The sequence below is a fragment of the Cricetulus griseus genome, chromosome 3 (genome assembly GCF_003668045.3).
Source record: "Cricetulus griseus strain 17A/GY chromosome 3, alternate assembly CriGri-PICRH-1.0, whole genome shotgun sequence".
NCBI classification, from domain to species: Eukaryota; Metazoa; Chordata; class Mammalia; order Rodentia; family Cricetidae; genus Cricetulus; species Cricetulus griseus.
The window spans coordinates 218,525,501-218,669,679 of NC_048596.1; the positions used below are offsets into that span (position 1 = coordinate 218,525,501).

Consider the following 144,179-nt stretch of genomic DNA (forward strand, 5'->3'; position numbering starts at 1 on the left):
CAAATTAAGATTTAAGTTCAGTTCCACAACATCATTCTTAGACATCCAAAACTATACTAAACTGATCTTGGGGAACACCTGATTCAGGGACTTTTGTAAGACTTGAGAGTGCACTATGTAACAGATTTTGGGTAGAATTCATTCAGTATTAAAGTTCTACTAATATCAAAATGCGCTTGGAGTCATTACATGGAGTCAAACTGCCTGGTCTGCAGGCAGACACACAACCTTGAAACAAAAATTATTTTTTTTAACTTTTTTTTATTAGTTCAAGTTAGGGAATAAGCTTCTTTCACATGTAAGTCCCTTCTCCCTCTCCCTCTCCCTCCCCTCTCCTCCATCCCTCCTCCCCCACCCCAACCTAACCCCTATCCCATCCACCCACCACTCCCCAAGCAGCGTAGGGCCCTCAACGGGGGCTCTGCAAAGTCTGAAACAAAAATTCTTAAAGCAGTTAATGAATCTTGAAGATCCTGTACTCATTCTAGCCAACAAAATGAAGGATAGTTGCAAAATTAAAATGATAGCTTAAGGGCTGTAGTTGCTTAAGTAAGCAAAGAAATATTAAATCGTAATTTTCCAATTTTCTTCTGTTCCACCCTTTTGTGAATGAGAGGGTAGTTAGTACTGGAAGGTATTGTTTCTCCAAGACTGTATTTAGAGAAAACATAAAATAATTCTGAGTTGTCCAGATGGTTTAGCTGGAGCATTTCTTATCTGCTAACAGAAAAGAACATTTTGGATCCAAGATGCTGTCTATAATTCTTACCCATTACTTAAACAGATAAAGGACATTTTCCTAAATTAGAAAACAGTGGTAATGAGCCACCACTTCTGGCCTTACACGACCTTTAGAGTTTTGATATTGTATTTGCTTAAAAACACAAGTTTGCTCCCGGAAGCAGACACATGGAGGAATAGTATGAACAAAATGTAAATTTGTATTTGCTTATGCATGACTTCATCTAAGAGAAAAGCAAGGTGAAATGTGGGAAACCACGCCATCATTGGAATACACAAAACACACATGCAAACATACTTTAAACCATCAGCAGGCACCTCAGCTGCAGTGTTTAGTCACACTTCTTATTTCAGCTGACTTCTCGCACAGCTTCACATAGACCACAACTGTAACCCTTGCTATGCCCACTTTCAAGGGCACGCTTCTGCTCTTTGCTGAAGTAAAGTGCCATATTTATTGTCACGCTCACAAAATTCCATGTGAGCCATTTAACATATGTACACTGTTGGGGTTTTATCAAGTTCCCATATTTACTCATTGATGAAGTTTTTGAATGTTGTGTTTCTAGCCTAAATTCCCCCATATATCCGGAGGCATTTTTTTTTTATTGCATACTTTTTCCCAGAACAGAGATTTTTAGGACACAATGTATGAATTATAGTAGGACTTACTGTATCATCAGCAGCTCAACACAACTGTAAGAGTCAAAAGTCAATCTACAAAATCCCACTGCTGGGAAGTTCCACTGTTTCTCCTCAGTTGGTTGTAAGCACTCTGGAGAACAGTGTACATTTCTCAAAAGACAGCTCTTGGAATTAATAGGAAGAAACTAAGGAGTTATAAATAGCACTTGATTTGTAAGTCACAAATTAGTAAATAAAGGGAATTTTTAGAAATAACACTTTAAGAAGACACCAAATATAGTAATTAGATCAAACTATTCAACTTTGAGTGATGTGTGACTTAGTGAAGAATGGGCATGAGCACTAGCCATCATTTTAACCCTCAGATGTTTACTTCTGACAAATCTATTCACACCCATCTCTCAAACACAGCTTCCTTTACTCATCCCCATCTCCTTGTCATCTTTTGGAGGGTTTGGTTTTTCAAACAATTTTCTTAGCCATTTACATAAAATAAACATTTAGCATGAACTATTTAATCAGTCTAAAATTTCCCACATACAGAATAGACAGAACCAAGTTTCAATATTCTTCAGAATGTTTTTAAAGATTGTATTTTTGTGTGTTCCAAATGTACAAGTCAGTGTACATCACTATAAACTCTGGATGAACATCAGAAACAAAATTTGCTCCCATCATGCAATTAAGTTTGAGAAAATTAATATATAAAAGACATGTATAAAAGTAACTCTGTAGTCTTCCATTTTATCTACCCTCAGCCAACAGTGAAACTTGGAACTACTGCCTAGCAAGGGCTGTCTGTTCTAGACAGGTCCCCTGCTTCGAAGCATATAAAGCTAACGAAGAGAATCCAGACTCCTCTCTCCATTTTAACTAATATTTGTCAATAACACATATAAAAGATGGCCCTGACATTTGTTTTGATGTTAAAATATCTCACCAAGTTCTATTAGAATATGAGTTGTTTTTAAAGGAAAGAAAAAAGCAAATGTGAAGTCAGTATTTACTGTGGCAGACACATATTCTGCCATTGAAGGAATAAACCTGAGTATTCCATTCATTCTGGACTACTTCTGAAAGAATTCATAATGAGACAGGAAAAAAGAAACATAAAAGCAAAGAAAGAAAAATGAAAACAGTTGGCCAGACATGGTGGCACACTAGGGATGATGAGGCATGAGTTCAAGGGCAGCCAGGTTTACAAGACTCAAAAAACAAACAAACCCACTTCTTCCCCAAATCATCTGCTTACCAAGAGGAAATAAATGTTTATTTTGTGCTTGAAGGAAGCCATTATATCTTCACTGAACTCCATTATGACAGAAAATAATTTGAAATTCTTAAATAGCAAAAAGTTATCTAATCTAGAATCAAGCAGAAAAAATAAACATACATTATCCTTGGAATAATTTTTATGTGGCGTAAAAAGTTTTTTTTAAAAAAATTAAAATGGCATGAACATAGAAGGGGAACTACCAGGGGAACAGTGGGAGTAGGCAGGTAATGGAGAATGAAGATGATCAAAGTACAAACATTCAAGTATGAAAATGTCACAACAAAACCCTCAGGATTCTGTATGATTATTGTGTGAAACAAAAATAAAAAGTTCATGAAAATAAACCTAATAGCCAACATTAAATTTTGCACTGGTAACTTCAGACTAAATAGTATATAGTGGCATTTTTCTAGACTAGTTATTTAGAAGATGCTGACCTTGTGCCTCATCTGAAATGTTTTCAATGAGTTAAGTAGCATCAAGGATAGAAACTACAATGTCACAGTATAAAGAGTTTCTGACAGTTGTGAAGCTTGGACTATCTGAGGGTCCCCTGGCAGTAGGACCAGGAACTAACCCTGGTACATGAGCTAGCTTGTTGGAGCCCAATCCCTATTTTGGGATGTCGTGCTCAGCCTTAATGCATGGGAAAGGGGCTTGGTCCTGCCCCAACTTAATGTGCCAGGCTTTATTGACTCCTTATGAGAACCTGTACCCATGAGAAGAAGTGGACTGGGACGGGAAGGAGAGTGGGGAGGGAGAACTGTGGTTGGAATGCAAAGCGAAACCTAAAAATAAATTATATATAAAGAGTATCTGAATTTGCTTGCCAACCAAAAGACCTGAAGGAGGTAAGGAGGCACAGCACCACCTCCATTTTGTTTGAGGACCAAGAATACTACACCACACACTAGAACACCCATAACAATAAAATCTCAATCTTATGCTACCTTTCTTCTTTGGTTTAAGTATACAAATGCTCTATGCCTGAGCTCTGCAATGATTATTATGATGATTACAACCAGCCCAGAACCAATAGAACAGAAAGGGCTACTACGAAAAGAAAGACCTTCTTCAGAGAGTCTACGTTCCGGCAGGAAATCTATGGAAAAGGCTCGCTGGCTTGTGGAGAGCATCAGTATCACCAAAGGATGTTCAGAAAGCAAGTTTCCACAGCTATGCTAGAAATATGCAACTCCAGTATCACTGTACCCAGCCCAATCCCACACTCTCCTCATCTAAGTTAACATAGGTTAACTTAACATAATGAAAAAGTTACTCAAGCCAAATGGCTGGATAGTTTAGACAGAAGTAGGAGAGAGGAAGCAGAGACTGATTCTGTAGGTACACAAGAACTGTAAATTCCAAATAAGAAGGCAGGTCTTGGAGGAATCACAAAGCTGCCCAAGATCCTTTATTGACCAAGAACTTTGTTCTGAGAAATGCATCTCTGTTAAAAGTATAGTCCTCTGAATTTCTATGGCAAAAACTGAAATGTCACTTAATAGAAGAATGGATGTGTGTATATATATTTATGATATATGACATATATACATATACACACATAAATATATCTACTTCTCATTATTTCCAATGCAAAATACTATCACCACCATCAAGCACTTCCTTTGTAAGAAATCTTTATGACAACTATAACACATTTACAATGAAAGTTAATGCCACTATTTTACCTTGTGCAATCTATCCATTTATATGAAATTGTTATCATGAAGCTTCTTAAAAGCGAATTTATCTGTATCTTTGTTTACTTTTTCAGCCAGTTTTAGCAACTCCTTTGAACATGTGTTCATTAGTTTTTCAGTAATTTTGGTTTTGAGAAAAAATCTTATGTATGCTTTTCATTTATTTATTTATTGTTTTGTTTTGTTTTGTTTTTTTCAAGACAGGCTTTCTCTGTGTAGCTTTGGAGCCTATCCTGGCACTCGCTCTGTAGACCAGGCTGGCCTCGAACTCACAAAGATCCGCCTGCTCTGCCTTCCGAGTGCTGGGATTAACGACATGCACCACCAATGCCCGGCTATGTATGCTTCTTTTTGTCTTATGTATATTTTATATAAATTTTTCATCTGAGATCTGACCTATCTAGCAGATATTCTATACTGTGAATTTAACCAAAACCTTCTCAACTGTCATGTTTGTCTTTAAGATACACAACGTTTATAATGAACACATACATCCTTTCAAGAAATAATAGTTTTAGTTTTTTAATCCATTAACCAACTGAAGCAGAACTTTATTTATTTATTTATTTATTTATTTATTTATTTACTATGTATACAGTGTTCTGTCTGGATGTATACCTGCACGCCAAAAGAGGGCACCAGATCTCATTACAGATGGTTGTGAGCCACCATGTGGTTGCTGGGAACTGAACTCAGGACCTCTGGAAGAGCAGCCAGTGCTCTTAACCCCTGAGCCATCTCTCCAGCCCACTAAGTCGAACTTAATCCTTGAATCCTAACAATCTAATGGTGTTCATTATTGCATCTTGCATGTGTTTATAACTTCACTATGCTTCCCTCAACCTGATTCCGATTTGGTAACCAACTGATGGAAATTAGCAATTCTGATTTTTAAAAAAGAATTTCCTTGCCCTTTCAACATCAGTGGTATTGACACTAGGTTAAGGAAAAATCTTTTACATGCCAACCAAATGCATATTATCTGAAAACAGTCCTTATATAGTATAGCACTTATGAAATTACCTCAAAGCTATCCAGCCTGGGTCTAATGGGTGTGTAAATCTAGCTACTGTTTTCAGCATAATTTTCTTCACCTCTCTGAATACTACTGAAAATGAAAACAAAGCCGCAGCATCCTCCTCTGGCCTCAAGGACCTAAGCAAGGTCAGTTATACACAGCAAACAGAAACTAAGGTTAACCACGGTCATTTATTTATATGTGCAGTTTCTGAAATAAGCATAAAAAACTTGTTTCACTACTTTCTTGCACATGCATGTGTGGTCTCTGTGTAGACTGTGCACACTGGTGTATGTAGATGTACCTATGCACACTCAGGGAAGCCAGAGGACATCAGGTGCACTCCCCTACCACTCACTGCCATATTGCCTTAAGACCAGGACTCACACTGAAACTGGAGCTAAGCTGGCAACCAGCAAGTCCTAGCAACACTACTGATGCCACTTCTCACATACAGGGTACATGGAAACATGACATCTAGTTCTTTATGTGCATTCTGGGGATTTGAACTCAGTTCCTCAAGCTTGTGTGGTAAATATTCTTACCTGCTGAGGCAACTCCCAGTCTGTAGTTTCAGCACTTCTATGTACAAGTCATGTGGGCTGTGATTATATATCTTTTAGAAATAAGAGTCACTTTAATGAGAATGATTTTCAGATTTGGGTGGTGTATGTGTGCATAAAAATATATTTGATAGTGAAAGTATAAAACCCAATATGAAGCTCTACAGTTTCCACTCTAAATGTTTATTTTAACTGTATAGAAGTTAATCTGGTTTGTGGTCTTTTGGTATGGGTAACCTTGGTGTGTGTTTTTTATTTACAATGCTTTTTTATAAATAAAGTATGAAAATTAAATAATAAAAATTTCCATCGGACATAAACAAATCAAGTTAAAGAACACTACAAAGAAACAAAAAATTTAGAATGTGGGTGATTCTATTGACATGGTGTGTGTGGATCTTAAAAAGTTAGTATGGGACTACAGAAAAATGACAATGGGGATTAATTTAGATTCATAACAGAATGAAGGGACATTATATAGGTGGCATATATTCCTAGAATGGGTCCTAGATTTAAGGATAAGTAATATATATTTACATTTATACATACATAGACACACACACACACACACACACACACACACACACACACATATATGACAGTTTAAAGGGTATTTAATGGCAATAACATCTTAAGAATCACTGTCAGTTTTCTTGAACATGACAGTGGTTTAGATTATATGGGAGGCTGTTCTTACAGGAAACATAAAGTAGTAATGCATCCAACTTCTATCTGTAGCATGTTTACTCATTTAATAAAGTAGGTGCACATATATACACATGTACATCCATGTAAAAATACACATGTATATAAATATATACAAGGACATAAAGCAAAAGTGAATCTAGAAGAATATTTGGGTAGTCAATGCTTTCCTCTTTCCATCTCTGGTGAAGTCTCTCTGTAGGATTGAAACTTTTCTGTGCAGACAGCTGGTAGACAGAGCACCAAGCAAAACATGAGCCAATTTAGTAGTTTCTACTCACCTTCAAAGTTGAAAGATAACTGAAAACACCACCTTAGTCAGTTCCTTCTACATATTCTTCTTTCTTTCTTTGTTTTTTTTTCAAGGTAGGGTTTCTCTGTGTAGCTTTGGAGCCTATCCTGGCACTCACTCTGTAGACCAGACTGGCCTCGAACTCAGAGACTATATATTCTTTATACTAAGGATACAACCAGTTATGAACCCCCAAGAAACCAAAGAAACAAAAATTAAAAAGCTAACAAAAATCTTTGGGAAAAAAATGAATCAAATTCTTTGGGAAAAAATAAATCACAACTTTAAACTTAAGTTTTGTTATTAACATAAAAAGGATCAACAGGAAGCTATTATTATTATAACTGGTAAGCAAAAAGAGGTAACAGGTAAGAAAAAACAATGATTTTAATGTTTATTGCCCAAAAAGTTGACCAATTATACCAATAAACCTCATATTAGGAAATAATTTCTACAATTTGTTGGAGTTGCACAGTTTATTATGCAGGGCATTAACCTAACACAAACTTAAGCACTGGACAAAGGATATTTTCAAGTTTAATGAGACAGATGTCACACATGAAAGTCCTCTATATTAGAAATGAATGATGCTGATTTATTGAGCACTTTTAAGTATTAAAAGCAAAGAGGAAGAAAAAAATGTTTCAGAAGTAATTAGGAAGAAGGGCATCTCTGGGCATGTATTAGAAAAATGCCCCTCCCCAAGTAGGGGGTGACAGGTAACAATGACAGAAGATCAAAGGGTCAGGAAAGTCAATAAAATCGTATTAGCACATAGCATAAACCACACCTAGTAATTTCAGGGTACCGACACATTATCACATCCAATTATGCTTGGGGACTGCAGGATAGAAAAAACTGCACTTTGCCTTGTTTAGTTGTCATTTTAAAAGAAACATTCCTCAAACTTAAAAAAGGAATAAACCAAATATTCCTTCATAGACATTTACTCTACAGATAAACTTGATTTGTAGTTACTCTACTTCATCAAAAATATGGACAGCTTGTCAATTAAAATTGCTTTTTGTTGTTGTTGCTGTTTGGTTTTTGGGACAGGGTCTCATTATGTAGCCTGGCTGGCCAGGAACTCACTATGTAGATCAGGCTGGCCTCTGCCTCACATAGATGCACCTGCCCCTGCCTCATGAGTGCTGAGGTTAATCAATCACACACAGCAAAGAATTTCTTTAAGTGCAACTTGTGTAGGGTTTAAAATAAAACTATTTGTGCTCCCAATTAGCCCCATCTTCTACCCTGATCATGCCACTTGAAGGATGAAAGACCAGTGCTTCATTTTCACTGGAACTTTTCTACCAAACTTGGATGCTTAACAAGTAAAGTCACTTAGAATCAATGTCAATCACTCATTTAACTCTTTATACATTCTAATACATAATAAAAAATATATATGCATTGTAAAATTGGCAACTTTTTGTTCATTTCACCACTGATGAACTTACAGGTAAGAAGCATACTAAAAAATATTTTGTTGATATTTTAACATGAAGGTATCAAAAATTAAAATGGAATACAGTTGTAAACAGGAAGTGATTAAAATGAAAATTCAATATAACTCAGAGTAAAGTATTTCACTTAAACCATATTTAATTGGAACAAAAGATTATAATCTAACTGTTAGCAAGGTTTTATTAAAAAATATTTAAACTATGACATGTAAATTAAAATTTTAACTTTACTACTTGATGGAGACATACTTTAAATGCAAGCAAACTTAAGGGTGAAAAGGGGCTTTAAATATGAATCTGAAAAGTAATCACCTTTAAGAGTATCTGCCAAAGATGAAGTAACTTTTAAAAAGGAAACAGACAACTCCTGGAAATGCAAATGCAATTTGCATTCACAGGAGGAAAATTTAGGTCTATTGGTTAAACATGTTACCCAAATTTTAGGCTGTTTAAATACTGCTATAGTACAACCAGGGAAATTATAAATATGTATGACTAAATTGTCAGTGGAAAACCTTTTTGTATGGATTAAAATAATTCATTAAAATACTCCTAAATAAGAAGCAAAAATAGTTCCAATGGAACTACAAATGAGACAGAGTCAGACAGAGAAGAAAAAATTTAAAAACTCCAGTTTGAAACTTAACAATAAATAAACTATTAAAATCAGGAATATAAATTACTTTCAAACACCTACTTATAGCCATTTTAATGAGCATTGAAAGATACAATGTGTCAAAGACATTTAAAAAAAACTTTTGGGGTAAGACAAGTGAATCAAATTTTGTTTATATTTTAAAAATTACAAGAGACTCTGAAAATGTAGTGTTAGTTCCTTTTTTTTCCAGTTGAAAAGTTTCTATGCATTGCCTCTATCTTTGGTGTCACTGCTACTAATTAAACACAGTATACAGCTTTACAACCTAATGACCACCTTCAACTAGAGAAAAGGAAATCAACATTTCTTCTTTAAAAGTAAGATAGATATAAAGACTAATTTTTGTCTCATGGTCCACAATACCTGGAGCATAATGCCAAAATACAAAAGTTTAAAGGGAACATTATTCTACTCTAACTGCACCAAAAAAATGTGGCTACTGTATGCTGGTGTGATGACAGCCAGTAGTGGGTAGGAACTACAAAAAGACATGATATACGTAGATTTTGCTCACAATTAGTAACACAAGGTTCAATTTAATGTGACACAACAGGACAACAATGCCTTCGGGTCAATGTGCTACAACTTGGTTCTCTTGCAGCTTCAAAGATAGTGTACTTATCTTAATTTACACAAAACATTAGCAAACATGGTAGTTGTTCATGATTAAAATAAAACAGCAATGCAAATTAATTTAACACAGTGTTAAATATATTCACATGATCACCATTGTAATTCAAATGGTCACTAATGAAGTTACATTTCGATATATGTACATAACATTTGCCACAGCAGTTTTTGAACTTTTGAGTGTTGCAGACCAGGTAATTTCACAAGACAATCATCTTGTAACAATTCTTCATATTATGAAAGGAAATAAATGTTGTAAGTAGTTTCATTCCTCTGGGGGAGGGGCAGACCTCTAAAGAGTCAGTGCAAATCGAAAACAGTTCTACCCTCTTGAGTATTTGAACTTGTTGACCAAGACAGATTCCTATAAGCTGAGGAAAACAAATCTTAAGATGTTAATGAATCTCCTACCATTGTCAATGGCATTTAGCAGAAACATGCCACCAAGAGGAACATCGGGTCCTATAGCAGAGCCTTCTGAGAATATGCTTGCTGTGGCTGAGGTGGCTGTTGGGTGCCTCCTGCTTGAGGCAGGGATGATGATGTTAAAGTATAGCTTGGCACCTGGGACATATTAGGTCCTGCATTCTGGTATATGGTGACATCAGCAGGCACAGGTACAGCAGCAGGTATAGGTACAGGTACAGGAACAGGTACAGCAGCGGCAGCAGCAGCAGCAGAACTATATATTGAAGCTTGACTGGGATAGGAGTTGCCTTGAACAGAACTAACCATTGCACTGTGGAGAGAGGAAAACACTGAATTAGCTAAACTAAATAATAAATTGTACACCTATTCAGATACGAACAGGAAAACTATTAAACATCCATTTACATTCATTTGATATTTTATTAAATATACACAAAGTGTCAAACACTGCTATTTACTCAATGGGATGCTACCAAGGAAGGAAAAATAAGTGTCTACTACCATAGAGCTTACATTTTGTTAAGAAAAACAAGACTGTTAATAAATATATTATGTCAATGGTTACAATCACAGTGAAGAGACACAGAGCATGGCAAATAGTACCAGAAGTAATGGGACAAAGAATTCTCGTTTATGTAGCATGATAGAAGGCCTTTCAGATAAGGCTTCATGCAAGGAAACCCGAGGAACCATTATCAGCAGTCTATAAAAACGCACACATTAGGCTAAGAAAAAGAAGTCTTTGAGGTTTTAGACTTCGGCATATTCAAGGAATAGAAAGGAGTCCAAGGCAATTGTAACAGAGTGAACAAAAAGAAAAAGTGGTATAAGACATAAAGTGACAGTTAAGAGAGGAGAGCAAGAAAAGAGATACCTTAACAGAGGGAGCCACTATAAGTTTAAAGAGAAATCTGGCACTAGGGAAATGTCCAGAGATCCCCAAGGATGATCCCACCTAAGAATCTGAGCAATATTGGAGAGGCTACCTTAAATACCCTTTCCCAATAATGAGATCGATGACTACCTTAAATGCTATCCTAGACCCTTCATCAAGTAGCTGATGGAAGCAGATGCAAACACCCACAGCTAAGCACTGAGCCATACTCCTGAAATCCAGTTGTACAGAGGGAGGGATGATGAGCAAAGGGGTCAAGACCATACTGGAGAAACCCACAGAAACAGTGGACCTGACCAAGTGAGAGCACATGGACCCCAGTCGTAAAGCTGGGAAACCAGCATTGGACTGAACAAAGCCCTCTGAATGTGGGTGCCAGTTAAGAGGCCTGGGCAGTCTATGGGACCTCTGACGGCGAAACCAGTGTTTATCCTTAGCGCACAAATGTACTTTGGGAGTCCATTCCCCAAGGAGGGATACTCTCTCCACCCAAATACACAGAGGAGGGTCTAGGCCCTCCCCCAAATGATGTGACAGACTCTGATAATTTCCCCCATGGAAGGCCTCACCCTTCTTGGGGATTGGATGGGGGTGTTAGTGGGGGGGCACGGGAGGATGGGAGGGAGAGGGAACTGGGATTGATATGTAAAATATGATTGTTTCTAAACTAAATAAAAAACTAAATGTTTAAAAAAAAGAGGAGAGGCTGCAAAAGATTGATTCAGTGAGTACCTTAAAAGCCACAGGGCTAGGCTTGTGAGTAAAGTGAAATACACACTTGTTGGATTTTGAGGAGAAAGGTAATGAGATATGACTTGTATTTTGACAGGCTCACATGGGAACAAGAACAGATGTGAGAGCTGGCAGATGCCCAGAGACATAGTAGAGACACAAGAGAAGGGTCACACCCTACTCTGAAGAAAGTGCCATTGAAATCTGATAATACACCAAGTAGTCTAGAATGTTTGGTTTTATAACTGATAAAAATAACCGCAATGGCAACTTACTAAAAGGAGAAAACTACACATGGGACTACAGTTGACTAGAACAAGAGAAGCAAGAAAAAGAATGGTTTTGGACACCATAAGTGAGATGCCTAGAAGACAAGAAAACAATGCATGTTGATCTGGAGTTCCAAGGGAGAGGAATCAAAACAGACACTAAGATAGTTCTCATTTTGAGGGCCCTTAGGAAATGACCGAACAGAACAGAGCAGTCCATACAATGAGCCCCAGACTTCTTGATGTCAGGAATATAAAGGTGCATTTGGCAAGGGCAAATGAGGAGCCATAAACAAAAAGGAAAAACAAGTGACAATGGACTGAAACACATTAGAAAAAGGGAAGGGAATGAATTGCAAAGCAGGGTAGCAGACTTGTGAAATGACCACAGGATCTGGCAATATGGACATCAACAGTACCTTGACAAAATAGTTTCAATGGACTAGTGGCACGTAAGCATGATCATCTCTATTTCCCTAAAAGTACAGCATTAAGATCTTAGCACAGCAACTACCAGCACATCTACCAGCTACCTGTGACTGTATCTGTTCAGATGTGTATTTATGTCCTTATGGGCCTGACCTTACATGCAGTGGAACATTAGTTTTGCCTCTGAAGGATCACCTGTGCATTTAACAGGTGTGTTCTGTAGGGTATCTCCTTTAAATGTTTGCCCCTCTTGGCCTGGCTCCTATCTGTTCTCTAGTTAGTTCTTAGCTTGGCTTCATTTTCTCTAGGATATTTTGCTTTCTGTTGTCTCTATCTGCTGCTCCTGGGTGCCATCAGAACCTACTTGTATATCTGTCATTGTTTCCTCTGGTAGCTGCCATTTTTATGTGCCTACTATAAAACTATGGCAGCTTTAAGAGCTAGAACTGAGTTTCTTTCAACCTTTTAACAGCTATCTATGTGGGACATAATTTTATACCATGATCTCAGTGAGTATGTAGTATTTAAATGTTAAAGTGTTAATGATGACAATATCGAATACTAGATTAAGATAGAGGTGGGTTGCTGTTTTTCAATTCCTTGAAAGAGTATCATAAAGATGCTAAAGTAATGTAGTTGAATATAATCTATACATGTATAAAAACAAATGTGTACTTATGAGGAGAAATAAGGCTACTGCTAGTAGAGCAAATGAAGGATTAACAACAAAAAACCCAAAATAGAAGAAAAAGGCAGGGCCCAAGGTGAGTCAGACTGAGTTTTCCAGGCCGTAAGGATCTTTACTGATTGACAGGCAGGTTTTCCTAGTCCTTTTGAACACACATCTAGGAGGCTATTTCTTTTTCTTTTTTTTTAATCTTATATACATATATGCACAACCACACACATACACACACATTATCATACATCCCTCTTTCCTCCCTCCAGCCCCTCCCATGTACCCTACTCTCAATTTGATAGCTTTTATTTGTCTGATTGTTACATATATATGTGTGTGTACCATTATATGTATGCACAAATACAACCTGCTGAGTCCATTTTTGTTTGTATGTATAGAGTTTCGGAGCAGACAACTTTGCACTGGAGAACTAATAAGGGAATGCACAAGAGGCCGTTTCTTATTCCTTCACACACTGTTTCTGTTTTAGTTTTAGAATTAAAAGCTTTTCAGACATCTGTCCCCATAAGCCATTTGGAAGGTGCTCATTTAGGAGGTGTACTCATGCAGGTTCCAAAAGCTACCTATAGTGGAGTCAGTATTTTGAGAGGAGAGTAAGTGATGAAGTCACCATAGCTGTGGATCTATTTATCAATTATTTTATCTATTAAACAGATATTTAGAATCTAATAAGATGAGGTACGAACTGGTGGTAGAACACTTGCCTAAATATATAAAGCCATAGCTTTGATCCCCAGCACTGTGAAGAATATGTGTGGCTGGAGAAGTGGAGCACAGACAAAAACAATTTCTTTAAAGTGATTGACTTGAGGTTCTTTCAATGTGAAATGGGGTAGTCAAGAAAGGTCTCACTGCAAGAAGAGAATCTTTGATATAGGTATGTACTTCCAAAGTCAGAAAAAAAAATGGTAAGTTAAAAAAATGATAAAAAGATGGAAATAATACAAAGAAATTAACTTTAAAAAATCCATTCCACAGAAAAGCATTCAATAATATTAGCTCCTTAAAATGACTGATTAAATTCAACAAACCTGGAAATACTTATGAAGAAAAGCAAAATCAATCAAAAATGAAAAAGAAAACTTAGTGAACATATGCTAAATACTGCCTAAACAAATGATTCAGTTTCGTTTTAAGATACTGTCTAGTTGTAGGAAATATATAAAATATGCAATTTATTTTGCAACAAATTAGAAATATAGGTATGTACCCAATGCATTAAGGTGCCTCAAGCTTTGAGGAAGTTTTTCAAGAAAATCGATCCAAATAGTATCTTCCCAAGAAGTAAAAACTGTAAAGATGTTCCATAACCAAAACCAACAAAAATATGGCAGTATGCCATGCAATGGCACCTGTGGCGGGAGGGAACATATAGGAAGGGTAAAAAGCCTGGAATGTACTGGAGCATATTGTTAGTACTGAGTTACTAGGGAATTAAAAGTGGATGGCAGGATCACAGAGAGAGATATACACCTGGAGAAAATGATGAAGACTGCAGAAACTCATCTTTAGGTATAATTGAGCAGACTGATTCATAATGGACAAAAATCTGTGCAGCCATGATGATTAGGGAAGAAATTGTTAGTATCCAAGTGTAACCATGACATTAATGGGAAAGATTTTGGAGATTAGTAAATAATTACATATTAGTTGTCATGATAAACAGGCAATACAGAGGAGAAATGAGAAGTTTGTGTGAACTGCAGACTTTAGCCTTGGCTACCAGGTAGACAGTGGAACTGTGAACCAAGATGAGGAGTATAACATAAAGGGAGACTAGTATTTATAGGACATTTAGTGTGCCCAGAGCATATTAATGCTACACACACTCCCATTATCACTCCAAATGCAGGTAAAGTGATAATCTCTGGAGCCAGTTTTGGATCTTAGCTAAGTGAGACCTTAGTCCACAATCAGTTTCCCATCAACAAAATGGAGGTGCAATGTAAGTCAGTCAGTATGTGTTAGACATAAAGCATGGCCCTGGATCCACACCACAGCCCGTGACTTTCAGGCTTCATTACCTTCCTTAAAGTCACTAAACAAAACGTAACTTTTTAAAAGTTCACACACTCTTTGTGGATGGATGCTGCAACAGTGAGATACATTCAGGAGCCATTTGCAGACACTTCTGCTTTCTGGAAAGTTTGCCTGTGCTACCAAGAAACACTGTGCTAGTAGTGAACTCTTAAAAAGTCTAGCCTTCTTAATTCAAGGAACGAATTAGGCTGGGTTCTTCCAAAACCTACTCTACACTAAAGATGGGGCAATCTGAACAACAACGCCCACCTCCAGCTTTTTCTTATTCAGGGTTCTGCTTATAGACCACTGCAACAAATTAGAGAATGTTAACATTAGCCCCAAATAACCAATAAGGAAGTTACTTTGGGTAAGAAGCCTGGGTCTGCTGACTAGGGAGAGCGGAGTTTGCAGAGGGTGGAACTGCTCCTTGGCTGATGGAAGACAGCTGCTCTGGGGGCAGACTGTAGCTCTGGAGATGGCTCATCTGTGCACTCCCTGTAACCAAGTAGGTACCACTTTGAGCAGGTCCTGGATATACCTACAAAAGGTGACAGGGAAACATTCCATTATACAACTTAAATGCTTATTTCAAACTTACTCAGAGAGGCATTCAGTTACAAAAACAGCAAACATTGCTCCTTTAGAACTTCTTTTAAATGTTACTGTTATCAGTTGGAATTTTATGAAAAGCACTTTTTAGCAGACTGATGATTTTATAATCTTTTTGAAAGTGTGTGTGTTTTCAGGAATGTGTGTGCATGTATGAGTAAGTGGGAGCATGTGGAGGCCAAAGGCTGATGTCAGGTGTCTTCCTGGATCATTTTCCACTTTCTATTCAGTCAGGGTCTCTCACTTGAACCCAAAGCTCAAATATCAGGCTACTATAGCCTTCTGTATTTCAATATGCTGGGATTATCATGCCCAAGGGGCATTTACAAGAGAGCTGGGAATCCAAGCACTTTACCCACTGAGCCATCTTCCTAGTCTACATTTTTATTTTTAAGCATTACATGAACAGATTTTACTTTTACATAGAAGCAGTAGCAAAATACATCTTACACTAAATAACCTCTATATTAAACTCATGATATATTTTCCATGTGGTCTTTCAAAAGGTCTTTTTTATTTCAATTCTGGTTTGTTTGTTTGACTGTTGGTTTATTGGGCAGGGGAGTTGGGGGAATGTGAAGGTGGGGAGAATCTAGGGAAGAGAAAACCATGATCAGAATACAGTGCATGAAAAAAGCTTTAATTAATATATATATTCTTATATGTATGTGAATTCCAACACTTTGGAAGTATACTTGAATTCATGATTTTATAGCCCCAGACTGTTGTGGTTATAAGCTTCTGTCCCACCCAGTCCTGCTGCTGTTTAGTCCCAAATAAACACACTGAGACTTATATTAATTATAAACTGGTTGGCTGATGGCTTAGGCTTCTTACTGGCTATCTTTCTCTTAATTATTAACCCATATCTATTAGTGTAAGTATTTCCATATGGCCTTATCTTATCAGAGAATGCATGCCCGGGTGTCCTACCTTCCCAGTAGCTACATGGCATCTCTCTGGCAGCTCCTCTCTGCCTCCCTCTTCCCAAAATTCTCCTAGTCTGGTAGCCCCACCTATACTTCCTATCTGGCTGTCCTGCCTGTCCATTGGCCAAAACAGCTTTATTCATCAATCAATAAGAGAAACATATATTCACAGCATACAGAAGGACCTCCTCCATCAGACAGTATTTATAATTCATATTTTCTAAACTGTAATTTAATAAATGGAGAATACTAACTTCTGAAGTAGTGGAGTCAATAAATTTTCTTAATTCCATAGGTTCAGAATGCAGCTACAAAGCAGAAATAAATGAGGTGCTGTGAGCCAAATGGAGGGGCTGTGTCTATTTAGACAAAAACAGGTAGCAGGCTGGGTTTGTTTGCCAATTCTTATCTAAAAGCTGTTCTTTGTTGTTGTTGTTGTTGTATTTAAATTTAAATAGACAAAAGTCCTTTTCTTTCTGAAGAAGGTTGGCTGTAACCCTGACTGGCTTGGTACATTCTCACTATGTGGTCCAAGTGGGCCTTAGACATTAAGCAATCCTTCTGCTGATTGTTAAAGAGGTTGGCTGAGCATATGTCAGTGCTTGCCTGTAATCCCAGCATGCTGGAGGCGGCAGAGGCAGAAGGATTGCTTAATTCAATATGAAAGATTGTTTAATTCAAACTAGTGACAGAAACTATTGAGCAGGTGCCATTTAAGTTCCTGATTCTCCACCTAAGGGTGGAGAATTCATCCTCCTGAAAATGCCAGTTTCTTGTTTTTTTTTTTTGGGGGGGGGGAAGGAGATGGGCCATGCAAGAAACTCTGAGCTAAGTTTGTGACTACTCTAAGTGAACAAAACAGACATCTAATTATATCTAAATCTTGCTCAACTGGTGGCACAGGGGCTCTTAAACAACTGCTTGGGGTAAAAAGAAAAAAGGGTTCCATGTCAAACGTGTATGTGATAATGGAAGGAGCTTCCTCATGAAAGCCGCTCTGTGAGTGTACAAATTATTCAATTTCACTGATGTCAAACAGCTTCTCAACTCATTTTTTTCCACTGCATTTAGGTCCTCCTCTTACAGATAGGTTCATGTTCATTTTGTGTTTAAAACAGTTTTTATAACCCTGGAAATGATATATTTTACTTTGGGGGCTTCTATCAAACTTTACTAAAACATGATTGACATACAAAGTGTTGCATATATTTAGTGAATCCAACTTAACGAGCTGGAGATAAATATATAATACCCTTGAAAGCATAATGATAATATATGGTATAATCTATGGTATAAACATATCCATAACTAAAGACTGACTCCCATCCTCTTGAGTAAGAACACTTAACCAGGGCTGGAGATGGCTCAGTGGTAAAGAGTAATGGCTGTTCTTTCAGAGGACCCAAGTTCAATTCCCAGCACCCAAATGACAGCTCATAACTAGCTCCAAACATGAATACAAGCAAAACACTATTGCACTTAAAATGAAACATAAAGAACACTTAACCTAAGCAATTCAGTGTAAAACAAAAGCTGTAGATACTAGAATAGTAAAATAAAAAAAAATGATACACAACTGAAGGTTTATTTTTTAATGATTTATTTTTATTTTATGTGTATTTGTGTTTTGTCTGGATGTATGTCAGTATGAGAGTACTGAATCTCCTGGAGTTGGAAACCTTAAAACATGAACCAAAACTTTAAAGACTTTGATTCTGGCCATTTATCTGAGGAGGCACTCTCTCAATCTCTCTCTCTCTCTCTCCCCCTCCCTCCCTCCCTCCCTCCCTATCTGCCCCCTCTATCTTTCTTCTCCCCCCCCCTTTCCTTTCCCCAATAAAACTTCCTTCCCATGTGGAAAAAAAAGACCAAGGGTAGGTGGGAAGAAACTACTTAGTGGGTAATTTTCCTGCTTATCCTCATATAAAGTGAAAATTTAACAACATGTATGTGTGTACACACACACAGACACACACATATTTTGAAAAGACTGTGAATTTAAAAATTCTATCAATTTTTTTCATTGTAAACATTATGCTGAAGAAATTACACATTTGGGGCTGGAGAGATGACTCAGTGGTTAAAAGCACTTCCTGCTCTTAGGAAACCCAAGTTCAGTTTCCAGAACTCACATCAGACAGCTCAAAAACATCTGCAAATCTAGCTCCGGGGGATATTTAACACCGAAGGGGCCCAATACACACAAGTGGCAAATACTCAAAGACAAAGACACACACATATATGCACGTATTTTTTACAAAAACACACATTCCAAATCATCTCAAGTGCATTCAAGATTTTGCACAACACTCCTGAGCTTTACAAAACATACCTGGGAACCAGAAACACCAGACGACTGCATATAATACTGCTGATTCTGTAATTTTGCATACATAGAATACATTGGATCTTCATTCATTAACTTCGTATACAATGAAAGAGCTTCCATCACCTTCACATTTAGTTCTGAGAGTTCTGAATGCTTTCTGAAACATTACACAATAATTTGATTGCTAAATGATACAATGTTCTAAATAGTGATTCTAAATACAAATAGACAGGACAAAAAGACCTTCTCCCTTGGCTCTGAGACAACAGAAAAATGGTTTCAGGTTAGATCCCATGCTGGAGTACCTGACTGTACCTGGAACTGTCTAGATCTGCTCACTTGTCAACAGATGCCAGCCTGTGGGCTCTGGTAATGCCACCTTAGTAAGCACAGTTATATAAAAAAAGAAGACAGTGAAGGTCCACAGAAGCCTTGCTTTTCAAAAAAGGACAAATGAGTCCAAATCCTCACATCAAGGTGAGAATGGTGAATAGAGAATGGTTCTTTGAAGTACTATCTGTGTGTGTTGTGTACGTGGCAGCTGTATGCACACACAGAGGAATGAGACACACTGGTGGTTTCTATATGGCTCTCTACCTTTCGTTTTGAGACAGGAACTCTTACAGCACCTGCAGCTAATAGAGGCACCTAGGCTGGATGGGCAGAGATCTGCCCATCTGCACCATACGTCTTCCTTCCTCTACCCACCCTCACTGCCCTGGCAGGGTTTACAGGCATGCACCACCATGCTCAGCTTTTTGTGTGGGCGTTGAGGATCCAAACTCAGTTCCTTGCAGTTATGTGGCAGGCACTTTACCATCTGAGCCATCTCTACAGGCTGGAGTACCTTTTTTTTTTTTTCCCCTTGGTTTTTCGAGTCAGGGTTTCTCTGTGTAGCTTTGGAGCCTATCCTGGCACTCGCTCTGGAGACCAGGCTGGCCTCAAACTCACAGAGATCCGCCTGCCTCTGCCTCCCGAGTGCTGGGATTAAAGGCGTACGCCACCAATGCCCGGCTGCCGGAGTACCTTTTTAAAATGGCAGTTTACTGAAATGCTTTCAGAGAAAGATATACAAGTCAGACACAATACAAGTTCTTTACCTATCAATATCTTCCAGCTTCTCATCAATGAGAGGTCCCATCTGGTGACACATCGCTAAGATGACAATTTTAAGGAATAAAAAACAAGAAAGTAAACTTCTGAAAAATATTCATTAAAGAAATGAAAAGTTTAATATGAAGTAATAAAAATATTAATTATCCTTGGTCAACAGAACCTAAAATTCACTGACTTCAATTTTTTTTCATTTTATAAGAAATTTAAGATGCTGAATAAAATAATTTGTATAGTAAGGTTTGTGATATCAACCTCTACTCAAGATTTAAACAGCACATGAAATGTAATACAGGCACAGGAAGAAGGTGTAATGTTCATTTCTAAGATCACTCTCAAAAGCCATTCTTGAGCAGTACAGCAAGATCTCTGGCTATTCTTTGCTTCCAAGGTGGACAGAAAAAAAGGTTTACCTTCGAGATGAAGTAGCTCTGGTAAGTCTGGCTGATTATCACTGGGATCTGTACTTTGCAGCATCTGTAACAACTGGTCCATTTTATCCTACAGAAATTAAACAGCTACTGTCAAAAGCAACCAATCTCTATCAAAGGGTTATGTTCTCACTTTGACAACTCAATTACCAACTAAGATTCCCCCACATAACCCCAGGACAGGTTTTTTATTTTTTTTGTGTGTGTGTAACCACTCTGGCTGCCTTGAAACTAACTCACTTTGTAAACCAGGCTGGCCTCAAACTCACAGAAATCCACCTTCCTCTGCCTCCTGAGTTAAAGGCATACACTACCTCCGCCTGGCTTTAGATTGAAGATTTTTATAGTTCATAGTTAGGTTAATGTTCTTTTATGTTTTTAGCATCTCATATATGTTTTAGCACCATGCAAAAATCAGACCTTTCCATGCTATTTGTAGTTATTTTTCAAAATGTTCATATTAGAACAGGACATCCATTTAAACTTACAGGGTATAATTTCCCCAATCTCTTATATCATGTTCAAGAATTTCACTGTTGTGGAGCAGCTGTAGCTTAGCCACACAACAGTTGGAACATCCCTCTCAAGACAGCCTGCTATGACTAACAACTCAGTCATTACTTCTCACTGGCAGTGAGTTTGACAGCTGTTCCACAGACAGAGCTCAGGCTTTTCACAGCTGTTCTTCTAAGAGGAGCTCTAAGGATTTAATATGTTCTCTTTCCATCAACATTTCGGTTATTCATAAAAGAAGAAAACAGCTTGTGGTTTATTCTTTTTGTGGGAAAGACAGATGATAATATCTCAAACCACTTACTTGGGTCTATCTCAGAATCCCTTAATACTTACGACTGAAGGAACTATAAAACGGCAGGTGCATAAATATACATTATACAAGATCTGTCTTTTCATTTACCAAATTCTATGAAAATTATTACAAATTTTTCTCACTCAAATTTTCTATATAGTGATGCTATTACACAGAGGTAAACACAGCTAATAATTTAAGGACTACAGATTCTGAGTAAAACTATTACTTCAAACACAGACTGTTTGAGAGATGAATTAACTGTTAGGCTGGAAGCAGAGGAAAGCTCCTGTACTTTAAAATGGATGTTCCTTCAGGTAAAAGATTCATGTTCATTTTAAGACATTTTAGGCAGCAGAAACAAACGTTCATCTCCTGTTAATGCAACATGGTTTCTATATGAGCCACAACTGAGTACTCAGACATTTCCTTCTGTAATGCAATCTGGCCAAGCAGAACGTTCTCTGACCCAATTGGACTCCTTAATACGTAGCACTCATCCATATTCTTGTTTCTCTCAAAGTCAAAGGAGCACCACCATCATTTAGACCAGGATGCATATGTGGCTCACTACAAGACCACTTCCCTGGCATGTAAAAGACTCTAGGTGCCATCCCCCGGACCACAAAAACAACAACTGTTTTTAAATAAGCAATTCCAAATTGATCATTTTCCTCCTTAAACTTAATTATATTTCTGCTCATTATCTCCTACAAAATTTTATCTAAATGCACTTTAAAGTCTTTTAGAAGACTATGCCAAATTTCTTTAAAACAAAAATATGTATATAAATTGGCAAGACTTAAATCTGTATGCATTAATGATTTCTATATAGAAGAATATAATGAAGGAACGAAGTTTTAACAGAATCAAATGAGCCAGGATTCAAGGTCATTCATATTCATATTTTATGTCCTTATAGGTGAAACTAATGAGAAAACTTGTTTTTATTTCAAGCTATTAGAGCAGTGCCACTGAATATTTCCATCGCTGCTCAGTGTCACAACAGGAATCTTCAGTAGATTATCATTAAAAATTATTTTTAAGGACTGAAGAGATGATTCAACAATTGAGAACCCTGGCAGCTCTTTCAGAGGACCCACATTCAATTCCCAGCACCTCCACAGCATCAGAATTCCAGTTCCAGGGAAACTCAATGCCTCCTTTCTGGCCGCTGTGGGCACCAGAAATACAAATGGTGCACAGACATAAAAATCCAGGCAAAAATGCCCACACATGTGAAGTAAAATTGAGTGCTGGGATTAATGGTGTGCACGGTTAACACCCCAGCTGGTTTTTTTTTTAATTGTTGCAAAAATGTATGAAACCATTTGACTGTGCTGCCAATATATGGAAATGCTGCTAGAAATCAATGCACCACAGTAAGGTTCATTGTGGGCACAGGATGAGGCTTTTATCTGTACAGCGGAAAAAGAAATGTAAAAGAAGAGAAAGAAAATGGAAAATCATGGCAGGAAGTGGTCTCAAACACATCAGCTTCTAATACAAGAAACAAATGCAAGAAAACCAAGTTCTGAAAAGTGTTCTACACTGATCTATACCAGGGGCCACATAGTCAGCATGAGGACCACACTATCTCTTTAGTAAGTTCTGCACAAAGGCAGCCAGAAAATACATACATATGTATGCATGTATGTAATACAACTTGAGAGAATGTAGTTATATTTCAAATGGGGATAACATCCTATATGGCTTGCTAATTCCATCATTTAATGTTAACTTACTAAGTTAATTCAATACAATATTGATATTACTATTCAAAACAATACTAGTAATAGATTTGAATATAAAAAATGTAATCCCAGGGGCTAGAAAGATTGTTCAGCAGCAGAGAATGGCTGCTTTTCCAGAAGACTAGGGTTCAATTCTCAGCAGCCACATGGCAGCTGACAACTGTCTGTAACTCCAGAGACAGGAGCCCTCCTCTTGCTTTCATAGGCACTAAATATGCACATGGCACTCAGATTTACATACAAGCAAAACTATCCATACACATAAAAAAATACAGCTGCAAACATGGTTCAAGATAAAAACATAACTAATATGAATATTTTCTTCATATGTATAAATAGCAAATTTCCATGCAGCTTAGGGAATTCCAGAGATGCCAAGTTTGGGTTGGATACATAGCCCAGTAGTAGAGTGCTGGCCTTGCATGCACAAAGCCCTAGGCTAATCTACAGCACTGTAAAACAAACTTACAACCTACCAAGTTGGCTATAAAAAACACTGTTACTGATGGGGAAAGTACTTCTGTGTATGTTTATCTTATTGATTGTTAATAAAATACTGTTTGGCCAATGAGACAGCAAGTTAGACGGGACTAGGAGTCAAAGAGGATTCTGAGAAATGTAGTAGAGAAGTGGTGATCCAGGCAGGAAGTGACATAGCAAGGAGACTCATATTTAAAGAAGGAGAAACAGGAAACGTCCCTTTTTTCCCCTTCCTTCTCCAGCGGCAGGATGTGAGCCATAGGCAAGGAGGGACGCCAATAAGGCGTCCAATAAGTTTTATAAAATATATAGGTTTATGATAATTAAGACTGAACTAGCAGATGAGAAGTCCTAGTCATTGGCCAAGCAGCTTTGAACCTAATACAAGTTTCTGTGTATTCATTTGGGCCTAACTCAGGCGGGAGGCTGACACAAAGTGCACATGTAGCAGTGGGGCTCGGCGGCTTTTGGCAGAAAGATTAAGCATATTTTCAAACATAACTTCTGAAAATAATCACTGTTTCAGATTAACAATGACATACGGACAGATTTAAAATAAAATTAACATAAGCTTTTCCCAAAGACTCAAATGTATTTAATTCATGGAAGAAGCACAATTCACTTCACTGAACTGGTTTATATAGTAGTATTTAATAACAGCTTCATTTGAAAACCATCACACTTGTTTTATTCTTTCAACAGACAGTAAGTGTCCCATACTCTGTAATGTACAAGCAATTTTAATGCCTGTTGAGTATCTGGAAAAGCAGATATTCTTACAAAGCATAAACAAAACTACAAAATCTCCCTCCTGTTCAACAATTTCACAGTACCTATTAACATGAAAAACACACAGATCCTTCAGTTTGTAAGTTCCATTCCTGAATATCTAAGCTAAGAAAAACAAATGTTAAAAAAGAAACCAAAATAAAAAACACTTACTATAATACTGATTGTGATAGCAATTAAAATTGGAAGCTGCCAAAGTGTCCAATAATTCGTCAATGTATATCCAATCCATAAAATACTAGACAGAAATTTATATCCATCCTTATATTACCCCCTCTCTATAGGACTGGAGATCAATCCAGAGTCTCACACATGCTAAGCAAATGTTTACCTATTGAGGTATATCCTCAACCCTTAGCAGGATAAATAACAAGATCTAAGTAAGGTAAAAATGGAACCAAAAAAACTGTAACAAAAATAAATGCTCTGTCTATATTCTAACCTTTTCAGAATAAGAAAACAAGAATCCAGCTTCTATACAAACTGCACATCACTTTAACAAGGAATCACTCACCTCATCAATGAAGGCTGGTTCTGGTTCTGGCTCTATTGTTTCTATCTGAACATCATCACTGAATTGTACCGTCTTCTTCTCTGTTTTAACTGAATAAGAAAAAAAAAAAAACATAAAAATCACATTTTCCTTAAAGTAGAGCTAAAAGTTTAAGTCCTAACAGAAAATATGGACTTTAGAGACTCAATATAAGGAATAACTGAAGACATCTTAGAAAATGACAGAAGAAAGACCTTTGTTTCCTATAAGTGATCTCACTAAAAATAACTTTGGAAATAAAAATTACCTACTTCAAAATTCAATAAATTTTTACAAAATAAAGCTTAATACTGACATAAATGAATTCTGCAATTTAAAACAATTCTTTTTAGATAACCAGACAATTCAAAAGAAAAAGTTTCTTTAATAGAAACACCACATTAACTACAGCATAATGAACTGGAAAATTATGCAGAGAGCAACATCAAGGCAAGTGAAGAATCATGTAGTAGCCTCAGCAGGAACATGCACTAGCCAGCATGTAAGCCTGATTTTCTAGTTTCAGTGTACTCAGAAGAGAAACGTGGTAAGATTCAGCAAACAACAGGCCTTAAAGAGATTTCCCTTGCTCACCAAAGCAATCTTCACCTTGCATCACTGAGGACAATCAGACATGAGAATGTTAGGAATGAAAAAAAAAAAAGGGAGATGCCTCAGTATCGGGAACTGTGGACAGTAATAATATTTATTACATGACTCAATGTGCTTGATGAAGTACTAATTTGCTCTGATGAATTTCCAAAACAATCCTAATATGGTATGCTTATTTTTTTTAAAGTAGTTTGGAAAGACTAAACTCTCTTGCACAATTGAAATTGAAAAGGCTGAACTTGAATGTCAATTGGTCTTGTCTTTTAGCCTTACTACTGAAATCTGGCTTGTGACTTGATTTTGAAAAGAAGTGGTTGTTATGTATTATGGGGCTTTGGTATTGTCTATTTAATTGGAAATGTAAGGAACATATTCATTCCATTCAAGTCACTGTAAAGCAATATCTACATACTAAAAACAACAAAAAACAAACAAACAAACAAAAAAATTGGCTGATTCATTTTCCCATGGGGAAAGAGACATCTGTTATAGACATTCTGTTTGCTATCTTGCACCTATTATCAAGTAGAAAGCTGGGACAGTTCTTCATTCATTGGCTGTTGCCCAAAAGAAAACACATGGCAGACTTCACAGAACTGATAATGCACAAGTTTGCAGCCCCCTTTCTCATAGGAACTGATACCAAATGTATGATATGCAAAATATGCCATTTACACTTACACACACACACAGAGCATATTTTCACAATAACTAATTCTGTCTCCAAAATAAAATGAGTGAGGCATGTGTATCTATGTGACAGATCAAGTAAACTTGGCTTCTATTTCCTGTGAAAGAATGATGCTACAGGAATCCTGCTAGTACATTTTCTAAATCTGAGGATTATTACTGCATTACTTAGGTTCTAATCCTCTTATTTCTCTTAAAGTGAAACATATATAAGAATCAGAAAACTCATAGTACAGCTACATTACTGGATGAAAGATAAAGATCAAACAGCTACATAATAGACATGAATGAGATCAAGGCTCTCATTTTGAACAAAAGTCCAAAGAAATTCTAAACATAGACAGCTGACAAAAAAAAAGCTCAAAACACAAACACCTCAAGCTGACCAGATTATTAAAAAAAATGACATACCATCCAAGGCCATTCAAATAGGCTTATATAGGCTTTCAGGTGTATTTTTTTAAAACTATGCATACATATCTATCTGGGTGTCAGAGTATGTGAATGTAAGTAAAGGTACCCAAGAAGGGCAGAGGCACTGGATACCTGGAGCTCAAGTTAAAGTTGTAAGCCACTTAATGTGGGTACTGGGAAATGAACTTGGTCTTCTGGAAGAACAGCATATGCTCTTAACCACCAAGCCATCTTTCCAGTCCCCAGGTTTATACATTTTCTGAGTTCCAACGTTTATTTTAGCTCTAACAACTATATTAAAAGAATGAGTATCAAGACCTGACTCTACAAAAGTGAAAGAAGACAAGTCAGTAGCTATGAGAGAGAACCATTTCATTAAAGAGCTATTAATTTCTGATTTTCTGTTAGAGGCTTTTTTTCACCATTAACACACATATCTGTCATGTAGTCTATGATAGAGACATACAACAAAGACTGCCAGACATAGGGCTTTAATTCTTAGACTGTTTCTGATAGGATTTTTATTTTATTTATTTGCTTTTAGAGACAAGGTGTTACTATGTGCCAAAGGACTATACTAGGTAGCAACTGCTCCTCCACATAACGGGACTGCAGGAGAGTTGGAATTATAAACATGTACCACCACCATATGCAGCTTGGAATTTCATTGTTTAAAACACCTAGAGGAAAAAACATTTAAGCCATTTGCGTATAAGGCTAGGTTTACTCAACTTTCATCAAGAAGACTATGGATTACCTATCATCCATCAACAGACCAAAAAGTACTTACTCATTTCTGGTTCAGCAGTGAGATCTGCAGTCACAAAATTAGAAGGAAAAAGCCCTATGCCTTGATGGGTTTCACCTTTCCACCAGTTGGGATCACTAAGACAAACAAAAAAGAATGCTTTACCACAATAAAGACTTATTCCTGTAAGAATTTACCATTCACAGTATTTAACTTGTATTATCACTAGACTGGAACCCTACAACAATCCAATAAAGGAGATAACAGCCTATCTTCACAAACAAGAAGTGAAGAGCCCCAGTGGTACCATCAGTTAGTGTGAGGTGATGAATGAAGAAAATAGGAAATGAGCCCCACCAACAGAAGTTTTTGAAGCCACAGTTCTTTCCCTCAGAAGGTCATTAAATCTTCCAAGGAGCCAATAAAAAGCTATTAACTCTTCCCCAAAAGAGGCCCTCGGGCTTAAAAAATCACCAGTTTCAGGTAGTCCCTTGGGCTCCAACATGAGAGCTCTTTCTAATAAGATATGGAAGTGGACTTGGACCACATCTCCATTCCTAATCACTACTCTTTCATGCATACACTAACAAAAAAGACTGTTTTCTCCTCCCAACTTGACACATACAGAAGATGACACCACCTGTAGTACAAAACTTGAAACAGAACTATCCAGTGCCCACTATACAGAAAGCCAGCAAGTCTATATTAAACCCCTTTTCCAAAGAATGAATGATGCAATTCTAGCTAAGCAGCTCAAAACTTACATCATTTTGGGTTCTTCATGAAAATATTAAAATATAATGAATGTTTGTCTTCCTAAAATTCATGTGCTGATGAAATCAGAAGGTGGCACCTTTGGAAGGTGATTTATTTATTTATTCAGAATCTTCTGAAATGGGATCAGTGACCTTATAAAAGAGATTCCTGATTGTTTCTTTGCTCCTTCTGCCACTCGTGACACCACAGTGAATACACAACTGTGTCTGAACCACAGGGCCCAAACTATGTGCCAAATTTGACAGAATCGTCTCAGAACTAAGAGAAATAAATTTCTGTTTTTCAAAGGTTGGTTTGGCAACAAAGAAGACTAAAACAATAAAAACTTAAGAAAAAAAATACGCTGTGCAGCTCTTCCCTCATGATACCTTAAGCATAAAACTGTTATGGTTTACATGGATCTGTGGCTCTGTATGGATACTATCAACAGATAATGTACTTCCTTCAAATCAATCCACCATATTTTCAAAACTTTAATATTTACAAGATTTAACAATTTGAATTACTAGATGGAACAAAAATAATCAGAAAAACATTTTGATTATGCTTGGTAATTACTTTCAATAAAATTATATTAAACAAGGGTTTCACAGGATATATTTTAGCAAGTGTTCAATGTATAATTAACTATTACCTGTCGTCAAGAACTGTAATAACTTCTCCAGCTTTGAAAGTAAGTTCATTATCCTCAGCCGCTTCAAAGTCATATATAGCACGAACTTTTCTGCCTTCATGTTGGTGGTTAGTTAGGAGATTAGATGTGCTTGGATACAAAGTAGAAAGGGTAGTTGACTGCTGTCTTTGCTCCTTGAGGGACAACTCAATAGCTACAAAACAGTGAGAGTTTAAAGATCCATATTAATACAGTCAATAATACATTGAAAGTATTAGTTTTCAATATTGTAACAGACTATTGCATACCCTCATACAATATCAAATCATTAGAAGTTATATGCATTGATCCATTACTGAAAGAATAAAAATAACTTTTAAAAAGAGGACATTTTTATTGAAAAATTACAATTTAAGTTATTCTGGGTAATAAAAAGACAAACTACATGCTGGAGACTTAGCTCAGAGATTAAGAGCACTGCTTGCTCTTCTAGAGGTCCTGAGTTCAATTCCCAGCAACCACATGATGGCTCACAACCATCTATGAGATCTGATGCCCTCTTCTGGCATGCAGACATACATGCTGGCAGAATACTGTATACATAATAAATATATCTTTAATATTTTTTTTAAAAAACAAACTTCATTTAAAAACTAAAGCAGCTCTGCTCATTTGAAGCCATTTCCTTCATCTGTAAATCACTAAGAAACAGTATTCAGTCAGAGACCTATCTTCTTCTCTGCCTTCCAGGACTTACAAACTCACCTTTTGCTAAATCTTCTTCTTCCTTTTTGTTAGCCACAGTGCCTGGGTCTTTGGCTACCAGAGCTGGACTTGCTTTCGCTTGTTCTGCAGCCTAATATACATGGAAAAATAAAGACAAGGAGTGAGAGGTGTTCTCAAATTGCCCTACGTGTACCTAACCTAAAACCTTGTAAAACCCATCTCATTAGTCCATTATAGACTTCGAAAGAAGATAGACACCCAATCTGGAAGGCCTTCACTAGAAAGAGGAAGGAACATCACAAATGGAAAAGCAACTCAACAGGCTGACAGACCATCTGCATTTTCCCAGATTAACATAAAGATGATAAACAAAAACAATATTTTATAATTTCAGAAAAATTCTAGAACTAGAACAGGGGTCAGGAGAGGAAAGCAAGGGATTACTTTAAAAACAAACAGCTTTGGAAAATTATGCAGTTGTATTTTAATATTTCCTTTCAGGTGAAAAGGCAGAAAGTAATCTATAAATGAACTCATTTATAAATAACAATAAAGACAGTCCATCCCCGGCCCCCCTCCAGACAAGTTTTCCCTGTGTAGACTTGGCTGTTCTGAACTTACTCTGTAGATAAGGCTGGCCTTGAACTTAAAGAGATCTGCCTGCCTCTGCCTCCCAAATGCTGGGATTAAAGGTGTACACCACCACTGCCTGGCACATTTTATATAAACTTAAAAAAAAAAACGCATTTTATAAACAAAATTCAAGCAACATTGGCAGTGTGTCAATGTTTACAACTATATTGTAAACAAGACAACCTGTAGACAGAAATGTGCTACTTCACACCTGGAATTAGAAGCTTCTAAGCTTCTCTTAGGATATGCATTCACTCAATGCAGATCAGAATGCACTTTATTTTGTGAGTTCCCAGAAGGTAATAGTGGTTCCTGAGCAGACTCACACTGCAACTTCTACACCCACGGCCCATATTTGCTTCTATTTATAGTTCACCTTAGTTCACTATGCTCTATCACTTTTCTTTTTTGTTTTGTCCCTACTAAGTTCCAACTTGATAGTAAGTAGCTAACACATCACTTTCTCAATGAAACATTTCTAAACCCTTAATTAAGCATTCTTTGAAATCTCTGGTACTTAAACAAGGATTTGGGAAAAGGTAGTATGAAACAGATGATTAAAAACACAAGTTGAAGAATCATCAAACATAAGATTCACATCTACCACACTTTCTAGCCATATGATACCAGGTGTCTCTAGCCACACAATACTCTTGATGTCTCAACTTCTACAATAAAGGACATAACACCATCTGCTTCTCATGGGTGTATTACAACATATTCAGAGGCCTAAATTTGAATGTGTGGCTTCTAAAATCAGATGAGAGGAGGTTCAATCTGGGTTCAAAGTAGAAGTAACATTTATATTCAGGAGCTTACCAAAATGTATACAGGTAATTTATGACAACTACAAGGGATGCTGAGGTAGGGAGTAAATGAAACTGCAAATGATGTAGTACCAACTTGATTACAAACCAATAAAGAAATTATTGCAAACAATTAAGAAAAGTGAAATTGTAAGGATTTTTCCAATTATCACATGTACAGTACTCAGAATAATGGCTGACACACAGCAAATGGCAATGTATCTTAGCTGCTAGTGCGTATTTCTGTCTCTCCCAAACTATGTATGTTCCTTGAGAGAATGTGTCTCACTATTACAAGCAATCAATAAAATGTATGTTGAGTGTAATGGAAGGCAAACAGTCAACATGACAACAAAATATAACTGCAGATTTGTCACTTACTGTATTGTACATTATCAAATGCTTAGGCAGGTCTTTTTTAGTTTCACATGTTCATTTAAACACACACATTTAACTCTGACCTATGCCTTCTTAGACTCTTAAGATTCCGTTGTGATTACTACACACATCTAAAAGTTGTAAGTATACTTGATCAGAGACAGCTTGTATCATTTATGTGATTTTTTTTTCATTATTAGCTGAACACAAACATGTTGATATTTTCACATTCTTTGAAAAAACTCTCTAACAACTAAGAGGGAAGTACAGAAAAAAGCCACTGTGTTCCTAAGCTGTGTGCTTGCTCTTCAGTATTAGCCAACCAAGATACATATCACTAACTAGGTTCAGCACAGTAGCAGTTCTCTATTACTATGTCAAGTGCTAACATAACTGAGTATTAACCAGCATGAGTCTGTGTGGTGAATGATTTCTATAACATGTTCACATCTTTGAGTTAAAAAGAAAAAAAATATAGATAGACAGATAGATATACACACACTTAGAAAAGCCTTTGCATCTTCAGAAGCTTTTATTAAGTCTACTGATAAAAATCTAGTCTGATGAAACCGTAGCAAGGACTTCAGTAGCTAAGTAGTTTTACCATCTACAGGAGGCTGCAGCTGGACCTGTATCATTTGCTTTTCATTAAACACATCTTTACAGTTTCTACTGACAAGCTTTTTAGAAATTAATTTCCTTTCCATGTAATTTTCTATAGCTGAAAGAAAATAATTAAAAATGGTTTTTGCATATTATCTATGTAGTCTTCAGTATCAGTCCTCTACATAATAAATTTGAAATTTGAACGAGAATAATATAATTTCTACACCAATCAATAATAAATGCTCTTGCCACTGACCACTACATTTCTTGCTCCAAGAAGACTGATCTAAACAGAAGTGTATCCAGTGAATACTACCAGAAGGCAGCAAGAGCAGGTAGTAAAAGAAAAATGAACTGAATTAGCCAGTGGTGTCCTTCCTCCAGCCACTCTCAGAATCAGTTCTCTCATGTGCAAAATGAAGGGATTACAGTAAAGACCCTCTAAGTTGCGCCCATGGCTATCTAAGATTCTAGACTAATGAAGAAGGCTCCATGTCAAACACATCACTACAGGTTCCTTCTTTTACAAGGGCATTCCATCTATGGAATGAGAAGCATTTGCATTTGCACTGAAGGCTGTGCTCTAGAACAGTGTTTCTCAACTCTGTGTTCACAGAGGAAAGCCTCAGGGATCTTATTAAATAGAGACAGTGAGTCCACAGATGTGGAGTGGCACCTCAGAGGCTGGAGTTCTGATAATCTCCCAGGAGATCATGATGATGATGGTCAATGAATCCCTTTGAGTAACAAGTTCTAGAACAGGTATAGAAAATGTAATTCTAGTTAAGTCCCCTCTATATCTCTTCAGTGCATCTATTCTCTGATAGACATTATTTCTGTTGCCAAGGAATCTACAGTACCTTGGATTGTTCTGCCTAAAAATCATTAATTTTAAATTTTCAAAATTATTAATAAAACCTACCTATCAATTATGAATGAATTTTAAGACATATCACCATAAACTTAATTTTAAAAACTACTTTTTAGGCAAAAAGAAAATTATCTACTTGCTTCTTTCTTTCTTGGATATTTTTTTGGGGGGTCTTCATATCTAAAGAGCACTTAGATAAAATGAAAATGCCTTGGGAAGAAAATCTAGATAGCGCTAGACAAAAGTATACAATCTTATAACTTGTAAGAGTGGTCAACAATCAAAAGGTAAGCTCTTCACAGAAGGGGTTGGTTCCACATAACTTGTTAAAATTTGTTCCAATCCATACAGCAGAAAAGGAGAACATACTAAATTACTATGCATACACCCTCAAGGACTGGCTTCCTAGAATAGAAAAGACATCTAAAAGATGTCCCTTGATTTTTTTTACTATATGACACAAATCAGAAATTCACTGAATTTCATAGAGTTTTGTGTGCCAAAGGAAATCTATCCTGCACCAGTCACATGAGTCTACTTAACTCCAGTTTAAAAAATAAAAGTCATCTCATTTGCTTCTGTTCCACTGGCCTCTCATAACTCCTAATTTAAATAAAGGTATTTCTAAATAAAAAGTTACATTATTTATTTATTTATTTATTTATTTATTTATTTATATTTTGGTTTTTGAGACAGGGTTTCTCTGTGTTGCTGAAAGATACCCTAATTTTTAAGCTATAATTCTTTGTAGAGAAAATAACAGCATTAAGAACATTTAACATGACTATTCATTGTTACCTAATCGTTTACAATTTTGTTGTAGTAAAACTAAATAAAGAATTTAAATTACAAGACATTAAAACAATTCCTTTTTAAAGAAGAGGCATTGGGAAAGGAAAATCTATAGTATACTAATAGTCTTCTACAAACCTCTCTACAGCAGTAAAAGTTAACTATAAATAAAACTAGAGAAAAATTCAGACATAACTACTTCAGAAGAAAAAATAAATTGTAGCAAACACAACTTCATAAAATACCTGAGAACCAATAGCTGGGAATGTAACACCTTGTTCCTTAAGGTTCTTAATCATTGCCGATATCAGACTAAGCTGCGGATCATTCTTAAATTCATCTGTCCATTCAACCATAAGAGCCTTTAATTTTTCACATACTTTAGGATGACCCTAAGGAATAGAAAAAAAGAAGAAAACTTGCATAGTTAAAAGTATAAAAATTCTATGTGTTACCTTTTAAAATTATAAATTGTCACCTTATAAGAGATGCCCTTTTAAATATAAAATTAAATTCATACATTTAGCATGTATATGTATGTATTCATTTTCTGTAGCAGATTATACATGTGAAAATAAAATACACTTAGCATCTATAAATCAACATTACTTTCATACCATAAAACAACAATGAAACATTCAAAACTTAAACATTAAATGTGTAATAAATTATTTTGGAGACTGGAATGACAGGCCTTTTCAGTGTAATTTACAACTTCACATGCTTATACATCAGCATGACAAAGAAAACTAACTTATTTTGCATTGCTATTTATATTTAAAAAACAAAAACCCTGCAGGGAGAGAATAAGTGGCATGGTTCTTTTCCCATTCTTTTCAATTTTCACACCTGTGTCTTCCCATGACTCTTAAGTGAAGTCTGTGTGAGGTATACTACATGCTGATCCCTTTGTAAGAAAGGGAGCTAAGTCCTCTCTCTGTATGTTTCTGTCTTTTCAAACAGCTGTTTATAGTACTATGTAACTTTTTTCTGTATCTTAATTACAATTACAGAAAATGTTAGCAAACTATCTTCTTAAATAATCATCCCTTTCCCTAGACATTCAGAATACTGTAAGACACATTCTTTCATTAGTTAAAAAAAGAACAAGTGGGATTTACTGAAACAGAAAAGGGAATGACTGAGACTATAAAATTATTTCCTTTCCCATTTCTGTACAAGCTTTTCTACTAAAACTCAGAAGTACTCATAGACTTCAAAATTGCCTGAGGAATTCCCCTATTAACATTAAAACCCTGCTCTTGATATACAATATTATATCATTTAAGCCAGAAATAATTACTTATAGAACACAAATACTTTTACTTGAAAACTGTTACTTTTATATTTTTAGACTCCTTGAATTATGCACTGAATTTCTTCTGGCATGCAATAAAGTAGGTAGTATTAGAGTTCCCAGCTCTCTTGCTTTCTTTGTCCAGCTAAAAACACACAAACACAGAACAGCTTCATGTTTTCCTCTATAGACTTGAAAATAAACCAGGTTTGTTCGAATTCTTGGCTGAAATGCTAAAGATGTGGGTAAACACAGAATCCAGTCCTGGCCTTGAGCAACTTCTAAGTCTACAGTGTAGCCCTCTCATAATTCTCTAATTAGCCACCTTCGTTACATATGTATCTGGAGAGACTATCTCTTTTGTACAATGTCTATTATGAGGATTCTGCTGTCCTCATTATCTAAGTTCCATTAACAACTGCTATGGGCTGATACCCCTAGAATTGAGTGCTTCTTAGTTTGGAATCACAACTGGCACAGCTTGGCTTAGGGGCAGTCCCTAGTAAGAACTTCTCTGTCTCAACCTTGGGAGCAACTCCATCTATAGGCCTGGCCCAACAGAACAGTAATAAGTAGGAAAACCCTGTGATGGCCAGTCAGGTAGTATCCCTGTTCACATAAAATGAAGATTCAATAGGACCTTAAATTCTGGCAGCTTCTTCTGAAGGATTCTACATTAGGGAAATACCTTTGTGCAGATACAAAAATGGTATCCAAAGTGCCTACACATATAGGAATGTATGTTTTCTTATCAGATGAAAGATAGAAGGACCCTAAACCTATTTTAATGTGGTTTGCAAAAGAACACTAAAATTTATGTGGATTTGTAGTCTTTTCAAGGAAACACAGTTCTTATTATGTAGGAAAACACACATACTCTCTCTCTCTCTCTCTCTCTCTCTCTCTCTCTCTCTCTCTGGAATTTAAGAAGGGAAGAACTTAACAATAAAATACAAGAAAAATGAAGGCTTCCTTGATTTTGGGACATAATGTTCCTTACCTTATTTAATACGTTGCTTACTTCACTAGCAAAATCTCTTGAACATACTTCTAAGTGAAAAATTTTGCCACAGTTTGATACACATGCTCCTAGAAGCTATAAGGATAAAACAAGAAATTACAAGGGTTCAATGCTGAATGATAATTAAACAGTGCTAATTATTTTAAGTGGAGCTACTTACAGTTAAAGCTTGCATAGCAACATGAGGGTCTTTATGGTTCACTCTTCTCATAATAGAACGAAGACAGTCTTTAGGTCTAAAAAGTGAAAAGTTTAACAATTAATAATAAATCTAGATCTCTCCACTTCATGTATGAAATAGAAAATATTGTACAAGAGTTAGATTATTAATGACATCTGAAAACTATATACTAGTTCCTTTAAAATTTCCAAAGGTATCATCAAGTTCTCTTGCTTAGTAGACATAGATGAGGCATTTCAAACTAATTCTGCATAAAAAATTGTGGGTAAAATGGAAGGCTAAGTAAGACATTTCAAGTCCTAACAATAAATTCAGGAAGACTTATACATATTACTGCTATAAACAATTACAAATCTAGATAATACATATAAATATGTATTGAGTACTGCCCCAAAGCTTTGGTAGTGACAACAGCTTCCTCTGGTCCTGCACGGCCCAAGTGGACCCAGCTTGATCTGCTCCCACTGTGAGCAAGAGAAAGGTGATGATCAAAAAACAGGCAGGTGCCAGGCGTTGGTGGTGCACGCCTTTAATCCCAGCACTTGGGAGGCAGAGGCAGGTGTATCTCTGTGAGTTCGAGACCAGCCTGGTCTACAAGAGCTAGTTCCAGGACAGCCTCCAAAGCCACAGAAAAACCCTGTCTCGAAAAACCAAAAAAACAGGCAGGTTCAAGGAGATGCAACAGGAATTGGTAGAGTAATTACTCAGGCAAAGAGATTCATGACATAGGAAAGGACACTGCAGCCTAAGTCTTATTTACACTAGTTCGGGAGTAGTCATGGTCTTTCTAAAGAGGAACATGTGCAAAAAGGGGTAGAACCCACTGTGCCATGGAGAGGAACTTCAGTAGCTGTGACTTAAGAAACACAATACTCCATCTACTTCTTCCTGGGCTAAGTGGCCAATCCTCTGCTCAAAGCTGCCTAAAATGACTGTGTCACAAATTCACATGATCTACCCAAAAAGAGGATTTTAGGCTAACTACCAGATACCAGAGACAGAAATCACCAGCCATCTAACCCACAACTTAGTTCTTCTAACTTTTACTACATACAGTAGTTTTGGCTATTTAAAGCAGTCAAGGAAACAGCTGGCCTTTGTTTTTCTGTTTCAGAGACGTTGGGTACTGATCACAGGACTTTTATGATATAGGGAAGCTCTAATCCCTGAGATACACGCCCAGTCTACATTTGTATTTACATTCTATTCTATATTTATAGGCCTCAGTTTTTTCTCTCAATCTATTATTTTTAAAACAAATAAAACTACTGTAAATTAAAAATAAATGGATATGCATGTAGGTCAGTGTTGGAGTATCTAGCATGCCCTGAGTTTTACCCCCATCACTGCAAACTAATTAATTAACTAATATATACTGAGGTGTTTGGGGACATCGAGCAAGGCAAGAATGAATAATAATCCACAAAAAGGAAACAAGTCAGATAAGCCACAAGTTAGACTCAATGTTTCTGCCTCCGGATACTTTCCAAGTTTTAGTACACACTTGTTAATTAGAACAGTTTCCAGGATTAAGCAAAAGAAAGGTGATTCTGAAAATAGAGTGAGTTCACTGAATCTAGCAGACATAAATTAGAAAGCAGGAAGCCTAAGAAATTTAGAAATCAGAGAATGGAACAGCAGGTACTACATTAAGAAAGAATCTTAGAATTGAAGAGATTTAGTTCACAGAGTGGCTTGCCACATGCTTATGAGGACCTGAGCTCAATGACCATCCAGCCTAGCAAAACTGAACAATGGGTTCAGTAAGGACTCTGTTTTAGAAAATAAGGTAGAGAATGACTAGATAAGATACCTGACATCAATCTCTGGACTCCACATGTATGTGACACATATACTAAACACACACGAATTATATAATTTAAAGAACTGAAATAAACTAGATTTCTCAATCTGCTATTGAAGGGACCAGCTTCCCTTTTGGCAGCCATAACGGCCAAACACATTTTTCTATGACCTTGTCCTAGACACTAGAAAGTCAGATGCCTGCCTCATGACAAGGAACCAATCAGAAGTTAGCTGGTGGCGCTATGCTTTACGACCCTGGGTGTGTTTTACGGACAAGCGCACAGCAATGATGCACAAAGTATAGCAACCACCCTGGGAGGGCCTATGGGCCATAACAACCAGTTGACCAATCAACACAGGGCAAGCCCTCCAAGCCTGGAGGCACACCAATCGTGAGCCTGTGCGTACCCCTAGACACTCCCCTTACGCTGTCCTATAAGATCCCTTGGGAGGCCCTAGGAACTGTCTTTTTTGAGCCATCTGCCATGGCGGATGGGTGAAAGACCCGAGCTAACATGGGGTTAGCTCGTTAAATTACAATAAAGCCTCGTGCAGTTTGCAGCAAGCTCTCGAATCCGCCTGGTGATTGGGGTGACCGCAGTCGTGGCCTGGGACCCCAGATACTTAAGTTTTCCGGGGGTCTAACACTATAATGTGAGCTGTTTCACTCTGCCTCTACCATAATGAACTGAAACCTATGAAATTATGAAACAAGGTAAATCCTTCCTCTCTTAAGTTAGCTTTCTAACAGCAACAGGAAACTCAGACCAGAAAAGTGGGGTTATTGCTATGAGTTTTCCTGATGATATGATTCAGAAATCTTCAAAACTGATAAGTGGGAGAAATTTGAGAACTTGGGTGTCTTAGGGTTTCTATTGCTGTGAAGAGACACCATGACCACAGCAACTCTTACAAAGGAAAGCATTTAATTGGGGTGGCTCGCTTACAGTTTCAAAGGTTCAGTCCATTACCATCATGATGGGAGCATGGTGGCATGCGTGCAGACGAAGTAGTGCTGGAGTGCTGGAGTAGTTACTGAGAGTCCTACATCTTGTAGGCAACAAGAAATCAAGTGTAACACTGAGCCAAGCTTAAGCAAGAGACCTCAAAGCCCACCTCCACAGTAACACACTTCCTCCAACAAAACCACACCTACTGCAAACAGAGTCACATCTCCCAATAGTGCTACAACCATAACATTTGGAGATACAAGTTTGAGAGTTCTACAGTGCTGTAAGCAGAGCTCAATGCGAAGTCAAATGTGAACTTAGGATGTTAACAGAATACAGACAGTAAAGGCTGTGGGCAAGAGGCTTCAAACAAGAACTAAGGACTCTACAGGGAATTGTGTCAAAGGCCGTTTGTGTTACATTATGGCAAAGAACTTGCCCACATTATTCTTGTCCTGAGGCTGTATAGAAGGCTGAATTTCAAAAGAGTGGAGTACTTAATCTGCTTGAGGATATTTCAGGCCAGGCACCATTTAGGCTGTAGAATGATTACTGATAGCTACTTTTAGCCAAGTGTACATAGAATAACAGTGGAAAAACACAACAGAAAGACCTGGAATGTTTGCGGTTCTCTCAGAAAGTAACTGTGGATAAAGTTTGGGGCCTGGAAACTAGTTGCTGAAGAGATTAACACCATTAAAAATAAATAAATCAAATATTCTACATCAGTAAAGAAAAATACTTGAAATGCCTGCCTGGGAAGCCAAAGAAAAGGTCAAGATCTCTGCAGTGGCCAAGACTGTAATTTGTGAATCTGTGATAGTGGGACCTGAATGATGCAATACAATGCAGATCCTAGGAAGTCAGAGATGTCAGGAATGTGGAATGAATAGCAAGGTAAGTCACAGGAAATAAGTGCAATCAACCCAGAGAACGAGGCCATGTAGGCAACAATGCAAAGGTCATGGTACGGAGCGGTAGTACTAAATGAGGTAACCCAAACCCAGAAAGATAGATGTCACATGTTCTGTTTCTTAGGTTCCTAGCTTCAACTCTGTTTTATTTTATTATTGTTGTTATTGTGTGTGTGTGTGTTTGTTATTGTGCGCGTGTGTGTGCACATGCCACAAAACTAGAAAGAGGTCAGGGGAGGGGGTAGGAAAAGGACCTTAGGGAGGAGGATTGCAGAACAATGGTAAAAATGAAAGTACAGAGTGGGGTTAATGAAGGCAGAAAGGGCTAAAGAAGAGAGGGATGAAGAAAATATGGGGGGGGGGCCACACAAGTAAACAATAGAGGCATGAAAAGGCCATATGAAGACCTACAATCTTCTAAACCAATTTATATAAAATGTATATAAAAAGTTTGAAGGGTGATGCCCTGTACAGCAACACACTGAACCAAAATTCTAGTGCTAAGTGAGGGAAATCTCCATATGAGTAATTGGTCAGTGAGGCCTCAAAGCAACACTTATTGTTTAAAACATTATACATCTTGGTTGAAAGATATAGAGAAATCAAGCTAAAATGGTCCTGGAAATCTCCCTGCTGCTAGCTTTCAAACTGCAGTAGAGGACTATACAGATTACTGAGGGAAGAAAAAAACCTTATTCAGCAGTGAACTCCACATGCTACAATCACTAACCTGTCAGGAAAAATGAGGCCACATGTGCACAACCGTTACATGGGATTAACAGACCACTTCTGACTGGATCTGAGGCACTCTCCACAGAAGAGAATACTCATGCCTTGGAAAGTCATAGGATCTATGAGGGAAATTACTGCTGATGCATTTAAGCTAAATAGACAAAAATGTTAATCTGTCTTCCAAATATCTGTATTATGCCTTCAGACAAAGGCTACTCTCAACCCTAATGAGAGAAGCTTATCTTTCCAGTACACAGCAGTGAATGCAGAGACTCAAGTAATAAATGAGGGCCCAGACCTTAACAATTCATTTTTCATCCTCTATTCAGGAATGGAATTCATGAACTCCTAGCAGATACAGTTACTTGCATTGGACCTGTATAAGACAAGCCCTCAATAATCAGTTGTGAATGGAGGAGAGAATCATGGGACTATGCCCCTTCCTGCTAAACTGTAGGCTATTGATAAGATTCTGTGAGACAGAGTCACTGTCTTCAGTTTTGTTCCCACTGGTGAACTACCAGGCTCTAATGGATAGTTCTAATCTTATGGCTATGTAGACAGCCCTTTTTAAACAAAACAAAATGGTAAAAACCAAAGGACAAAATGAGGTGTGGGTATGTGGAAGTGAAACAACCAGAATACATTATATACATGCAAGCAATTATCAAAGAACAAATGAATGAGGGGAAAGTTTTGCCTTTAAAGTAATCAACCCAATTCTAAAATACATATGGGGACAGAAGAGAAGTTCCAAAAAAGAAAAAAAAAAAAGAAAAAAAGAAAAACAAAGGGGGAACAGGATAAAAGTGGTATGAAGGGCGGGTGGGAAGGGAGGCTTTAATTGGGAAGGGCTAGAACAACAAAGCAGAAGAAGGAAGGAGGGACAAATCTGAAAACACCTTAAGGAAACATTTTATATTTATCTAAGAAAGTGTGTGTGTGTGTGTGTGTGTGTGTGTCTTAAATGAAGTTATGAGACTTAAGCTAACAATGCTCCGAAGAGCCATGGGCCACCTAAAAAAACCCCACCACCCAGCATGAGAAACTTCCTTTTGAGTTGTTGGTAAAGGGAGTCCAAGAGCCTCTTAAAACAAATAGAATACTGTAGTGCCTCCCTAATATTGCTGAAGATACCATATCCTATGGACACAGCATCTGAAAGATTCAATCTGGATCTTACCTAAATACAACCTCCTTGAGCTTTCATAGTGCCAGAAGTTTCTATACAAACTGCCAATAGAGGGAAGCAATCAATAGTCCTACCCAGCTGTGATTTCTATAAACCACAACAATAACCAAATATGGTGCAATAGTGGCATTCATGAATGGAAACCAAAACTCTCTAATTGAATTTAAATCCCACTCAATAGGAAAATCATACTTATTATTGGAAACCTAGCCAACTACCTATGATAGTAAGACAATGGATCTTAGAAAACCTACTACCACTACTTTATTAGGCCAGCATAATCCCTAACTGCATTCTACAAGCAATTTAGGAATACTGAATGCTGGAGAGGGGAGAATTAGTCTTCCCCAGGAAAGAGCCCCTTAACTGGCTATTCAAAAAGTGGTCCACACTGAAAACATACACACAAAAAATACTAAACAGAGTAAGGTGTGTGTGTGTGTGTGTGTGTGTGTGTGTGTGTGTGTGTGTGTGTATGTATGTATGTATGTATGTATGTATACAATAATCAAAGAAAAACAGAACATGATCTGGGAAGGAGCAAGGCAGGAACATGACGGGTTAGAAGAAAAGGGAAACAGAAAAATGATGTAATTATATTTTAATTAAAAATTTAAAAATTAAGAAAAGAAAGCAACGAGGAAGGCTAGTCCTACCAAGTATTAAAACACATTACAAAGCTTTATTAAGTAAGTCCATAAGTAACACACTCAAAGCAGACACAGTATCAATGAGACTAAAGAGCAAACTCAAAAATATATACAAATACAGGTTGGAAAGTACTATAGAAAGGTAGTATTTCAAATCAGAAGGAAATAAAATAGGACTATGGTCCCGTTGTGTTTGGAAACAGGTAATAGTTTAGAAACTATCAGCACTGTGGATGCTGAATGGAAAAAAGTAAAGTTGGGATAATTCCACATAGTGCTTAATAAATAATGCAATAAATACCAAAACAGACCAAAGACCTCAACGTAAAAGATGAAACAATATATAGTGAATAGAGATGAGATGGAGTTGTGACTTCTAACAAAGCTAAATATAGTCCTATCTATAAGAACACATCCCAGTTCCTAGGCATTTACTCAAATTAATAAACTTCCCAAGAACTTACATTTTTATTTCTCACAAAATATCAGATAAAATGATTATCATTTTACCTTTTAATTCTGTTTCAGAAACGGTAAGATTAACTTAATAGCTAAATATACCCTTAGCCAACTAAAGAATGACATGTTTTCCAGTTTCTTCATAACTAAAGGGAAACAATTAACAAACAAAACAGCACCAATTAATCCAGAATCAATTATACAACTTCAACTAATGTGGATAATCAATACTGTACTCTCCATTTTTTATGTCTACTTGACACAAACTAGAGTCATTTGGGAAGAGGAAACCTCAGTTGAGTTAATGTCCCCACCAGATTTGTTTGTTGAGCAAGCCTGTGGTGCATTTTCTTAATTGATGATTAAAGCTTACTGTGTGGAGCCAGCTCTGGGCAGGTGATCCTGGGTAATATAAGAAAGCAGGCTGAGCAAGCCAGAAAAAGCCAGCCAGTAAGTAAGCATTCCTTCATAACATATGCCTCAGTTCCTGCCTCCAAGTTCCATTCCTGTTTGAATTCCTGCCCTGACTTCCTTCAGTGGCAGACTATGCGTATGTGTAAGTAAAATAAACCTGTTCCTCCCAGAGCTGCTTTTGGTCATCATGTTTTATTAGAGCAATAAAAATCCCAAATAAGACAAATGCCTACCCCCACATCTATTACATGAAGAACTAATAAAAACTAATAAAACTAGCACACAAAAGAAGCTATCTAAAGAAGACATTTTAAAGAAAACTGGTATCAGTCTAAAACTAAACAAATGGAGGCTGTTTAGTTCATCATATGACCTAGTTGGCATTCTTCACCACTGACTCATACACTGGAACTGCACACAAAAAAATCATATGAATATTCTGAGAAATCTGAAATAGTTTTCAAAATGTAAGTTTTATTTTTAATATAATCAAATAGTTTAGTTTTATCTTTATAAAAACCACATAGCCTATCTAAGAAAATAGAGTGCATGAGTAGTTTTCCAACATCGATACAGTTACTAAAGATTATTAATTTTTATTCATTAGTGATTGAACTTTGTTAAATATTCTGTTTATAACCAAAACTGATGTTAAATTAGAAAATGTTTTTATTTAATCCAATACTAATAAAGATAAAATAATACATTTCTAAGCCACCCTTAGTCATCAGGGAAATGAAATCAAAACAACTCTAAGATACCATCTTGCTCCTGTCAGAATGGCTAACATCAAAAACACCAATGACAGTTTATGCTGGAGAGGATGTGGAGAAAGGGGAACAGTCCTCCACTGCTGGTGGGAGTGCCAACTTGTACAACCACCCTGGAAATCAGTATGGAGACTCCTCAGAAAAATGGGAGTCAGTCTACCACAAGATCCAGCATATACCCAAAAGAAGCACATTCATACAACAAGGACATCTATGTTCATAGCAGCATTATTTGTAATAGCTAGAACCTGGAAGCAACCTAGATGCCCCTCAACTGAAGAATGGATAGAGAAAATGTGGTACATTTACACAGTGCAGTACTACTCAGTGGGGGAAAAAAAACAATGGAACCTTGAAATTGGCAAGCAAATGGATGGAACTAGAAGAAACCATTCTGAGCAAGGTAACCCAGTCACAAAAAGGGTCAAAAAGACAAACATGATATGTACTCACTCATATATGGATTTTAGACTACCAGCCTACAATCCACACTGCCAGAGAAGCCATGAAACAAGGAGGACCCTAAGAGAGACATACATGGTCCCCCAGAGAAGGGGAAAGGGACAAGATCTCCTGAGCAAATTGGAAGCATGGGGGGAAGGGAGAGGGAGCTAGGAGAATGAGAATGGGGATGAGGAGGGGTGAGGAGGACATGAGGGAGCAGGAAGATTCAGTGGGGGGAAAATAGAGAAGAACAAGAAGAGATACCATGATAGAGGGAGCCATTATAAGTTTAAAGAGAAATCAGGCACTAGGGAAATGTCCAGAAATCTACAAGGATGACACCAACTAACAATCTAAGCAACAGTGGATAGGCTACCTTAAATGTCCTCCCCTGATAATGAGATTGATGACTAACTTATATGCCATCCTGGAGCCTTCATCCAGCAGCTAATGGAAATAGAAGTAGACACCCACAGCTAAACACTGAACTGAACTGGAACCCAGTTGCAGAGAGGGAGGAGTGATGAGCAAAGGAGTCAAGATCAGGCTGGAGAAACCCACAGAAACAGCTGACCTGAACAAGGGAGAGCTCATGGTTCCCAGACTGATAGCTGGGAAACCAGCATAGGACTGATCTGGACCCCATGAACGTGGATGTTAGTGAGGAGGCCTTGGAAATCGATGGGGTCTCTTGTAGTAGATCAGTACTTATCCCTAGCATAGGAATGGACTTTGGGAGCCCATTTCACATAGAGGGATACTCTCTCAGTCTAGACACATAGGGAAGGGCCTAGGCCCTATCCCAAAGAATATGACAGACTTTGAAGATTCCCTATGGAAGCCCAGCGCCCCGCCCCCAGCAGAAAGGGTATGGGATAGGTAGGGTATTAGTGGGGGCAGAGGAGGGAGAGGGAACTGGGATTGACATGTAAAACAATCTTGTTTCCAATTAAAATTTTAAAAAATGGAGAAAAAATTTTTAAAAAGTTTCCACTTTCCAAAAAAAAAAAAAAAAGAAAAGTGACTGGCTATATTAAGGGATGTACTAAATATAGAGCAACATTTGCAAAACAATGTATACAATATGCACATTGGATATGAATGGAGAACATACAACCACATTTGTGTAAAGGTACAATGAAAAATGTAGATTAAAGTGTTTTTACCTATAGAAGGTGGATATAAGAAACAGGGATGGTAGCAAGATTTGTCAATTTTCCTCTTGTAGACAGGTATGCTGGTATATGCTACAATTCCAGCACTGGAGGCTGAGGCAGGAAGATGAAGAGTACAAAGCCATCCTGTATCTCAGCTTATTGCTCTCTTGAAAAGAAACTTAATGGAAGAGAGATGATATCTCAGCAATTAAGAGCACCTGCCATTCTAGACACTGTGGCAACAGAATAAGATACAATGATAGAGCAGAACACATGACTGACTCCTCTGGCTTCTGCATGTGTGCAGGCACACACCTCAAACAAGACATAAACAACACACAATCAAACTTTCATTTTAGAAAGAAGCTTAATAGTTTTCTATTACAGACTTGATCTGGGAACCTATAATGTTCATCCTTTGGACATGTAAACACATGGCATGCCTGGCTCACAGTAATTGTAGAGGCACACAAAAATGCTAAACTCTTTTAAAGATTAAAAAAAGAATATTTTGGGGGGGGTGGCGGCGGGAGGTTCAAGACAGGGTTTCTCTGTTGTAGCTTTGTAGACCAGGTTGCCTTGAACACAGAGATCCTCCTGCCTCTGCCTCCCAAGTGCTGGGATTAAAGGCATGTGCCACCATCACCCAGCTAAAACAACAATCTTTGTATTAAGATGGTTAAACATATATGTAAATTTCTTCATAACAATTCAATGATAAAATGCTGCATTTATTTTTTTTTAATGGAGAAAGTATCCCATAAAGCAGGGAAGTCCCGGTGGCACTCTATGCTTATCACTTTCTGTAATAAGAATATTGGGGTACTGCAATAAAGCAGAAACACATGTATATACATAAACAGAAAACATATATACATGCATTCATTCACTCATTCATTTATCATTGTGTAAGCCAGGCAGACCCAGAACTCTTTATGTAGCACACTATCTTTGAATGCCCATTGATCTTCCTGCCCCTGCCTACTGAATGCTGGAATTACACACATGGGCCACCAACTCGGTTTCCAAAACAGTCTTACTTGGGCCAGGGAAGAAATCACACATGATTTTTAATCTTCAGTAATACTGAAACAATACCTCCATTATTATTTAGATTTCCAAAACATTAACATAGACACTAACAAGATGTCTCATGCATATTATAAACAAATAAATGCTTAGAAAATAATGATGTTCTATAGTGGGTCTCAACCTGTGGGTCACATCCCTTTTGGGGGTCACATATCAGATATTTACATTATGACTCTTAACAGCATCAAAATTACATTTATGAAGCAGCAATGGAAAAATAACTTTATGGTTGGGGGTCACCACAACATGGGATGCTGTATTAAAGGGTTGCAGTAATTATTGAGGGGGGTGAGAAAAGGAGGAAAAAAGGAAGAAAAGAAAAAAAGGGAAGAGAAGAGGGGAAACCCACAAATGAACAAGAGCAGATGAAAAAGAGAACCATCCTTGATTAAATTCCTAGATTTAGTATAACTAGTTCAAATTCCCAAGCAATAACTCAAATGTTAAGAGTACCCTGGGAAAAAGCATGTGGACTGATTTTTTTTTTTTTTAAAGAGCATGTACCTAAACCTACTGGTGCTGAATAAAAAAATGCAGGCTTATGCATTCTTACAGCTTAAAATGAATTACATTTCAAATATATAAAAAAAGGTCTAATGAATATGGCTGGTATAATGTTAATAAATGAAAAAAATGACAATCATTAGACACCACACAAAATTTCAAGCTGACTTTTAACTAGAAAAACAGGAAATATTTCTAGTAATGAAAGGGAATGTGTGCTTGTGATTTTTTATATTTGACCAAATTGTTATAAAAGGTACCTACAGGGCCTGATGAAATGGCTCCATGGTTAAGAGCACTGACTGCTCTTCCAAAGTACCCAGGTTCAATTCCCAGCACCCCACATGGCAGCTCACAATGGTCTGTAACTCTAGTTCCAGGGGATCTGGCACCTTCACACATACATGCAGGCAAAACATCAATGCATATAAAATAAAAAATAAGTCAAATATTTTTTTTAAAAAGGTACCTATAGAAAAAAGAACACTAAACTAAAGAAAAATGAAAAACTGTGAGAAGAAAGGACAAACTTCATAACTGTGATACTAGATAAAGTTGTACTTTTAAAATACACCAGACTAATCTTGTGTGGCACCTCATCCTCAGTGGACAAACTCACAAAATGACTTTAATCAAGGGTATACACTTAACCAAGTGCCAAGCACTGCTAAGCACATTACAAATGAACAAATCTCAAAGTGCTAACACCTGTGAAGAGGAGGTTTTATTCCTTTGTGCTAAACTATCAAAGTACAGAAATCCCAGTAAGGGAATTTATTTGCTCAATGTGACAGAGTATCAACAGAGCCTGACTCTGCACCCAGTGTCCTTCCAGAGTCCATGCTTCCAACCACTGAGTTATCTGTCTCTTTCCTCTACACAGGGGGAAAAAGAAAAAAAAAAAAGAAAAAAGAAAACCATTCAGTCTACCACTAAGCTATAACCCCAGCCAAAGAATATTTTTGAGGGGCTGGAGAGTAGTTCAGCAGTTAAGAGCACTGGCTGTTCTTCTAGAGGACTCAGGTTCAATTCCCAGCACCCACATGGCAGCTCACAATTGCCTATAACTCTACCTCCAGGGGATCTGACACTCTCACATAGATATACATGCCAGAAAAATGCCAATGCATATAATATAAAAATAAATTAACCACTTAAAAAAGAATAATGTTTTGATACAGTACATTGAGGACTAAGAGACTCATTATTAGCAATGAAGAGGACAAAAAAATTTTTGAGATAAATGTTAGGTTAACTGAGTCTGGTAAGACATATGTCAAAAGGGTGGGAAATGAGAGAAGAAAACATTCTACATTTCAGGAATAAAAAACCCAATAGCATTTAACTCTGTTAAAAAAAAAACAAAAAAAAACAAAAAACAAAAAAAAACACCCACCACTGGCAACTCCAACATTAGTTGCATTGAAATCAATGTCATGTAGAAAAGAAAGGAAGTTAAATGATCTGGAAAACTGTAAAGTCACTACAGAAGACAAAAATGGTTTTTGTTTGGCAATTGTGTACCAGATTAGAAATAAAACAAACAGATTAATGTACCATTCCAGACAACATAAGTGTTCTACTTGCATTTCTGTTGCTATTAACAAAATACCCTGACAATAAGAAGCAACTTAGGAGAGAAAGGTTTATTTGGTTACAAGTCCAAGTTACAGCCCATCATTATCAGGAAGAAATCAGGACAGTAACTGAACGTAAACAGAAAAAGAATTAAGTTATGCATGCTCAGCAGGTTTGTCTGCTTACTGCTCAGCTCAATTTCTCCTTCTTAAAAACAGTTCATGACCCCCACCCACCCATCCTCACCCCTAACTCACCCAGAGTGGCCTGACTCATCCCATGTCAGTTAAGACAATCCCACAGATAGACCCACATACCAACCAACTTAGACAATCCCTAACTGAGACTCTTCTTAGCCTTATATCAAATTGACAATTGAAGCTAACCACAATGAGGAATATTCCAAATAAAGTGGGCCAAATGAAAAGTGAAGAAGGAGTAATAATAGCTAAGTAACACATAGCAGTCACTCGAATTTAGTTAGAAGAGCCAGACCAGAAGAAAACAGTCTTTTCTTTTCTTTTTTCTCTCTCTCTCTCTCTCTTTTTTTTTTTTTTTTGTGTGTGTGTGTAGTAAGGGGATAGGAGTGAGTGAGTGTGTGTGTGTGTGTGTGTGTGTGTGTGTGTGTGTGTGTGTGTGTGTGTGTAGTAAGGGGATAGGAGTGTTGAGACAGGGTTTCTCTATGTAACAGTGCTGGCTGTCCTGGAACTCATTTTTGTAGACCAGATTGGCCTCGAATTCATAGAGATTCTCCTGCCTCTGCCTCTGCCTCTGCCTCCCAAGTGCTGGGATTAAAGATATGCACCACCACTGCCCAGCAGAAAACAGTCTTAATACAATAAATACAAAGATAAAAAAATTAAAGAGGTAGAGGGCTAAGGAGATGGCTCAATTGGCTCAATGGATATAAGTGTTTCCATGCAAGCCTAAGGAACTAAGTTCAGTCCTTAAAACCCATGTAAAGGTAGATGGAGAAAGCTGACTCCTCAAATTTTTCTAGTATCGCATACATGTACCCATGTGTACACACACACACACACACACACACACACACACACACACACACACAGATTAAAATTAAATAAAAAAATAATTGTAAGTGAATAGGTAGAGAACACATTGCAGACAGTCTTGGAGAACCAAATAAACACAACAAACCAGAGAAACCAGAGGCTGAAAGCACTGGAATAAAGGTCCTGTGCATAAACTGCGTCTGTCTAGCCAGGCTTATAGATTATGGACATCTTGATACAGATATTTTGAAAAAGATTATGAAGGCTGCAGGGCTGAACTGAGTAATGTCTAGGATTGTTAGGATTACCACTGGAAGAATGAGGCACACACCTGACAGTGCTTCTGAACCATTCCCGTATCAATAAGAAAACTATTTGTGTAGTAAAACATGGTAAATGATGTTGCTATGGACTGAATGTTATTAGCCCTGAAGCTGAAGAAATCATTTATATATACACACATCAGTTAATCCACTCTGAACTGTTTGGAAAGTTTGTAATTTATGTTAAGGTTTAAGATTCTACTTTGCTTATCTCTCAATCATCATTAATCATTTGAGAGATGTAGAAAAAAAATCCAAATATAACCATGAAACTTGATACCTGGAAAATGATTAATGTCTCTAAAGTGAGTGAAAAGATAGATTTCAGAAAGAAAAAGATGCAACAGAATGAGTAACAAAGCTCTAACTTTATAACAGTCTTATCACCTTCATATGCCATAAGGAGTAATGTTTTTTGTTTTTCTCATGGCTGAGACCATTTCAGGACCAGAAGCACTAAGAGCTTATTTTGTCTACAGTTCAAAAAGGGCTACTGTTATGATGTGAAGGACATAATGACAGGAACAAGAGGCAACTGATCATAATATCTGAATTCAGGATGCAGAGAAGGGTGGGATGTAGGACCAGGAATAACCCCTGAAAGAATATTCCCAGTGATCCATTCCTCCAACAGGGTTCCACCTCCAAAAGGTTCTTCAAGAGTTCCAAACAGCACCACCAACTAGAGACCAAGGGTTCAAATATAGGAACCTAAAAGGGGTATTTCCCATTCAAACCACAATAGGGTTACACTAAATAGGACAATTCTTCAAATCTTTTTAGTAAAAATGTTCTCTTTTTAAGCTAATTTAGAATTATGATATGCTTTAATTTTCTAATTTGTCTTAATTATTAGAAAGATGAACAAAAACTCCTGAATCTTTGCATACTCACCCAGTTCGAGATTGGCCAACCTTATCACAAATATCCAAGATGAGGCCCCAGTCCTCAGCAGTATTCATCTCACTGGTTGCTTTCTCTGTAGATTATAAAAGAATTACAGATACATTTAAAGTAAAAGTTGTTATAAAATGTTATCACATTCAAATCAAACTATAATGTAACCAATTCTCAGCATCAAGCCCAAATAGTTGCCAGCACTATGATTAATCAGATTTTGATGCCCATCTTTCAAAGGGGCAGGTCCAATCTATCACAATCTACCCTAGTCACACTTCATACTTCATTTGCTTTTTACTTCACATGTAAGCCGTTTTTCTTCATTCAAGTCTACCCCTATATTTTTTTTATTTTCAGAAAATTTTTAGCTTTACTTGGCAATGAAAAGAACAGGGAATAAGCACTCATCTCTATCAAAATGTTTCAGGTAAATAAATTTAGCTACATTTGTTGATTTGTCTTTGTCAAGATGGAGAGGAGAGAAGGCTCCAAAAATCAAATCAAGCTTTTGACTATTTTTCGTTAAATAAAACACGACACATTAGGGCCAATAAAATAGGTTTGACAGACTCTGGATCCTACAATGGAGAGACTTGACTCTTGGAGGTTGCCTAGTGCACGAATGTACAGACATACACACACATAGTAAAAGTAAGTCTAAAACTTGACATATTAAAGACATCAACAGAGACAGGCAGATTGATTTTTAAAAACAAGGGCAAGATAAACATAACAAGCTTTGGGCAGCAAAGTTTTCTCAATACAGATAACCCATATAGGGTATGGGTAACCCATATAGAAGACATAAGGAGAATCAAAATAGGAATAAAGCCTTAAGAACTGGGCTGTTTTATACTACTGAGTTACAAGAAAGTTCAAAATCTGGCAACATCAAACTCTAGAAATGAAAGTGAATAAAGAGCTCTGACTTAAAAGGAATGAATGCCAGCTATAGTGACATACTCCTTTATTCCCAACACTTAGGAGGCAGATGTAGATGAATCTTTGCATTCAAAGTCAGTCTGCTCTACACAGAAAGTATTAGTCCAGCCAGAGCTACATAGGTAAGACATAGGTCTCCAGAGAAAACAACAACAACAACAACAAACAAACAAAAACAAAAAACAAAACATTAAGAGGAATGAACTGAAATGAATGAACTGAAATGAAATGAATCTGAAATGGAAGTTGGTCACTAATTGCTTTCCTTACTCAAGGGCTGTAGGAGAAGACACAACTACCTCTCCTCCATGGGACAAATAATGGAATTTGCTTTCTGGAGATCAAGCAAAGCTTTTTTTTCAACCAGTAGACATGAGAATAGTAGAAATGGGCACAAAGTATTAATTCTTGGTCCAGCATGTAAGGAGAAAAGATGTCATCCCCTCCAACCCAACAAACAAAAAGCTAGATACACTGAAAACATAACTCTTTTTTAGATCTTTCAGGGAAGGGATCTTACCGACAACTACTGACCCACAAACTACACAGACAAACAAAAACAAAGAATTCCAACCGAACACAGTCCTCTCCACAGGAACCAATGGCAAACTGGAAGACCCAAATATAAGTGTCAGACTGGCAGAGCTCAGTGAGGACAAATACCCAAGTTTAAACTCCAGGGGTAAAATCACGAGGATCCACACACAAAGTAGGCTTGGACTATAAGAATTAGACTAGGTGCACAATGAATATTTAAAAAAAAAAAAAAAGGCCAGGAGGAAAAAAAGGAACCATTTTAGAAGACCCCAGAGAACTAAGTTCTTAATACAGCCTGTCCTTGAGAAAAATTAAGGTCTACATTCTATTAATAACTAACTAAATTAGTTTAAGCAGAGAATAAGTCACTTGAGGTAGGAAACTTCCCAACTCCAGCCTCCTCAAGCTTTCCACCTGAAGGAAGAGGAGCACCCAACTCCAGTTTACCTAGCCACTCACCTCACATAATGAGGAAAACCTAAGAAGCATTTATGAAGGTCATGGTATAGAGGCACAGGCTCATCAATATATTACCACGCTTTCATGCCTATCTGATGATACATTGCTCAGGCCTATGTAAAGGCCACTAAAGGTCTACCATGGGTTCTAATTCTCCAGTATACAATGTTGGGATTTTAGCAAATTTTAGTATGATTTTACAAGTCATACTAAAAGACAAAAACAATTTGAAAAATAAAGCAGGTTTCTGACTGAAGGATGACAGAATGCTAGAGTTTTGAAACTATGATTAATATGCAAGAACAGTCTACAAGAACAGATAATGCAAACATAAAAATTCTAAGAAATAAAAATGCATATTAAAAATCAAAATCATAGACAGGAGGGTTAACAAAATTTCTCAGTTGGTAAAGTTGCCTGGCATGCATTCATGAGAACTTGAGTTTGATCCCCAAAACACACATTAAAAAGATAATAATAATTATAGCCAGGAGGTGGTGGCTCACTTGGGAGACAGAGGCAGGTGGATTTCTCAAGGCCAGCCTCATCTCCAGAGCTAGTTCTAGGATAGCCAGAGCTATTACACAGAGAAACACTGCCTCGAAAAACCAAAATAATAATAATCATGATAATCATAATAACCAGAAGAAGCAGCAGCAGCTAGGCATGGTGGTACACAATTATAATCCCAATACTGAAGAAACACAGATAGGTCCCTGGGGTCCACTGGCCATTCAGCCTAACATCAATGAACTACTTTAACCAGTAATAGAATAAATACACATTCTTCTCTAGCCCATACGCATATATAGATGACACTTGAACCATAAGACACACTAAAACAAGTACTAAAATACAAATCATACAATATTTGCTCTCAAACCACTATAGAATTAATGTAGTAAGCAGTAACTGAAAAATCCTTAAATATGTGGAGATGATATGCTTCTTTTAACTAATCTGTTTGTCTGTGTGTATTGCACACATATGTATGTGAGAAGTCAGAGGACAACTTGTAGAGTCAGTTCTATGCTAACAACATGTAGATACTTACGATCAAACTCAAATTATCAGACTTGACAGCAAACAACATTACAATTAAGTCATTTCACTGGGACCAAGTGTTTTGTTTGTTTTGTTTTCTGTTTTATTGTTGCTGTTTGTTCTTGTTTTAGAGTTTTTATCTTCAGACAGGATCTCATGTAACCCAAGCTGCCTTGAACTCACAATGTAGATGAGAATGACCTGGAACATCTGATCTGCCTTTCTCTACTTCTCAGTGCTGGGGTTACCAGTACATCACCACACCTGTTTCATGAGGTTCTAGGAATGGAAACCCAGGGCCTTGTGTGTGCTAGACTAGCACTTTACCAACTTAGCTACCTCTTAACCCAATGCACTTCTAAACAAATTGAATAAAATAATTTAAAGTCTCTGTGGTGGTGTAAGTAAGAATGCACCCATAGACTCATATATTTAGATGGGCAGTCATCAGGGAGTGGCACTATTTGAAAAGATTAGAAGAATTGGGGGTGTGGCCTTGTTGGAGGAAGTGTATCACTGGGGGTGGGCTTTGAGGTCTCAAAGCACCCTCTCTCTCTCTGCTTGTGGATCAGGATGCAGCTCTCTGCTACTTCTCCAGTACAATGCCTATTTGCTGCCATGCTCCCTGCCATGATGGAAATGGACTAACCTCTGATGCTGTAAGCCAAGTCCCCAATTAAATGCTTTCTTTTGTAAGAGTTGTCTGGGTATGGTGGCTCTTCACAGCAATAGGACAGTGACTAAAGCCACCTCCAAACAAAAGAAATACAAAGCAAACTGACAAAACTGAAAACAGAAAAGCAAGTTTTAAAAAATCAGCATGACTGCTGAATATCAGCAAAATCAATATGCCTCTAGGGAAACTAACTGAAAAACAAAAGATACAAGGTACTAGTAGTAGGAATCAGAGAGAGAAAATCTCATGAATATTACAAAATAAATATTACAAACTCTTGTGCCCACTAATTTGGTCACTTGGATGAAGTGAGCTAACTCCTTTAAAGATATATACCTAAACAAGAAAATAGATCATCCAAACCGTCTATCTAAGGAAATTAAACCAAAAAAGTTAAAAATATTTCAAACCACAAAGCATCAGGCCCAGTTGGGTTTACAACAGAATTCTACAAAACATTTAAGGAAAAATATTACACCAATTCTCCACAATCATTTGCAAAAGAATGCTTCATAACTTATCAAGGCTTCCAGTGTTACCACTAACTCAAGCCAGGCAACAGTGTTACTTGAAAACTGCAAATAAATCATTTAAAAATTATAAATGTGAAAACTTCCAGCAAAATATGAACAAACTGAATTCAACAATGTTTAGAAAACATATACGCTTTATCCAGGAGACATCTGCACTAAGGCTGGTTAAACATCAAGACTATTACCTTCTGGGACATGCTTAGCAGACTTCTTTATGTGCTCTGCTCAGCTCAATATGAAAGAGAGATACTAAAAACAGTGGATTGAGGAAGAGACTATGTAGGGGAAGCTGTAGCCACGCCTTCTTAGGGGCTGGCGACAGGGGTACCTGAGCAGGCTTGTGAGGGCGTGGTCAGAGTGAGTAGGGGGACTGCGTTTTCGGTTTCGGTCTCTCTTTGCTTCTTGCTGTACAGACTACCACCGGCTGGCTGGTTCGCTCTGTAAGTAAGGCTTTTCCCTATTAAATACCCTTATATTTCTACCTGACTCCGTATTGGTAATTTCCTACTATAAGACTACAGTAACAAACCACCAGAAAAACTTACTCTGAAGGTCAAAGTCAAAAAGACTTAACTCCATTATCAGCACTTCCAATGAATGTTTGATTTTTTTTTTTCCAAGTATTAACCAGGGACACTCCAGTCAAGAATAAACAGTTGAGACAATCCAATAACATGAAAAATTAAGGAAAACACAAACAGTGGAAAAAAGAAAATAGAAAAAAGCAATTTAGGTTAAACAGAAGCTATGCACAAGGGTCAAAGCTGCATAGAAACAAAAAAGTAGCTAGTCTTGACTAGAACACAGTGATAATGTAATACCATCATAATCTTCTTCAATAACAGATTAAATTTTTTTTAGCCTGAGGTAGATCAACCAATACCAAGATTCTTTTTTCCCCCCAGTCGATGGAAGGGGACCTTATTTGGTACCAGGGTCATGGGCCAGGTATGACCACAACTTTATTTGACTTTCTTCTTGGGGTGGTTGTTGGTATGGCCGCACTTCTTGCAACAATTGACTGCATGAGGGTGCAGGCTTGCGTAGCACTTGGGGCAGATAATCTTGTCACAGTTGTATTTCTGAGCAAGCTGACAAAGGGATGACTCGATGACGCCAACACGAAGGTGAAGCACCAGGTGCAAAGTGTACTCTTTCTAGATGTTGTAGTCTGACAGGGTGTGGCCATCCTCCAGCTGCTTGCCGGCAAATACAAATATCAGTCTCTGCTGGTCAGGTGGGACCCCTTCCTTATCTTGGATCTTAGTCTTGACATTCTCGATGGTGTCACCGGATCAACCTCAAGAGTGATGGTCTTGCCTATCAGGGTCTTCACAAAGATCTGCAAGTTGGTTTCTGCTGCTCATTCTGCTGCGCCTCATTGAAGAGCAATATCAAGACTCTTATGTGTAGTAATTGGTCATAATCATGTTAACAATGAAACCCCCCGCCTTTGTTCTCCTCCTCAATGCCCTGCTAATAATTGAAGAAAATTCCCTATTTGACATACTACTGAGGGCTAGACATCGGTGTTGGAAAGTTGAGTAGCATAAAATTCTTTGCAGGCTTACAAAATGATCCATATCATAGCTCTCAGAGATACAGCACAGCTTACTAATAAGTTAGTCTCTAGCACTGGACAATTCAAATAAACACCTAGCAAAAAAGGTACTAACCCATAGGTACTAGTACATACAGTATGCCTCACTGTATCACCAGTTTTTGGTTGTTACCAAAATACCCAAGACTGGGTGTTCTAGCAGCCCCATCAATTCAGCCTCTGATGAAGATCTCATAGTAAATTTTAATACAATGGTCACATAATTTCATGAATCAGGCAGTCATAGGATTTTAGGGGACAGGCTCAGTTTAAAAACTAAAAAAGCAGTAGCTCTTTCTTATAGGAAGTAATCCAGGTTCCATAAGAACTACAATCATCTCTGCCAACGGTCTGATACTTCCAATAACCTAACTACTCCCTCCCCACTAAGCTCCACCTTTTAAAGGTTCCATCAGCTCTCAACATTGCCACAGTGGGCACCAAGCTTCCACCTCATGAACCTGAGGGGCACATTTTAGCTACAGTACTGTAGTACAATACTTTAATAAGATAACAAAAGCAAGTTATTCATTACTATGTAAGAATATACAATTTTCAAAACCTTTTTTGATTTCACTATTAAGCTCAGAAAATGGTATCTCAAAGTAAAGGCCTTATGTGCAGTTTTTTTTTTTTTTTTTTTAATTTCTCTTGCCTTCCTGTCCAGTCCTATCCTTCATTCTTCCATGACCAAAGCCATAAAACTAGAATTATTTTTTCCCAGAGTGTGTTATGGTAACTAAAAGCCATTCTCTCCACAGTCAGCAGTAAAAACTAGGATTTTTCTAATCTTTCTGTGCTTTTCTGTCTAGGAGCTGGCCATAAAAAATAATAATAATAATAATTAAAACCCTCATTCCAGAGGTGTACTGCTTCACATTCAGGAGAAACAAGTACCATAGCAGAGAGGAGAATCTCAACTGGTAGGTCTTGGTAGGTTTCTCAGTCCATTACCATTAGCCCATAGCCTTTCTGTCTAATCACTTTTCTGCATGGCTGTGCAAACATTAAATTTAAGCATAAAATGTAGAGAACACCCCAGATGTCTGAGACTTAAATAAGACGGTTCCAAGTCAAGAAAAACTATGATAACATCAATTTGTTATGTTTATCTCTTGTTAACCTGTCTTAAAATTGATTTCCTTTTTAAGACAGGGTCTTGCTATATAGCTTAAGCAAACATTGAATTCACTATACAGCCCAGGCTGGCTCTGAATGCATAATTCTCCTGCTTCAGACACCTGAATGATAAGGAGACCAATAAACACCACCATGCCCAGCTTAATCTGTCTTGATACAAGGATATAGACCATGGTACAGTCTCAGAAATAGAATCACCTATCGTCCCACTTACTAAGATTACTGTATAGAAAATTAGAAAATTATGAAATTTCAGTACATACTCATGAAAATAAAATGGATTTCTACCTCATTTCAGGTCATATCTGAAGTGGCTTACAACTATAATGACAAAGGAAACTAAAAGATTCAGACCTAATATAAGATAGGAAAGGTGTCACAGAAATTATAAAGACCAAAGCAATTTGAAAGTAAAGAGTGGAGGGGAAGAAAGAAAAAAATCAAAAAGGATATTAGATACATTTAGAAACTAAAAAGAAATGGACCTCTTTTCTTTCTACTTAAGTAATAAAGCATAAAGTAATACAAACACGAAAGTGTAATGATGAATCCAGACTGGCTGTTGCAGACCACTTTGTAAAAAACTGAAATAATAAGACACAACTGCTCTACTATGTAACTCATTAGAAGAGGTATTCGTATTATTGATTCAAGAAACAAGAGAGCCAAGAGCCTTGAACAAGCAGATAATACAATCAGATCCAGGCTGCTAGAAAAAATTATTCTCTACCAATATAAAACTAGCTTACGAGAGAGAAAAGAAGAAAATATGAAAAAAATTGACACTACTGTAATAACTAAGTTGCTTGCTTACAATGCAACTACAAAATGATTTTTAGTTTTGTTCTGACTGGAGAAGAACTGTCTCAAACCTACCTGCAATTGTTCAGGCATCCAAAATACACTCTAGATTTCTTTGAAAATAATTTACTATTTTAAATGTTTCAAAACCTATGCTCTCAGCCTAAGAATCAAACAATACTGTATACTTAAAGTTCAGTATACAGGTCCTCAGCTGCTTTGAATCTCAAAAAGACCTGAGTCAGCTGAACAGGTATCTCTCAGTTTAACATTTACTTCATCTTTGGGAAGGCAAGCCAGCTGTTACTTTGACTTGGTAGTACATTTTAATAATTAATTCATCTTGGACCAAAAGACAAGCAAGCTATCTTTTAAAAAGGATTCCTACATGTAACTTAAACATTTAAATCTTAAAACCCAATTAATAATACATCTAAGTGATCAAAATGAAACCTACTTTTAAAGTTACTAGCTAACTGAAAGTAATAGACCTATTTCTGATCAACTATAAATTGCCTATTATCATAACTATGACTTTACATTTCCTAAATTAATGAGATTTCCAGGAAGTATGGCATCTTAGTTTCATTTATATTGCTGTGATAAAATATCATGACCAAAGATACATGGGAAGGAAGATTTATTTGGCTTGCATATCCCAGGTCATAGTTCACTGAGCAGAGCCAAGCAGGCCCTAAAGTAGAGACTGAAGTTAAGACCATGGAGGAATGCTACTCATTGGCTTTGTTCTCCATGGCTTTCTCAGTTTACTTTCTTACACACCCCAGAACCAGCTACCCAGGGATCACACCACATCATTAACCAAGATAATGTTCTACAGACTTGCATACAGGCAATTCAGATGGAGGATTTCTCAGTGGAAGTTCCTTCTTTCCTAGGTATGGCCAGGTTTATGTTAAGTTCATAAGAAAAACAAAACAAAACAAAACAAAAAACAAAAAAACCTAAGCAGCAATATATGCTATAATCCTTAGCAAACATGATGAACACCACTACAAATTCTTCTTCACTTCCTATGCATACAGAGGATCAGCATATGACTCAAATCTGTTCATGTAAATCAGAAATGCAAGCAATGCATACAAGCAGGCATGCTGATGCATGCCTTTAATTCCAACACTTGGGAAGAATTAGGTGGATTTCTGAGTTTGAGGCCAGCCTGGTTTACAGAACAAGTTCAAGGACAACCAAAGCTACACAGAGAAACCTTGTCTCAAAAACAAAACAAAACAACAACAACAACAACAACAAAAAAAACCACAACAATGTGTTTAACAACTCTCAACTGATCACATCATTTTTGATGCTGCCTCAAGATCAACCAAATAGTGGTACAATTCTCAATTCTTAAAAAAAAAAATTATTTTCTAAATCAGAATATAAACTACCAGCAGCAACTCAACATGTTTTATAAACAGCAAATGAAGTGTACAAACCATTAATTTCTAAGATAAAATGGGGGGGGCACACAGCATGGACACCACACACACACACACACACACACACACACACACACACACACACACACACACACACACACACACACACACGTGCTTCTGAAGAATTCAAAGCTTATGATTTCATTTTATCTTCAGATTATCTCTACAGTTGTGGTGGTTTGAATGAAGATGGCTCTCTATAGGCTCACTATTAGGAGGTGTGGCCTTGTTGGAGGAGGTGTGTCGCTGGGGGTGGGCTTTGAAGTTTCAGATGTTCAAGTCAGGCCCAGTGTCACTCTCTCTTCCTGCTGCCTGCTGATCCAAATGTAGCACTCTCAGCTCCTTCTCCAGCACCATGCCTGCCTGTATGCTGCTATGCTTCCTGCCATGATGATAATGAACTAAACTTCTAAAGTGTGTAAGCCAGTTCCAATTAAATGCTTTCTTTTCTAAGAGGTGCTGTGACTATGGTGTCTCTTCACAGCAACAGAACACTAAGACAACAGTCATAAGGAGGAGATTAAAGATTTTCTAACAGTATTCAGAAGAATCACACAAGAATGCCTCAACTGAATTTTAAGTCTTCCCAAAGGATTAGACAACTTTTTACTGATAATCAGGTATTTCAGATTTTCTAAAATGACTGTTGAACTTTTGAGAAGTAAATGGGACAGGATAATTACCTCTATCAATCATTCTACAGGGAAAGGATTGTCCTTAGTCAGCTTCAAGATGTTACAGTTCTCTAACCCTGAGCAATGAAGGCTTAAGGCTCAGTGGTAATAGGTGTGCTTATGTTTCAGACACTGGGTTCAATCCTCAACATTCAAAGGAAAAAAAAAAACAAGCTAGGAAAGAGAAAGATATTTCAGGCCAGAAGAGAGATATATCTGACCAAACACAGTTGCATAAAAATAAGGAGTAGAAATACACTTTAAGAAAGAAATGGAAGATGAGGCTGCAGAATTAAAAAGATGCCAAGTCAGACACAGGCCCTTCAAACCTGTAATCCCAGTACTCAGATGCAGAGGCAGGAGGATTGCTTCAAAGTACAGCCTGCTTTACACAAAAACCATTAAAGCCTGCCAAGGTTTCACAGCAAGGCACAAGGAACCAGATTTGAGTTGTTATAAGCCATCACGAGGAGTTCATATTAGCTTGTAGATTCAATAAAAATATTTTATTCAAAAGGGTTACATTTGCCGGTCCTTGGTGTCACACGCCTTTAATCCCAACACTTGGGAGGCAGAGGCAGGAGGATCTCTGTGAGTTCAAGGCCAGCCTAGTCTCCAGAATAGGCTCCAAAGCTACACAGAGAAACCCTGCCTCAAAAAAAAAAAAAAAAAAAAAAAAAAAAAAAAAGTTACATTTACATTCTTTACAGGGTTTCTCTGTGTAGACAAGGCTGGCCTCGACCATGCTGGAATTAAAGGCATGCACCACCACCACCACACAGCACATTTACATTCTTAAAACATGACCATCAACCATCACTAGAAAAAGAAAAAAGTTAGAAGCTTCTGTACTTATCTAAATGGTATTTACAGTTGCAGGAATAGAGGGATTTATTCAAAGCATACAAACTATACCAGTATCCTGAAGAAGCAGGGTGGATGTATCTATTACAGTCAACAGTACATATTTGTTGTCAGGAATGTAGAGAATTACAACCATGGAAGACAAAATGTCACACAAGCTACTGACCTGTGTAAAAATGTAAACAACTGATGTCCAGTCATAAATGCTAACTAATAAAAATGTCAAAAGCTTCATGATTTGAACATACTGAATTTGAGATACATGAAGCATATTCAACAGCAGTAAAGAATCAGAGTATCAAGTGTTTTGACAAATAACCCTGACAGCAACCCTATGAGTAAGGTATTTATTTTCACAACTATTTACAATACTGGAAAGTGAACTCAAATGTATGATCCTGTCCAATACAAAATTCTCCCATTCACCAATAGTAACTTAGCAAATTGTCTAGTATCATAATTATGACTTTACATTTCTTAAATTAAATATGTAATGTTTTAGCCAAAGTCATGAATTCTGCACTTTAGGACAGTGGTTCTCAACCTGTGGGTCACAACGCTTTGCCAAACCTCTCTCCAAAAAGTATTACATTACAGATTCATTAACATATCCATAACATATTACAATTCCTAACAGTTATAAGGTAGCAATGAAAATTTTATTGTTTGGGGGTCACCATAACATGAAGAACCATGTTAAAGGGTTGCAATAGGAAGGTTGACAACCACTGATTTAGGACAAAAATTCATCTGGCTGTGATTTATGATGCTGACTGGACTAAGCAAAAAAAAAAAAAAAAAAAAAAAATGTATGTGTAACATATTAACAGTAGACAGACTATGAATTGGTCAAACAGAGTTTGACTAAGAATGCTACTTTTAAAAAAAAATTAACTTATTTCTTCTTATTTAGACAAGTTCTTGCTATATACCTTTGGCTGGCCTGGAATTCACTAGGTAGAGAGACTATCCTCTAACCAGAAGAGATCTACCAGCCTCTGCCTCCTGAGAGCCAGGATTAAAGGTGTAGGTCACCACGCCTGGCTGCTAACTTTCTATTATAAAAATCAAAAGCAGCATTTGGCAGAGAAAAGGAAATGATTCAAAGATATTTCTTATTGGCACTAGGCTTGCTGTTATACTCCCATCATCTTAGCACCTAGGAGGCAGAGGTAGGAGCATCCCAAGTTCAAGGCCAACCTGGGATACACAGTAAGACCCCCATCTCAAGAGAACAAGCCAAAGGACTGCAGGGTATAGGTAAGAGGTAAAATGCTTCCCTGGTACTTGTAAGGCCCTGGTTGGTTCTCCAACACTAAAGGGACGGAGGGAAGCCAACACTTTTATATTTTAAAAGTCAATATAAATGGAACATTTTAAAACAAATAATGAAAACATGGAAAGGTAGCTCAGTTTTCTAATGGATTGTTTTTAAGTGGTAACAGAACACCAAACAAACAATCTAGAAAACTTTCCATAATTCATTACTAGCTAAATTGTGTGTTTAGTATGTTCTAGGAATTGCCCCTAAGGTATTAGGGACAGGAATGAAATGTTCTCATCTTTATGATGTTTATACCACACAAGACCATCAGGTGATGAACTTACCAAGAAAATGAACAAACAGTATTAAGTAGAAAACGATGAATTCTTTGTGTTAAGAAAGAAAAGGTTAACTAGGAAAGCTCTTAGAATGTGATTTTTGAATAGTGCCCCAAAATGATATGATGGACGTCACAACCTTAAAATACCTATGAAGCTACAGAGGCAGAAATGCTTGGAATGTTCAGATCCAAGAAACCTGAAATGACAGTGAGTCCAAACATCACAACCATCTCTCTTGATGTGTATATATAGGAAATTACCAGAGATTTCTCAACAGGTAGGTGACCTTATCCAGTATTTTTTTTAAAGACTAATGACTTTTATAAATAAAAGCTTTTTGGAAGAGCAAAGGAGTTACAAGAAATCCTACCACAGAGCTCCAGCCAGTCTGTCTAAAAGGGGTTGAGATGGCTGAGTATGATAACACTGAGGTAACAAGATTCTGGACAGAAGTTAAGTAGAGCCAAAAGATTTCACTGACAGAATGGAGTATGAAACAATCAAGGATGACTCTTAGACATCAGAACTGACTAACAGGAAATATTAATGACTCAATCCACTGGGATGGGCTAGGATGCCAGAATGAGAAGTTGGAGGAGAACAAAAGTTTCTGACATGCTTGTTTCTAGACTCCTATCAAAATTTAGTAGAAATATGGAGTAGATGAATACCCAAATCTCCAATACAGATTAAGACTATTTAAACTTGTGAGTCACTGGAATACATGAAGTATTTAAAGCTAAGAGAGTAGCTTTTTTGTTTTAAATCTTAATTCACAAATAAAAAAGTAGAACATTTTGTAAGTGCTTTTTAAACACTGACTCAATTCTACCAACCCTGTAAGATAAGAAACATTAACAAAGGTACAGAATATCTAACCAACTAGCTCAAAGTCACACTGCTGTTAAACAGCAAGCCTGATAACTTGAATTCAAGCAAATCACTCCAAATTCTACTTAACACCAAGCCTCCTAAGGCTCTAAGAGAACAAAGTGCCAAAGCAGAAGAGGTTTTATTACTGAGCCCAGGCTGCTCAACATTTAGACTGGGGGTGGGGGAGGCAAAAAGACTAAAAAGCTAAGCAGAAAACCAGAAAAAGTTGTGACCTAGAAACTTATGGATAAAGAACAGAAGAAAAAATTTTTAAGGCCTCAATTTAAAAATGGATGAGGAACTGGTTTTTTTGGAATTGGTAAATACAAATAAGCAGGGAATTTGATGGTTATCATTATAGGTCAAACTGAATTTTTTAAGAATCCATGTCTAGCAGTTTTAACATACTTTCAACTCAACATGCATTTATTCGATGACTATGTAGCAGCTAAACAAGGATCAAAATAAAGAACACAATGATATCTAATGCTTGATTTAGTACAGACAAAAAATGGTAAAAATTGTAGGAGTTTTGGGAAGGTGAAAATCACAATAGTTCAGAAACACAAAGTATGTAAACACCCTAAGAGACAGTAAACAACGCCTGAAGACTTCCAAAATCATGACTGGCAGTGAGATTCTACTGGCATCTACTGAGTAAAGGGCAAAACCAAAGCTAACACTCTTCACTGTATAGAATATAATCCCTTAAGAATTTTATCTATTCCAAACTGCCAGTAACGTTGTTACAAGAAACTCCAGGTTGCAAGAATCAGCAAATAATTCAAGTTGAACAAGTTGGATTCTAAACTGACCTTAAAGCACAAGGGCATGTAGAAAGGCAGATTAAATAATAGAAACAAAAACATAAAAGTAAGAAGGGGCCTGTGTTTGAAATGGATGTCATGGGTAGCAAGAACAGGTTTTTTAACACTAAGAAATACGGGCAGTGGTGACTCATGCCTTTAATCCCAATACTTGGGAGGCAGATGCAGGCAGATCTCTGTGAGTTCAAGGCCAGCCTGATCTACAAATCTACACAGAGAAACCCTGTCTCGAAAAACAAAACAAAAAATCTATCTGAATCCAGTGCAAATGTGGGCTCAAAAAAAAAAAAATCAGAAGGAACACCAATATTAGGCCCTGAGTTTCGTTCCCTACACCACAAAAACAAACCGAGCCAATAAACGAGACTGATTAGCAGGAAGCAAAATGACATTACAACTAGATATAGGAGCAGCTATAGTGAAACACGCCTTTAATTCCAGCACTTAGGAGATGCCTGTCTCAAAACAACAACAAACGAAAAACTAGATATAGGTATAAGTGCTGGGAACAGAAGCACCAAATATCATTTTATATTGATACAGTACAGCAATGCAATGGTCTTCATGGTTGTATATAAAGTCAATGAACACTGTGTTCTGTAAGTACTGGTGCTAAGCACTTAGTAAACACAATTTTCCAATTCATTACTTATTTAGCATTATTGATGATTTCTAAAGTTCCATCCACTGCTCAGATTCGGGACATTCATTTAAATCGCTATGAACCAATCGGTAAGTGGCAGTAATAGGATTTCCAGTGCGACGTTATAAAAAGTTCTAAGAGGAAAATTTAAAATTCACCCCTCATAAACAAAATTCATAAAGCCACTCTAACAAGTTATTCTTACATTCTTTTACTACTGGGATTGTTAAAATCAGTCTTGCAGGCTTGGGGATATGGTATTGGTTTGCTTTCATTCTACACTTTGTTGCTAGCGTAGTCCTGCATGAATTCGTCAACCCAAAAATTCTCTTTCAAGAAATTCAAATGCCATTATTACCTTCAGGCCAGAAAGAGACAGTTAACCTGTTTAACTGATACGATCGATTTCTAATAATAATGATTCAGAAAACAACAAAAATGTAACATTTCAGACCCCTTTCTGGATGCAAAATCCTTTTCCCCACTTCCCCAGGGCAGAGAGGCCCGGCCTGAGGAAAGCATCCCAAAGGTTCACGTCTTCTTGTGTTCCGGTTGTTGCCAAGTAGCGTATCCTCATCTCTCCCGATATTTCCATCTACCCGTAACCAGACCTTTCTCCTCCAGGGACCGATATAGGAGCTATTTAACACCACCACCCCCCAAGTAACCTCACCTAAAACATTTTGCCAGTTCCTGGAGCTTCCCATATGCTTTCCATTGGGCCAGGCAAATACTTTAGCGATGGGGCTTATATTCAACCTGCTCAAGCCAAGATGCGCCCCAGCCCTCTGCTCTCCTCCAGAAGCCGAGCCCCAGCGGCAGATGGCTCCGTCGGCTGCTCCTCCCGAGGCAACCCGTCACCCCAAATCCCTGAAGCAATTCCCCCGGAGCCCCCCGAGTCCCGTAGCAGGGCCCATTAGAGAGGTTCTTAGACCCATTTCTTTCCAAGAGGATGAGCCGAGTCCCCGAGCTTCTCCCGACTCGGAACGAGGGACCCCAGAGAGAAGAACGTGGGCTCGGCCTTGGAGCCCAGAATGGATGCGTGGGGTGGGGGGGCGCGGCGTGGGCTCGCAGTCCCGCGGGCGAGGAAAACACTTACCGACATCCTGGTCGAAGGGATTGGTGGCAAAGAGAGGCATGTCCGCTGCGCGCCGAGGTGTCCCCGGGGACTGCCCCTCGACACCGCGGGAGTCAAGGTACGACGGAGAAAGGAGGCCCCTCAGGTACAAAAACAGCGACGGCGACAGCCTACACAGGATCCTCCTCAGCCCCTCCTCTCACCCACCCCCGGCAAGAGAGGCGGCGGCGGCGGCGGCGGCCACAGCGGAGAAGCGGCACAGGCCCCCGCGCGCGCGGGGCGTGTCGGGAAGCGAGGCGACCTAAGCACTGCCTGCTCCGAGTCTGACGAGAATCCTGCCCTTCCGCCGCGATGCACGCGACGAGACCCCTTTCCGGCTTCCTCTGTTGATCTCCCACGTGTCGGTGGGATTAGAGGCTGTGTTTTCGGCTTTTCCATTGCCCGGGAGTCTCGGGAGGACGAGGTCCTTCAGGCGCGCCGAGGCCGACTAAGCACCTCTGGAGTGATTCAGACACTGGGAAAGAAAGAGGCTTCAGTGTGGGTCCAGCCAAGCCCTTCGTTTTGACTCTCAGAGTTTATTCGATGGGTTGTTGCACTGTTGTAATCCCTCTAGAAGGTCAGACAGTCCTTTGGGTTATCCGAGTAAAATGTTCAGTGAGCCTGTCTGAGGGGACGAGGAAGTTGCTGGGATGGAGTCATGTGAGCTGGTGGAACTGGCTTGAATCCCTTGGAGGGAGTGTCAAGGCGCGCAGCCTCTGGAGAGGCTGAGGTAACTAACGCTGGCTCCTTCCCCAGCCTGAGATCTGAGGGAAGCTTTCCGGGTGTCGGCACCGACTGACTAAACGTGCAGTCACTGGGCCGCCTGAGCGATTAGTCCTCTGCAGCCCGAGATAACCACACACACCCAACAGCAGGAAAAACAAACGAAAAATGGAGCCAGACATTGATGGGGACTCTTGGCAACTTAAAATGTTGATTTGGTGATCTAGTTTGTACATTTGTATCACACACACACACACACAGCCCTCTAAATCATGTGGAAATCTTAGGGATCATTTCTTGGAAATATTACGTAAAGTTAGAAAGCTCGTCTTGCACATACAGTGAAATTATGTGAAGGATGCCCAAATAGGAACACATAAATGTAGCCTATAAACAGATATATGACAACAACAGGATTGGTATGACAGTACAAAAAAAAAAAAAAAGCTTGCTTACAAAACTGGGTTTAAAATGAAGTCAAAATTTTGAAGAGAGATAAACACATTAAAGTAGCGGGTAATGTTTTCAGTCATTTAAAAACAAAAAGAATCTCGAGGGCGGTGGTGGTGCACTATGGCACTCTCCTAAGGAGGCAGAGGCGAGCAGATCACATGAGTTTGAGGTCAGCCTAATCTACAGAGCAAGTTCCACGACAGCCACGGCTACAGAGAGAAACCCTGTAAAACAAACAAAAGATAAAAGGATCCAAGGATTGTAATGATATATTATTTATGATTTTTAAAGCTTGCCTGCGGATTTAGAAAGCAAAGCCAGTCACAAGCCATAGAGACCAGACACACCTTTAATCCCAGCAGCCAGAAGCTAGGGGGTGGTGGTACACACCTTTAATCCTAGGACTCAGGATTAAAAGATAGAGGGATCTCTGTGGGTCCAAGGCCACCCAGATCTACACAACAGTGAATCAATCTAAAAGAGAATTATAGCTCACACCTTTAATCCTGACATTAGGGAAATATATAAGACAGAAGCAAGATCTCAGAGAGGCATTCATTCTCCAGCCACGATGAGGAGATGTTACAGTCTGAGGCTTGGTGAAAGCTTGTGGAGACAGGACCACCCAATTTAGTCAGAGGTAGAATTAAGAAGCTAGTGGCCAGCTGCTTTGCTTTTCTGATATTCAGCTTGAAGCTTGAATCCCAATATTAATCTCTGGGTCATTTATTTATTCGTATTACAAAGGATGGGGACTGTAAAGTTGCTGGGTGTGGTATAAATTGACATAATATTCCTAAGAGAAACAATGGGAAGTATATAACAAGCTTTGGCAAATATGCCTTTGGTCCCAACAGTTCTGATTTTTAGAACTTATCTAAGGACATTCTTTAAAAACACGAGCCAAGATATTAATGGCAACATTGTTTATAATATCTAAGCACTGATACCCCTAAAATGTTCAACGTTGAAGAAATTGAACAAACTCATCCCTTAGTGTCCGTTTCCTCATTTATAAGAGTAATAAACTACAAACTATAAACTACAAATAATAAACTACAGAGGATTGGATAAATTAGTAGAGGCTAATCCCCTGAAATAGTGCCTGGCACATAGTAAGCATTCTAGTGCAATCAATAGTTATAATCGTACTGCTTCTCATAGCCAGAAACATTCGAGCTAGCCAGCCATGGGCTGAGACCTCTGAGAGTGTGAACCAAAACAAACATTTCTTCCTTTTAAGTTGCATATGCCAGGTATTTTGTCACAGTGATGAAAAACTGACATGGTAAGGTATAATTTATTTCAAACATGAGCCAATAGCAGTACAAAACTGACCCCAAGGAGACAGGAAATGTGCATCCAGCCACATAACAGTCAATAGCTTTCAACCCAGAACTGCAGTGTAGAACCCACAAAATAACCCAAAACTGTCATAATATACTAACGAGAAAAAAAAAAACAAAACAGAATTGGGTGAGGCCAAGGGACCAGTACCCAGTTTGGAGGTTTCAGTCCGTGCTTATTCATTCATTTTTTTTTTTGAGGTAGCATATCTTGGCAAGAGCAGGTGATAAAACAGAATAACACATTTCATGGTAAGAAAGCAAAAGACAAGAAGTATTAGAGTTTCACTATGTCCTCTCCAGAGCCCCAGTGACCTAAAGATCTCCTGGTAGGGCCCACTTAAGATCTCTACCACCTCCCAATAATGTCAAGATGAGGGTCAAGCCTTTAACACATTGACACATGGCCCAAACTGTAGTGCCCAAAAGATGCAATATTTTTAAATGGATACCTCTATTGTGGCCAGGTTTTACTAAAGAAAAAATTCATTGGACATGTGAAGAAAAATGTGGCTCATAACCTTTTTTTTTTTCTTTTTCTTTCTTTTTTGAGACATGATTTTTCTGTGTAACAGCTCTGGCTGTCCTGGAACTCGCTTTGCAGATCAGGCTGGCCTCGAACTCACAGATCTGCCTGCCTCTGCCTCCCCAGTGCTAGGATTAAAGGCATGCACCACCACCAAAAGAATAAAAACAAAACAGTCTGGAGAAACAGATCCTGAAATGAAAGGATGTTTCAGCCACCATCATAATGGTTTTTTATTTTATCTTTTTTTGATTTTACACATCAATCCCAGTTCTCCCTCCCCTCATCACACTCCCCCCACCTTCTTCTCACCCCACCCCCCATTCAATCCTCAGAGAGGGTATGGTCTCCCAATGGGGTTCAACGAAGTCTGTCCTATCACCATGTTAAGGCCTGACCAATGCCCTCCCTCTGTGACTGGGCTGAGCAAGGTATCTTTCCATAGAAAATGGGCTCCAAAAAGCCAGTTCACATACTAGGAATAGATCCTGGTCCCACTGCCAGTGGCCTCATAAACTGCCCAACTTACCCACTGTCACCTGCATTTAGGGGTTCTACTTCCTCAAGACCCAGAAAAACCATAGTAATGTTTTAAGAGCTGCTATAACTATAATCTATGTATTCCAGACTTTACAGAAAAGTGAGTATAATAAAAAGAGGGAAAGAAATGGTATCCAAAAAAAGAGCAAATGGAAATTGTAGAAATGGAAAACAGTATATAAGAGTACATAGATCATAGTTACAGCATCTAACAAACTAAAATCATGTTCAATCAAATCAGAAATTACCAGACTACCACTAACTCACTTTAAACTTAAGAATATACTGTGACATGGATTGGAGAGATGACTTGTTTGGTAAAGTGCAAGTGTGAGAACCTGAATTAATTCCCCCAAAACCACATAAAGAGCAAGTATAGAAGTTTGTGCTTATAATCCCATGAGGGTCCCTGGAGTTTTGTTTTAATCATGGTGATGTTTCAGGGCTTGGTATGGTGATACAGTAATTTAATCCTAGCACTCAGGAAGCAGAGCCAGTCTACATTGCTTAAGGCCTGTCAAAGCTACATAGGTGAGATCCTATCCCTAAGCAAGAGAACCTAACTTTAAGTCCTCAGTAGCCACATTAGAAGCTGGTATGGGAAAACTTATCCTATTGCCAACTCAGAGGATGCAGAGATAGGCAGTACCTGGAGCTCACTGGCCAGCCAGGCTACCAAAAGTTTCAGATTCAGTGTGAGACCCTGCATCAAAATATAAGGTGGAATACAAACAACTAGGAAAACAACTGACATTAATATCAGGCTCCACATTGCTTTCACGTGAGTACACACACACACACACACACACACACAAACACACACTAAAGAGAGAGAGAGAGAGAGAGAGAGAGAGAGAGAGAGAGAGAGAGAGAGAGAGAGAAATGCATGAGCTAAAACAGGAAAATGTCATATATGTATAAAATGGCACAAACTATTTTGCACTACAACTAAAAATAATTTTCAAATGAAAATATTGTCTTTAGCAATATGAATGTTTCTTCACCTTTGAGAGGCAACCAAGGGCAACAGCAAAGCCTATATGGTTTTGGGAATCTCTTGGGATTCTCTTAACCAACTGGAAAGGAGTTTTCTCATACCTGATATTGGGCCTTTTGTTAGATAGCCTATGGCTCTTTAGGGGAAGCAATATCACTCCATATATACATATATGTAATATCTATTATATTATTGTAATATTAATATGTTATATTAATTATAATATAACATTACCATATATATATATATATATATATATATATATATATATATATATGGTGTGGCAGATGCTTTTAATCCAAGCACTTGAAGGCAGTGGCAAGGGATAACTGAGTGTGAGGCTAGCCTGATCTACAGAGTGAATTCTTGGAGAGTCAGGAATACATGGAGAAACCCTATCTCAAAAAAAAACAAAAAAGAAAATAAAAATATATATTTATATATATGTACTATAGTTAATTGTAGGTAAATATAAAATAATATGATTTGCTTTTACAAACATAGTTAATATTGTTTATCTTCCCTCTCTCACCTTCGGTATTGCCTCCCCCTCCCCTATTGAAGCCCTCCACCATTTTCCCATTTCCTCCTTTGTATCATCTGTATCCTTTTATTCTCTTTTCTTTTTTTAACATAATATTTTAATTGATTATTTGGGAATTTCACACAATGCACCCTGATCACACCTACTTTCCAGTCCTGCCAAGTCCACTCCTCCACCCTTGTTCCCTCACCACCAAAAAAAGAATAAAGAAAAAAATACACCAAGTCTGATCTGTGTTGTCCATATACTCATTGGAGCATGGTCAAACTCCCAGTGGCTAGCCCCTCAAAGAAAACCGAATCCTTCCCCACCCCCCCACCTCCACACCAATCTCCCCACCAGAAGCCATCAACTGTGGAGAGCCACACTTCAGCATCCCTATCACACTTTAAAGTTCTCTTTTCAATGATTTCCTGTCTAGACTGGATTTTTTTATGGTGGGGTGGGGTGGGGAGGGGAGTTGTCAAAAAAACCTTCAGCATCGCTCATTCCCAATTGTGAACTGGTAGTCATCAATACCAGTACAAGAGAAGCTTCTTTGCCCCTAACAGTCAGCGGCAGCGAGGCTCTTGGACTTCCATATGGTTTCTGGCAACAGCCCAGACCACAGACATCAACATGGCCTTTGGCCGCAGTGCAAACCCTCTCTCTAAAACTCCTTTCTTCACCCATGGTCCTTTTTTTTTTTTTTATCATCCTGGTTTCTGTGGTTACTCCAGGTTATGCACTCACATCTGAAGATTTAGAGCTAAGGAACCACAGATGAGCAAAAATGTGTGTGTGGGTGTTTCAGGGTCTATGCTAGCTTGATCAATATTTTTTCTAGTTTCATCCATTTACCTGCAAATTTCATTATTTTTAAAAATATTAATAATAAATAATAGCAAATTAAGATAAAACAAAAACTAATACACTAGAATAGTACAAAACAAACAAGGGAAGGAGCTCAAGAAAATGCACAAGAAAAGTAGATGCAGAGCACTACTCATTCACTCAATCAGGAATCCAATGAAAACACAAAACTGGAAGCAATAATATATACACAAAAGGCCTGTAAGAGAGAGAGAGAGAGAGAGAGAGAGAGAGAGAGAGAGAGAGAGAGAGAGAGAAGAGATGAGCATATAAATAAAATACAATTAAAAAAGAGAGAGAAAATTTAAAATGGTGCAGAACTTGTGGGAGTGGCCAAACACTGGCTGATCTAACTTGAGATCCATGCCACTAGATGAAGCCTATACCTGACACTGCCTGGAGGGTGAAGAACCAAAGGCTGAATAGCCCAGAGACCCAGGATATAACCAAACATGGGATTGGGAGGGTGGGGGTTAACCCATTAGAAATGATTCCTAATGCTACTCTGCTATCCTTGCAGACTAGAGCTTAGCGTAATCATTAGAGAGACTGTATCCGGCAGATGATGGGAGCATGTACAGAAACCCACAGCCAAATATGAAGCAGAGCTCTGGGAATCCTATGGAAGAGGGCAAGCAAGAATTGTTGGAGTCGGCTGAGTGTTGGTGGCACACGCCTTTAATCCCAGCGCTTGGGAGGCAGATGCAGGTGGAGCCCTGTGAGTTCGAGGCCAGCCTAGTCTACAGAGGAGTGCCAGAATTCTAGGAGTCAGAGGGGTCAAGAATACTATAAGAAAACCCAGAGCCAGGCATTGGTGGCGCAGGCCGAAAACCCAGAGAATCAACTAACCAGGACTTATAGGGTCATGGAGACTGAACTGACAATCAGGGAGCCTGTATGGCTTTAACCTAGGCCCTCTGTATATATATTATGGTTGTGGAGCTTGGTGTTTTTGTGGGACTCCTAACAGAGGGAGTGGGAGCTGTCTCTGACTCTTTTGCCTGCTTTTGGGACCGTCTTCCTCCTACTGAGTTGTCTTGTCCAGCCTAAATATAACGGGATATATTTACTCTTATTGCAACATGATATGCCATATATGATTGATATCCATGGGGGGTCTACTGTTTTCTGAAGGGAAATGGAGGAGTGGATCCAGAGGAGAGGAGGTGGGAGGGACTTGGAGGAGAGGAGGGAGGGGAGACTGTAGTCAGGATGTAACACATGAGAGAAGAACAAAAACAAAATAAAATAACATTCTGGCATGACATTATGAGATAAGAAACCTCCAAAGATGCACTTGAGTTTGTTTGCTTCTGCAGAGTTCCCTGAGGCCTGAAGGGGGAGTTTGATGGAGAAATCTCATTTAGGGATGAGTATTCCAAGATCTCTCATTCACTCTCTGCATAATATCTAGCTATGCATCTCTATATTTGTTCCCATCTGCTACAGGAGGAAGCTTCTCTGTTGATAGTTCAACAAGGTACTAGCTTGCTTTCCTGTCTGCAGTCAATCCATAGTCTTCTTGATTAAAGTTGAGTAAATTCAATTTTGTAGGTAGATGACTTGAATGTTTTTGCCTATAGGTATTTTTAACAATGGAATTCCAAACTCCTATGATCCCAGTATGTGGAGGGCTGAGGCTACAAAGTGAAGCTTCTACTGTGTTAGGTTTCTATACTACTACTCAAGTGACTCTTAATTTTATCTGTCTCTTTTTTTGTTTGTTTGTTTGTTTTAGACAGGGTTTCTTTGTGGCTTTGGAGGCTGTCCTGGAACTAGATCTTGTAGCCTAGGCTGGTCTTAAACTCACAAAGATACACCTGCCTCTGCCTCCGGAGTGCTGGGATTAAAGGTGTGCGCCACCACCTCCTGGCCTGTCTCTTTTTATATTCCCCTCTCCTCTCCCTACTTGATCCTCCATTTCCAGTCCCCCAACCCTGTGCTGATGTATTATTTATGATTAAAGCTGGTCTGAGGATTCAGAAAGCAAAGTCAGCCACAAGCAATAGAAGCCAGGCGGTTGTGTCCCACCACTTGGGAGGTAGAAGTGGATGGATCTCTGTTAGTTCAAGACCACACTGAGCTACAAGAAATATATCCAGTCCTAAAGAGAAACAGCTCACACAAAGATGATCTCAGCACTTGGGATCACATGCCTTTAATCCCAGGACTCAAGCAACAGGAGGAAAATCATACTTAGTATTGTAAACCTACTGGGTAGTTTGAATGTAATTGGCTCATAGGAAGTGGCACTATTAGGAGATGTGGTTTTTGTTGGAGTAGATATTGCCTTGTTGGAGGAAGTGTGTTGCTGCACAGGTGGGCTTTGAGGACTCATATATGCTCAAGATACCTCCTAGTGTCTCAGTCTACTTCCTGCTGCCTGCGAGCCAAGATGTAAGAACTCTCAGCTCCTTCTCTAGCACCAAGTCTGCCTGCAAGCTGCCTTGCTTCCTTCCATGTTAGAGGAAGATGGGTATCAAAGAAACTCATTATGGAGTTTGCTTTTAATGTTGCAAGACCAGCCATTTGGGCAAGAAACTGCTCTTGCCTGGACTGTTTGACTGTATGCTGTGTAAACTGGAATGCAGGACCCACAGGAAAGTGACTGCTGAACTTTCCAAAACAATATAGGATAGTCCTTCAGGGTTCCTGCTTCATGGAAGAGTCTGCCAGATATTCTGCAGGACACAGAAAAATGACTGACAAACTGCCAATACAGGCAGGACAGTTTCAAATTTCCTGCTTTGCTAAGAAGTCTGCCAGACACTCTAGGCCTGCCTATAGGCTGAAGATGGATACCCCAATGTTACAGAGAAACTCTGGGTGACTGATTAGGTAATGAGATGTCTCTGTCAATTCTAGAGAGTTTATATATTATCCTTCTGAGGTCTTTAATGGAGTAGAAGACAGATAGGTATGTCTATGGTTTTCCTTAGTTATAATTAAAGATAAGTTACATATAAAACTTTAGACTCATGCCACGTGTTGGTGGCTCTTGCCTTTAATCCCAGCACTCAGGAGGCAGAGGCAGTCAGATCCCTGTGAGTTTGAGGACAGCCTAGTCTCCCAAGTGAGTTCCTGAACAGGCTCCAAAAATACAGAGAAAAATACAGAGAAACCCTGTTTCAAAAATAAATAAATAACTTTAGACTCACAAAGATAGGATAGATGATAGAATATTTTCTTTAAATTTTGCCAAATGTTAATGGACTAAATATTGTTAGCTACAGTTCTTTCTGGATAACTGTTTTGCTATAATTTTACCTCCTTTATATTTAGACAGAAAAGAGGAGATGGTGGGGATGCCCTTCTGTATGCTGTTGATGTATCTTTCTCTCATTGCTTGATGAATAAAACACTGACTGGCCAGTGGCCAGGCAGGGAGTGTAGGGGTTGCTACCAGATGAGGAGAATTCTGGGGAGAAGAAGGCAGAGATGAGCTGCCAGGGAGATTCCAGGTAGCTACCAGGAAGATAGGATGCCGGGCATTCTCTGGTAAGAAAAGGCCATGTAGAGATACATAGATTAATAGTTATGGTTAACAATTAAGAGAGAACTAGCCAGTAAGAAGCCTAAGTCATCATCAGCCAAACTGTTTATAATGAATATAAGCCTCAGTGTATTTGTTTGGGACTGAAGAGTGGTGGGACCAGGTGGAACAGAAACAGATGATAATGCACTAAACCTCTGAACTGTAAGCAAGTCACAATTAAATGTTTTTCCATTTGTAAAAGTTGCTGTGGTCATGGTGTCTCTTCACAGAAATAGAAACCTTAATTAAGATAGGAGTTGGTACCAGGGACTTGGGTATTTCTGTGAAAGGCCTGATCATGCTTTAGTTTGGAGAAATTTGGACTTTGGGAATTGGGGTTATGAAAGCAGTGGAAGCTTTAAGTGCAGCTTAATGGGCCATACCAGTAGGAGCATGGAAGACAGTGGTGTTAAAAGTGATTTGAACTGTGGAGGATTCAAGAGGTTTCAGAGGAGAAGAATTTATAGTATGTTGTCTAGAAATTGTTCTTGTGATATTTGGTGAAGAATGTGGTTGCTTTTTGCCCTTGTCCAAAAAACTTTGCCTGAGGATTAATTCCTGTGGCAGAGGAAGTCTCAAAATAACCTAGTGTAGACTCTGCTGTGTGGTTACTAGTGCTAACTCTAATGAAGACATATAATTAAAAGGAGCAAGCTAGACAAGGGAAAACATTTGAGGATAAAAGGAGCACCAGAAAATGGGATGGTGCTAAATTATGTGTTCAAGGAAATAAACAGATTAAGAAATGGAATAAAGGGAGTTGTGACCTCAGGGAAAGATCCCACCCAACTAAATTTCCAACTTGTGAAAGGGAATTAAAGAAAATCTTAGAGCTAATTGTGGTGGTACATGGCTTTAATCCCAGTACTCAAAAGCAGAGGCTGGTGGATCTCGGAGTTTCAGGCCACCTTAGTCTACAGGGCAAGTTCCAGGACAGCCAATCTTCAGTGCCAAGATTAGGCAGTGAAGGAAACGGTGGAAAATATAAAGCTGATGAAGATTTAATTGAACAATGGGGGCATGTTACAGCCCCAGCAAGCAGCGTAACTTGGTAACTGTAGCCATGTGGTTCTGACTTAAGAGTCAAGGATAGAAAAAAGGCATTATGGAATTTGCTTGCACAACTAAGGAAAGCCACTGAGGCCAGGCATGTGTCAGAGGTGTCCAGGAATGGAGGCCTAAGGAGGCCATTGCATGAAGCTGTGAAGTTGAAGCTTGGATTGCCTTGGAGACCCTGATATGTAGGAGATGCAAGAACTATGGGATACCAACTGAAAAAAAGTTGTAATAGGGAATTGAACCAGCCCAAGAGAAAGAAGTTTGTTGCAATCAACAAAGATGAAAGGAAACTGGAGAGCTGAAGAGCGTTTTGATATCAGACATGAAGATGCAGGGTTTGGAGTTTGCCCAGCTGGTTTATGATCTTGCTTTGGTCCAGTATTTCCTCACTATGCTCCCTTCCCTGCATTTTGGAATGATGATGTATATTCTGTGTCATTATATGTTGGAAGTATGTGATCTGCTTTTTGGTTTTGATTTTAATGGGGATGAAAGTTAAGTGATTCCATGACTCTCAGAAGAGACTTTGAACTTTGAAATATTGTTGAGACTGTGACAGACTATGGGGACTTTTGAAGTTGGACTAAATACATTTTGCATTGTGGCTTGTGAGGGCCAGGTAGTGGAGTATGGTAGTTTAAATGTAATTGGACGATAAAGGAGGATAAAATCTTACTATGCCATTTATTATCAAGCAAAATCCCTGCACAAATATCACAAGACAAATGAACTGAGTAGCCAGCACACCATCCGTAGATCATTCCCAGTTCTAAATGGCCACCTGCAAATCCCTCAGCTCTGCTTTCTCTTTAGTACCTCCATTCCCAATGAAAACTCTGTCCTTTGGACCAAAATGTTCTCTTCTATTGGCTATCAGACTGGTGCCAGAAAATCTATAACAACTGCCCCCCATAATCTCATAGGGAGTGACACTATTAGGAGGTGTGGCTTTGTTGGAGTAGATATGGCCAGTTGGAGGAAGTGTGTCACTGTGGAGACAGGCTTTGAGTTCTCATTTATGCTCAAGATACTCCCACTGTCTCAGTTCACTTCCTGTAGCCTGTGAGTCAAAATGTAGAACTCTCAGCTACCTCTCCAGCACTATGTTTGTCTATGTGTCACCATGCTTCCCACTGTGATGATAATGGACTAAACTCCTAAAGTGTAAGCCAGCCCTAATAAAATATTTTCCTTTATAAGAGTTGCTGTGGTCATGATGTTGCCTCACAGCAATAGAAACCCTAACTAAGACACCTAGCTGGTTATTGGAAGAGAACCTACTACTACCATTTTCCTAAATTACCTCTGCATTCCTAACTGCATTCCTAACACTCATCTTTATACCCAGAAACAAGTGTCACTCTCACCCAGCATCCAAGAAGCTTCTTCCTTGAAGCAGATGGAGTCCATACAGAAGGTCACAATTGGTCAAAGTTCAGAGAACACTAACTGTGAACTTCTCAGGCTCAATAGATAGATACATCTACAACACAACTCTTATGCCCAAGACCTAGGGGATCATATGAAAGAGGGAGCAGAAAGTCATAAGAGCCAGAAAATCAGGAAGCCTTCTGCAAGATTGTGTCTTCTGACAATAACAGGAAAGCTACACCCATAAAATCTCAACAATGACAATACCAGTTGAAATGTCAAAATGAATGCAGTGAAATTTCATGGGACCCCACCCATAGATGAAGAGCTACAGGGAATTAACATCTGGGGAGAGAGGGAGAATTAGTCTTCTCCAAGGATGATCCCCCTAATTGATTATTCAATACCAGTGATCAACACTAAAACATATGCATACAAGCAACACAAAACTAACTCGGTAGCTCTGTAGATTGTATTTTATATTTATTTTGATATATGTGTAACAATAATAAAAAGAGGCCATGAGTTTGAGAGGAAGCATGGCAGGGGGCATGGAAGGGATAGAAGGAAGGTGAGAAAAGTTAGAAATGTTGTAATTATGTTTTGATTAAGAATAAAATAAGTTTGAGGCAGAGGCAGGTGGATCTCTGTGAGTTCGAGGCCAGCCTGGTCTCCAGAGCAAGTGCCAGGATAGGCTCCAAAGCTACACAGAGAAACCCTGTCTTGAAAAAACAAACAAAACAAAACAAAACAAAAGAATAAAGTAAGTTTAAAAAAGAGGGCAGTAAGTTAGATGGGTTTGGAGATTGGTTGATCTGGAAGGCTGATACGATCAAAAGACTTTATATGAAATCCTTGACAAATAAGAAAGGAAAATGTTGAAATAATCTACTACTTTTTTGCCAGCATTCACCCATGGGACACTTTGTATACTTGGCATATGTGTTTTAACACTGTTGTGTGGCTTTCTGTGTCAAAATACATGTTAATAATTGCAGGAAGAAAAGCTGTTAATAAAATGTCAAAATGCTTGAAAACTATAGTTTTGGACCATTCTCTCATCCCTAGATTGCTTTCCCTTTCCTAACAGATACTTTTGAATAGCTGTTGCTTCTGACATGTTCTTTTGGGGGGAGATGGGGAAGGTTGAACTAAGGTTTATAATGCCAAAGTTTGCAAATAACCTCTTCATAACCAATGGCAGTTTTATAATATGTACAAACTTCCCCAGTTTATAGCAGTTAGGCTTGGGACTTTCCTCCTTTCCCATAACAGCAATCACATCTAGAACCTAATAACTGCCACGGGCTGGTTAGTGGATGGCCAACATCTACCAGTTACTTTGGGTTTAGGGAACTTCTCTGCTTGGGTCTGCAGCTGATACATAATTGGAAAGAAGACCTATCCAAGCAATTTGCCATGCAGAGGTGTTGTTGATGTAGTTGTTGTTCAGTTTTGAAGGGAATTCAATGTTTAACACTGAAACATGCAGATGCTCCCTGTAGGGAGATTTACAAGAAGAAAAGCATCTACATTCTAACGTTCCCTAGACTTTATCTCTGCTTATTTGAACACCATCCCTAAAGGAAGATTGAAAATACTTCTGAGGTTATATTCAGTCATACACAACGGCTTTTTATCATAGTATGTGAATATTTTCATAATTTTGTTATACATGAAATAATTCTTTAGATCAAAGTTCTTATAACAAAATATCTATAGAACAGAAGGTTTTTACTTGGATAGTCTTGCTTTCCAGCTCTCAGGCTAAATCTCTATGATTGATTCCATTCTGAAGACTCTAGATTCTGTCTAGGACTTAAGTGGCCTTCTTCTTGTCATCCATGAGGCAAAGAGATTATTAAATCAACTTCGTGATAGAAGTGTTATGTAAATAACACCTCTTATTACTAATAACATCTTATTACTCCAAGAGAGAGAATATACCTTATTTACTTGTAAGACTATTTTTTCCTTATCCCCTCTAAAGTTCTGCTTCATGAGGATATACTCTCATTGGTATAATCTATTTACAACTAGTGCATAGCAAATTATTCATTTCAAGGGGACAGTTTAATAAATCTGTTGGTGTTATTTATTCTGAAGTATTTAATATTGGTTTCAAAAAGTTACATTTTGAACTTTGTAAGAAACATCACTATTGTGAAAACAAGGTACAGTCTTGTGTCAACTTCATGTTTTACACTGATCTCAGTCAAAGGGCTAAGAAGCAACTCAAAATCAGTGCTTTTAAAGGGATATTTGAAAGGGAGATATTAACAGAAAAATAAAACCCACCTCTGCCATAATATTGGGTTTCATGTCATCACTAATATGTAAATGTACACTTAAAATATTATGCAGAATATTTTAAGATCAGCTCCAAGTAATAATTCATAATAAGTTAATCTATTTTTTCATTTAGTGTGAAAACTGTAATCACATTTAACGGGGTCCCTGTTTGGTTTTAAACTGTCCTCCCCAAAGACATCATTAGCTTCAAGCAATGTTGCTATGTAGTTTTTTTTCCTTTCTAGTACCATAAAAAATCATACATTATGTATTTTGTTTGGCTGCTTTAGCTCAGCACAAAGTTTATGAGTTTCATTTATGTTGAACGTACAGCAGCTTATCTCTTTGTACTGCTGAGTAATATCCTATTAAACAAATACACTACCATTTGTCTATTCATTCATGTGTTAGTAGACACGTGGGTTATTTTTAGTTCGGTGCTACTATGACTAAAGCTGTTATGAATATCTGTGTCTAATTCTTTGTGTGGGCATATGTTCTTATTTGCCTTGGTTAAATACAAAGGAGGAAATTGCTGGGCCATATGACAACTAAAGGTGTTGATCTTTTAAATAAGTTGATAAATTGTTTTCCAAAGCAGTGCTCCCTTTAGCCTTGTGGAGAAGGCCAATTGCCAATTGCTGCACACCCTAGCCAGCGCTTTGAAATGTTAACCAATTTAACGGTGCTGTTATTCTCTCTGTAGGTTTAACTCAAATTTCCCAAATAACCATAGGGAAAGCCTCTCTGCTTGTACCACTGGCCATTTCCACATTCCCTTTGTGGTCTATATGCTTTTATTTGCTAAAAAATAGACTCTTTTATTGAATTAAAAATACTTTTATTTACATGTGTGTGTCCAAGGAAGCCAGAAAAGGGATTTGGATTCCCAGGAGCTGGAGTTACAGGGTTGTAAACCACCCAACCTGGATGCTAAGAACCAAACTCAGGTCCTCTGGAAGAACAGCAAGCACTTTGAACTGCTGAGCCATTTCGTCAGCCTCTGTCTTATTGGATTATAAAGTCATTATATAATCTGGCTATAACTCCCTTGCTAGATGATTATATTGTGAATATTTTTCATTTTTTAAAATTGTTTTTGGAATAGATTTTTACATTTTTATGTTTAGTTGTTTTTTTTTTTTTAAGTCTTAATCTCTCTTTTCCTCTCTCTGTCTAGTCTCTCCTGCTTTTTTTAGTCGCATGCTAGAAAGGGAAAGGGAAGAGGGCTATTAGAAGCATGATTCTCGAGAGGAAGAGAGAAAAAAAATGAAGAGAGTTAAGTGTGGAGTGCAGTGGGACATTTCTTCCCAGTGGGACAGGAACTTGTTAGTCCAATCCTGGGTTCCCTGTATGTCCACTGTCATTGTCATCATCCTGTCCTGCACCTCCCCCCCACACACTTTGTTCTTTCTAATTTTGTGGTAGTCACAACTAAGACATCTTAGCCATTCTTAAGTTCAGAGTTTCTGCTGTTTTCTTCTAGAAGTTTTATAGTGTTTAATTCTATGATTACTTTGAAATCAGCACCTGTCTGTGATGTAAGATCCATTTGTATGTGGTCATCCAGTTGTTCCCTTTATTGAAAAGATTACAATTCCCACACTGAATTAGCTCAGCTTTTAGTGTATTTGGACTCTGCAGTAACACTGGTCCATGCCTCCCTTTACTTACTATGCTATGTTGAAGATTGTAGTTTTAGGGTAAGGCTTAAAGTAGGCTATGTACATGCTCTTACACTTTCATGGATTTTTAGATTTTAGCTTGTCAAATAAAATCCACTGGCATTCAGAGAGAACTGACATTCCAACACATTGAGAATCCGAGGCCTAGCTTGCAGCTGTGATTTAGTGTTCAGTGCACAGGCCTAGCACGCGCTTTAGTAAACTTATCCATATAACACTTTCTTGTTGCAAGGTTTTACTTATTTTTTTTCTATCCTACATTTCCCAAATTAGGGGAATAATGCTCCTGGCCATGATGAGCTCTTCCAGGTCCTAGTCTTTGCCCAATATGATGTACACAGAGAGAGAGTAGCTCATGGGCTGGCCTGTAGAGTCATTTGTCCTCTCTGCCAGTGTCTAGACTCCTGTTTAGGAACTACCTAACACCTTCAGTTGCCCTTTGCAAAATTTCTTTCCCTGGATTATAAGCAAGGTCACCAGAAAAAGTATTAGCACGCATATCTGAGGTAAAAAACTGTAGCATGTCAGTACCTGCTTTTTGATGGATATTTTACTTAACCCTATGAGGTGCGTTATTCTATTTTTATTTGAGGAAATTTAGGCATACATAAACTACCAAGTCACAGAAAGGTGGAGTCAGGAATTTGGGGGTTGAATTTCAGGAAGCTGACTCGGGAGCCTTCTTTCTTATCCACGAGCTATAAGGGGAATGGAGGCTATCGGAAGGATGGTTCTTGAAAGGAAGAGAGAAAAATGAGAGATTATGTGTGGAAAGCGGGGGTGGGGTGGGTGGGACGGTATTTCTTCCCAACAGGACAGGGAACTTGTTAACCTGCGTCTGGGGTTCCTGTACGAACCCCTAACACCTATCCGGGTTTTGCCACGTCCTTTCCCTCACCTTCCCTTTACAATTTTAGAAAAGACTCGCTAAAACCCACATACCCATCTGGCCCATAATAACACGGGACAAGGCTAGGCGGGCGCTGCTTATCCAGAAGCTCGGAAGACCGAGTCTTTGGTGGGGCGATCCTGCTCCTGGGGCAGAACCCTCGCCACTCCATATGCGCTCACTCCGTCTGGACAAGGAGTACCAGCCGGGCACCCACTGCCAGGACGCGCGTCGCCCGCGTCTCTCTAGGAAGAGGTCGCAGCCAGCGCGGACAGCTCTTCGGCGGGAGCGCGCTGCGCAGTACCGCCTCGAAGCGGTGACCCCGGCTGGCTCACCCCGGGGCCGGGGCCGGGGCCCCGAGTGCGCGCTCCCGAGAGGCGGCGCCGGGGCGGGGCGCGCGGCCGGGGGCGCGCTCCTCCCCCTCGCGGGCAGCCGAGCTGGCGGCGCCGACCCCCCGCGCGTCGCACATGGAGCGCTGGGCCGAGGGCGGCGGCGGCAGCGGGCAGCGGCGCTTCAGTGGCTCGTTCGGCCGGCCCCTCCCGCTCCTGTGCGCTGCTCCTCCAGGCCAGCGTGCGCGGTCACCATGGCGTCCAGTGAGGAGGACGGCACCAACGGCGCCTCGGAGGCCAGCGACGAGAAGGAAGCCACCGGCAAGAGGAGACGCCTAGGCTTCCTGGCCACCGCCTGGCTCACCTTCTACAACATCGCCATGACCGCCGGGTACGTGCGCGCGGCGGTCCTTCCACGCTCCGCGCGCAGTTGAGCCATCTCTCCGGGCTCGGGGACGCGGGGAGCGCGCGCTCGCTCGCTCTCTCGCTCGCTCTCTCGCGGGGCTGCTGGGGGGTCGAACCGCGGCGAGGGCGCGCGCATGGGGTGGAACGAGAGCGCGCTGAGAAGCCTTGAGGGGTCGAGGCGGAGGCGCGCGGCGGGGGGTCTTTTGGAGCGAGAGCGCGCGTGTTGGGCGGCCGGGGGTCGCGGCGCGGCGGGCGCACATGGAGAGGGAGCGCAGGCGCTCGGCCGCTGACGGTCGGAGCACTCTGGGCGCGCGGCCGGGGCGCATAGAGCGAGAGCGCGCGTGCTGGGCCCCTGGGGGTCGCGGGGCGGCGTGGGCGCGCGGAGCGGTGGGGGAGGGGCGCAGCAGGGTTGAATGGAGCGGGGCGGGGCCGCCTGCCGCCGCTCGCTGGGCATTGCCTAATACGGTACACGGCGTGGCGCGGTGGCACGGGGCGCGGGCTGGAGGTTAAGTATAGACCCGGGCAGGAATGCGGGGCCGACCCAAGGGGAGGCGACTTTGGCCCGGCCGCCCCTGTCGCCTCCCGCTGCTGTTGTAGAAACGGTGGGGTCTGTTCACCCAAGCCGGGAGCTGTCCGCGGGCGGTGCACGCTGGACCCCGGGCGTGTGGTTCCTGGTGCTGCAATCGCAGGGCAGTATCTTCACCTACTGTTTCTTTTTAAGCATGGCACTTAGAAATGCTTACTTGGGACTTTGAACACCTAACCTGATTGGGTCAGGGCAGGTGTCCAGCATCGTTATGGCTTTATCCTTTCCAGATTCCCGAACTTTAAAAAAAAAAAAAACTTCAGGCTTAGTGTGACTTGGAAGTTAGGGTTTATACAAGATCAGTCTTCGGAGAGATGTCAAATGACTTAGGTGTCCACGGCGACTCCAACCATTATGAAAATGCCCATAGCTATCTTGCCTTTAGAAAGTTACTTTCTCAATATCGTCGGAAGTTTTAACTTACGTGAATGTGAGGAACCGTTTAGTATTTTAAACTGTCTCTGAGGTTTATAGAAAAAAGTGTGATTGAATTGACCTCTCGGCTAAGTGTAGAAAAAATGTGGCTCTATTTAACAAATGTTCCTGTTGATCATGTATTTTATGTATTTATGATGCCGAACATCAAACATAGTTCATAAATATATATTTATTGGGTTACTGTGTGCCAGAGGCTGTGCTTTTCTTTTTTTTAATACATCATCTCATTTTTCGTTTTCTGCAATCCCGTGAGGGGTACAGAACAATATTTTATAGTGAGGCATGGAGAAGCCTTAAGTCACTGTCAGGAGATCACAACCAGAAAGTGTCAAGCATGAATTTCCACTGAGACTGACTACAGAGCTGTGTGACTTCATCTTTTTGCTGTGTTGGTTCTCATCACGTTTGAAAGTTCTGAAAACTAACAGGCTTAAAACAACTGGCGACAGTCCAGAGTCCACCGTGTTTTCTGCCTTAAAATGCGCCGGGGCTGAGAGACTCGCTTCTCCTCCGAGATAGTCTCATCCAGTTAGCAAAGGTTTTTGGAATACCCACCCCGTTTAGTTGGTTGGCTGTCCCTTTGCTGTCCAGTCCACGCTCTACTTTTAAGGCCGGGTTACTGTTTCAAACGTGAAAACTCACCTCACAATCCCAGTTTAAAATCTTAATGAAAAGTTTTACATGGCCACAGTGACCCTAGCTTGCCCTAACGACCTCAGGGCTACCGTCATCGAAGACCATTTTCAACATACTTTATCTTTCCAGTTTTCTTGCGTTTGAAATCCCCAAGTCGCTACCTTTCAGTGTTCATTTTGCAGCACTTTCCATCTTTGCACACGATGTTTGCTCTTGCAAGGATTAATAATGCCATCCGTGTTCTGGTGACTGAGTCAGCTTGTTTGAACTTCTCTAGGTTCTCCTGGTCTCACCAGAAACGAACTAAAATGACTTGTGCTTTGCGTGCTCACGCCTCACTCCTGTTCTGCCCTATCCAGCAAGCCAGTGCTTATCCTAATGTGTCTGTCTGCTTGTACTGAGATGGTCCAGTGTTATTTTCATCAAGGCAAGAGGGCCCGGATGGAATAATCTATGTAATTCTACAAGCCTCCTGTAATATTTCATTTTTTCCTTACTCTTATTTGAGTATCTGATTTCCTTGACGTTTGTGCTCAAATCTCTGTCCTTGGGGAGACTTTACCTGGGCATCTTCACAGACATCCTAGCACACCTTGACTGCTTGGTTTTTCTCCATCCCACTTACTGTCACTTAACAACACCATGTATTTTACTAAATCTTCATTGTAAGTTCCAGAAAGTAATGAATACTCATTTTACTTTGTAGAACATTGGTGATGATTATCTGCTGAATAAGCTCTTATTTTTCACCTAATATGTAATTAAGTCATTTTGACTTTCATAGTTGCATAAGACTGTATAGAAGTAATGTACAGTCACAGATTAGGTCGGGCCCTAGTGACATTAACATTTCCCCACCCTGAGGAATTAGTGGCTTTAGGTAAATCCAGAGTTGGGGGCACCTTGGAAGGATGGAAGGATTTTTATGGTACATATGTGGCTTACTCACAATAGGTTCTTCACTAGAGTTGTGAGCACCTGTGCCTTGCTTTTCAACGGACACCTTTGAACCTGTAGATGCTAGTACATTCTTAGATTAAGTGGGGAATATAAGGCAAATATTCCAGGCTCATCCTTGGAGAAACATAGTCTGGGCATTTATATATAGGTGATAATAAAGATAGACTAGGATAAGTGCCTACAAAACAGGTGCCAGAGGATTAAGAGCAGGAGGAGACTGAGAGAAATGATTGTGAAGGAGATGAAAACATTGGAATGGGTCTTTGGAGGGTGAATAGGACTTACCGGACATGGGTGAGAATACATGTATTAGGATAGAGATGCGAGGTTGGGAGACATTGGTTAAGCAACAGCAATGGCCGAAGTACAGACAGACAGGTGGCTTGGCCTATCCATTGCAAGGCCTCAGGTGCCTTGCTGATGTGTGATTTTTATTTTGTGAACATTACAAAAGGGGTTCATTAAAGATTCTGTTTTGGGGTCTGGAGAGATGGCCCAGTGGTTAAGAGCACTGACTGTTCTTCCAAAGGTCCTGAGTTCAATTCCCAGCATCCACATGGCAGCCCACAACTGCTTGATGCCTTCTTCTGGTGTGCAGATGTACATGCAAAGTGCCCACATACATAAGATACATGAATAAATAAGTTGTTTAAAGATTCTGTTTCTGTTTCATGCTGCTGTGACAAACAGACCTCAAGTTGTATGAATTAAGCACAGGAGTGATTTGTAAGAGTCTTGGGTGTGTATTTACATGAACATCAGTTTAATATGGGTGAAATAAACCTAAAAAAAAGATTCTGTTTCATTGTTCTGTGGAGGAGTCAAGTTGGATAAGTTATTTGGCCTCTGACCCTTAGTTTTCCCATCTGTGAAACTGCAACACCACAGCTCCTTTGCTATGACAAAGGGTAAAGAGGTGATGAATCTGAAGTTCTTAGCAGAAGTGTTTGGTGGACAGTGGGCATGTCAAGATACTAGTTTCAATCCCTAGTGCTTAATTTGAAATTACAAAAGAAACTATTTGAGATTTTTTTCACAGCTATACTGAATGTGCTTTGATAGAACAATCAATCCAGTTTCATTTCCCAAAATGTTAAGTAATAGCCATGCCTTCTAAATAACATTTGATTGATAAAGATGGTAGATTGAGTGAATGGATATACCACAGCTGGTTTATCCACTTACTTGTTGATGGTTGTTTTCAGTGTATTGTAAATAAAGCTGTGACCCTTCATGTACAGGTCAGTTTGTGGATTTATGATTTCACTTTTCTTGGATAAATATCCATAAGTACAGTGGTTCCATCATAGAGTTGTCACATGCTTAATGTCTCAAGCCAGTGAGCTCTTTTCCCAATGTCTTATGCCATTTAATCTTACCATTGGCAATAGATGAGCCTTGCTTCATGTCATTGCCAACCATTGGTATGGCCAATGATCTTCCTTTTTGACACTCAGTGTCTTAGTCAAGGTTGTTATCGCTGTGATGAAACACCATGATCAAAAGCAAGTTGAGGAGGAAAGGGTTTATTTGGCTTGCACTTCCACATCCGTGTTCATCACTGAAGGAAGTCAGGAAAGGGACTCAAACAGGGCAGGATCCTGGAGGCAGGAGCCGATGCAGAGGCCATTGAGGGGTGCTACTTACTTGCTTGCTCCTCATGCTTTGCTCAGCCTACTTACTTATAGAACCCAGGACCACATCCCAGGGATGGCACCACCCACAAGGGTCTGGGCCCTCCCCCATCGAATTACTGTTTAAGAAAATGCCCTACAGGATTGCCTGTAGCCTAAATTATGGGAGCATTTTCTCAATTGAGGTTCCTATCTCTTAAATGATTCTAGCCTGTGCCACCTAAAACTAGCCACCCAGTAAGTATATGTATATTCTCATTGTGAATTTATTTTTATTTTCATGACCAGTGATACTGGATATATTTTCATGACTTACCCACTGGCAAGCTTGTAAGTCTTCTTGGGTTTAATATCTGTTCACATCTTTTGCCAACTATTTTCCTTTGATGGGTTGTTTGGTTTCCTAATATTAACTTTTAAGAATTCTTTAAATAGCCTTTTGCCAGGTATGTGATTTGCAAATATCTTCTGGTGGAAGCATGTCTTTCATCTTCTAACAGTGGTACTCAAAGAGCAGGTGGTCTTAAGCTTAAGTCTAGTTTTCTCTGAACCTTTCAGTTTTACTCTGTTGGCAAGAGTGCTTAGTTACAGTCCGTGAAAGCATGTGTTGGCTTCAAAAGGAAGTATTAATTTGGTCTAGGAAATGCAGTCAAGAGGTGCTAATGGATCGTATATAAAAGCTCAGCTGTGTGAGAATCGGAGGCCATCTCTTCTGCAGGCGTAATTACTAACTTAAAGGTGGGACAAAGAAGAAATTTCAAATCAGGGTGTCATTTTCCAACAATGGTTGAAATGGTGGACAGAGAGTATCCATAGCTACTAACATCACAAAGAAAGAACAGCCAGAAATAGTTTGCTCCTTTAGAAATACACCAAACAACTTGTTAAGTACCCTTTCCAGAGTCTGATAGAGCCCCTAGAACTAACTGCCAATTTACAGGAATGTAGGAGGCAGGACATAGTAAATGATCTAAGGTATCCAATTAGCAAGATCCAGACAGTGGGGACACTCTGCAGACCTAGCCACCCAATGTCTAAGAAATCTAGAAGAAAAAGAAATAGCTAGAAGAAAGAGATAAGCTTTTTAAGGACACTGTAGCCAGAGTAACATAAAAAGACCCTTTCATTTTGTAGGTCCTGGCTTACGTTTCTTGTCACAGCACTGTCCTTTAATCTTTACTTGCTAATTTAGTGCCCAGGGCAAAAGAAATCATGTCCTAATTATCTTTAGTCCTCAGCATCTAGCTTAGTGCCTACCTGTCTTATTGATACTTGCTGAAAGATGAATTCATGAATGAGGGACCCCAAACAAGCAAAAATTTCTTTGAAACACTTTTTGTTCGTTTGCTTTTGCCCAAAGAGAACCTGGTGGTTTTGTTTGTTGGTTTGAGACAGTCTCACTATGTAACCCTGGCTGGCCTGGAACTTGCTATGTAGATCAAACTGGCCTTGAACTTGAAGCTATCCTCTTCCCTCTGCCTCTGGAGTGCTAGCTAGCATTACAGGTATGCACCATTACACCTGGCTTGAGAATCTGGTTTCTCAAGGACTGATTGAATCTATTTGAGTTCATGAAATCAATATCCCTAGCACATTTGAAAAGCAAAATAGAATAGAACACCTCCCAAAGTAATTTCTAATGAGAGAAATTCCCATTGCTTATGGATTTTTTTTTCTTTTTAATTGCTAAACTGACACCCAAAGTTGGCTAAATGTAGGGCCTTTAGAGAAACTTTGGGTATGCTTGGGAAATGAGCTCTGATTAGTTTATATAAGGTCTTAGGCTTCTTTACTGAACATCAGATAGAGTCAGAATAAATGCCCTGGTGGTCCTTTCCAATTGCAGTGCCTTCAATTATTTATTTAATTTATTTATTTATTTATTTATTTATTTATTTATTTATTTATTTATTTTTGCTGTATAGTCTGTAGCTGGTACAATGCTGCCACCTATAGGACAGTACCAAAATTGAAACACCACATACATGCTGTCTAAACTGTGCTGCATACTTAATGCTTTGGTGACTTTTTTGTTACCTTAGTAACTGCCTCTCAAATTTAAATTTTATAGGTGGCTAAGTTGTCCCTGCCTCCAAAAGACAAGTGTATGAAAAATGTGGATGAATATGCATTCATTAACTCTCTGGTTTTATTAGAACCATGGGGACTTAGAACTAAGATGGATGAAGTCTATTCAATTTGAGTTGGGAAGGCACCTAAAACACTAAAACATGGTCAAACTAATGCTTTAAATTAGCTCAGTACTGATTCCATAAATGACCCTTACAGATTCATGAGCTGAATCAAATAAAGCTGCGATGTGGTAGAACAGAGGTTTTGGGAGTTCAGAGGATCCATTCCAGTCTTGCTCATTATCTTACTTCAAGTTCGGCACCCTTTTTGTTAATGATTGAGGCTAGGGTTTTGTCCATCTACTGCTGAGCTATGTCCTCAGCAGTAAGCTTAATAAGTTAACATCACTCTGAGAGTGTGGCCTTAGGTCTCAGCTGGCTCAGCTATGTGTCTCTGTCTGCTTCCTCAGCAGGAAAGGAGAGTAATCCTTCAGAAGCTTACTGCAAGGACTAAACATTGGTTATGTATATGACCGAGTCTGAAACATAGATGTCTTTGCTGTAATCAATATTTCTGCATTTTGTCAGTATGTCCTATGCTGAATGAGTGGTCCTGCATGTGTGTCCCTCTGTCCTTCTATTCTGTCATGTCTGCACTAGTCTCTGCTGTTTTTGTAGGAATATATTTAAGGCATTTAGTAAAAAAAAAGTTAAACTATGATAGTCATATAGCTCAGAAATCCATTTGACTGTACACTTTGATATCTCCTTGTCTTAAACCCTAGGATAGCTTCTCATGTCCATGAGATGGAGTGTTCCAGACTTTTAAAAGCTACTGATAGGGCAACTTTCTTGAACGTTAGGAGTGGAGAGGGAACAGAAAGAAGTTAGCTCTCACCAGGAACTGTAGGAAGAGTGAGATGTGTGTACTAGAAAGCTGCTGTCCACAGTGTAGGTTCTAAGTGTTAGCTCCTGGAGAAGAGTGCATATTTATTTAAGCTCCTGGAGGAGAGTGCATATTTAACATACATCTTTAAGCTGACAAGGGTCAATATGTTTTTTTTTCTGTTTCTCTTTTTTTTTTTTTTTAAAAAAAAATCAACTTTCGGCTGGATGTAGTGGCATGTATCTTTAATCCTTGCATGTGGAAGACAGAGGTAGGCATATTTCTGTGAGTTTGAGGTCAGCCTAGTCTACACTGTGAGTTCTAGGCCACCCAGGCCTACATAGGAAGACCCTGCTTCCAACAACAGTAACTCTTTAAAAAGCAGGCTAATATCCCATCTCTTTTATATCATAGCCATTGTTTTTGTTTAGTGGAGATCAACAAATGATTCTGATTAAGGATTTTTGTGTGTGCCTATATAAATTATATATTTTTATATGAATACAGCTTTTTGTTTTGAGACTTTGTGTTGGTTAGTTTGCCACCTGGGCAGTGGGAAAATCTACTGAGAAATTCCTAGATCAGAGTAGCCTGTGGTCATGTTGGACATTGCCGTACTTGATGATTGATGTGGGAGGGCTTAACCCACTGTGGGCGGTACTATCCTTAGGTGGGTGGGTTTGGACTCTCTAAAGAAAAAGAAAGCTAGCTGATCATGAACAAGGAAGCAAGCCAGCAAGCCATTCTCCCTTGGTTTTTGGTTCAGTTCCTGCCCAGATTTCCCTCCACAATGGACTGTGACCTGGAAGTATAAGCTGAATCAAACCCTTTCCTCTCCAAGTTGCTTTTGATCAGAATGTTTATCACAGAAATAGAAAGAAACTGGGACCACACCATCATATAATTATGAAATGCTTTGGCAATCTCATTTTTGGTACCTGAAGCTACTTCCATTATCCTGTCAGCTTAATTGCGAAAAACAAAAATATTCTAGACATTGTTTTGTTAGTAGTTGGCACATTGTGTATTCTATAGAGTATACAATTCTATATTATTCTAGAATATTCTAGAATCTATTTTCTATAGAATGTTATTTGTTATCTTTTCCCTTGGGATGCTTTTTTTTAAAAAAAGATAATTAACTCAGAATGATAAAACACAAATATTATTGTACAGTTTTTGGCATTTCTTCAAGGGATTTAGCGAGTTTTTAAAATTGGGGTAAATGCATATGATATGGACCATCTTAAACTTTGTAACATAAACAGTCGTGTGGCTTTAAGTACATTCAGTTTGTATAGCTATCATCACCATTCATGTCCCTAACTTCATCCTGCCAAACAAAACTCTGTATCCATTAAACACTAATGCCCATTCACCCCTTTCTCCCAGCTCCTGGCAACCACCAGCCTTTCCATGCCTATGACTCTGATAACTCTTGGTGCCTTATGTAAATGAAATACAGTATTTGTCCTTTTGTGATTGGCTTATTTTCCTTAGCACGATGTCTTCAGGGTCCATCTATGTCATAGCATGTATTGAATTCCCTTCTTTTTAAAGACCAAATAATAATCTAGGCCTAAAGGAAAGCTTCTCATGGGTAGGAATCTAAAATATTAATATTGGAATATTTCAGAAAGCAAAATGAATGAAAAAAGGTGGGCTTGAATTTAGATACCATTGTAGATTGACTTAGTGCTGTAGAAGCAAAGTATTGATAGTCCACATAAATTATCTGTTTAGTCGCTGATCGATACGTTGGTTGCTTCCACCTTTTAGCTATTGCTAATAGTAAATAATGCTGCTATAATTGCATGCATGTTATAAGTAATGTTAGTTTTGATAGAACTTTGTAAAATATTTTTATTTCCTCTAGGTGGTTGGTTCTAGCTATTGCTATGGTACGCTTTTATATGGAAAAAGGAACACACAGAGGTTTATATAAAAGCATTCAGAAGACACTTAAATTTTTCCAAACATTTGCTTTGCTTGAGGTAAGTTTTTCAATATATTGTTAGTCTGCTATGGTGTTTATTTGCAAATACTTCAGTTAACAATGCAAATTCTAATTTGCTAATTATGTAACACCTGTGGGCTTGTTTGCTACCACTGCTGATGGTATTTAATGTTCATATTATTGACTTGTGATTTCTCAATTTCCCTACAGGTAGTCCACTGTCTGATTGGTAAGTTTTTGCTTTAATTTTATACTACTGTTATAAGCTGCCTTTGACGAAATCATTAACTTGATTTCTCTTCCAGGAATTGTACCCACTTCTGTGCTTGTGACAGGGGTCCAAGTGAGTTCAAGAATCTTCATGGTATGGCTCATTACTCACAGTATAAAACCCGTAAGTGATGCAGACATGTTGTCTACCTGAGTGACAGGGGAGCTTTTTGTTCTTAGAAACCAAAAGTATTAACACTGCCATGTTTTTGGGGTGCAGAATGATTGGGCAATGATTCTCCACTGCTATAGAACGGGCAATCCTGTCATTTAGTTCATAACGTCTCTTCCTCCTGCATTTTTGGGATGTTAAGGTGAACATTCATTTCCATCCAACTGAATTTTTTCTTTTCTATGACGTTTCTTCTTAACCAAGTCATTATTTTTTTTCAATCTTTGAAGTCATCAGTGTAAATGACTCATTTGCTTTTCCTTGTTTAGCACAAGGTGTTATAGGAATGGGCAAAAGTAAATGTAGTTCCACATACCTGTACAAATATAAAAGACCTGAATTAAAAGTTATAATTTTTAAATCCAAAGATACAAATCTCAGACAGCAAGAGTAAATTTAAGCGAGTTGTTGTACATGATTACTATAGATGATGACAATGTCTACTTGAGAATTGTTGATAGTAGATTTTAAGTGTTTACCCAAATAAATAAGAAATATGCCAAGGTAAAGAGCAAGTTAATTAGCTTCATTTAGCCATTCTGTAATGCATGCATATTTCAGAACAGCATGTTATATACCATAAATATGTGCAGTTTTAATTTGCCAATTAAAATAAAATTTGAAAGTTAAAGTTGAAGAACTTAGAGGAAAAAAAAGACACATTACTTATGGAGACATGACAGCAGACAGACCTAATTGCTGAATCTAATTAGTGCTTTCAACCATGTAGACAAAACAAACACCATGCAAGTCTCTCAGAGGATGTTGGGCCTTTTAAACCCATGTCAGAAACATTTCTCAGCTCAACCCCTCTGACCTTCTTGACAGCCTCCGTATCTCCTGTCCACTTGAAGACAGATCTCTGGCCCCCTTTCCGTCCTGCAGATTCCTTTCTGGTCACTTCTGTGCTTTGGACTGACACCTAACCTCCTCTCCATTTCCTCTGAGCCTCACTGTGTGGGGACAGATCACTGACTTTGTGCCCTCTCACTACTCTGCACTTTGGCCCTCTTGACTGGGATCTTTCATTCAAGTGACACAAACCATCTGTCCCTAACCCGAGCTGCAGTACAGACAGTACCCCGTGCACACCTCACACACAGCCCAAGGGTTCACTAGTTGCTTACCAGTTCAAAAGCAGGACTACCACAGACAGAACAGCAGAAAGACCATTCCAGGCAGTGAATGAATATAATAATTGAGCCAGAACTATAGGGAATGTGAAGAAGGAGGGAGAAGAAAGATGGAGTCGGGTAGCCAACACTACCTAGAGGGTAATTATTAAAGAGAAGTTAGAAATGTGGACTTCCTGATAAGGGTGAAAGGAACCTCCAGGTCCTTTCATCCCCCCCACCCCCCAGGCTCTATCCCTTGATTTTACTATTTGATTTTATCCAACAGTAGCTTTCGGTTGACGTTTATCAACAACTCCCCAATTACTTTAACCAACATGTATTGAACATACTCTACACATCTGGAAGTGCTAATTCCTGGATTTCCAGAAATGAATAAGGCAACTACAGTTGTCCCTGTGCTGGATGTTGGGACACATTGGTCATGCAGGAGGTAGCAGCTATGCAGCCACTCTGTGCCTGACACTGTGTTGAGAATGTGGCTGTCAGCGTGGTTCTTACTCTCTGGAGCCTGTGATGGAGAAAAGCTAAATAAGTAGTTGCATTTTTTTTTTAAGCGTTTGAGACAAGAGCACAACATGCATTACGTCATCTGTCTAGAGTGTAGTCTCTTCTACGAAATGGTTGAAGACTTCCATAGACAAGGTATATGTAAGCTGAGCACTGACAGATGTATAAGAGTGAGAAACATTTCAGTTCAGACTGATAAGGGTTAATCCAAAGAGTAATATCAGAATGGGAAGGTGAGCAAGTGGCTGAGCAGACATGGGAGAGGTTTGGGACATGTGTTTGGCTGAATCACTGTGACACTTTGTCTGACAGGAACAACTTAACAGTGAAGAGATTCGAGTTAGGTCATGGTTCTAGAGGCTTCAGCACATAGTCCTTGGCATCATTGATCATGGGCCATTAGGACAGAGAGCATCCTAGTGGCAGGAACTTGATACAGGTTATTCAACTCATAGTTAGACAGGAGGCAGAGAGAATAAGTGACCAGGGAGCAGGTGTAACCTGAAGAGGTCTAGCCCCAGAGATTTGTGTCCTCCAGCTAGGTCCCATCTGCTAGTTTCCATGACCTCTCCAACTAGTGCCACTACCACGTATATTCAACATATGAGCTTGTGGGGGACATTTCAGATTTAATCCCTAACAGGAAAGTTTGCAGGGACCATGATCTTCCAGCTGGCTCTAAAGAGATGAGAAAGGGTTTGTAGAGGAAACTATAGTTCTAATTAGAGGGATCAGCATGTGTAAAGCCATGGAAGTTCCGAAGCACCGTCTGGAAATAATATGGAGTGTAGCGTCAACACAGCGAGAAACTGAGAGGCTGAGAAACTGCAGAGCTCAGCTTGTAAGGACCTTTATGTAGTGTTCAGGTGTTGGAATTTACCTTTTTAGGCTGCTAAGCAAGGAGAGATCAATGTTAAGTTTCAAATCATATGACCTATCTGATTTTATTATTATTGTTGTTGTTATATGCTTTGTTTTATTTTTTTATTTTTATTTTTTAAAAGATTTTATTTATTTATTGTGTATACAACATTCTGCTTCCATGTATATCTGCACATCAGAAGAGGGCACCAGATCTCATAAGGGATGGTTGTGAGCCACCATGTGGTTGCTGGGAATTGAACTCAGGACCTCTGGAAGAGCAATTGGTGCTCTTAACCTCTGAGCCATCTCTCCAGCCCCACTTTGTTTTATTTTTAAGAAAACTTTCATCTGAGAGGAGAATAAAGAAAAGAAAAAAAAATTGGGGAAATGGTTTTAATGGTCCAACTGAGACATTATAATGCCCAAATTGAGGGACAAAGATGAACAACCAGATTAGAGAGTTGGTATCTGCCTTAGTCACTGTTCTATTGCTGTCAAGAGACACCAAGACTAAGGCACCTCTTATAAAAGAAAGCATTTAATTGGGGGCTTGCTTACAGTTTCAGAGGGTTGGTCCATTATCATTAGGGACAGGCATGGAGCTGGAACAGTAGTTGGATGTTTAACATCCTCATTCGAAGACAGCAGGCAGAGACAGAGAGAGACACTGGGCCTGGCATGGGCTTTTGCAACTTCAAAACCCACCCCCCAGTGACACACCTCTTCTAACAAGGCCACAGCTGCTCCAACAAGGGCATACCTCGTACTCCTAATCAAATTATTTCCACCAGCTGGGGTCCAAGCTTTACATATATGAGCCTATGGGGGCCATTCTCATTCAAACCACCATACTATTACAATAGAGGGTGTATGATTTAGTGACTAATAGGAAGTTGGAAGGGTCAGTTGTTCCCATTCAGCTTTCAAGACAATGATGTTGTCCTGGGATGGTACACTTGCTGGCTGTGCTGAGGAATGAGGGTGGGAAGTATCAGTAAGCAGTCAGCCACTCCACCTGGAGGACACAGCTAAGGTTCACATTTACAACCATTTACACAATGGTGACTGCGTTGTGTCCCATTATAATAAAAGGCAGCCAATCTCAGGAAGGGAAATGCTAATCTCACTGAACAAAAAGCCCAAGGTTCAACAGCACTGTGGCTTTCTCTAATCTGCAGATCCAGAATGAAGAGAGCGTGGTGCTTTTTCTGGTCTCCTGGACTGTGACCGAGATCACTCGCTATTCCTTCTACACATTCAGTCTTCTCGACCACTTGCCGCACTTCATTAAATGGGCCAGGTGGCAATGTCTTGCCTTTTAGTTCCCCACTGCCCTGTGCATGCTAACTCTGTGTGCTGAGCGAGCTAACACCGGAGAATTAAAATTTGTGTCACAGCCCCATGATGCCAGAATGTTGCCATTTGAGTCACTAGCAGTGTTCTAGCTTGTATTCTTGAAAGCTGAGTTTTAATGGCCATAGGCAAATAATAACACCAAAATATAGTTTATGTAAAAACACCTCCCAACAAACCATATCCTTAAGTAATCTCAGTTGGTCATTTATCTTATTGTTTGGGGAAGTATCATTTCCATTTTGGAAGTTACATTAAAGTTTACTCAAAATGTAGCTGATTGCTCTAAAGTATTATTATGTGGATATTTATTTTTATTATTTTTAATTATATACATACATGTGTATCTGTGTGAGTGCAGGTGCCCTAAGAGGCCAGAGGCATCAGATTCCCTTGGAGCTGGAGTTACAGGTGTTTGTGAGCTCCCTGATATGGGTGCTGGGAACCAAACTCCATTCCTCTTCAAGAACAGCAGGCACTCTTAACCGCTGAGGCTGCCCCTCATTTGTACATTTTCAAACCAGCATGAGTTGAGTGTACTCAATCAGTCTAGCACTCAACTCTAGTACTCCGGTACTACCACACAGTATTCCATGGTGAACACTGAACAGTGGACATCTCTATTGATAGGCTTCAGATCCTCCCCAACTTTCTGATACTATAAATAATGCCACAAGATATTAGAGACAATATCATATCTCTTATTTCTATTTTTTAAAAGCTGATATTTAAGCCCAGTGGCACATGCCTTTCATCCTAGCACTAGGATATAGTGCTAGGGAAGTAGAGGCAGGTGTATGTCTGTGGGTTCAAAGCCATCGTGGTCAAATTAGTCCCAAGCCTGCCAGCACTACCTGTCTTAAAAACAAAACAACCTCTGACGTTTGTGTTAATACATGCTTAATTGCTAGCTGTTTTCATGCCTGCTCTAGATTCCCATAGTAAAAGCCTAACATATTTTTAGATAATTACTTTTTTATTACTCACTTATTGGGGCTGAAGAGATGGCTCAGTGGTTAAGAGCACTGACTGCTCTTTTGGAGCACTCAGGTTCAATTCCCAACTCCTATGTAGCAGCTCACAACTGTGTGTAACTCCAAGATCTGATACATTTACACAGACATACATGCAGGCAAAAGACCAATGCATGTAAAAAAGTAAATAAAATTCATGTATTTTTCATGTTTAATGATAATAAATTAGAACATATAAATAAAGACTATACTTTCAGGGATCATTTCTATAGTACATTACTAGAATATATAAATACAAAAGAAAGAAATAAAACCTTAAAAGTTATTCATAATCCCATTATGCAGGGGTGTCACTGTTAATTGTATTTTTGAGACTCTCAGACTTTGAAAACATTCTTCTGGCTCCTTTTTAGACATTTGTGACTTACGGTTTTACATACGATAAAATGCTTTAACATTATATCTTTATTCATCATTTGTCTTGAGAAAATTGCACTGTTGTGTGTTAGGTTCATTTTATTCTTGTTCTATATGAAAATATATTCACATTTAAGGATTAGGCCTTTAAAGAAGTTTGAAGCTTTGCATGCAGTTGGCCCTAATCTTAGAATGCATGTCCGTACTGTTCTTCATGATAATCTTTGGAACTTCCAGTTCTTTCAAACATACTAACTCAGCACTTCGTCTCTGTTCATGAACTGTGTTTACAAAGTTTGCATAGATCAGGCCTATTAGCCCTTAGTGTCTTGAGTTTCTTGTTTGGAATGTATTTGCATGTTATAAATTTCTAGAAAAGTACAGAACTCTGCTATTTCATGTTGCAACTTGCTGTGTTAGAATCTTCCATCATTTCATTAGTGTTGGGGTTTAGTATCTGGGCATGGTAGTGTATACCCATAGTCCCTGCTCTTCCAGAGTGGAGCAGGAAGATTAGGTGTTCAGGGCCAGCCTTTACTACTTAGTGAGTTCAAACCAAGCCTGCATTATATGAGATCATATTGAACAATAACAAGAACAAAAGGTTTTACATAGAATCTTTCAACATTGAAATATGTGTCCTCCTATATGTATCATTTAATTATAATCATCAATGGTATTTTTTTTAAGACAAAGTGTCACTGTGTCACCCTGGCTGGCTTACAATTTACTTTGAAGACCAAGCTAGCCTTGAATTTACAATGATTTGCCTGCCTTTGCCTCCTGAATTCCTGGGATTAAAGTTGTGTGCCACTACACCCAGCCAAAATCATCAATAATCATATTTCATGTCCAGACACTCTTGAAAACTGCAACTATGGAATATATTTTGCAAGTTTATTAAACAACCTAAAATAATATTCATATTTAAGTTCAAATGTGGAAACCATTATTCTAAAATAAAACTTCACTTTAGAAACTGCTTCTTAGTTATAGTTTGACCTGCTATCACTATTGACTATCTTTATTCTATTTATGAGTTGAAAGTGTTCCTGGATAATTTTATGTTGGGTTATGATTTCATACTTTTTTCCATTTTAATTTCAGAAGTACATTTCCTCTAAGAAATTTTAGGTAATAATTGGGAATCTTTGGGGTAACAAGGCTTCCCATAGTTAGTGCAAGTAAGGTAAAATAAATTACACAATTTATTCCCATCTCATGAATTTTCACTGATCTTAAGGGTTTCAACTATTTTTAAAATTTTATTTGTTTAATTTAAGAGTGATACCGGGTAGTAGTGATGAGCACCTTTAATCCTAGCACTTGGGAGATAGAGGTGGGTAGATCTCTGAGTTTGAGGCCATCCTGGTTTACAGAGCAAGTTCCAGGACAACCTGGGTTACAAAGAGTAACCCTGCCTTAAAAAACCAACCAACCAACCAACAAAGAAAACCAAAACCAAAACAAACAAAAAATAATTACATTTTGTTGATTTGTGTGTGTGTATGTGTGTTTGTGTGTGTGTGTGTGTGTGTGTGTGTGTGTGTGTGTGTGTGTGTGTGTGTGTGTGTGTGTGTATGTGTTTGGGTGCTTGCACATTCCAGATGCTCCTGTGAAGGTCAGAGGACAACTTGCAGTGAATTAGCTTTCTCTTTCCACTGTGTGGGTCCTGGGGATTGAACTCAGGTCATCACATCAGGCTTTGCAGCAAGTACCTTTACTCACTGAACCATCTTGCCAGCCCTGGGAGTGAAAATACTATTAAAAAATACTATTGCTGGGCTGTAGTGAGTGGTGCACGCCTTTAATTGCACTTGGGAGGCAAAGGAAGGTAGGTAGATCTCTGTAAATTCGAGGCCAGCCTGGTCTACAGAGTGAGTTCCAGGACATGTTCCAAAGTTACAGAGAAACCCTGTTTCAAAAAAAAATACTATTAAAAAGTTCACTGGAAAGCTTCATGAAGTTAAGAAAATAAATTAGATTAGGTATTTTGTTTGAAAAGGGATTATAAAAGTCTGGTTATAGGGCCATAAAAGGTAAAGTGGGAAATAGTGATTTAAATAATGCACAAATTATACAAGACTGGGAAGACCAAAGGAGCATAAACCAGCAAGGGAAGAATAAATAGGAACAGCAAAAGGCTTTTTCCCCTCTTACTCTGTAGTTCTACCTATATCTCTTCCCACGTCTGTGGTACATTGGATCCAGGTGATCTATCTATCTATCTATCTATCTATCTATCTATCTATCTATCTATCTATCTATCTCTTCTTTCTCTGTCTTTCTGTCTGTCTCTAAACACTCCTCACACGCCCCTCCTGACACCCCCTCCCCATGGTGATGTGCATCCCAAGCTGGCCTTGAACTCAATGTGTAGTGGGAGATGAGGCTGGACCTCTGCTTCTCCTATCTCTATCTCCAAAGTACTGGCATTACAGGTATGCTTTATCATGTCTGGTTTATTCAATGCTGGGCATCAAATTCAGAGCCCCATTATGCTTGGCAAGCACTGGACCAGCTGAGTTATATGACATTTCTTTATAGATGTGTTTTCATACCAACTGGGGGGTTAAATAAAATGCAGATGATTTTCCTATAAAAATTCTCATGCTGTGAAGGTGGTTATACACAGTGTACTAATTTCTAGTAGCTGGTGACTGAAGTCATGTTGTCTGTTTCCTTCAGTAATAACTATGTTTACTCACTAATTACAGTTTTTCAAATAACCTAAAATATCTGCTTTAGTCCCTTGAAGCATAAACTATCAAACTAGGTCCTAATTTGTCCTTTTTAGGCTCAGCATTTATCAGTAAATGACCAGCTATAGGGAAGAAAGGAGCAGTTACAACTATATACCCCATAGAAACAATTATTTTAACACTTAAATGAAATAAACAGAGCTGTGTAGTTAGGCATGGTAGCCTCATCTGTGATGTCAATTACTTGGAGGTTGAAGCAGGAGGATCACTTGAGGCTATGGGGAGTTCAAGACCAACCTGGACAACATAACACTCCCACATCCCAAAACAGACAAACAAAATGTGCATCTATACTTTAAAATAAATTATAAAAATATTTGAATACTATATAGAGTTAACCGACTTATTTTATTCCTATGTTGTCATTTAGAATAGGAATTACTATTAGAAAAAGGGTGATTAAAAAAACAACCTGTGTGTGATATTGCAAATGCATACAGAGAGATTTCTAAGTTTAAATACAATAGCAATAGAAGAGATGTGCTATAAAATATAAGAACTGGCCTAGAAAAACTATCATCTGTCTTTTCTTTCTCCAGATATAATTTTTTTATCATCTTATATCCTGTTGGAGTTGCTGGGGAACTTCTCACAATATATGCTGCCTTGCCTTACGTGAAGAAGTCAGGAATGTTTTCAGTAAGGCTTCCGAACAAATACAATGTCTCTTTTGACTACTACTATTTTCTTCTCATAACCATGGCCTCATATATACCGTGTAAGTATAGGTTTCTTAGTACTTTGATTTAACGTATGATATGCAAGTGTTTGGAATACCACACTAAACTAATTTAAAAAGCAAGGGGCAAGGGGAGTAATTGCTCAAAAATGCATTAACACGTCTGTCCTTAGAATAACTGAAGGGAAGTGAGCCAGATATTTTTCTTTTTTTTTTTAACTGATTTTTTGAAAAGGTAAGTAAATTAATATTCTCGTGATTGCTTTCTCAGAAGCATTTAAGTATGCCTGGTATAGTTAACAGAAAAACTAAATCATTCCAAAAGCATGCATCAATAGAACAGCTGACATGCATTTACATTTCTGTGAATGGATCACAAGCATTCTCAAGCAAACTTGAGATCATTTCTATCCATTTGGCGTACCTGAGATTTATTACAAGTGCTTTTTTTTTTTTTTTTGGTCTTGTTTGTGTTGTTCCATGTACTTGACAGGAATAAAGCTGCTTTTCTTAAAATGTTTTGAATAATTCAGCCTTTCCACTAATTTCTCGCCATTTCCAACAGCTTCAATGACTTGATGAGACCTCATTCTCTTCTTTTAGGGACTAATAGTGGTAAACTTTTAAGTCAACAAGATTCATTCATCCTGTCAGTAAAATTAGAGGTGGATGCCGGTGGGAAGTAGAAGTGAGACATTTACAGGTTCTGAACTCTATGTGGACAGGCTTACAAGGCCTCTTATTTCATGGGGATGTGCATATAATTTGGCCAGTCCGTGAGAGCTCCAACTTTGGAGCTTTTCTGAAGCCAAAATAGACTAAGAATTCAGAGGATGCCTTCTCCCTGTCTTTTTTATCTGCCTGCTTTACCACCTAGCAAGTGCTGGTGAGCTAAGGAAGATGGATGTACACTGTTTGTCCCACCCCTTGCTTTATGAGAGTCCAGGTGGGGGCAATGTGCCACAAGCAGAGAGAGTCAGTGATCATGTAAGCTGTTTGAGGTCACCTCTCGTGACCTCTGAGGTTATGCCATAGAAAGCAAGATCTTAAGAGAAGGTGACTCAAAGCTTCAACCTATAACTTCTGAACGCCTTCTTTTTAGGTGTCCCGGGAGACCTAAGTCTGACCTCTGCCAGTAGCAACTTCCTAGCTCATTGCACCTGTTGTCACTGAGGTCCCTCTTGCCCGAGATGGGTCCATCAGAGGCCTGTGTTTCCACATCCTTACTGATATTACTAGAGAAATCAACTGATTTTGCTTTGATAATTAAAAGTAACATTTGAGTGTTTATTTTAGTACTGAGAATGTGTTTCTTACTCACTAGTAAGGGCATTCCAGATGGGAGAATTTCAGTGAATGGTTTTTAAAGTACCCAAGATGCAGTGCCTTTTATTAAACTACTCAGATTTTATAGGAGAGTTCATCATAATTGCTCAGTTTGCTTTAAATATACACGATCTGAATGTTTAGACCTCTAGATATACTGTGTCTGCATTTATCAAGATGGGAAGTTCATAAATAAAAATCAAACCCATTCCACATTCTTGTAGTATTTGGCCTAAATTAAAAAATTTTTTTTTGAAAATATTTTCCCCCAAGTTTTCCTGAAGAAGATTTTGAAAGGTTTTGTGATTAATTTCCTTGTCATTCTGGGAGACTTTTACATTTGGAGTTCATAGCTGTTGGATACTTGTTCAGCCAATGGCCTTTATGCTGTGATTAAAAGTCTTGATTCAGCTGGGTGTGGTGGCACATGCCTTTAATCCCAGCACTCAGGAGGCAGAAGCAGGCAGATCTCTGTGAGTTCGAGACCAGCCTGGTCTATAGGGCTACACAGTGAAACGCTGTCTTGAAAACAAAAACAGAAGTCTTGATTCATATCAGCTCAAAATTTTCTCAGATTTCCTGCACAGATAATCATGTTCCCAGCTATGATCCACACACATATTTAAGTGTGTGCATGACTGAAGCCCCTTTGGTCCAGCTGTGGGGAGTGTCTGATCAGGAACCTGTTATGACTCTTCTCTAGACACATCTGAAGCCACAGCCCAGGCCCAGTCTCTTCCCTAGACCAAAGGTTAACTGTGTCACTAATGTGTGCTGTCCTGAGAACATGGGGCAGCTGTTCCTAGTGGGTATGGATGAAAGTTGGATGCATGTTGGGACATACACTTGCACGTATAGGCACTCATGGAGCTGGATACAGTTAACAGAGCAGAGAAAAGCAGAGAGTGGGGCCCGATCTCCTTGGTTCTGGTATATTTCAGGGTTACTGATTTCTAAAAATAAACATGGCCGCTAGGTTCTTATGGAAAATATATTTATCAAGGTATGTGAATTTTCTAGGACAGAGAAACCTCCAGCAGTGTATGTGTTACACAGCGTGTGAACTCCATTTTTGCCCTTAGGGTGAGCTCCGTAAGCACTGGGAAGTTGTATGTGTAGGGGTCCTATGTAAAGTGCTGATCGCTCACATTTTACATGTTTCAAGCACAGTTTAAAGCAAGAGCTCATCCTTCTTTGTTTTCTTTCTCCAATGAAGTGTTTCCTCAACTCTATTTTCATATGTTACGTCAAAGAAGAAAGGTGCTGCATGGCGAGGTGATTGTAGAGAAGGACGATTAAACGACCCCTACAGACAAGGTGCTTTTTCCAGAAAAACCGGATTACTTGAGTTCAAGTTTTAATAATGAGAATAAACAACTTCATGAATACCATGGATCGTATTGTTTCTTGAAATATCAGGAAAAAACGTGTTTACCAGGCCTTTGTCTTCGTGCTGTGCCGCATCTATTTCTGACAACGGCAAATATTTGAAACTGGTGGGTGAGGGGTGAGGGCGAATCATTTAGAAAACTATTGGATATATTACCTGAGAAAAAGAACTTTTTGTTCCCTTTGCTAATATGTTTTACAACATATGAGCAAGGCTTTCTTTTAAAATCAATAGGTTGAAATTGGTTTCATTTAACATGATACCTACCAATGACATTTATGTTTTACTTATAAATGAAAGCCAACACAAAATTGTAGCAAGTGATGTATTAGAACCCCTGATTCATTGTTTCAAATTCTAGGGCAACATTGATAGCAATATCTGGAAGGGTAGGCATAATTTTCTATGGTAAGCTCTTGATGTAAAGTAGAAACATAAAAATCTCCAAGTGGGGTTGCTGGAGACACAGCCAAGGCACTTGTGCACCTCGGGTGAGTGCCCTGCCACTGAGTGGTATCCTTGGCTTCAGGAAAATGTTCGCTGGAGATTTTTCTAGACTGTTGACATTATTTATTGAGCATTGGTCACTCAAAGACAACTTTCTCAATCATAAGGATTTTAAGAGGTTAGACAAACTGCTGATACTTATTTTGCCTACTGTTTAACAGACATGTCCGATTATATTAATTGTTTCCAGATTTTTAGTTGAGAAAGCTCCTTTGACCTGTGAAAGTATCTTATGAAACCATGGTATGATAATCCTCTGCGGTACTTATTTCTATCTGTCATCTAAACAGTCATTTTATTCTGAATTACACTGGGGAGCAAAAGTCTCACGACAAAACCCCTGACTTCTTGTTTAATAGAATGACGTACAGAGCAAACCTCACTTCCTCTTTAATTAAAAAGGGTCTTTAGAGGTTCCCTCCTATGGTAAAATGTATTGATTGACTGGTTGACTTTAGAGCTAATGTAGGTGTGATAAGAAAAGGAACCTTTTGCCTACTGTAGCCACCCATGTGGATGCAATTGTGGCTGTAAGTGTTCTGTCTAGTGTGTATTTGCTGTCAACACCTTCCACACTCTATTCAGATTGGCTTGTGTGGAACCGGCTCCTATAGAAAGTCTTCATATAGTGATTTGGAGTTCAGAACAGTCTTTCAGGTTTGTATCAATGACTTGATTTTCTTCAAAGGTGCTATTTTTGTTACATTGCATTTTACATTTCCTCTATGGCTGATTGTTTGAATGAGCACTGTGTATTAGGTCACTGGTTCTCAGTGCTGTTCCTCATTCTGCTCTGACACTTCTTGGCCAGTTTTCACCTTGAATTTTATGATGAAGAGCTTTTTGTGAACTTTCCCACTTTGGGTGACATAGTGTGAGATATTTGTATTTATTAAATGCCTGTCTTAGGAAAATATCTTCATGTTGCTAAAGCATGCATTGTTTAATCTTCACTCCCCGAAAGAAGCTGTAATACTTCCCATAAAAGTGAGTTCTGAAACTATTTGGTGACTTACATTCATATATTTAAAATGTCTGAGCTCTAGATTTAGTTTGGTATCCCCTAGAATCAAGCTATTTTAAACTGTCAATTTGTGTATCAAGTGCTTAGTGGTGGTTTGATTTTAGGAGTTAACAAGAATAAAATGATTTGAAATTCACTGTGCTGTGACAGCACCTCTGATTTTCTCCTGAAGTCATCCCAGCCTGTGAACCAGGGCTTGAATCAAACAGAATTTGAAGTCCATAAGCATTTGAAAAATATATACCGAGAACTTTTGATACCAGCAACATTTGGTTACATTTGGTGATAGTCACTAAAATTCTGACAGTTCTTTATGTAAGCTTGATAACTTAATAAATTATATAATATGCAAATTGAGAGACTAAGAATGTATTAATGCTGATTTAGTATCAGTAAAGAGCCCTGATAACTGCAACTTACAAAAATAAATATGAACACATCCTCACTGAAAGCCTTTGTTGCCTGAGATCTGTTCACTTTCAGAAGTGTGTTTGCCTGTTAAGATTTCTGTGCATCTGTTTATCATATTGCTACCTCATGATCTCAGTAACCTTCCAGAAATGGTTTCAGAGGACAGTTTTGTAGATTTGATTCCTCCTGCCTTTTATGGGTTCCAGGGAAAGAACTCGGTTCTTTTTCTTTTTTCTTTTTTTAGAGTTTCAAGACAGGGTTTCTCTCAGAATCCTTGGCTATCCTAGAGCTCCCTCTGTAGACCAGGCTGGCTCTGAACTCACAAAGATCTGTCTGCCTCTGCCTCTGGAGTGCTGGAATTAAAGGCATGTACCACCACCACCTGGCTCCAGATTCTTAATTATACATTATTATTAATATAATATACCATAATATATAATATAATATTATATAATATAATAAAAATATTATTTTGAGCCTCTTACTTGCTCAGTACTGTGGGGGAGGTGGGCAACTAGCCCTTTCTTGTCTTTTCCTTGTCCTGAACAGAAACCCTTTGGTACAATTATTAGGTCACATTGTGGAATATTATATACACTTTAACAAAACTACAGTGTGTTGTTAATATGACAATGTGGCAGAGTTTTTGTTCTGTGTGTCTATCCACCATTCTGTATTTGAGCAACTTCAGAACAAACTGAAAATAAACCATTAAGGGACCATGGAAGGAAAGGGTAACTGCAAAAAGCAACAGTTTATGTATTTTCAAGCTAGCACCTGGGCTGTTGAGATATTTTTCTGACATACACTATGGGTCTGGATTATGCATACAATTGATAAAGCAAAACAAAATAAAAACAAGCAGCAGAGAGGCTCATTGGGCCTATATACTAGCAGTGAAAGCCTGGACATCTGAGTTGGATCCCTGGAACCCATCTAAAAAAGCCTGATGGAGTGGCATGCATCTGTCACCACGGTATTCTGTGGCTAGATAGGAAACAGAGACAGGACATATGCCTCTGGCTCTCAGGCCGTGAGCCTGGAGCACACAACATAGTAGAAACAAGATATACTCTGTCTCCACAAGGTGAAAGGTGAGAACCAACTCTGCAACCATTGTCCTCTGAGCTCCACACATCTACAGTAGCATATACATGCCACCCCAAGTAAAATGTAGAAGTGAAAGTATTTCTCCCTTCCCCACCCCAACAAAATACAACACAATGGAGGAGGACGGCATTTAATAGAAAGAAAAATTAGATTTGTTTATGTTTTGGTATAATTGTATAAAATACTAAGACAAAAGTGGTTCCTCCAGAGATGAAGTTTAAATATCCTAAAGGTTATAGATTTTTAGTACTCTTGTGTCAGCTTATAGAATATTTTGCTTGATTTTTTGCTTTGAAATAACTTCAGACGTAGGCAAGCTGCAAGGACATCATAGTGAGCTCTTAAAGCCTCCAGAGAATTCTCCACCGGTGCTTCCTTCTCACTTAGCCCAGTGTTCTCCATATTTCAGAGTAAGTTGAAAACATCAGTGCCTAATTTCCTTATTGTGTATTTTCTAGGAACACTTCTTACATTTTCCCAGTTTAGTGACCACAGTTAGGCAACCAATGTTGTTGTCATATGTTTGTACAATCTACCACTGTTTTTAGTCTTGGTGTGCAGGCCCATGTGTACACTCTGGGTCTACTTCTAAGCCAGGTTCAAGAACTGCATGTAGTTGTCACCTCTTTTGATCTACAGAAGTTCCTCGCTTTGTCTTCAGCTTTCATGACTTTGTGTGTGTGTGTGTGTGTGTGTGTGTGTGTGTGTGTATGTGTGTGATGTATATGTGGGCACATGTGACACGGTATGCATATTGAGGTCAGAGGACAATTTTGTGGACCTGATTCCTCCTACCCCTATATGGGTTCCAGGGTCAGGACTCAGATTGTCGGACTTGCATGAAAAACACCTTTACCTCTGTAGACATGCCGCTCACTCCTCATGACTTAGATGTTTTACAGTAGTATAGGAAAGTTGATTTGTGCCCAACAGAATGAAAGATCAGCATTTTTATAGCCATTCCTCATTGTTTCTTGTCAGAATGAACATCATTGCTTTAAGTTTAAAAAACATTTTCACACCATGAAGCAGTGAGATATTTTTTGTATGCTTTTAAAGACAAATATCAGTAGTGAAATCAATTCATTTTTTTCCTATTGTGTTCAATGGCATGAAATAGCAGGCATCAATTAAAAGATAGTTTACACAATGATATTGATAACTAAATAGGACCAGAGACCCTCCAGTGTTTTCTTCCTTCTTCCCTTCCTTCCTTCCTTCCTTCCTTCCTTCCTTCCTTCCTTCCTTCCTTTCTTTCTTTCTTTCTTTCTTTCTTTCTTTCTTTCTTTCTTTCTTTCTTTCTTTCTTTTAGAGTAAGTTTTCTTCCCACACCACCATCTTAGAGAGGAATGACTGTATCAAGATATGTGGGAATGTGTATGATGGGAAATAATTCTAATTTGCCAGCATAATTTTTAATATCATAAATTGAATAGAACAGGCCTGTGCTTTTATTAATATGTGCAGAACCTGTTTCTATTGAGCTAAACTTTAACTGAACTTTACTGAAACCCTTATAACAGAAATCAATCTTAAGAACTAAAGAAATTGGTAGATTAATTAACAGTGAGAAACAAAACACCCCCCCCCAAAAAAAACCTCAACCTAAACAGTTTTTAGCTTGGAGAATGTAGTTTTGGAGGGACATTAAATACTAACTTTTTACAAAATTACAACTTTATCTGGAACTTATCTGCATAAAATTTTCTCTAAAGCCTGGAATTTCTTTTTTTCTGACATTAGCATATACCAGATATTTTATAAAGTAATTACATTTATAGCATTAAAATGTATTCCCTTTTTCATGTGTGTGTTTGCCTCATGTATGTGTGTGTACCTCATATGTGTGTCTGGTACCTGAGGATCCAGAAAAGGATATCTGATTCCTCTAGAGTTGGAGATATGGATGATTGTGAGCCACAATTTGGGTTCTGGGAACCAAACCTAGGTCCTCTGCAAGAACAGTAAATATTTTAACCTCTGAGCTGTCTCTCTACCCTGCCCCTGCACATCTAGTTATAATTTTATTTTATTTTTTAATTTTTGGGGTTTTTTGAGACATGGTTTCTTTGTATTGTTTTGGAGGTTGTCCTGAAACTAACTCTGTAGACCAGGATGGCCTCAAATTCACAGAGACCAGCCTGCCTCTGTCTCCTGAGTGCTGGGATTAAAGGCATGTGCCACCAACTCCTGGCCCCATTTTTCCTAAAGATTTATTTGTTTATTATGTATACAGTATTCTGCTTGCATGTATCTCTGCAGGCCAGAAGAGGGCACCAGATCTCATTATAGATGGCTCTTAGCCACTATGAGATTGCTAAGAATTGAACTCGGAACCGCTGGAAGAGCAGGCAGTGCTGTTAACCTCTGAGCCATCTCTCCAGCCCCTAGTTATAATTTTAAAGTGAATGAAATGGACTCATTTAAAGTTAGAACTATTTAGGGATGAAATACATGCTTTGGCCGGGTGTGTAGCTTGATTGTAGAGTACCAGTACCTGCTTAGTGTATACATGGGCCTAGGTTCAACACCCAGAACCATCTGTACCACTCCCCAAATACATAGATTTACTTTTTGTTGTTTTATTTTCCAAGACAGTGTTTCTCTATGTATCTTTGGCTGTCTTGGAACTCTCTCTGTAGACCATGTTGGCCTCAAACTCACAGAGTTCTACCTGCCTCTGCCTCTTGAGTTCTGGGATTAACAACATTCGCCACCACCACCAGGCTTAGATTTTCTTCTTAAATATTAACAAAATTTAAAAGTTACAGAGAGCATCTTAGGATGTTAGTGGATTCTGGTGACATGTTTTTACAGTCTCTCATCAGCCACATGTACTAGAGATATGGTAGTGTGTGCTGGGGCTTGGACAGGAAACTTGAGTAGGCAGAAGTTTGGTGAGGGATTTCTAAGCATTCTATCCTCCACCCACAGCAATGTTTCCAGGAAAGACAGAGGGGACTTTGACCCACTGACAGGAGCCCCATGGGCTATTACTCTATGGACCCTTTTAGAGAATTCTGTGGTGTCAGCACATTGTTCATATTGTTAATAATTTGTATATGTGCCATTAATTGAAGATGAAAACGATTTTATGGGTTTCTCAAATGAGGAGTTTGTTAATCAGAATCTGCTAAAATACTTTTGGTCAGAACTGCTTCATTAATCTGCCATTGCCAACAATATGATGATTTTTCTAAAAAAAAAAAAAAAAATCCCAGAATGTCAGCTCATTGTCTACCATCTCAATTAGAGAATAAATGTAAATCTCTTTAATTCTAAGTGCTATACAAAATGTAGTTCATAAAACATCTCCCATTATTTCCAACCTGAAAAACTGGTTAAGTAGATTGGTTCGAAATGACTGAAACCAAATGGCCCAGTGGTTGTGGTTGGCTGCATAGAGTTTGCTGGCTGTAATGAGATCAAGGAGTTTTATTGGCTGTGTAGAAAGGATATAAAGCAATGAAGGACACAGGAAAGCAAGTCTGAGTTCCTCTTCAGTTTTTCTCTTCATGTCAACACTTGGTATGTTGATGACAGTTTCATGTCTTCTTAGTTTCTTATGAAACGATTTATTTTTAAATATTATATTAATTCACTCAAAATTTCGTGTAATATATTTTGATTGTATTTACCTCCCACCCCCACTTCCTACTGTGTGTCCTTTTTTTTTTAAATAACCCATTGAGTCTAATTTGTGCTTTTTGCATACTCTTCTGTGGTTTCTGTGGAGCCATCCACAGAAGTGGATTGGAGTGTGGTCGGCCTAATGGGGCCACACTTTCCCTCTTCCAGAAGCCATCAACTACCCATAGCTTCTCACCTAGGTTTAAGGGCTTGTAAATCCCCTTTCCTTTTTGCATTTGTGAATAGAGAGATGCATGTATTGTGACCATTGCACATGGTGTCTTTAGCAATAGGGAATTACCATCAAGTTCTGGTGGGTGACCAAGAACAATGGCAATAACCTATATTGTTTTGGGGGTGTCCATTGATATCCCTGACAAACAGCTTGAGGAGACTGTTTATTCATTGACTTTCTCTAATATGATAAATGCATACTTTATAATTTCACCATTTTTCTCACTCAATGTTTTAGAAGTAAGTGAGTACATATTTTTTCCATTGCTAGACATTTCTATTTGATTTATTATATATAGCTGCACAAAATAAACACATAATGAAATGAGGGCATTAATAGTATGTGTTATTCATCTGTTCATTGAAACTGACTATGTACTAGGCCAGCTATTGTTTATCTCACTAAAAAGAAGGTATACCCCAATTTAATTAAAAATATTTTGTCTGTGCATTTACCTGCATGTATATATGTGCAGCTCTTAAAAACTGAGCCATTTCTTTATTTCTGGTAGACCCTACTGCGGTTGCTGTTTCTCAAGACATGGTTTCTCTGTGTAACAGCTCCGGCTGTCCTAAAATTTGCTTTGTAGACCAGGCTGGCCTCGAACTTACAGTTCTGCCTCTGCCTCCCAAGTGCTGGGACTAAAGGAGGGCACCACTACATCCAGCAAATAAATCCTGCTTATTTTTTATTTTTATTTTCATTTTTTAAAATTTAGAAACAATCATGTTGCATATCCATCCCCCCATTCCCCCTCTGTCCCATCCTCCCATGCCACCTACAACCCCCCACCCACCCATTTCCCAAATGCTTCCCAAGGACAGTGAGGCCTTCTATGGGGGAATCATCAACGTCTGTCACATCATTTGGGGGAGGGCCTAGGCCCTTCTCCGTGTATCTGGGCTGAAATAGTATCCCTCTGTAGGGAATGGGCTCCCAAAGTCCATTTGTGCACTAGGGATGAATACTGATTCCACTGTTAGAGGTCCCATAGACTTCCCCAGGCCTCCTAACTGGCACACACATTCAGAGGGTTTGGTTCTGTCCAGTGCTGGTTCCCAAGTTTTACAACTGTAGTCCATGTGCTCTCACTAGGTCAGGTCAGCTGCTTCTGTAGGTTTCTCCAGCATGGCCTTGACCTCTTTGCTCATCACTCCTCCCTTGCCATCCTAGACCCTTCATCCAGTAGCTGATGGAAGCAGAAGCAGGCACCCACAGCTAAGCACTGACCCTGTTTTTAAAGCACTTTTAACAATGAAATCAGTTGAAGGTTAAAGATGAGGTTCAGGTAGCTTATACCTTTGCATGGGCATGTACATCCGAGACAAATTCCTAAATGCAATATTATTTGGTGGAAGAGGAACACATTTAAACTCTGGTAGATGCTGCTGATTGCATTCCAAAAGCATCTGTACTGCCTTATTTCCAACGTTAAGGTACAGGGTCAGCCTCATGTCCATGTCCTAACAGGTATAACTCTTCTTACCTACCCCCCCCAACTATACTACCTGATCACTAAAGCTGCACAGAGTTCCATGTTTGTTGATTATTTGTATTTTCCTGGGATTGCCTTTCTATAATGTTGGCCTTCTGTTTTCTTGCAGGCATGCTTTTTTTTTAAATGGTTTATATGTAAGTTACATGAGTGTATTTGTTGCATTTTAAAAAATGTTTCTGTCTGGTGCCTGTTTTCAGCTTTGTTTATAATGGCTTTTGTCTTGTGATGTTTGAATTTGGGGCACGAAATCTTTTAGCCCCTCCTTTGAGTTTTACTTAAGGAAGTCTAAACACCTCAACTCTGTGTGTACATTTTATTTTATTCTTTATAGTGTGTTTAACTTTCTCCTGAGATTTTGGATATTTATAGGAATCTGATTTTATTTTATCCTTTTATTTAAGTCTCATAATATTCAAACAGCATTCATTGTATAGGTCTTCTTCCAAAAGGGAAAGCTGCTGTGAATTACACACATGCATGTATACATTTATATAGATACAACTGAGTTAATAAACAAGCCTAAACTTGGTGGTTTAAAACACCTGTTAAACAACCACCATCTTCCACCATCTTGCCAAACAGTACTGGCTAGCAGGTAGGCTTGTGTTTTCTCCCTGTGATGTCAAGAGAGGCTCTAGGCTTTGGGACTCTGAGCTTGGGCCATCCATAATGACTCACACATGTGGCTGGCATTTGATGCTGGCTGTTATCTCAGTTGGATTGTATGTGTATGATGTTTCTTTTTGGCTTAGGCTTCTCTAAAGTGTATTCTGAGGATCTGGATACCAGAGAAAGAAGGGGAAATTGCCCTTATGAATGCTACCCCTAGTACTGGCCATATGTTATTTGAACCACATTTTATGGATTAGGCAGACCCAAGGCCAGACTTAAAGAGAAAGAAAATTAAGCCCCCTTTGCATGGGGAGAATGCAGAGCAATTTGTGACTATCTTTAGTCCATCACAAGAATTAAGGAAGTGTTTATTGGAAATTAAGTATACCTAGTGTCCACTGAACAACTCACTAGAAAAAGCAAACTCTAGCTAGAGAATTACAAATGTATTTGAAGAAGTTAAGACCATTCCTGGAAACAAACGTCCCTTCCCATAACCCCTGATGCATTGAAGAAGACCATCACTAGTACAGAGTATCTTGTGTAAATTATTTGGGAGCTTGGACAGTTGTATTCAATGACTTCCACTTTGAAATTATGCTTTCTGCTCACCGAAGGGAAACAAAGTAAGCAGTCACCAGCAACCTATTTTAGCTGCGTTTCAGAGTCCCAGGTATGTCCTTTCCATGACCCATGTGATAGTCATTAAAGCACCAGAGAAGTTTTTGTTGTTTTCAAATCCTAGTGCTAGGAAATTCCTATGGCCTATGAATAATTGATACCATCATTTCTTGCAGTCAATACTAAGCCTACAACATGTTAGATTAAAAATTGTGAAGACTTTCATGTGAATTTAATGATGATGTGGATTGGAGCTGCATGAACTTACACATTGACTACCTTGGTAGTACTTTTGTATACTAACTGTAGTTTCCACAAGTTTAATACATACATATTTTTAAAAGCTTAGTCTATTGTCCCAATAAATCAAAAGTCATTTGTAAAAAAACAAAACTAATTCATAAATAGTGAAGACACTAGTCACTGATGGAGGTAGATATTTAAGTTTACACTCTGAGGACTGAATGCAGAGTTTGTAGGACATGGGACAGAGCCAAGGGCTGTCAGATCTCCCAAGTACCTAAAAAGTCTCAAGTGGATATAAAGTGGATATAAAGGTCATCCTAGAAGTTACAAACTTTCATATTCGCTGCTTTGCAAATTAACAACAAGAGGATATTCTGGAGGAAGCCTACAGTGGGCATTGCACTAAATGAGTACATAATGAATATTTTCCTCCTATCAACAAGCATTTCACTGTTGCCAATTCAACCTTGTAGAAATTTTCATTAGTAAAGAGGGGAGTGGAAAGTGAGGACAAAGAAAGAAAACTCATCACCACAGGTGATGAGTTTGTACAAATGAGAATGTACAAATAAATAACTCTTAAGATAAATAACATTCACAAGTAAATTTATCAAGTTCGCCAAATACAAGGTCAATACCTAAAGTGGGTCATATGTTCTGTATACTAAGTGCAACCAAAAATCACATATAAAAATAACTATGGGATCAGCAGGTAAAATGTTAGCCATCTAAGCCTTTGAAAAATGAAAAGCTATTTTTAAAAAATGAGAGACTGAAGACTTCTCCAAAACTTACCCAAATATTCATTACACATGGTTAGTTACCACAGAAGAAACTAAAACTATGAGATGTGATACATAAAAAAGGATAAAATTAAAATTCATTGTAAAGTTGTGGAGCATCAAGAAGTCACATATACTGGTGATGGAAGGGTGAATTTGAAAATTGGGCAGTACATGCATGCATGCGTACATGTGAATGTGTACATAAAGAACATGTGTGTATATCTTTATTCTATGTATATGTATGCCCCAAAGCCAGCACTTCCTTTCTTAGATATATAATTAGGAGAAATTGTGCATATGTCATCCAAAGATGCACAGTAGAAGCCCAGTATTTATCCCTAGCATAGGTGTGGACTTTGGCAGCCCATTCCACACAGAGGAATACTCCCTGAGCCAAGACCTGGGATAGGGGGTGGGCCTAGACCCTATCCCAGAGGATATGAAAGACTCTGATGACACCCTATGGAAGGCCTCACCATCCGGGTGAGGTTTAGTTGCGGGGGGGGGGGGGAGGGGAGGGGGTAGGGAAGGACGGGTGAGAGAAGGGAACCGGGATTGTCATGTAAAACAATCCTGTTTCTAATTCAAATAAAAAAGTTGGGAAAAAAATTTAAAAAAAGAATACTTAATGAAACCATTCTTCATTATAACCCCACACTGAATTTGACACAATTGTCCTTCAAGAATAATGAATAAAACCATTAATGAAGTGTTATCTATCATTAACTAAAAATTACCCACTGCTGTGTGTAATAATAAGGATGAATCAGACAGACATAATGTTGCATCTAGGGAGTCAAAAAAGCACACAGTTCAATGTATGCTGGATGCTGTGTACAATGTTTTATGATAAGAAATATAAGGAACAGACAAGTCTTGCTGCCCCCCTCCCCGAACTTAAACCTACAGAGAAAAAAAAATTATTTGTAACAATACACATGGGCTGAGGGACAACAGCAGTTAAGAAACTTATACTCTAGTGAAAATACCTCCTTATCTTTGGTACTGAGGCTGAACTCAGGTCCATGTACATGCTAATCTCTTGCTATGCCACAGTGCTACACCCCCCAGCCTTCTATCCATAATGTTAGTATGCAGGAGTTAAGTGAGGCTTTGGAGGCAATAATCTAGAGAGTAGAATACATTTATACCAATAACAGTAACATACAGCAGTGAAGTGGAGACCGGAGGCAATACTGATATTAAACAGAGTAGAACTAGCTAGCCTCCAGCTTCAAATCAGCATTTATCATGTTTCCCTTAAGATGTCCTTAAGTTATGAGATACAGAGCTAATTTTTCCATTTCATTGTCCTTAGACAACTGGCCTTTGCAATGCTAGTATGCTTTAAAGAGCTGTGTTTTTTCTTACCCCAGAAATGAAAAAGAAAAATCAATATATTTTTATTTGCACAAGAAAATGAAAACATACTTGGCCTCAGAGGAACAAAGCATCTAATTTATTTTACAATGTTTTCTAAATATTTCTCTAGAGAAGCTAATGTTTATGGATAGTATCTGAATATGACCTTTAAAATAGATTGGTAGTTTTGTTCTAAGCAGTCCATGATAATAATAATACACTATAAAAGAAAATGCATCTGGAAAAATAATGTAAGGGGTTCAAATGTTTAAGTGTGTGGACTAGCCACAAATCTTGCATTTCTTTCTTCAATATTAAGACTGTTCTCATTGCAGCAGCAATTTTCTGTTAAGACCCATTGTGAATATTTATTAACATCCTGTTATAAGAAGCACTCTGCAGAACACTGTGGAAGAGCAGGTTTGCAAGACAAATCCTCTGTTCTCATAGTAAGTCACTGCCTCAAAGAGGATGTGGACTCATATGCATAAAGAATTCAATGTGCAGAAGTGTTAATAAATAATACTAAAAATGTGTTAAGTAGAGGCCCAAAGGGTTGTGGGTATGCAAAGGAGGGAAAGATTAATTTTTCCTGGGAGATGCAGAAGGGCTTCATTGAGGGGAGGGATTTGGATATTAAAGGGTTGTTAACATTTTGACATGCACAGTGAGAAGTGAGCTTGAGGCTGGGGAGAGTTTGGGAAGAGCTGGTTATGCATCCAACTGAAACAAAGAATCAGAGCACATAGGACACAAAGGGCATGTAGTAGTCCCTGAACTAAGAGTTCTGTTCATTGTGACTAAGCACCCAAGAATATCCAGTAAAAAAGAAGATTCATTTTTTTAATTTATTTTTTTATTACTTCAAATTAGGAACAAGCTTGTTTCACATGTCAATCCCTTCTCCCTCTCCCTCCCCTCACCCACACCCCTCCTACCCCATCCCAACCTACCACCCACCCCATCCACCCTCCACTCCCCAGACTCACTCAGTGAGGGCTCCCCAAAGTCCACCACATCATCCTGGGCTGGGCCTAGGCCCTTCCCCATGTGTCCAGGGCAAGAGTGCATCCCTTCACGTGGGATGGGCTCTCAAAGTCCCTTCTTACACCAGGGAAAAATACTAATCCACTACCAGGGGCCTCCTAGAGTGCAGAGGCCTCCTCATTGACATCCATGTTCAGGGGTCTGGATCAGTCCTGTACTGGCCTCCCAGACAGCATCTGGGGTCGATGTGTTCCCCCTTGTTCAGGCCAGCTGTTTCTGTGGGTTTCTCCAATCTGGTACAGACCCCTTCGATCTTCATTCCTCCCTCTCTGCAACTAAGTTCCAGAGTTCAGTTCAGTGTGTATCTGTGGATGTCTGCCTCTGCTTCCATCAGCCACTGGATGAGGGCTCTAGGATGGCATAAAAAGTACTCATCAATCTCATTTTAGGGGAAGGGCGTTCAGGTTATCCTCTCCACCATTGCCTGGATTGTCAGTTCGTGTCATCCTTGTAGATCTCTGGAAGTCTCACTAGTGCCAGATCTCTCCTCAGACCTATAATGGCTCCCTCTAATATGATATCTCCTGCTCTCTTCTATTCTTCCCCCAGTTCAACATTTCTGCTCCTCCATTTCCTCCTCTCCTCTCCTCTTTTCCTGCTCTCATTCTGGCAGCTTCCCCTCCCCTCCCCTCATGCTCCCAATTAACTCAGGAGTTCCTGCCCCTTCCCATTCCTGGGGTCCATGCATTTATCCCCTAGAGTACTTCATGTTTCCTAATTTCTTTGGTGAAGAGGATTGTAGGCTGGTAATCCTTTGCTCTATGTCTAAAATTCATATATGAGTGAGCACATACCTTGTTTGTCTTTTTGTGACTGGGTTACCTCAGGATGGTTTCTTCTAGTTCCATCCATTTGCCTGCCAATTTCAAGATTCCATTGCTTTTTTCTGCTGAGTAGTACTCTATTGTATAAATGTACCACATTTTCTCTATCCATTCTTCAGTTGAGGGGCATCTAGGTTGCTTCCAGGTTCTGGATATTACAAACAATGCTGCTATGAATATGGTTGAACACATGTCCTTATTGTATGAACGTGCATTATTTGGGTATATACCAAAGAGAGGAATTGCGGGATCTTGAGGTAGACTGATTCCCATTTTTCTGAGCAACCGCCATACTGATTTCCAGAGTGGTCTTACAAGTTTGCACTCCCACCAGCAATGGAGGAGTGTTCCTTTTTCTCCACATCCTCTCCAGCATAGATTGTCATTGGTATTTTTGATTTTAGCCATTCTGACAGGTGTGAGGTGGTATCTCAGAGTTGTATTTCTTTGATGGCCAAGGATTTTGAGCACTTTCTTAAGTGTCTTTCAGCCATTTCGGATTCCTCTGCTGAGAATTCTCTATTTAGTTCTGCACCACACTTTTTAATTTCATTGTTTGGTGTTTTGGTGGCTAGCTTCTTGAGTTCATTGTATATTTTGGAAATCAGCCTTCTGTCAGATGTGGGGTTGGTGAAGATCTTTTCCCATTCTGTGGGGTGTCATTTTGTCTTTCTGACTATGTCCTTTGCCTTACAGAAGCTTCTCAGTTTCAGGAGGTCCCATTTATTAATTGAAGATCTCAATGTCTGTGCTACTGGTGTATTGTTTAGGAAGCGGTCTCCTGTGCCTATTCTTTCAAGAGTATCTCCCACTTTCTCTTATAGAAGATTCAGTGTGGCTGGATTTATGGTGAGATCTTTGATCCATTTGCACTTAAGTTTTGTGCATGGTGACAGATATGGATCTATCTGCAATCTTCTGCATGTCCGAATCCAGTTGTGCCAGCACCATTTGTTGAAGATGCTATCTTTCTTCCATTGTATAGATTTAGCATCTTTGTCAAAAATAAGGTATTCATAGGTGTGTGGGTTAATATCAGGGTTTTCAATTCGATTCCATTGGTCTATCTGTCTATTTTTGTGCCAATACCAAGCTGTTTTCAGAACTATGGCTCTATAATAGAGCTTGAAGTCAGGGATGGTGATGCCATCAGAAGATCCTTTATTGTACAGAGTTGTTTTGGCTACCCTGAGTCTTTTGTTTTTCCATATAAAGTTGAGTATTGTTCTTTCAAGGTCTGTGAAGAATTGTGTTGGGATTTTGATGGGGATTGCATTGAATCTGTAGATTACTTTTGGCAAGACTGCCATTTTTACTATGTTGATTCTACCTATCCAAGAGCATGGGAGATCTTTCCATTTTCTGGTATCTTCTTTAATTTCTTTCTTTAAAGACTCAAAGTTCTTACTGTACAGGTCTTTCACTTTTTTGGTTAGTGTTACCCCAAGATATTTTATGTTGCTTGTGGATATTGTGAAGGGTGATGTTTCTCTGATTTCTTTCTCATTGCATTTATCATCTGTATAAAGTAGGGCTACTGATTTTTTTTGAGTTAATTTTGTATCCTGCTACTTTGCTGAAGGTGTTTATCAGCTATAGGAGTTCCCTGGTTGAGTTTTTCAGGTCACTTATGTAGACTATCATATCATCTGCAAACAGTGAAAGTTTGACTTCCTCCTTTCCAATTTGTATCCATTTGATCTCCTTTTGTTGTCTTATTGCTCTAGCTAGAACTTCAAGTACAATATTGAAGAGATATGGAGAGAGTGGAAGCCTTGTCTTGTTCCTGATTTTAGAGGAATCACTTTGAGTTTCTCCGTTTATTTTGATGTTGGCTGTTGGTTTGGTGTATATTGCTTTTATCCTGTTTAGATTTTTCCTGTTATTCCTGTTCTCTCCAAGATCTTTATCATGAAGGGGTGTTGGCTTTTGTCAAAGGCTTTTTCAGCATCTAGTGAGATGATCATGTGGTTTTTCTTTTTCAGTTTGTTAATATGGTGGATTACATTGATGGATTTTCATATGTTGAACTATCCTTGCATCCCTGGGATGAAGTCTACTTGATCATAGTGGATGATTTTTCAGATGTGTTCTTGGATTGATTCACCAATATTTTTTGAGTATGTTTGCATCTATGTTCATGAGGGATATTGGTCTGTAGTTCTCTTCTTTTGTTGTATCTTTGTGTGGCTTGGGTATCAAAGTGATTGTAGCTTCATAAAAAGTGTTTGGCAATATCCCTTCTGCTTCTATTGTGTGGAACAACTTGTGCAGTACTGGTATTAGCTCTTGTTTGAATTTCTGGTAGAATTCTGCAGTGAAGCCATCTGGCCTTGGGCTTTTTTTGGTTGGAAGGCTTTTGATGACTGCTTCTATTTCATTTGGGGTTATAGACGATTTAAACTGCTTATCTGTTCTTGGTTTAATTTTGGTAAGTGATATCTATCCAGGAAACTGTCCATTTCCTTTATATTTCGAATTTTATGGAGTACAGGTTTTCAACGTATGACCTGATGATTCTCTGGATTTCCTCAGTGTCCGTTGTTAGATCCCCCTTTTCGTTTCTGATTTTGTTAATTAGCATGCTTTCTTTCTGCCCTTTGGTTAGTTTGGATAGAGGTTTGTCTATCTTGTTGATCTTCTCAAAGAACCAACTTTTTGTTTCATTGATTCTTTGTAATGTTTTCCTAGTTTCTATTTTATTGATTTCAGCCCTCAGTTTGATTATTTCCTGGCATCTACTCCTCCGTGGTGAGTTTGCTTCTTTTTGCTCTAAAGCTTTGAATTGTTCTTTCAATTCTCTCATGTGACTATTCTCCAGTTTCTTCATATGAGTACTTAGTACTATGAACTTTCCTCTTAGCGCTGCTTTCAAAGTGTCCCATAAGTTTGGGTTTGTTGTGTCTACATTCTCATTAAATTCTAGGAAGTCTTTAATTTCTTTTATTTTTTATTTGTTCCTCAACCCAGGAATGGTGTAATTGGGTGTTATTCAATTTCCATGAGTTTGTAGGGTTTCTGTATTGCTTTTGAATTCTAGCTTTAAAGCATGGTGATCTGATAAGATACAGGGGGTTATTTCAATTCTTTTGTATCTGTGGAGGTTTGTTTTGTTGCCAACTATGTGGTCAATTTTAGAGAAGGTGCCATGTGGCGCTGAGAAGAAGGTATATTCTTTTGTGTTTGGATGGAATGTTCTATAGATATCTGTTAAACCCAATTGGGTCATAACTTCTGTTAGATCCTTTTTTTCTTTGTTAAGTTTCTGTCTGCTGGTCCTGTCTCACGGTGAAAGCAGTGTGTTGAAGTCTCCTACTATAAGTGTGTGCGGTTTTATGTGTGGTTTGAGCTTTAGTAATGTTTCTTTTACAAATGTGGGTGCCTTCGTATTTGGGGCATAGATGTTCAGGATTGAGACTTCATCTTGAAGGACTTTTCCTGTGATGAGTATGAAATGTCTTTCTTCATCTCTTTTGATTGATTTTAGTTTGAAGTCTAGTTTGTTAGATATTAGGATTGCTACACCAGTTTGTTTCTTGGGCCCATTTGATTGGAAAATCTTTTCCCAACCCAGTACTCTGTGGGTAACGCCTGTCTTTGAAGTTGAGTTGTGCTTCTTGTCTACCGCAGAAGGATGGATTCTGTCTTCGTATCCATTCTGTTAGCCTGTATCTTTTTATGGGCAGGTTAAGACCATTGACATTGAGGGGTATTAATGTCTATTGATTGTTTGTTCTTGTTTGTTTTGGATTTATTGTTGGTGGTGTCATTGTGTGTGGATTTCGCCCTCCTATTTGGTAGAATTGGAATATCTATTGCCTATATTTTTGTGAGTGTAGTTATCTTCGTTGGGTTGGAATTTTCCTTCTAGAACTTTCTGTAGTGTTGGATTTGTGGATATGTATTGTTTAAGTCTGGTTTTGTCATGGAATATCTTGTTTTCTCCATCTATAGTGATTGAAAGTTTTGCTGGGTACAATAGTCTGGGTTGGCATCCATGCTCCCTTAGTGTTTGTAGGATATCTATCCAGGACCTCTGCCTTTCAGAGTTTCCATTGAGAAGTCGAGTGTGATTCTGATAGGTCTGCCTTTATATGTTACCTGGCCTTTTTCCTTTGCTGCTCTTAATATTTTCTCTTTATTCTGAAGGTTTGATGTTTTGGTTATTATGTGTCGGGGGGACTTCTTTTTGTGTTCCAGTCTGTTTGGTGTTCTGTAAGCTTCTTGTACTTTCATAGGCATATCCTTCTGTAGTTTGGGGAAATTTTCTTCTATGATTTTGTTGAATATGTTTTCTGTACCTTTGAACTGTATTTCTTCACTTTCTTCTATACCTATTTTTCTTAAGTTTGCCCTTTTCACTGTGTCCCATATTTCCCTGATATTTTGTGTTAAGGATTTGTTGGACTTGAGATTTTCTTTGGTGGATGATTGTATATCCTCTGGAGAGTCTTCAACAACTGAGATTCTCTCTTCCATCTCTTGCATTCTATTGGTTATACTCACATCTTTAGTTCCTGATCATTTATCCAGCCTTTCTATTTCCAGCATCACCTCATTCTGTGTTTTCTTTATTGTTTCTATTTCAGCTTTCAAGCCTTGAACTGTTTCCAGTGCTTCCTTCACTTGTTTGGTTGTTTTTTCTTGGCTTTCTTTAGATTCTTTGAGAGATTTGTTTACTTCTTGAATTCTTTGGTTTGTCTTTTCCTCCATCTCATGTAATTTTTTTGCTTGTTTTTCTTCTATTTCTTTAAGGGATTTTCTTGTTTCCTCTTTAAAGGACTCTATCATCTTCCTAAGATAATTTTTGAGGCCCATCTCTTCTTCATGATCTGTGTTGGGCTTTTCAGATCTTGCTGGTGTGGAGTCCCTAGATTCTGGTGGTGTCATATTGGTTTTTCTGTTGTTGAGTGTGTTCTTACTCTGTCTTCTTCCCATCCCTTCTTCCAGTGAGTGCAGGTGGTTCAGCTTCTGGTGGCAGGGGGATTGCAGAGGGTGGTGGGTGGACAAGGTCGGGGTGTGTCCAGACCCTGGGTAGACCTTCCTGAGGCTCGAGCACCCGCTGAGGTTACGGCACTGCCGCAGGACAGAGGGCTGGGTGTAGACAGGGGTGAGGTGTGTCTGGACTCAGGGTGGATCTTTCCGGACTGGGGAGGTCCACTCTTGTCCTGGTGGGGTCAGGCAGAAGCGAGCAGGTGTTGATGGAGGATGTTGGGGTGTGGGCAGAGCAGCGCCCAGACTCACTTGAGGCTAGGGCATCTGCTGCCCAACAGAGGGCAGGGTGTAGACAGGGGTGAGGTATGTTCGGACTCAGGGTGTGCCTTCTGGTCTGGGCTGTTCCACTCTTGTGGGGGGGGGTGTTTCAGGCAGAAGCGAGCAGGGGTTGATGGAGGAGGTTGGGGGGCAGGCAAAGCAGCGCCCAGACTCATCTGAGGCTAGGGCACCCGCCGCTGGACCAGAAGATTCATTTTGACTTGTGGGTTTCAGAGGTTTTGATAGATTCTTGCCTTACTGATTTGGGGCCTGTACTAGGCAGAGCACCGTGGCAGAGGGCAATGGAAAAGCAAAGCTGCTCCCTCCTGGTACCTGAACGTGACAGAGCTGAAGTCCAATGTTCACCCAACTTCCCTCCTCTAGATACCACCTCCTGAAACTCTCATGCCTCTCAGTAATGTCACATGGCCTTTGCAGAGAATATTTAATATTCATCCATAACGAGAAACAAAGCTAGTGCCCTAAAACTTTTACTGGGGAAATAGTGAGAGCATCAACAGACCAAATAAAGGATTCTGTGTACAGCTTGGTGAATAAATGAGTTTACTGGGGTTACTCATGAGAGCACAAGTGACTCAAAAGCTGCTCTGCCACTTGGAAGTCCCTTGGGAAATTATGACTGTCCCAGCATGAAGAGTCCTACCTGCAGCATGAATGACTCGTCAAAAGCTATTCCACTGAAGAGGCCTCCTGGGTAACATTGGCAGCTAGGCTTCCTGTGAGTCCCATCCCCCAATCAACCTTCCTCCTTTATCATCTTGGAAAGGAGAGGGGGTCTTGTGAGCATCTTATAAAGACTCACGAGCCTCCACAAGGGGGCGTTAATAGCACCGGATCTCATGAGGTCACTTGTGGGTGAGCACACCCACTCTGATTTCAGGACATAACCAGCTCTTCTCAAACTCTCCCCAGCCTCAAGCTCACTTCTCACTGTGCATGTCAAAATGTTAATAACTATTTAATATCCGAATCCCTCCCCTCAATGAAGCCCTTCTGTCTGGAGAATGACCTACTACAGCCGTGCTTTTGATTTTGAATGAGTGAATTTATTCAGTATGTAGCTAGAAAAGTAAAACGATAGACAGATAGCTAGTAGCAGATGACAGCAAAACATCCATCAAATCAGGCACTTAGAATAACCTGCTGGAACAACTAAGAGAGGCCTGTTGAAACAGTCTGCCAGAGTTCCAGATTGAGAGATTTCTGAGCATCAGAGAGAGGTTTCTGCACAGATGAGCATCCAACTTCTCTTTCCTTTATAGGCACATTTAAATCGTGAGATAAACAACAATAACCTCAGTTGGAAGTGGTTTACCTCCTAGCTGTTCTCAAGGGTGCAGTGTTTTTAATGTACTTCAAAGCTTTCTGTTCTCCTTCCCTGTTACAGGATTGGGGGACCAGCCTGCTTTGGGACAAGGAGGTTCAGATAAACATGCTCAAATCTGAGACAAAGGTGTGTCTATCTCATTCTCAGAGTTGGCAAGCACAAATAGCATATAATGATTTACCAATTACGTCTTACACTACAAATAAAACAAATCAGAGGAAGTAGCACACAGTAGAAGAGGATATGTGGATGCTTGTTTCTCACAGAGACATGGTAAGCAGATATGAGATCTTTGAACATGTGAGAATTCCGTCTATGCCTTATTGTGACAGAGAAACAAGAATCAAAGTCCAAAGGCTAGAGACCAATTAGGAGGATGCTCTGCTGCATTATTATAAATGAGAAGTCCTGAGGGCGTAAGTGGGGAAAACATGAGCGAAGAATATCAAAATTAATGTGACATTGAAGCCAGCACTGAGAAAGAAGTTTCTGGGTTTGGTGACCGGGAAAAAAATGACAGAGCAAACAGAATACCTTGAAATAATTCTCTAGTATATAGATTATCCATAGGACTTTATCATCTGATAGAAAGTTGGAATGAGTGATGGGGACAAGGCTTGGTGGGTGGAATGATTGCCATGCAAGTGTAAGGACCAAGGTTCATTTCTCCCAAACCCATGTAAATTTTGAGTGAGGTGGCATGCCTTTAATCCTAGTATGCTCAGGAGGCAGAGATGGAATTCCTAGAGCTAGATGGCTAGCCAGACTAGTCAAAAACAGTGACCTCTGGTTTCACAAAGAACCCCTGCCTCAATATATAAGGTGGAGAGCTATTGAAGAAGAGTCAATATCAACCTCTGGTCTCCACATGCTACATGTACATGCCTCCCACACACATCTATATATACAATGCAAAAAAGTGAAAATGAAGACATTCAGTTCTCCTGAAGATACACAATAATTCAATTTGTCAGACACGTCAATACATCCTATTTCTTTGACCTTGCAGTCATTAGTCATTAGCACATTTTTGTTAGCTTGATCTTCAAAACACATTCAGAATCAAGCATTGTAGGCAGAGTTTTGCTGTGTCCTGTTGACCATTCCTAAATAACCACTCAGAGACTTATTATTTATTATTAATTGTAAATGCTCAGTTGATAGCTCAGCACTAGATACAAAGTTGCCCTCTTCTGCCCCCTTTAGCGCTTCTGCCATATATGAAAATGCTACAGGAAGGATCCATCTTAGACACAGAGCACAAACCTTCACCATGAACTTAATCTGCCAGCCTCCTATAGTGGACTTCCCAGTCTCCATGACTGTTAGAAATATATTAGTGTTGTTTATGAATTATCAATCTGAGGCATTTTGTGATAGCTGCAGGAATGGACTGAGACAGACAATTCATATAATTCTTCCATAAGGCTGAGACCCACGGTGTTTTCCCTGAAGTGATGAAAGATGAGAGGGGAAACATAAGCAAAACACAGGTCGAGGCAGGAGACATAAGAGCGAGCAGCCATTCCAAGAAGAGACACCAGGACAGTGGGAGACCCATTCTGATCAGAGAGATGAGCAGTGTACATATACTGCTATTTATAATTAACTTTCAACTCAGGAGAAGTTCAATGGCTTTTCTTAAAATACTGAAGAATTCTGTGTTCAATTTAAAAATAAACTTTTCCTGTGATCACACATCAAATTTCATTAAGTTCAATAGATTTGTGAGTTAATTATAGGCTGAAATTAGCACATTTCTGTTTTATATGTGGCAAATTCATGGTTTGTGATTTTTTTGAGAGCCTAAATTTTATTTTTCTGAGCCAGGAGGTGCTACACACATGTAATCACAGCACAGGATTAGAATCATGGATCATGGCCTTAAAAAGCTGCATAGAGGCCTCAAGATCAGCCTGAACACAGCCTTGATCATTAAGGATACCCCCGTGGCCATCAGGTAACATTGACTGGTGTCCTCTTTCTAAACCACACCTGCTGAGGAACCTAAGTTCTGACAACTAATCTTGCAGCAGTGACAGGAAGTTTGACAATTCTTCTTGAATGTTTCTCTGAAATTTTTGAGCTTCAAGTATCTTCTGGGTAAATTTTTGTTATTCACCTTGACATTTTTAGAGTTGCTTGCTGTTTATTTGAACCACACAAGACAAAATAAATAAATTGTGGCATATGAATGCCCCTCTCAGCCCTCAAATCTCAAACTTTCCCTTTCTTAGAGGCTTGATCTTTGGGCTGTAGAGAGCTTACTTGTTCCTACCAGACACCCACCTGATGTAGGCTGTAGGCAATTAATAATTCTTCTTTACTATGATATGGGTTAGGACATTTCTAAGTGCTTATATTGGCATAACCACCTGAAAAAGATTACAATATTTTCCTTAGATAAAATCTATTCAAGACCAGCCTGATCTACAGAGTCCCAGGACAGCAGAGGCTGTTACACAGAGAAACCCTGTCTCAAAAAGCCACACACACACACACACACACACACACACACACACACACACACTCTAAGTTGAAATAAGGGAGAGGACAGATGAGCGACAGAAAGAGTTTAAATTGAGAACGAAATAACACATTCTGGGTTATCTGCATAGAAACTAGGAAGTTCTACTTTGGAAAATTTTTCAACAAATCTCCACTTTGTTGCTTTCTAATCCCTTGCTAATGATGATTATAAATTCTCAAATAATATGTCAGGGGTAGTAGATAAAGAAAGTTTATCTAAGCAATACACCCAGAAGGCTTATCAGTGAATATAAAGTAAAGATGGTAGAATGTGCTATTCAACTCCAAACAGATCCTTCTGTCTTATGAATGTGCCATCTTTAACATGGGACTTCCAAGGGCAGTATGATAGTTAATCTTGATTGCCAGTTTGATTTCATCGATAAGAACCTATGGGATTAGCAGGAAAATTGAGTATATATGTGAGAGCATTCCCAGAGAACATCAACTAAGGAGGGAAGCCACCATAAAAGTGAATCATAGCATCTCATAGGCTGGGGCACTGTGTGGAACAATAGGAAAAAAGGAGAAAGGCTGTTATATAGGCATTCTCTCTCTGTTTACTGTGACTTGATCTGCTTTGTTCTGCCATGACCCCCATATTCCCCATCCTTATGGACAGAAACTTCTGAACTGTAAGCCAAGATGAGTCTTACCATTCCCATGCTGTTTTGCTCATGTAGTGATGAAAAGCTAACACAGAAAACTGGTAGCAGTAAAGTGGAGTTGTTATTGTGAGGGCCCAATCATGTGGTTCAGAAGCCTTTTTAATTGAATTGTGGGAGGAAATTGAAAAAAAAAAAAACTGGAAAAGTAGATCAGTGACGCCTATACCACTCTAAACAGAATTTAATACAAGTTTTGTGATCTCAGGATGAAAATCGCTATAGGAATGCTGACAGTAAAGACTATCTCTCTAGGTGTCAAGTGGGTGTAAACACTTGATCAGAAATTGGATTAGAGGCTATTTGTGTTGAATTGTTATAAATAACTTGTATACATTTTGTCTGTGCTTTAAAACCACGGAAGATTGAGTTTAAAGGCAACAAAATAATTAGTGGAGAAAAGTTCAAAGGCAGCCTAACATTTAGAGTGTGTAATGGTTATTGCTAGTTGCTTTTAACCAAGTTTACAGTGAGAACTACGATTAAAAAAATCAGATGGAAATTTTTTTTTAAATGTAGTTTGCCTGAAAAAGAAGTGCATGTGACGTTTGGGCCAACAAAAGTGTGTCTGATGAAGAGATTTGGGTCATTAAAAAGAAGCCAATAAATCTGGATAGGGTAGCATACATCTTTAATCCCAGTACTCTGAAGACAGGGCAGGCAGAGATCTGATTTTGAGGACAGTCTGGTCTGCACATCAAATTCTGAACCAGCCAAGGCCACATAGTGAGTCTTTATCTCAGACAAACAACAAAACAAGCTTTGGGACAATGGGAAGTGCCTGGACACCACCTACAATCACTACAAGAGCATGAATGCCTTAACTAATCTGGAAGACATTGCTTTGCAAAGAGGATTTAGGACTCCCTTCTCATTCTGGCCCATCGTGGGTGGTTTTCCCCACATTCACCCAAACAGATATCCAGAAGCCACTATAGTTACAGTCCAAGGGAGCCCAGCCCTGCTCTAGTTGACAGCAGACATTGAAATTTTCCTCCTGATGCTTGTCTTACTTACCTTTATATTGCTGTAATAAGATTCTAATGGCCAAGCAACTTATAGAAGAAATAGTTTATTTGAAGCTCACAATTACAGAGGATTAGTGTCCAAGACTGTAATGGCAGGGGGCATGGCAGCAGGCACAGGCATGGTATTATAGCAATAGCTTAGCACTTACATCTTTATCCATAAGCACAAAGCACGCACGCCCTCAAGCACGTACACACACACACACACACACACACACACACACACACACACACAGAGAGAGAGAGAGAGAGAGAGAGAGAGAGAGAGAGAGATAGACAGAGACAGAGAGGTACACACAGATGATAGATGATAGATAGATAGATAGATAGATAGATAGATAGATACATACATACATACATACATACATACATACATACATATGACTGGAAAAGGTGTAGGCTTTTGAAACCTTAAAGGCTGCCCCCAGTGACATACCTCCTCTAACAAGGTCACATGTCCTAATCCTTCTCAAGCAGTTCCACCAACTGGGGACCAATGATTCAAATATATGAACCATTTAAACCACCACAATGCTGGCCTTACAGGTATACAGAATGCATAAGAGTAGAAAGGCCAGTAACATGGAATATCTGCTTTGGAAAGCTGCAGGCAACAAGTGACACCAGCCCAAGAGAGGCCTGCGAGCTGTAAAAAGGCATAGCAGTGAGGCTGTCCAAGCCCTTTGGATTTCACATGTTGTCACAACTTGCCCATGATTCTAGACACCGGATCTCTAGCATTTAACATATGCCTTACTAAGTTTTGATCTTGCTTTGGTCCCATTCCTCATTTCTATGGCCCTATCTCTCCTTTCTGAAATAGGAGTTTGCCCTGAATACCAGAGGAGACTTTGAACTTGCACATTTGAGCAATGTTGGAATTCTTAATATTATGGAGAGTCTTGGAGAGAGACTGAATGAATTTGCATTATGAGATGCTTGAGAACCTTTTTGGGGGCTGAGATGGAATGTTATAGCTATGATGGTTGATCTTCATTGACAACCTGATTGGACTGAGAAGCACCTCAAATAGTAAAGAACACCTGTGATAATTATAGAGAATGTTAACTGAGATGGGGAGGACCCATGTTGAATGTATACAGCATCATGCATCTTGCTGTGAGAACTACTGAAATATAAGCAGAAAAAGGAGAGAATCAGTTAGGACAGATATTTTATGTTTCTGTTTTCTGCCTGCCATGATGGGAGATGCTCTAGAGACCATACCATAGCCTCTCTACCAGGATGGATTAAAATCTGTGAAACCTTTGAAACTTTGGGCCCAAATCAACCTTCCCTCCCTGCAGTTGGTATGTTCAGGTATGTTTGTCACAGCAATAAAATGTGAATAACTCACGTGGTGTGGAATAATCCTTCTGTACACTGTGTAAGTTATGCTGTGACTGGTTTAATAAAAAAGTTGATTGGCCAATAGTTGGACAGGATAAGATTGGGTGGGAAAACCAGACTAAGGACACTGGGAAGAAGGGCGGGGTGAGAGGACTCACCAGGAGATGCAGAGGGAGCAAGAAATGATGGAAGACAGGTAAAGTTATGAGCCACATGGCAATGCATCTATTTAATAGAAATGGGGTTAATTTAAGTTGTAAGAGCTAGTTAGTAACAAGCCTGAGCTATCAGCTGAGAATTTATAATTTATATTACGTCTCCGTGACAGTTATTTGGGAACTGTCAGGTGGGAAAGAAAAAGGCTGTCTACAATCATGTACCTGTTTGTATCAAGCTACAACATCAGAAGAGACATACGAATCTGCACGTGGAAAGGTTTTTTGGGACTAGTGTGGGAATAGCATTCAAAGGTATTCCACTGACAAAGCTTAGTCACAAAGCCACATAGACTAAAGGTATGCTGGTGTCCAGGAGGAACTTTGCTAGTAACACTAGATATACCACTGATTTACTTTGACTGAGACATATTTGCTTACAGCCTGTGGTCTATTAACACCTTATAAAAGTCTCCATTATTTTTATTTTAAATAAAATGCTAAAAAATTAAAACTTGAAGAAAAATATCATAATTGCATTCTACAATTTCATGGTTGTGAAGAAATAATTGTTTTTTTTTTTTACTTAAAATTTCAAAAAAATGAACAAACAAAAACCCAATATAGCAGGAGGTTGGGTAGGTGGCTCATTGGGTAAAGTACTTGCTGAGCAAGTATAAAGACATGAGTTCAGATTCCCAGAACCCACGTAAGATCTGTGGAGTGTGGTGGCCACCTGTAATCCTAGTCCTTGGGAGGTGGAGGCAAAGGATGCCTTTGACAAGCTGGCATAGCTAGCCTAGTTGGAATCAGTGTGTTCCAGATTCAGCAAGAGATCTTTCCTCAATAAGTAAATTAGAAATGGGTCAAGGTAGATATCTGGGACTCCACACACACATCTATACAAATGTGTGCCACTACACATACAAACATGTACCCCACACACATACATATGTGAAAAATGACAACACTTTCAAATATCCATAGTTTAAATTATTGTTTGAAATAGATGTGCCACAGTTCATGATGCCAACATCATTGTTTACATAATTTGACTTTTGTAACTAACTTAACTCCAGATGTATTTGTCTCGTATATAAGATTTGAGTGAGAAACTTCTGAGATAGTTTTTGCTTCTGTTAAGCTGGTTTCTTTTAGTTACACTTTTTAATCATTGTATAAGCAATTCTGAAGCAAGTGCATTTCAGTAGATAGTTTTTTTCTATTGAATTATCTCCTTGGACTTGATATTGACCAATTGTATCACTGGATTCATTAGTATGAATATTTTCACAATCCCTCACATACCTTTTACCTAGAAGTTTATAGCCATGTCTGCTGGTATTAAATTTACCCTTTCATCCACGTCGAACCATCATTATAATGCATCTCCTTCAGTTATTATTAAGTGCAAAATGATACTTACAGTTGCCCTAATCTTGATTATGAAAATCAATGTCTGTTTTCATTATTTGTGTCCATGGAATTTTTCTTATATCTCTTGAATTGTTTATCTGATAAACGGATTGATCATTTGTCTATTGTGTTGGCTGGAATTTATCTTCCTCTTCCTTATTTCCTAAGCACAGGGCTTTTCAAATCCCCTCCCTCTCAGACACAGGAGCTTTGGTGGGTACATGCTGTCTATATTTTTTGTTTTTAATGTTTTTTCATGTAATTTGAAAGCATAGAAATCCATCAGCTGTAGGATCTATGTGTGGCTTTGTACTTTATGCTTTTGGCATTTGCATCAATTTTTCATAGTAGATAGGTAGGAACATATTCCAGAGATGAAAACAAGATGAAAGAAGAAGGCAACCAGCTAATCTTCTGAACTCAGTTTTCTTACTCAGCTGATAGGAGTCTTTCTAAGAGAGGCAAGCATGTGCCTGCATGTCTATAGGGAGTGAGGGTAGATAAAGATAGAAGAAAATAGTGAGAAATTGTGGAGGATTTGGATAGGACTGATGAGCTGGTAAATCAGGATTTGTGTTATAAAAACCTAAAAGGCTTGGATTAGACATGAGCAGGGCAGAATTTCTTCTATGGTTGAGCAGAGTTCATGGACGTTAGAGAGAAAGTGGCTGAGGAAACAGAAGCCTGAAACAAAAAAAAATAGTTTCAGCAGAGACCATGAATCGTCCATGATTTGGAGAACTGGTTCATTTGATTGTTTGAGTCATTTCTGGTTTTTGTTTGGTCTTCTAGAATCTAATATAAGAGCTCAATGCAAAGCAATAGCCTCCTCTAGGTTTCATTGACCAAATGATTCCACACATCTGTTGATTTCATGGATTCCAAACTTCTTAACTGCCAGTCTTGATAGATAACTCTGTCTTTGCTTATTAATGTTTGCTTCAAACAAGGTTTCAAAATGAATTATTATTGGCAAAGAACTGAATTCAGGTTCTTGGATTTTTCCCCCTAGAAAGAATCAAGCAAGCCACCTAGAATGGAATCGAAGCTAAGGACGGGTAAAAATGCCACCAGGGGGGTAGTGGTGTGATATTAATAAAATAGCTTTGTTTTTCAGAAAGACATAAGAAAAATTGTTTTTAAAATAATAATAAAGTAACTGTACAAAGAATTCATACTTTATCACACTGAAAGACAAAAACACTTCAAGAGCAAAGAACTTTATAGTTCAGCTATGAGAATGCACTAACAGGTAGTACAGCTGCCTGAGGCTTATTTGAATACCAAATGAAGATAATTCAGAACTTAAAGGGGTAGCTTTGATGTGCCCAATGTGGTCATTGCTAAGATTCATTAAATTCCTTGATTATATAAATACTGTTTAAAACAGTTATTGACAGTGTGCAGAAGCTGGACAGAATCCAGAGTCTAGTTTAACCAGGGGAAGAAAGGTCTTCCGTGTAGTGAATATATAGACGCCGGGCACAACAAATATTCCTCTATTTATTGCAGTGCATGCTCAGGTCCTGCCTTCTGCCAAAGCTTTTCTGGGAAGCTGTATGGGGAAAATGATTTGCTGGACTAGTTTCTAACTTGATTTCATTCCTTTTGGTGGAGGATTACATTACAATTTCCTTTATCACAGAGACAGCTTGTATGGCTGGCAGTCTATTGAATGGAGAAGTGGATTTTAATGAACTATGGTTTCTTTTGCTCAGTTTGGAAATTAAGTAGCCATAGGCCAGAATGAGCAGCCACAGGCACCAACTGTGTGACTGAAAGGGAAAGGTGAAGGTTTCTATGTTAAGATGATGCTCTGAAAGCCACTTTGTTTGCAACATTACACTTTTCACTTATATTGTTATTTTTCTCCCTTGAGTGCCAAAAAACTTCTAGAAAGTAATGTCATAAACCTTGGGTGACAAGCCACTGAAAGCCACAGGCTAATGTCAGCTGGCAGTTTGTAGCTATCTTGTGATTTATAGTACCTCGTCTTAATTTTCTCTTCATGATAAACAAATTCAATATGACATAAATAGTATTCTGTTTAACATTTAAAGATACATGTGTAGACAACACAGATAAAGTCATATAAGTAACAAGAAAAGTTGGAGTGATAGCATTTAACCCTTAATTTAATAAATGCATGCCGCTTCCCCTATATCCATGTGCCCTGTAAACATTAATTCATGAGCTATGAAAGGGCTTTTTATGAGACATTATGCAAATTGAAACAATTAGTATTAATTTTGTTCATTCTTAGTTTATTACTCCCTAGAGAGCTCAACTTGTCTATATGATTTTTTCCAGAAGACTGTTTGTTGATGGTGTGATTTAAGTGCATTCCTATCCACTCATCATTTTGATAGATGGATTTAGAAGATGATATAGGTTAGTGTGTCTCAAAGCCATGTAACAAATTTGCAACAGAAAATGGAAAATCTGCCTCGTGTTTAGAATGCATTATATTCCTAAAAACTGGCATGAAACAAGGGAAAATGAACTTCTAAGGGCAGCAGGCTGTTCTCCTGAAGTGACAGTTTGCATGCAAATTTATTAAGGTTTATTTATTTTCATATTATGGATATGATTTTTGCCTCCATGTGTGATTAATTACTATGAAGGCCAGAAGAAGGTGGCAGATTCTACAGAACTGGAGTTGTAAGCTTCCAGGGGGGTGTTGAGACCTGAATCCCAGTTAGTCCACTGGATGAGCAGTGAGTGCTCCTAACAATCAAACCATTTCTCCAGCCCCTCGTATGCAATTCTTGATGATAAGATATAAGGATGTCACGATTCTGAGCATTTCTTGCACCCAGAGAGACCAGTTCATTCCAGTTTGCTCTGGGCCTTCTGGATCTGAACACTGAAAACGTTTCTTCCTAGGAAATTTGGTACTCTCCGGTTAGTCACGGAGGTCAGTTGCCTAATTTGCAGGTGAAAATTCTAAAGGCAGGATAGGGCTCAGGAGTGGCTCCCCTCAAGCACCTGGTCCAGTGTGCCTTGTATCTTCAGCGTAATGCAAGGGTAGGCTGCATTCTCAAGCCTTACAGTGTGGGTGAGCATTGTGTCAGACTCCTTAGTTAGTCAAAGTAAGTCATGCTTTTCCAACCTAGAACCTTTAGGGTTTCAAAACTAGGCACAGAGGGAAGAACATTTCCTAGAAACCCCAAGTCCCCACTGGATGTGGTAGATTTCTTCTTTAAACATTGTACTTCCTTCTTTTCTCCTTTTTTGGTGTACATGTACACACATGTGCATATGCATGTGTACATGCATGCCAAGACCAAAGGATGACACTGGGTGCTTTTTTTTTTTATTATTGCTTTCCACCTTATTTTCCAAGACAGAGTCATTCAATGAACCTGGAGTATGTCAATTAGCTAGACTAACTGACCATTAAGCCCCTGTGATCCTGCTGTCTCTGCCTCTCTAGTGCTAGGATTACAGGTGTACTGCCATGCTGGCTTTTTTAACAGTGGGTGCTGGGGATCTAAACTCAGGTCCTCATGCTTGCACGGCAAGCACTTTACTGACTGAGCCATCTTCTCAGCCCTTCTTCTTTCTAAAAGTTACATTTATTTACTTATTATGTGTTCACATGTATGAGCTCAAGCATGCTACAACACATGTGGAGGTCAGAGGACAACTTGATGGAGTTGGTTTTCTCCTTTTACCATTTTGATTCCTGAGACCAAACTCAGATCATCAGGATTGACTGTGTCTTACACCCACTTCTCATCAACCACCCCCATTGAGACAGGGTATCATTCTGTGGTCAAATTGGCCTGCAATTTGCTATGAGATCACACTGACAAAGAATTTGTAATAACCCTCCTGCCTCAGGATCTGAAGTGCTGGTATTATGGATATGTCCCACTGTAACAGGCTTTTTCTTTCTTTCTTTCTTTCTTTCTTTCTTTCTTTCTTTCTTTCTTTCTTTCTTTCTTCCTTCCTTCCTTCCTTCCTTCCTTCCTTCCTTCCTTCCTTCTTTCTTTTCTTTTCTTTTCTTTTTTTTTCGAGATAGGGTTTCTCTGTGTAGTTTTGGAGTCTATCCTGGCACTCGCTCTGGAGCCCAGGCTGGCCTCAAACTCACAAAGATCTGCCTGCCTCTGCCTCCCGAGTGCTGGGGTTAAAGGCGTGCACCACCAACGCCCGGCAATGTAACAATCCTTCTTTGGGGCCACCAAGCAGCTCCCAAATCATGATCCAGAGACTTATTATTAATTATGAATACTCAGTCTTATCTTATGCTTATCCTATTAGCTTGTATAACTTAATTAAACCTGTTTCTCTTCATCTATGTTTTGCCTCAGGGCTTTTACCTTTCTTTCATTCTGTATGTTCTACTCTGTGTGTGTGTGTGTCTGTCTGACTGGTGGCTGCCTGCCTGGCTGGCCCTGGACATCTTCCTCTTTTTTTCCCCCAAGTTCTCTCTCCTCCTTTCTGTTCCCTCAAGTCTAGATTCCTCCTCCTACTTATTCTCTCTGCCTGCCAGCCCCACCTATCCCTCTACTGCCTAGCTATTGGCCATTCAGCTTTTCATTAAACCACTCAGGTACCTTAGGCAGGCAAAGCAACACATCTTTACATTGTTAAACAAATGTAGCATAAACACATGTAATGCAACTTTGCCTAATTAAAGTAACATTCCACTACACCCCACTATATCCAGCTTTGCATGGTTTTTCACCAAAGTTTAAGGATATAATCCACAATTTCTTTAAATATTATAGATCACATAAAATCTACCCACTCAATTATGGTTAGTCCCACATAATATTGCTTTGCCATTCCTTCTTTTCGGAAGTGGAGATATTTTCTTTATCCAATGGTATCTGACGTTGACCAAAAGCATAAACAAGAATGATCAATGTTAGGTGAGTTCTGGAGCTTAGGTGTCAGGAGGGCCAGCAACTATGTCCTCACCCTTTTGGAACACTGTCCTAAAGCATGTGACAAAGTCAGTTCAGTGCAGGGGAGGAAGGCAGTCATGAAGCAGGGAGCCAAAGTTCTCTAGTCAACAGCCAGCACCACCTGCTACACAGGTGCATCAGGCCACCTTCCATCTTCTAACTCAAACAATCTCCTAGTTCACACAACTGCACATTGATCACAGGCAGAGAAATTGCTTCGCCAACATCCATAGAAATAAAACTCATTGTAACTGTTAGACATTCATTTGGGATGTGGTTTGTTACTCAGTCATAGATAGCTGACAGAAATTTATGGTAAAGTTGTCCCCAAAATGTTGTGGCTTTAAATTCATTATCAATGAATCAGTGAACATACTCAAAAGTTCAGGATAATTATCTGGAGGAAGTAATGTTTAAATATGAGAATAGGACCAGATGGTCTTAAATATTTCTCATGATCACAAAATAGCAGTAACAGTCTTGTGAACCAATTATGTAATTTTTGCGTGTGTGTTGTGTGTGTGTGTGTGTGTGTGTGTGTGTGTGTGTGTGTGTGTGTATTGCCATTCCTCACTAAATACATAGATATTATTTATGGATACCTTCTACTAAATGGAGGAACAACACTGGCATTCATGAAAATTGACAAACAGGCACAAAGTTAGAATCTGGTTGACCTAGGAAACCATTAACTATAAATCCTAGATGTGGGAGGAGACCTGGGGTGTGAAGGTAATTAGGGTGATTTGTTCCAGTGCTGCATCTCCCTATGTGGCAGCCTGGTGGGTTAACATCTGGTCTCTGTATAGACATTCAAGTGAGGGAACCATCCATGTACCATTTTTAGAAAGTTTCCTGTCTGCAGCACCAACAGAAAATACCTTCATCTAAATTTCACTCAGCACCTCTTGTGTGCTTTTTGAACTGTGAAATTTCTTCATCCCCAATATTAAAACAAACTGTATCCTTCTGTCTTTTACATATTGACTCCTTGTTTGTTTTCTAAAGTGTAATATTTTAACATGGAATCCCTTCAAATGGTAGAAGACAGTGAATCTATTCTTCCAGGTCCAATATTTATTTGAATATTCTACAGATGATTTATGGACAGTGTGTGCCTCACTTTTACTTTCCTTGACACTATTCCATAAAAGAAACCTCAAATCTGATTCTCAGAGCTAAAACTATATTCTGTGTGGGTCATCATGAGCAATTTCTAGGATGACACTGAATTTCCAGAGTGCTGTCTCTAAACCTCTATTGTGGAGACACTGGGTCTCTGACAGTTAGGGAGGATAAGGGAATGCCTTTGTGACATTGGTGTGGAGAGGAGAAACTGGGGAGGACAAATGATGCTCCCATATATAATTGCCAGGAGAGAGCCAGCTGTCTGTCCCCTCCTTGTCTTCTCTTTTATGAGAATCCCCACATTTACAGTGGTTAAGAGTTCACTCTCTGGGTTGGTCACAGTCACTGATTTACTTAACTTAACTGCCTGTTGGTTCAGCACAGGTCCCATGCTGTCTAAAAGCTCAATCATTGTTGGGCTTCTGAATCACTGGACACTGGTGTGGAGACTTTTATCTGCTTTTCTGGCCAGCTCTCAGCTGGTGGCATTAGATTTAATTGCTTTGATACACATTTTTCTTTTTCCTGTAATGAAAGTCATTGAAGCCCGTGTGCAGCATCCGTTATATCTTTCTGCTCTTAGTCCCCAAACCACAACTTACGGGAAGCCTACTTCAGTGAAAGTGGAGGCAACAGTGGTGATGAAGGTGATGATGGGAATTGTAGGCGTTGCCTAGATTCTGTGTAGTCTCTGCTTAGCCATACCAGGCTTTTATCTTTAGTATTCACAGGCACTGAGATTTGAGTTAGCCTCTTTGTCTATTTAACTATGAACTTACTGTGGTTCTTTTACTTAATATTTGCAGTTATCTTTAAAATAAGATTTTTGACATTATAATGTAATTAGAACATTTCCCTTTCCTCTCTCCAAACCTTCCCATATACTCCTCCCCATTCTCCTTCAAATTCATGGCCTCTTTCATTAATTGGTATTATTTTATTGCATCTGATTAGTTATATGTATGTGTAGATGTATATACATATACATTCCTAAATCTAATCTACTCAGTCCATATAATGTTTTTATTTATGTTTTCGGGTCTGACTGTTTGGCACTGAATGACCAACAAGTGTGCTCTACCCTGGGGAAGGCTACCTTTCTCACTCTTAGTTGTCCTCAGTTGCCTATTGTTTGTTGTGTAGGGTTGAGATCTCATGGGCTTTCCTCTTTGTACTTTGTCATATCCATTGGTGTTGTCCTTGTTCAGGGAACATTTGGGCAATCATGTTGGTGAGACTTTATGGGTAGAGCTCCTGGCATTACTAGGAGACACAATTTCACAACACACTCCTCAAGCTTTTACAACTTTTCTGCCCCTTCTTCCACAATGTTTCCCGAGACTTAGATAAGGGAGTGTTTTGTAGATGTAGCCATTGGGACTGAACTCCACAACTCTTCGTTTTGATCAGTTGTTGTTTTCTGTAGTGATTTCTTAAAATTATTTTATCTTTTATTTATTTATTTAGGATTTTATTTATTTATTATTTTACAACATTCTGCTTCCATGTATATCTGCACACTAGAAGAGGGCACCAGATCTCATAACGGATGGTTGTGAGCTACCATGTGGTTGCTGGGAATTGAACTCAGGACCTCTGGAAGAGCAGTCAGTGCTCTTAACCTCTGAGCCATCTCTCCAACCCCTGTAGTGATCTTTATCTGCTGCAAAGAGACGTTTCCTTGATGTAACTCTTTTTTTTTAAATTATATTATAGTTTTATTATTTAAAACAATTTTAAATTTAAACATACTTTGATTATATTCTTCTCTCTCAAGTCTTCACATATCCTCTCCCATCCCAATTCAACCAAATTTAAGTTCTTTCTACAAAAAAAGAACCAAACAAAAATCCAATGCAACAAACCACCCCAAACCAAGAAAACAAATACCCCGAAAATCCACCAAACTGTAACCAAATAAAAGCACTCTCTCTCTCTCTCTCTCTCTCTCTCTCTCTCTCTCTCTCTCTCTCTCTCTCTCACACACACACACACACACACACACACACACACTCACACACCACAAAAACCAAAAACCAAAAAATTTATGGAGTTCATTATATGTTGGTGGTGGATATACCCATTTTCATGCCATTGGGGTACATCTTGTGGAGTGGGCCTAAGAGTAAAAAATAAAGCACTTTTTCTTTTTTAACTTCAAGAAGGAAGATACAGGGCACAGCCACAATTTACATAAGGCAAAAACAAAGCTCCAATAGTGCAAACAATTCAAACCTCAATATCTTGGATTCAATCACAATTCTTTGGTTTTTGTTGATGATGAGTCTGGATCACATCTTTGGCCCTATCCTCAGCAGCATAGCCATCGCCTGCCTTCTAGATCCTAGCCTGCTCCATTTAATTGTGGCTGGTGCTTCTGGTGACCATCACATGGCACTGGCATTTCCAAAACTGCTAGGGTCCACCACTGCAACTGGGCTCTCTTTTGGAAACTCTAGCCCTGCCACATGTTTGCAAGTCTCAGCTGTTCCCCATTACGCATTCTTGCCTTAAAAGGAATATCACCAAAAAAATTAAAAAAAAAAAAAAGAAATATCACCGATGTGACTCTTATGTTACAAAGTTTGGCTGCCACAGCAAGGTATATTCTTGCATATGAAAGCATTATTTTTAAATCTTATCTTTTATAAACCTTGTTTTCAGGATAGGGCAGAAATTGTCATATAAAAATCCATCCTAATCCAAATTAGCTTGGAGACCTGTTGTTGCCTCCTTGGTAAGCCCACTCCATGGTATCACCTTTAATCAAGATGGTGGTGAAGTCATATGACATCCACCCTCTCCAATCCTAGTAAAGATGACTGTCAGCCATGTGGCTGCCTAAAGGTGGTGGCAAGTCATGAGCTGCTTCTGCCAAAATGGAATTATGCTACATGGTTCTTTTAAGATTATCTATGCATAGATTTTTAACTATCAATTCTCAGTGTTATTAGTTTTTTTTTAAAACTTTATTTATTTATTATGTATACAGTGTTCTGTCTACATGTATGCTTGCATGCCAGAGGAGGGCACTAGATCTCATTACAGATAGTTGTGAACTACCATGTGGTTGCTGGGAATTGAACTCAAGACCTCTGGAAGAGCAGTCAGTCCTCTTAACCACTGAGCCATTTTTCCAGCCCCCAAGTGCTACTAATATTAAGTTAACTATTTTCTCATAAATTTTATAGATTTTTAACCATAGCCAATAAACATAAATCTTGAGTTACAGAATATATGAATAAGCCAAGTCCATTTATTTATTTATTTATTTGGTTGTTCTGCATTGCTTTCTTTCCCTCACCACAGTGCCAGGTAGATCAACTAACATGGGACATAGTGGAGACTTTTAATGAACAGAGAGCTCAGAGATAAACTCTAATGCCTGGCCTAAAATCGGCCATGACAGTGGCTATGCCTGGCTGCTGTCAGCAGCAGAGACAGCAAAAATATCTGACCCATTTCTGTCTCAGTTCCATGCTTACACCAAAACTCACAGAATACGCAGACAGAAAAACTTTGCAACAGACCAGAACCAGATGGACAGGTAATTTTCCCCTGACTGGGAGAATATTGGGGTCTTGTCGAACTCCCTCCATGACCCAGATAGGGATCCCACAAAACAGATCCAGACTTGCCAGGAGGTCTCCATAGATGCTTGCTGCATTTCTCAGCATGAGGGTTAACTCTGATAGTCTACAACTGAAGGCAGCCTTGGAGCCTTGAAAAGTAAGTCATGTGCCTCCTGAAGCAGCCACTCATCCCAGAAAAATTGAAGCAAAAGTACAGCTTTACAATGTGGGCAGGTGGTCTGAATCTCCCTGAGGACCTCCAGAAAGTGTTATTCCTACCTGGTTGAGAACAAGACCACTATTATAGTTTAAAGTCAAATATGAAACAAGCTTTAAATACTGACTAGGTAGATGGGCTCTGGCCAGGTCCATACCCAGGTTCCCAGGAAATGGCCCCAAGTCATATCTTGCAGGGGCTTAAGTATTTCCCATCAGATCCAATAAGGCGCAAGCATACATCCTGACATATTTCCTGCCTGTCAACTTCCTGCCCACATGTGATCAAGCACATCAGGTGTAATTGGGTCAAACACACTTGTTTAGGGGAATGAAAAACACAGGGCTTATTATCTCCCATAAACAACAGCCTCCAGCATTTCAGGATCTGTCCTTGGGCAAGGGCTTGCAGATCAGAGGCATTTTTGTTTCATGAATCTCTTAGTCATAGTAATTAAAACTTAAAATGTAACTTTGTCTCTCACATTATGCCACACTTTAGTCACAGCCCATTATAGAGGGACGTCAGGGCAGGAGCAGAAGCAGGAACCTGGAGGCAGAATCTGAAGCAGAGGTCATGAAGGAGTGCTGCTTACTGGCCTGCTCTTCATGGCTCACTCAGCTATATTTTATAAAATGCAGGACTGCCGGCAGGGATGGCACCACCCACAGTGGGCTTGGCTCTCCTATATTAGCCATCAATCAAGAAAATGCTTCACAGCCTTTCCCACAGGCCAATCTGACTGGGACATTTTTCAATTGAGGTTTCCTCTTCCCAGATGATCTTAGTTTGTGTCAAGCTGACAAAAAGCCAACTGGCACAATGATCTTTAATTTTATTGCCTAGGAGTTCTAGTTTAGTGAGTGTCTGGAAAAAAAGAGCCAATTTAGGACCAAATGTTTTCAGCCAAGAGAAGCATAAAGTTGACTTATCTCTGGTTAGATTTTCTTATCCCCCCAAATACTTACAAGTGGAATTAACATAATTATCAAAAACAAAACCAGCTGGAGTACCAAATGACAAATTTTCTCTTTTATATTTATATCGTTCCTTGATATATTGGAGGAGTGGCAAGAGAAAAAGGCTGAATGATAGAAAATTAACAAACTGAATGTTCTGAAAGCAAACAAAAACAAAAAGAAACCAAATGCTCTGAAACCATGTGTTCTGGTGGGGGCGGGGCAGCAACATAGATTCCTTAACTTTAAAATCAAATGGCATCAGACTGAACCAATGAACACTCAACCAAACCAAGGGTGGGCTGAGCCCTCCCCCACTGCCAAACTCATCAACCTCTACTCGAAGAGGCAATGCTGGTGG

General features: G+C 38.9%; 2 protein-coding genes and 1 pseudogene across 3 annotated transcripts; 2 read left to right on the plus strand and 1 right to left on the minus strand.

The window, feature by feature from the left end:
- Nucleotides 1–6,679: 6,679 nt before the first annotated feature.
- Stam (signal transducing adaptor molecule) lies at nucleotides 6,680–67,032 on the minus strand. Its single transcript, XM_027405250.2, has 14 exons — nucleotides 66,788–67,032; nucleotides 51,005–51,089; nucleotides 36,092–36,167; nucleotides 35,911–36,006; nucleotides 33,859–34,005; nucleotides 29,567–29,657; nucleotides 28,823–29,015; nucleotides 27,454–27,548; nucleotides 24,930–25,018; nucleotides 20,567–20,654; nucleotides 20,141–20,195; nucleotides 19,044–19,197; nucleotides 15,536–15,711; nucleotides 6,680–10,436 (listed from the first exon to the last, which is right to left on the minus strand). The coding sequence occupies exons 1-14, from the start codon at nucleotides 66,825–66,827 to the stop codon at nucleotides 10,160–10,162; spliced, it is 1,662 nt and encodes a 553-aa protein (XP_027261051.1). The 5' UTR covers nucleotides 66,828–67,032; the 3' UTR covers nucleotides 6,680–10,159.
- Nucleotides 67,033–84,036: 17,004 nt separating this feature from the next.
- Hacd1 (3-hydroxyacyl-CoA dehydratase 1) lies at nucleotides 84,037–106,880 on the plus strand. Of its 2 annotated transcripts, none has more exons than XM_027405249.2 (7): nucleotides 84,037–84,337; nucleotides 93,440–93,557; nucleotides 93,731–93,749; nucleotides 93,826–93,914; nucleotides 97,648–97,769; nucleotides 102,515–102,693; nucleotides 105,197–106,880. In XM_027405249.2, exons 1-7 carry the CDS (start codon nucleotides 84,201–84,203, stop codon nucleotides 105,277–105,279), a joined length of 747 nt encoding a protein of 248 aa, XP_027261050.1. In that variant the 5' UTR covers nucleotides 84,037–84,200; the 3' UTR covers nucleotides 105,280–106,880. The 2 variants fall into 2 exon arrangements, with proteins under 2 accessions (XP_027261050.1, XP_027261049.1); XM_027405248.2 differs by having other exon boundaries at nucleotides 84,058–84,337; nucleotides 93,826–93,884.
- LOC113834657 lies at nucleotides 99,038–99,145 on the plus strand (annotated as a pseudogene).
- Nucleotides 106,881–144,179: the final 37,299 nt, after the last annotated feature.

Coding starts and splice junctions, on each gene's coding strand:
- Stam (XM_027405250.2), bottom strand. CDS start 66,827: ATGCCTCTCTTTGCCACCAATCCCTTCGACCAGGATGTCG. Junction 51,090..66,787: donor TCCCTTCGACCAGGATGTCG/GTAAGTGTTTTC, acceptor TATAATCTACAG/AGAAAGCAACCAGTGAGATG. Junction 19,198..20,140: donor AAGCTGGAAGATATTGATAG/GTAAAGAACTTG, acceptor GTAATGTTTCAG/AAAGCATTCAGAACTCTCAG.
- Hacd1 (XM_027405249.2), top strand. CDS start 84,201: ATGGCGTCCAGTGAGGAGGACGGCACCAACGGCGCCTCGGAGGCCAGC. Junction 84,338..93,439: donor AACATCGCCATGACCGCCGG/GTACGTGCGCGC, acceptor TATTTCCTCTAG/GTGGTTGGTTCTAGCTATTG. Junction 93,915..97,647: donor TTACTCACAGTATAAAACCC/GTAAGTGATGCA, acceptor TCTAATCTGCAG/ATCCAGAATGAAGAGAGCGT.